Here is a 144,179-nt window from a genome sequence, read left to right on the forward strand (position 1 = left end):
CAACTAAAGATTGTTCGACTTATATGGTTCATGCAAAATTATGGGCATGAACAATTCAACTCAAGGACTTCATGGGTTACATGTAATAGTACCATGATTAGAAGTACAATCTCAAAAGGAATAAGAAACTCAATATTCGAGACTTAGAATTTGGAGATACTACTCCTCTCAATGATACTCAATTTATGGAACTCATGCGAAAGTTAGAACATGAATGACTCGACTCGAAGGTCCAAGTAACTATATGGAACTCATATATACAACTCTTCTCATTCTTTTACTTACTTCCTAAAATCTTACTCAACTTAGTAGTTGATCTCAAAGGATTCACAATTGGACTCAAAGTCTTTCTTGAACTTTACTCTTAACTCTCTCTTGAATGTGAATGATGAATTTAAGAGTTATAGTTAATGATATGAAGGATCTAGGTGATATTGTAGACTCATGAATACTGTTTACTCACTCTCATTCTCACTTACTTGAGTTTTGAAACAAGCTACTAGAAGTTGTAGAAGATTCCTAAAAAAGACTCAAAGGGACATTCTTAGTATGCTCAAAAGAATTCTCAAAACATAACTCTCAACTCTACCTTTAATTTGAATTATGAATCAATGTTATGATCATGTTAGGACTGTTTTTTTGTGTTTATAAGTAGCTTATATTAGTTAGAATCAAAAAGGAGTAAAGGTTCACTTTAAACAAACTCAAACGGGGCAACCAGAAGTAAACCGGATGGGGCATGCGACACTGGGGATATGGGTGGAGCGAGGTGCAATCCCCTGTAGGACAGAGAAGGATTTGGAGCGCTCTGTCAGGCGTGCCGCGCTAGGTCCTAACCAAGAAAATTATTTCGAGCGCTTTTGGTCGTTTTCTCACCCTAAATCACCTAAAATCGAATGGTTTCTTTCGCAATCACTTGAATTCGATGAATTAACTTAATTATACTCTAATATACTTGAAAAAACACTAAAATTACGAAATTTTATCCCAAGAATTCATAAAAAACTCAAAACAACAAGATTCAGAATGAACTCTCACAAGATTAACTTTCCAATTATCAACTTTTTGTTGTTTCTAATTTAATTCTCTTTGGAATCAAGGTGTTAAATATAGTGAACTTACCTTAATACTTTAAGAAATTTTAAATTCTTTGGAAAAATTTACTCACCACGAAGGATTGTTTGAGTCTTAGCTCAAAAAAATTTTGGGGTGTTATATTATCTCCCCCTTGGGATCATTCGTCCTCTAATGATGGCTGGACCGGCTATGGAATGGGTTACATACTAAGGTCTGCTTATAATGGTACATTTTCAATATATTCAATCTTAACCCAAATCCTTAGGTTCGGGTTCTATACCTCTCTATTGGAATATCATCCCAACACTATTACTCTTTACCACCATCTTGCTCATCTCAAGAATCCACCTAATGTTGAATAGCACCACATTCAAGCTTTGTAATCTAACAATTCTATGGACTCCCACTAACCATCTCCTTAAGAAATTCTCAACACGACTTTCTTTCTCATCTTATCATCTCCTCCTTAGGTCAAAAGCTAACACTTGAAAGCTATGGACCTATTCTACATCTCTATTTGGTGTACATTATCTTAAAGATCTTTTTACACTTGTGACTTATCCTTTCTTCACTGTTCTTATCTCAAGGTTAGGGTCTCTACTACTTACATTCATTGCAACAACCATCTCATATCCTCACCTATTCTATGTCAAATCCACCATAACAAATCTCAAGACTAACATCATCACCCTCATGTTTCCATTCCTTTGATCATGACACTCATCCCAAATTCAAGCTTAACGTTTATTACTAAACCAGAATGTCAATACAATTGCTCACCTACTATACAATAACTCATTACTACTATGGAAATTTGGAAACATTTTCCCACCAGAACTTCATGACAATTAGTCATTCCTTACCTCTCAGTTGGCATACTCAAAATACCATCACCTTCCACTTCACAACTTAAGTACTACTTACTCACTTACTTCGCATTATCTCTCAATTAGATCTATCATTCTCTAAATAAGAAGTTCTGCTTTCAAAATTCGTAAGCCTAGAATAGATCTATCACCTTATGAATACTTTTGTTCTTCTATTCAACACTTACACTTGGTCATTATTTATCACAATGACACATTATCATCACTCCTTTCTAGTTGAGGTATACACTAACTCATATTGACTTGCAACCCTTACTTTACCTAATATCCTGAACTCTTCACAACTTTTTACTTCATAGTCTACCACAAGGAAAACTTTTCATTAACAACTTATTAGGTTTGTGACTATAGAAGCATAGCTTTTCAAAACATCATCTTCCCTCTGCATACTTTACTCTAACTTTGGGCTTTTTCACTAGTATTGCTAATGATCTCATAATTTATGCTACTCTTTCTGGTGAAAATCATACCCAAACTCTAAACGTATGCTCTCTCATAAAGATCTCATCTGAAACAAGATATAGGGAAAAGAGTACTACTCGCTTTTAGCTCAAACGCACGATTCATGTGAATATGGGTGCATTACTCTAAAACTAGACACTTCACTTACTTTTGGGCTTCTCTCAAGACCTTCTGTAGTCTCATGACTTCCTAAAGACTCTTTCTAAGAACAAATCATCCATAAAGATCTTTAAACTTTACTTTTCAACCACCTCTAGTATGATGGGTAGTCAAATGAATAAGAGAACGCACGAGTTAGAACATCTCTATGACTTATCTTTATTGCACGATTAAGAGTATAAAAGAAAGGAAACTTTTCTTAAATGTTTGTAGTCCCTCATTTATAGAAGTGGGACACTCACAACCATAAACAATATCTACTTGACACAACTTCATAGACTCCCTAGGATACTTAAGCCTTTGCTCTAATACCAAGTTTGTCATGACTCGAGCCTACACCCTGGACGTGGCTCGCACTCGAAGACCATTTCTAGTCCCCAAGCGAACCCTCATCCTGGTTGAATACAAGCGGAAGACTCACTTAAGCATACAAAGCTTCAAAGTGGAATAAAATTTATAAACTCAACTTTAGAAGCTTTAACTCAAATGAACTTAACTCTGAATAAAATAATATATTCAACTATCCATAAAATAGGCAACTTTATTCTTTATATCATTTAATAAAATAAATGCAAAATACAAACTTCTTAACTAAATTGACTATCTATGAAGGCTCTAACTGATGAATATAGAAGTCGAGACAAGACCCACGACCTCCTAACTAAACAGAAAAGTAAATGAAATCCTCTGGAAGTAAGGAGGCTCACCACCGCTATGTCGAATCTCGGATGTATCAATGAAGCTCTTGTTGAAGACCCTCAATACATGTGTCTGCATCATCAAAAGATGCAGGACAAATGGATCAGGACGTGGAATGTACGAGCACGTAAGGGAAATTCTAAATCATAACATAAGCTTGATACTTAAATAAAAAAAAAGAAACATACTTACCTCTTTTCAACTCAACTCAAATCAAGAATAAGATACTCAACTCAAAGATTAGATATTAAACTCAAAGATTAGATACTTAACTCAAAGATTAGATATTTAACTCAAAGATTAGATACTCAACTTCAAAGATATGATACATGACTCAATGAAGCACAGATGAACTCAAGATACTCAACCTCAGGTTCTCAACTCAAAATACTTAACTCTTGATACTTAACTGAACTCATTTCAATATAAAGCAGTTTAAAACAAGTTCAATATAAAGAAAAGATGTTTAAAACATAATGTTAACTCAAGATAATAATATCATAAAATACATATTATGCTCCCTCTCAAAGTCTACTTGTGGAATGCAGGAATGAAGTCCCTGTCACGACCCAAATTGGGGCCGCGACTGACACTCATACTTACCCTCCTATGTGAGCGAACCAACCAATCTAAACCTTAACATTTCAATATAATATCAACAGAAAGTAATGCGGAAGACTTAAAACTCATTAATAAAATCAATAACTATTATTATCCCCAAAATCTGGAAGTCATCATCACAAGAACATCTGCTTCAAATTACTAAATCTAAGAGTTTCCAAGAAACTAAAAATACATAAAAGCTAGTCCATGCCGGAACTTCAAGGAATCAAGACATGAAGAGGAAGATCCAGTCCAAGCTAGAAGCATTAGCTCACCCTAATATCCGGAGTAATGAAGACTGGCAAGAGTTACTGTTGAGTCGAAGATGACGGCACGTTTGCTGCACTCCGCAAATAAACAAGAAGAAAACATAAAAGTAGGGGTCAGTACAAAACACGGGTACTGTGTAGATATCATCGGCCAACTCAAAATAGAAATCAATATATACAAAGTAATATCATAAAATCAACCATGATACTCAACATGTAGCAACAGCAAGTACTATATCTTTAACAATTACCGTCAAGTTCACACATGAGGACTCAAGCCTCAATACCATACTCATTTGGGAATTATGTTCATTAGATTGAGTATATTAACATCTTTCAAGATTCATTATCTTTATTAATCTTGTGTCGGTACGTGACACTCCGCTCCCTCATATTCATTAATCCTCTTGTGTCGGTACGGGACACTCTGATCCCCTAAATCTACGTGTCGGTTCGTGACACCCGATCCCCTAAATCTACGTATCGGTTCGTGACACCCGATCCCCTAAATCTACGTGTCGGTTCGTGACACCCGATCCCCTAAATCTACATGTCGGTTCGTGACACCCGATCCCCTAAATATACGTGTCGGTTCGTGACACCCGATCCCCTAAATCTACGTGTCGGTTCGTGACACCCGATCCCCTAATCTCCATCTATCAATTCATCAAGCCTTCTTTCTCACCAAGGCATCATCAATCTCATTATTTTAGTTCATCGCGCCTTCTTTTATACCAAGGCCTCATCATTAACAGAGAGATTAGGGTTTTGCAAGATTTGGGATTCAATAACTTCATCATGCTTATATAATCTCAATTACATAATTACATTCATGCAAGCATACAATTAAGCACATAGTAGGGTTTACAATATTATCAATACATATCATTCGCTATTAAGAGTTTACTACGAATATCGTAAGAGAAACCATAACCTACCACCGAAGATTCGTGATCAAGCAAGCAATTTCCCAAGCTTTGTTTCTCTTCGTTTCTCGTCTCTCGATCAATCCTCTCTCTCTCTTTGTTCTTTCTATTTTCTTTATTCAAAACCTCTTTCTTTTACCCTAATTAGCATATAATTAAGAATAAAAGATGGCAATAATAACCCACTAATTAACTTAAGGTTACCTCTTTTAACCCCCAAGTAATTAGACTTATTAACATTAACCCACTAAATTTATAATTAAAGCAGGAATAGTCAAAAACGTCCCTTAAAACAATTGACGAATTCCAACTCAGACTGTGCAGCCTATGACGGCCCGTCGTGCCTGCGACGGTCCGTCCTGCTGCCCCGTCACAGAGTTCAGAGACTCAATTTCTCTGAAAAGTCTGTGACGGTCCATCACACCTGTGACGGTCCGTCCTGCCATTCCGTTACGAAGTTCAGAGAGTCGATTTTCAGTACCCAATTTCAGATTTTCTAAGTGTTTTGAAACGAGACCCTGCGACGGTCCGTCGTGCCCATGACGGTCCGTCACGGGGTCCGTCGCCTCATCCTGTTTTTCCAGAAATAAAATCTGCTGTTCAAAACGACTAAACAGGTCATTACAATAGATACCAATGTACCTATCGTTCGTCCCCGAACAATTACAAGAAGAAAAACAAGGGCGAAAAGGAGTACCTGAATCTGTAAATAGATGTGGGTATGTTTCTCGCATATCTGCCTCCTTCTCCCAAGTGGCTTCTTCAACGGGTCGATTCTTCCATTGAACTTTGATGGATGCAATCTCCCTTGATCTCAACTTGCGAATTTCTCTATCTAGAATGGCAACAGGTTCCTCCTCATAAGACAAATTCTCATCAAGAAAAACTGAATCCCAACGAATGATGTAGTTTCCATCCCCATGGTATCTTTTCAACATAGACACATGGAATACCGGATGCACTCCGGACAGCCCTGGAGGCATGGTTAACTCATAAGCCACCTCCCCTACTCGCTTAAGTACTTCAAATGGACCAATATACCTTGGGCTAAGTTTACCCCTTTTTCCAAACCGCATCACCCCTTTCATTGGCGAAACCTTCAACAAGACTTGTTCACCCTCCATAAACTCCAAGTCTAACCTTCCGATCTGCATACTCCTTCTGTCTACTTTGCGCCGCTAGAAGATTTTCCTGAATAGATTTCACTTTATCTAACGATTCCCTCAGAAGGTCAGTACCCCAAGGTCTAACTTCAAATGCATCAAACCACCCAATGCGAGACCTACATCTTCTCCCATATAGTGCCTCAAATGGGGCCATATCAATGCCTGAGTGATAGCTATTGTTGTAGGAGAACTCTGCTAAGGGTAAGAAGCTATCCCACTAAGCACCAAATTCTATCACACATGCACGAAGCATATCCTCCAACACTTGAATCGTTCACTCAGACTGACCATCGGTCTGAGGGTGGAACGCAGTACTAAGGTCCAACCTAGTACCCAATTCCGCATGCAACGTTTTCCAAAACTTAGAAGTAAACTGCGTACCTCTATCTGATATAATGGAGAGTGGAACCCCATGCAATCGCACCACTTCCAAGATGTAAAGTTTGGCTAACTTCTCTGCATTGTAAGTCACCTTGACAAGAACGAAATGAGCAGACTTAGTGAACCTATCAACAATTACCCAAATAGAATCAAACATTCCCAATGTCTATGGAAGACCAACCACGAAATCCGTTGCAATCCTTTCCCACTTCCATTCAGGAATGGGCATTCTCTGAAGTGTTCCTCCGGGCCTTTGGTGTTCATACTTTACCTGTTGACAGTTTCGACATTTGGCAATAAAATCCACAATATCACGCTTCATTCTACTCCACCAAAAGTGTTTCTTTAGGTCACGGTACATCTTTGTTGCACCCGGATGTATCGAATACCTTGAACTATGAGCCTCTGTCAGAATAGTGTTGATCAAATCGTCAACTCGAAGTACACATACCCTTCCCTTGATTCTCAAAACACCTTCCTCATTGATTTGTGCTTCCTTAGCCTCTCCTTGCAACACTTTATCTCGGATCCGGATCAATTTTTCATCATTAAACTGCTTTCCCTTAATCTTGTCAAGGAAGGAGGATCTTGCCTCCACACAAGCTAAAAATCCTCCCTTCTCATTTACTTCTAATCTCATAAGTTCGTTAGCCAGAATCTGAACTTCTCTAGCCAATGGGCGTCTAGAAGCTTGCAAGTGAGCTAGACTTCCCATGCTTCCCGCCTTTCTACTTAAAGCATCCGCTACAACATTCGCCTTCCCCGGATGATACAAAATAGTGATGTCGTAGTCCTTCAGTAGTTCCATCCATCTCCTCTGTCTCAAGTTCAAATCTTTCTGTGTAAAGACATATTGTAGGCTACAATTATCCGTATAGACCTCACACTTAACCCCATATAAATAGTGTCTCCATTGCTTTAATGCAAACACTACCGCGGCCAATTCCAAATCATGAGTTGGATAGTTACGTTCATGCACTTTTAATTGTCTTGAAGCATAAGCAATCACATTCTTCTCTTGCATTAGCACTGCACCCAAACCCGAATAGGATGCATCACAATAGACAATGAAATTCTTACCTTCTACTGGCAAGGTGAGAATTGGTGCAGTAGTCAACAGGGTCTTGAGCTTCTGAAAGCTTTCCTCACACTCATCCGACCATACAAATGGAACATTTTGCTTAGTCAAGTTCGTCAGTTGGGAAGCAATAGAAGAGAATCCCTTGACAAATCGGTGGTAGTAGCTAGCTAACCCAACAAAGCTCCTTATTTCTGACACATTAGTAGGTCTTACACAATTCCTCACTGTCTCAATCTTAGAAGGATCCACCATCACTCCATCCTTAGAAACCACGTGCCCCAAGAAGGACACTGCATCTAGCCAAAACTCACACTTAGAGAACTTGGCATAAAGCTTTTTCTCCCTCAACATTTCTAATACCATTCTTAAATGCTCCTCAAGTTCCTCCTTACTTTTAGAGTATATCAGTATGTCATCAATAAATACGATCACAAAGAGATCCAAATATGGCTTAAAAATCCCGTTCATCAAGCTCATGAAAGCAGCAGGGGCATTCGTAAGACCAAAAGACATTACTACAAATTTGTAATGCCCATACCTAGTTCGAAAAGCAGTCTTTGGCACATCCGTTGCCCTTATTTTCAATTGATGATAACCGGATCTCAAGTCAATCTTAGAGAAGACACAAGCACCTTGTAACTGATCGAACAAGTCATCAATGCGAGGAAGAGGATACTTGTTCTTTATGGTTACCTTGTTCAACTGCTGGTAGTCTATGCACATCCGAAAACTCCCATCCTTCTTCTTTACAAACAAAACCGGAGCACCCCAAGGAGATGCACTTGGTCTAATGAAGCCTTTGCTCAACAACTCTTGAAGTTGGGCTTTTAACTCTCTTAACTCCGCGGGAGCCATTCTATAAGGGGGTATAGAAATGGGGCGAGTACCCGGTTCAAGATCAATACAGAAGTCAATATCCCTATCTGGTGGCATATTAGGAAGATCTACAGGGAACACATCCAGAAACTCACGGACCACCGAAACCGACTCAATCGAAGGTACTTGGGTAGTGTCATCCTTGAGATGTTCCAAGAAAGCTAAACATCCTTTACTAACCATTTTCTTAGCACGAAGAAAGGAGATGATACGCACCGGATTGGAAGTGTAGTCACCCTCCCACACTAACGGATCTTTCCCAGGCTTGGCTAACATCACCGTTTTAGTATTACAATCCAAGATCGCAAATTGCGGAGAAAGCCAAGTCATACCCAGAATTACATCAAAATCATCCATTTCTAAGATAACCAAATCTACATAAGTGTTGCTCCACACAAAGTTCACCAAACAAGACCTATATACCTTTTCAACTACCACAGACTCACCCACTGGAGTAGAAAAACGAATAGGTATATCAAGTAATTCACAATGTAAATTTAGACCATTAGCAAATGAGGAAGATACATAAGAAAATGTGGATCAAGGATCAAACAATACAGAAGCCATGCAATCACAAACCAGAAGATTACCTATGATGACAGCATCAGATGCCTCCGCTTCAGACCACCCAGGGAAAGCGTAACAATGGGCCCTATCGTTTGTCTGTCCATTGCCCCTACCATGTTGTGATGTAGTGGCTCCAGTTTTCCCATCACCTCGGGTATTTTGGTTACCACCATTACCTCGACCACCACGTCCTCCAGAATTATGGCCTCTACCATGACCACCTCTACCTCTAGCCATTGGGGGTCTATAACTCTGTTTTGGACAATTTCTCCTAATATGTCGAGTCTCCCCACAACCATAACACTCTCTGGAGTCAAGCACAGGTCTCTCTGAGAAGTGTTGACCGGTCTGAGGTGGACCCCCAACTACAGTCTGTAGTGAAGACTGAATGGGTCAAACTGAGTAACCTCCGGAACCCTGTCCTCTAGAGTAAGAGCCATTAAACTCACCTCCCTTTCAAAATCTTTTTGATGTCAATGCCATGGTGAATTCATCTGGCTTCACTCCTTCCACCTCTACCACGAAATCTACCACTTCTTGGAAGGATTTTGCCGTAGCCGCTACCTGTAAGGCTGAAATCCGCAACTCTGACCTCAACCCCTTCACAAAACGACGAATCCGCTCTTGTGGACTGAAACAAAGTTGGGTGGCATATCTTGATAGTGCACGAAACTTAGCCTCATATGCATTGACCGACATCCTACCTTGCTCTAGGCTTAAGAACTCATCCCTTTTCCTATCCCTCAAAGTCCGGGGGATATACTTCTCCATAAACAAGCTAGAGAATGAGGCCCAAGTCATAGGTGGTGCCTCTGTTGGTTGACACTCAACATGTGACCGCCACCACATTTTGGCGTTCCCTTGAAACTGATAACTCACGAACTCAACACCAAACCGTTCTACAATACCCATCTTGTGTAGTAGCTCATGACAGTCAACCAGAAAATCGTAAGCATCCTCAGATTCAGCACCCTTGAAGACTGGAGGTTTCAATTTCAAGAACTTACTGAAAAGTTCATGCTGATCATTTGTCATTATAGGCCCAGTAGTCAGACGTGGAAACGTGCCTATGTCCAATAAGGCATCCATACGAGGAGCCATAGTGGCTGCATGTTGTACCTCTGAAACCGGAGGTGTTGGTGCAGAAAACACTGGAGGGGCATGACCCTGATCAGATAACCCACTAAGATAAGCGAGAACCTGATTGATCATCTCTGGGGTAGGTTGGGGTGGCAATTCCTCATTTTGCACTTGTTCATTCACCCCTTCCTCACCCTCTCTTACCACTTCCTCAGTCAGTGGAGGAGTCACCGCCCTAGTATCAGACGGGCTAGGTGCTCGTCCTCTTCCTCTAGAGGACGTCCTCCCACGACCTCTACCACGGCCTCTTGCCGCTACTCTTCCTCGAGCTACAGCCCCAGTGGCTGGCTCGGACGCTTCTTGTCTTGCCGATGTTGATGTTGGCGCAGTCGTTGCTCTAGTTCTAACCATCTGAAAAATAGAGTGAAGATGGTCAGATACCAATTTGTATCACCTAGATACCAATTGGACCCAAGTAATAGCACGAAAGAAAGAAAGAAGGCATGAAATTTTCCTAAAGTCTTATAGCCTCTCAAAGAAAAGTAAAGGCGTCCCCCTACCGTTCCTTAAGACTATACTAGACTCGTTCTTGTGTGATGAGACCAACGAACCTAATGCTCTGATACCAAGTTTGTCACGACCCAAATCGGGGCCGCGACTGGCACCCACACTTACCCTCCAATGTGAGCGAACCAACCAATCTAAACCTTAACATTTCAATATAATATCAACAGAAAGTAATGCGGATGACTTAAAACTCATTAATAAAATCAATAACTATTATTATCCCCAAAATCTGGAAGTCATCATCACAAGAACATCTACTTCAAATTACTAAATCTACGAGTTTCCAAGAAGCTAAAAATACATAAAAGCTAGTCCATGCCGGAACTTCAAGGCATCAAGACATGAAGAGGAAGATCCAGTCCAAGCTAGAAGCATTAGCTCACCCTAATATCCGGAGTAATGAAGACTGGCAAGAGTTACTGTTGAGTCGAAGATGACGGCACGTTTGCTGCACTCTGCAAATAAACAAGAAGAAAACATAAAAGTAGGGGTCAGTACAAAACACGGGTACTGAGTAGATATCATCGGCCAACTCAAAATAGAAATCAATATATACCAAGTAATATCATAAAATCAACCATGATACTCAACATGTAGCAACACCAAGTACTATATCATTAACAATTACCGTCAAGTTCACACATGAGGAATCAAGCCTCAATACCATACTCATTTGGGAATTATGTTCATTAGATTGAGTATATTAACATCTTTCAAGATTCATTATCTTTATTTCTCTTGTGTCGGTACGTGACACTCCGCTCCCTCATATTCATTAATCCTCTTGTGTCGGTACGTGACACTCCGATCCCCTAAATCTATGTGTCGGTTCGTGACACCCGATCCCCTAAATCTACGTGTCGGTTCGTGACACCCGATACTCTAAATCTACGTGTCAGTTCGTGACACCCAATCTCCTAAATCTACGTATCGGTTTGTGACACCCGATCCCCTAAATCTACGTGTCGGTTCGTGACACCCGATCCTCTAAATCTACGTGTCGGTTAGTGACACCCGATCCCTAATCTCCTTCTATCAATTCATCAAGCCTTCTTTTCACCAAGGCATCATCAATCTCATTATTTTAGTTCATCACGCCTTCTTTTATACCAAGGCCTCATCATTAACAGAGAGATTAGGGTTTTGCAAGATTTGGGATTCAATAACTTCATCATGCTTATATAATCACAATTACTTAATTACATTCATGCAAGCATACAATTAAGCACATAGCAGGGTTTACAATATTATCAATACATATCATTCGCTATTAAGAGTTTACTACGAATATCGTAAGAGAAACCATAGCCTACCTCCATCGAAGATTCGTGATCAAGCAAGCAATTTCCCAAGCTTTGTTTCTTTTCATTTCTCGTCTCTCGATCAATCCTCTCTCTCTCTTTGTTCTTTCTATTTTCTTTATTCAAACCCTCTTTCTTTTACCCTAATTAGCATATAATTAAGAATAAAAAATGGCAATAATAACCCACTAATTAACTTAAGGTTACCTCTTTTAACCCCCAAGTAATTAGACTTATTAACATTAACCCACTAACTTTATAATTAAAGCAGGAATAGTCAAAAACGTCCCTTAAAACAATTGAGGAATTCCAACTCAGACTGGGATTTACGCAGCCTGTGACGGCCCGTCGCGCCTGCGACCGTTCGTCCTGCTGTTCCGTCACAGAGTTCAGAGACTCAATTTCTCTGAAGAGTCTGTGATGGTCCGTCACACCTGTGACGGTCCGTCCTGCCATTCCGTTACGAAGTTCAGAGAGTCGATTTTTAGTACCCAATTTCAGATTTTCTAAGTGTTTTGAAATGAGACCCTGCGACGGTCCGTCGTGCCCATGACGGTCCGTCACGGGGTCCGTCGCCTCAGCCTGTTTTTCCAGAAATAAAATCTGTTGTTCAAAACGACTAAACAGGTCGTTACAGTCCCATACACCCATTCATACTAAGCAGAATCCCTCGAGAAACCATGTAACTAATACTCTAATTGACAACCACCACTATGAGCCTAAGTGGTGATACAACATCTTGCCCACGCTGCCAAAACTGTCTTACACTTTAACATAACAGAGAACGTCCTCTGCCTAGTTGATCCACTGACTAAACTCATGTGATCATCTAAGAAGTATGACACGTTAATACCATGATGGCTACATTATTTACATGGGGACTTGAGTTATCTGAACTCTCATCCCCACATCGGAGCTCAATACTACTCCTAAAACATGCTCTAGCTCATACTTTTAATAAAACTTCTTTCCTTTGGATTGAGATAATTTATTGAACCCTTTAGCTTTAAAAGCTCCTTTTGGAATCAATGTTCCCCTTTTTAGTTCAAAACTCTCTTGGAACTTCTTAGTTTCCTTTTTACTCATATGTGAAACATTTATCAACATTTTGGGAATACTGAGTTCCCCTTATAAATTTAGAGAAATGAACTAATTTCTTGCTCTTTCCTTAACTTGAAACTTTAACTCTTAGTTCCCTTAGAACTTTTGAGAATTTAACTCAACTCTTCACTCTTTCTTGACTTGAACTTTAAGTCCTTAAAACAAGTGAAAATGATTGTGAAAGACTTTAGAAAGCTTTGTAAACTTTACTTTGACTTGATCTTAGTTTCTAGACTTGAATCTTAACTTTTATTAAATTGAAGTATGGATTCAAAGTTCATGATCTCATGTGGATGATTTCATGATTTTCAACTTGTAGGGTTCATGCGGAATTATGGGCATGCACAATTCAACTCAAGGACTTCATGAGTGACATGTAATAGTTCTATGATTAGAAATATAATCTCAAAAGGAATAATAAACTCAATATTCGAGACTTAGAATTTGAAGATACTACTCCTCTCAATGATACTCAATTTATAGAACTCATGCGGAAGTTATGGGCATGAACGACTCGACTCGAAGGTCCAAGTACTAGATGGTACTCATATATACAAATCTTGTCATTATCTTACTTACTTCCTCAAATCTTAGCTCAAACCTAGTAGTTGATCTCAAAGGATTCATAATTAGACTCAAAGTCTTTCTTGAACTATAATCTTAACTCTCTCTTGAATGTGAATGATGAATTCAAGAGTTATGGTTAATATAATGAAGGATCTAGGTGATATGTAGAATCATGAATACTTTGTACTCACTCTCATGCTCACTTACTTGAGTCTTGAAACAAGCTACTAGAAGTTGTAGAAGATTCCTAAAAAAGACTCAAAGGGACATTCTTAGTATGCTCAAAAGAATTCTCAAAACATAAATGTCAAATCTACCTTGAATTTGAATTATGAATTCAAGGTTATGATCATGTTAGGACTGATTTTGGTGTTTATAAGTAGCTTATATTAGTTAGAATCAAAAAGGAGTAAAGGTGCACTTTAAACGAACTCAAACGGGGCAACCAGAAGTAAACCAATGGGGGCATACGACCTTGGGGATATGGGTGGCGTAAGGTGCAATAACCTGTAGGATAGAGAAGGATTTGGAGCTCTCTGGCAGGCGTGTTGCGCTAGGTCCTAACCAAGAAAATTATTTCGAGCGCTTTTGGTCGTTTTCTCACCCTAAATCGCCTAAAATCAAATGGTTTCTTTCGCAATCACTTGAATTCGATCAATTAACTTAATTATACTCTAATATACTGGAAAAAACACTAAAATTACGAAATTTTATCCCAAGAATTCATAAAAAAACTAAAAACAACAAGATTCAGAATGAACCTCAAGAACACCTATCAAGAACTCAAATCTTTAAGCTTTAAGCATGAGATTCTGCTGAAAATATATATGATTGGCGTGTGGGTGAACTAAACCAACGCTATGGAAGCTTACATACCTCTTAGGTATTAAACCCATGTCAAAAATCTGCAAGTAAACTCAAGAACGTCGACGAAGGCCTTAATCCTTGCCTCTTTTCTTCTTTTTTCTTCTCTTGCCTCTTCTTGAACTCTCGACTAAAACCCTATGTGTTTATTCGGATTATGAAACTGAATCTAAGAGGATTATATCCCTAAATTATGACTAAGAATGAGTTAAATCTGATTGAGTAAGGAAAGGACCAAATACCCCTCACTATTTTCGGCTCTCTTTCCTTAACTAAACAACCTAACTTCAAAAGGTCATATGTCATTCATCTAAACTGAAAATTTAGCAAACTCAGTGGCTTTAGAAAGATAATTCAAATATATTCCCTATGGTATCTTGAGACTACGTAACTCATCATGTGCTAGGAGTTATGATCATTTGAAGTTGACCCAAAACTAATAGTTAGATTAACTCTCCAATTTTTAGCTTTTTGTTATTTCCAATTTAATTATCTTTGGAAATTAAGGTGTTAAATCTAGTGAAATGACCTTAATACTTTAAGAAACTTTAAATTCCTCGAAAAAATTTAATCACCATGAAGGATGGTTTGAGTCTAAGCTCATAACTTTTCCGAGGTGTTAAATGGTCAAGGAGTGGATTGTCCTAGGCCACAAGGTGCCCGAGATAGGTTTGGAGGTAGATAGAACAAACGTTGTGGTAATTGAATGGCTACCTCCATTTATCTATGTGTAAGGGATGCAGAGTTTCTTAGGTCATGCCAGTTTATACCAGCACTTTGGCAAAACTTTTCTAAAATTGCATAGCCTTTGTGTAAATGACTAGAAAAGAAGGTGAAGTTCATTTATTATTAATCATGCACCACAATATTTTGAGCATCTCAAAGCTGGCATCAATTCATGTTATCATTGGTCTAGATTGGTAAGAGCCCATTTAAGGTAATGTTTGATGCGAGTGGTACTGCATTAGGAGTTGTGCTAGGCCAAAATCGAAATAAGATCTTTCATCTAATGTACTAAGCAAGCAAGGAACTAAATAGACCACAATGAAAATTGCATTGTCACTGATTTTTTTAGACTTATTTTTTTGTAGAATCACAATAGTATTCCTTTTTCAAGTTAAAGAGAAATAATTGAGTTTAGAGACAGTATTTCCTTAGCTATGAAGATTTGAAGATTTCTAATTCCAAGAAATTGGAAGTGGGTGTTGAAAATTTTTTATCATAGACATTTGTAAAGACAATATCAATCTTACCCAGTTGATGGAAACACATTTCCGTATCAATTTGCATCTTTTTACTATGTCTAGCTAAAACCCCAATTCTTGGGGGTTGATTATATGATTATGGATTGAATTAAATGTTGGGTATTGTTAACTAATAGTTTATTTACTACTTAAAAGTTATTTTGTTTAGTAATCGTTGTTAAATTTAATGGCTTGTAGTTGCAAATACAATCTTACCTTTATATTTTTGGCTTTCTCGAGAGAGGTTTTAAAATTAAAATTACTGAATTAATGGTCTTTTTGTATTGGGTTTTCATAGGTTCAGGTCAAGAGAGTGAATGTCAAACCATTTTCCGCACATTCAACTCGAGAGAGTGAATGGACTAAAGCGAAGGTTGATCTTAATTGCTACTTATTGGTGTTCGAGAGATACCAATTTGATTCGGGATAAACTGCTCGAGAGAGTGTCTTTCCACACTAAAGTATAACCTATTCATAGATTTACATCTATTCTCTATTAGTTTCAAATACCCGGTTGTTTACTTTAGCCCATAATCCCATCATATCCAAATCTATTCCTGTTTATTCATATTATTTTGCTGTTTTAGTTGTTAGTTTAATATAAAAACCCCTTTAATATTTGACACTTGTGTGACCCTATGATTTAAAGAATGTTTTATTCGTAAATGTTTTAGCTATGATTGATTTTAGCATATTCATACTTGGCTTTTAATTTTCCCCCATCCCAAGCCTTGGTTGGGTTATATTACTACTCGCGATTGTTGACACTTGAACTAGAAGTAGTGTTCTGATACGTGAATTTAAAATGACACCACTACCGGGGAGTGGTGTTCTTTGATGATTTTTGTTAAGTTGATTTCTTCTCTTGCTAATCATAGTGATACATACTTGATTTTTAGTTTTTTTTTTTTTGTGTGCTGCTAGTTAACCAAAAGATTAAGCGCAATTGGTAGAAAAGTTGGCGAAATGACTGAACCTAATCTAGAAGTGGAGGAGGACTACTATTTGGTCCCATTATTAGCTCGGCTGGAAGATCTGACCAAGAAAATATTAGAGGTTGAAGTCCAATGCAAAAGGAATGATAGATACATACCTCCTCAAGAGCGGAGACAATCTAAGGACAATGATAGTAAATGTATTAATGATACGCTTCTAATCATTCTCTTAAAGGTCAATAAGCATGACAAAGTGCTGGAAGAGCTAAAGGAGAATGTTGAAGTGCTAAATAAGATAATTGTCTCTCACTCTAGATCTATCCAAATAATCCGATCCCTTATGGGTCAAGTACTACCTCACCTCTACCCGAAACAAAAAGATGGGTTGCCTAGTGACACCATGGCTAACCCCCAAAAATGAGGTTTATGTGTGGACTTATGTTGTGACACAATGTTAAATAAGGCGTTGTTCGGGAGGCAACACAAGACCCTTTACTATTTTATTTCACTTTTGGTAAATAATTATGTGTTGATTATGCAGAGTGAAGTGTGAAAAGTGTTTGCAAAGTGTAGGTTGGCCAGCTAAAGGTCCACTTGAAAAATCGGCGAAGAGGTCGGTGGACCCAATTTTGAATCGCCGTTTGACCTAGAGATAATTTGGGCGTGGAAACTATAAAACTCGGCAAACCCAAGAGTAACATGGTGAATCGCTGTTTAGGTTAGAGATACCAATCTAATATTTTGTTTGGACTCACATTTGCTGGAGGTCCTGGAAAACTCAGCGAGATAATATACCACTCGGCGTGTCGCTAAATATATGGACTAGCACGACTATATAACTTCAAACTCCTTCACTGTCCCTCACTAGTCAATTATTGAGTTGAGTATGTATAATGAACATTGCACACTAGCGGAAGAGTGAAGTCTTGTTTTTCATTGGTGTCAATGCCCTATGTGATGAGCTTACCGTGAACCATGTGTGGTAACACCTAGAATTTTCCCTATTGGTCTGGTTGGCTAAGTGATGCAATCTCTTAATATGATCTTAGGCATCTTTGAAAAGTGTAAAACAATTCAAAATTATACCTATTTTGTGGCCAATCTTGTGAGTGTGTGAAACTTTCTTGAACATCCAAATGAACCTTTTAACATCGTAAAAAACACTCCATCCAATCGTAAGTGTGGACAGTAGTTAATCAGTACACAACCCAACCAAGGGTTGGGGTCTAGCCCCAAGGGAACGGGCTTTTAGAATAATTCAACCAAGTACAAATTATCTCATGCTAGTCATAGCTAAAAGAAATTATCGCTTGAAAACATAATGCATCAAAGAGGGTAACACAAGTGTCAATTAACAATGGGGGGTTTGTAAACAAATAAGCAACTAAAAAGAACAAAAATAAGAGAGATACGAATAGGGAGACATGATTCTTGGGATGTGATAGGAATATGAGCTTAAATAAACAACCCGGTACATGCTATTACAGTATAGTTTAACCTCTATAAATTAATAATCTCTCTAGAATAATATTTTTCTTCGGTTCTGACTTGGGCCAATGTAAAAAATCACCAATTTTGAGAAGATATTAAGATAAATATATTTTCAGAATATCCCTATGTAAATATATGGTCCCAATAGTATCATAAATTAATAATTCTTTAAAAATACAAATATATCTTAGAAAACATACTGAAATATGATTCTATTGTGTTCTGTTGTTTCTTAAAATTTAAATGCGATCGAAGCTCATCTATAACTTTTCTTATTACATCCAAGAGCACCTGTGTTGTCCTTTCGAACTGCACCATAAAATTGTAAAGAGTCCTAGATATGATAAGTGTTTCCTTACGCATAACTGGTTCCAAAGGTATAGTATCATCTTCAACTTCATCATCTACATTTCCTTTTCCGATGGTACCCACAATTTCTTCTAAGCTCTGAACCTCTGACTATGTATCACTTTCACTCGTATAATCCAATGACTTAGTAACATCCATTTTATTTGGGTAACAAATATCATTAATCATGACCTCAAGTTCATTAATGACGTTTTCATAAGTAGGTTCATTCAAATTATCTGAGATTGTATCCCCGAACGAATTTTACAGTGTCGACAATAATTTGCTATTGTCTCTTGCTGAAAATTTGTTATCCAAGCAGGGATTGCAAAATTGATAGCACCCAAAATATTGATTTTTTTTGGATCAGTTTGTCCACTTCATAACATTCTAATATCCTACACTAAAGTCTGCTCAATAATACATCTTGAAAGCTCTTATTAACATAGCATCACAAGGTTCAAATTAGTAAGATATAATAATTTTGATATATTGATTGTACTTTATGTATGATATTTTTTATGTGAAAATCAATAAATATGATACATAAATTAGTAAGATAAAATGATTTGGATATAATCAAAATTAACTTTCATCAAATCTCAAATGATTCATTAAATAAATAAATACTAATTTATTGATTAAATAATATCTCTATAATGATCCCACCTATATTAATTTATAGAGGTTTTACTCTAAACTGCTGCAATTTTTTTTACTAAGATAGATTTAGTAGGGGTAAATTCTCTATCGAGCAACTTACCTCGATTCAACTCAGTTTTTCTCGAACACCAAGAACTTGCTATTATTTCCAACCTTCGCCTTATCCCATTCACTTTCTCGAGCTGAAAGTGTGAGATAGGCTCTAGGATTCACGCTCTTGTTCTAAACCCATGACATCCCAATAACCACCAACTATCGATTTAGTAGTTTTAATTTGGTCTAAAGACCTCTTTTGCGAGCAAGCCCAAGGCACAAAGATAAAATCACATTTGCAACTATAGTTTTATTAAGTTCAAACGAAGATAAAATCATATTTGCAACTATAATTTTATTAAGTTCAAACATAACTATTGAATGAAATCACATTTAAACAACAATATAAACTACTAATTAGCAAGTCCCAGTAGTAAATTCAACATATTCACATAATCACACCCTAAGAATTGGGGTTTTAGCTACACATAATAAAGAGAAAAATTGATACCAAAAGGTGTTTCCATCAAATGGGTACGATGGAAAATGTCTTTACACGAGCTAAGGATGAATATTTCTTCAAGACCCACTTCTAATTTCTTGAAGTTGCAAACCTTTGAATTTTTAAGGTACAAGAACAAAGTCTCCAAAAGATCTTAGGACTCAAAATAGAGACAAAGTCTGAAAAAAATACTTTCTAAAGCTAAAAATTCTATACTAAGCTAGATAATATTAATGAGTATTTATAGTTTTTAAAAATCCATGCTGCAAAAGACCTCTCAATGCAGTTAGTTGGGATCACCCATCAACTCGGTAATCCGCCCTTAGGTATAGTTTATCGCCATCTTACTTTTGCCTTCAGCACCTTCGCGTTGTGTAACTTTGGGCGACGTAGTACTGCTTCGCGAAACTGATCGGTGACAGGCCAACTGATCCTTTTCAGCGTCGACTTTATCCTTTCTTTTAGGTCATAGCACTCTGGAACATTAGGTGAGATTAAGGCCATTCGGCGACTCACCTAATGGGTTAGGTGATCTTTAGGACTTCTTTTCTTTATTCTTTTCAGTTGCCTTATTTCTTTTGCTCAAAGGTGTCCATGCTTTGTCTCCAAGTCTAAATACCTGAAACACACGATATTAAATCAGTTATTGAGACAAAATATGCATTTGAGGACACTAAATCTATCAAAATATAGACCTAAATGAGTCCAAATAGTGGACTCATCAACACCCCAACTTAAACTTTTGCTTTTCCTCAAGTAAAACTCAAGTTCAGTAGTTCAAAAAGGATGTCTCAAACAGTGATACACAAGACTGAATCATGAATATCCACAACAAGACTCAACTTACTCATGCAAGGATCAATTGTGCACTCAAAGATACAAGTTGTGACACACCATTATCAAGGATTTTCAAGCTCACTGTACTTGCTTCAAATGCAAGTTCAAGCTCAACAAAGGTGATCAAATGCCCTCACACAAAGAATGATTCCATTTTCACACACAATAGTTCACAATTTAAAGTTACGGAATCAAATGCAACTCACACACTCACAAAGATGAACACAATGCATGAATTAACCCATAGGTTTGCCTATATTTTCCAATCAACCTTCGTTTCAGTTAACTCACGATCAAAAAGGTATTTTCAAGGCTTAAAGGGGGATGAGTGAAAAGGAATGATCATTTAGGCTCAATGACTTTTATCCTCATGAAATGTAGCACTCACAACACTTCCTTTCATCTTTTCCCATCATTTTCTTTCGTGCGCATAAGTCATCCCATTATTCACTTTCCATGGATTGTTCGGAAAACCCATACCTTTATTCCAAAATTTTCTTTTTCTCTTTTTTTTTTTGTATAGATGGGTTCCATTTTTTCCCATAACCATGAAATGAGACCTTTCTTTCAATTCTTGACTTGCCTTCTCTTTTCACCACAACCTAACTTAGGCTTTTGGACTAAGTTGGATATCCAGTCAACCACAAATCACGAGGATTATAGGTAGTGGAATAAGAAAGGTCATGTTTTTATCAAGTTTATTCCAAATCAAGACAAGGCTCAAAGGGTGTTCAAAAGAGGTTCACACACTCACAAGTTAGGTTATAAAAGAGGTATATGTCGAATGGGTTCACACTCATTCAAAGATTACTAAGATCATATCATGAGATTTATGTCACATAGTCAACCGGACCAACATGGCAAATTCTAGGTGTCATCATGTATGATTAACGGTAATCTCATCACACAAGGTATCGACACTAAAGTCAAACAAGACTCCACACTTTCGGTAGTGTGCAATGTTTATCACAAGAAAATGAATTTGATATTTGATACTCTGCTAATCACAACGAGATGCAAAAAGTTCACATATTGTCTATGAACCTTCATTTGGCCTCGTCATAGTTGCACATTCATGTTTATTCTATTGCGAGCACTATTCAAGTCATCGGTATTGATCAAAACTGAGACTCAAATTTGCTAACGAATAACCACATTAAAATACGTACAACAGGTGGCAAAATATTTTTGGACGGGTCATAGTCATTTGCAGTTAAAGAAAAAGGAGCCATAAGATCAAACATCCACAAAAATAGTATTAAACACAATTTTATCCATAAAAACCTAGGTACATTCACCAAACAAAGTCACAAATCAACTCAAAAAGGTGGGCCTGACCCCATCACAAAATAATGAACATTTGTCCTCAAATGTTATAACAATTATCGAAAGGTCAAAATAGAGAAAGAAAAATACGGAAGTAGACAAAAATCTTATCTTCACAGTCGCTCCATCGGTCTGGGCATCAATGCCCGATGTTTTAGCCTAGACTTGGGTAATAGTACCCAGAGTTACTTAAGGAGATTCAACGGCAACTAACTTGCTAATATTGGCCAAGTCATGGCCGCCAAGAAAGCGTGAATAACTGTGTAGATTCCACAGGTCCATAAGGGAAAAGTGGGGTCTGGGGGATTGGTCCTCTTGCTGGAATTGGGCTTCTTGGCCTCATTATCCGTCTTAGGAGGTTTCTTTCCCTTATATTTTTCCTAAAATTTTTTGTACTTAGCTGTTAAGGTGGAATGTTTCGTCCAGCTACCTTCGGTCTATCCATATTTGCAAAGCATCGACAAAAATTAGAAAGTATTCAAATAAAAGCATTGAAGATCATCTACAAACAAAACTCACTGAATCAGTTGGCTACACGCACAACTACATAGGCAAGTCATCCAGTGCCTTCAGTGACCTCAAGCTTCTTGCTGAAAGTTACTGATTCTTATATCAAATAAATAAAGAATTAAAAGGCGAGATAGGTACATTAGGTGAACCGTCAAATAATTCGGCGAGCTCAGCCTAGCTTGCCAAACGACTCAACGTACCTACTTCTAACCCATCTTGTAGAGTTCAACCCCACAACCCCGAGATCAAATCAAACTATGCACTAATAAAATTCACACACGGCCCAGATCACCCAACACTTTGGAATACTCAGTTTTCTGTCGGTTCCAACTAAATGTGCAAGAACAACCCACATATTTGAATTTGATTCAAAATACAAAAATATGTCATTCCATCAAATAAAACGATACAAACAAGATAATTGAGTTAAAACTAGGCAATCAAACAAATTAATTAAATTAGATAAGTCCAACGCACATCATCAAAATACAATTATTTGCATAAAATCAAAAGTTGATAGAATAAACTAAGGTTTTGGAGGACCAACCTTTTATACCAACTAAAATAAGATCGATATTCTAGGTAACAACGTAATCTAGATGTGAGCTCAAATTAATGAATATAATGCATCAGTAAATTAAGAAATAATGAAAGTGCTAGACAAGTGAAATATTATGAGAGTTGAGAGTGATGGAGAGTGAGAAGTTTGAATTTAACCGTTTCGCTCTTTGATAAAACGCCCAGTCCTTACTTGTTCTGCGATGTTAGTCATGCTTGTCGATGTGGTTAACGATGTGCCGAAGAATTGCTTACTTCCCTGAGTATTACAGGACCTCTAATTGATGCAGTAGTCCTAACAGCAGACACGATTAAGTTCCCTGACCAAATTGGCGACTCGCTAATACTTTCCTGGATGTGCCGAGTTTGACAAACTCCTTTATAAAGTTGTCTTGATCCCAAAGGCGAGCTAGGTCAGGGTCATTGACATGTTCGACGACACACCAACTGGACCATTCTGTTGTCAACCTGCATTTGTAATCACTTCTCGTACTTCAACCCACACAATCAACACATATTTATTCTAGAATAGAGATAAAGAAATATTAGGTCTTGCTTTTCCTCCCAAGTAATACCTTAGTTAATGTCGTGGCACAACACAATTCTACACTCCAACTCTATTAATGGGGTTTGCCTCATTTTCAGTAGGCAACCCCTCTTTGTGATTCGACTAAAGTTCATCAACACTTGATCCATTTGGGATCCTAGAAGCTGAATGAGCATAACATAGGAGACTTTCATCTGGTTCAATATCAATACATTCCCCCTTAGCTCTTCCAGTACCAAATCCTATGTATTGGCTTTTCGGAAAAGGAGCGTGAGCATTGCTTCAGTTTGCCCATCCTCCTTATTTTTCAGTTTTCTTCACTCGTTAGGTGGGATATAATGGTCATTTTTTATGCATTGAATATCAAGCTATCTAACCTTTTTGTTAACTCATCTATTTGATTTAAGAGGCCTTCTAAGCTGAAGTCCTTTTCCTTTCTTGGTTGGGATCCCTCAAGTGGTCGAGCAGTTGAGCCGTTAACAAATAAGTGTGTTGTACTAGACCACCATGAACGATTCAATAAGCCAATATTCTATTCTATGGACTAAGACTTCTGTAAAAGCATTCCAGAAGGACTATGTCAGGAATTCCAAAAGTTGGGCATTGAATCAGAATTGTTTAAAATATCAACCACGACTCATGAAGATGTTCACATTCCAAACGCCTCAAGGTTAGAATTTTATCCCAGAACATCATTACCTCAAATGGAGGAAAGTCCGTCTCTTCACCTTTCCTGTTTTGAAACAACAACGAGAAACAAACAAAACTAAAATTTAAGTTAGTTTGACTATAACTAACTAGAACAAAATTTTACTTAGCTGAAAATTGTAAAGTAACACCATACCTCGTCAGCGATGCCATTTTTTATGAACCTTTTAACTCCATAAAAAACACTTCATCTATTCTAAGCGTTGACAGTCAGTAATTAGTATATAAACCAACCAAGGGTTGGGGTCAATTCCAAAGGGAGCGCTTTTTTTGAGAATAATTCAGCCAAGTACAAATTAGCTCATGCTAGTCATATCTAAAAGAAATTATCGATTGAAAACATAAAAAATTAAAGAGGGTGACACAAGTGTCAATTATCGATTTGGGGTTTGTAGACAAGTTAGAAACTAAAATACACAAAAATAAGAGAGATACGAATAGGGAGACGGGATTCTTGAGATGTGATAGAAATATGAGCTTAAAGAAACAACTGGGTACACGCTATTACTAGTAAATTGATGCAAATTTTTGTCTAAGCTAAATTTTAGTGGGTGTAAATTCTCTCTCGAGCAACTTTCCCCAAATCGAATTGTTTTCTCTCGAACATTGAGAAATCGCTATTATGCAAAACCTTCGCCTTATCCCATTCACTCTCTCGAGATGAAAATGCGGGAAAGGATTTAGGATTTACTCTCTCAAGCTGAACCAATGACAACCCAATAACTACCGACTACCGATTTAGTAGATTTTAGTCTAAAGACCCCTCTCTCTCGAAAGCTGAAGACACGAAGATAAAATCATATTTGCAACTACAATTTCATTAAGTTAAAACACAACTACTGAACAAAATCACATTAAATTGCAAGATAACTATTAATTAGCAAGACCCAACAATAATTCAACTCATAGTCACGTAATGAGACCCCGAGAATTGGGGTTTTTGCTACACATAGTAAAGAGATAGAAATAGATACCAAAAGGTGTTTCTATCAAATGGGTACGATAGAAAATGTTACACGAGCTAAGGATGAAGGTTCTTGAAGACTCACTTCCAATTTCTTGAAGTTGGGAATCTTCAAATCTTCAAGGGTTAAGAACAATGTCTCTCGAAAGCTTTTAAAACTCAAAATAGATACAAAAAATTCGATACTCAACTACAAAATATTAATGATTATTTATAGTTTTCAAAAATTTGTGCTGGGAAGGAACACTCGACGCAGTTAGTCGGGATCACCAATCAACTCGACCATCTGCCCCTTGGTATAGTTCATCGCCTTTTTGCTTTTTCCGTTAATACCTTCCCCATCTATAAATTAGGGTGATGTGGTACTATTTCGCAGAATTTCTCGACGATACGCCACCGCTCCTTTTCACCGCTCACTTGATTCTTTCCTTTAGGGCTCAACACTCAGGAACATTAACAGAAAATAAAACCATTTGGCATTTCGCCCAATGAGTTAGGCAATCTTTAGGCCTTCTTTTTTTTCATTCTTTTTAGCTGCCTTGTTCCTGTTTGCTCAAAGGTGGCCATGTTTTGTCTCCAAGTCTAAATACCTGAAACTTAAGGTATTCCATCAGTTATTGAGACAAAATATGGTTCTGAGGACATTAAATCTATCAAAATATAGCCCTAAGTAAGTCAAAATCTTGAAATCATCACACCCTTTGAGCTTTCACCTTTTGTTGCAAGAAACTTGATGAAATAATAACCTTTGTTGACCCATTACCCCTAATACTTATGATTTCTGGTTTGTTTGAATAGCCAACTTAGGCCGAAAGTCCAAGTTAGGTCGTGGTGAAAAGAGAAGGTAAATCAATAATAGTAAAGAAGACCCCATTACCTATGATTTGGATAAAAATGGAACCCTTCCATACATAAAAAAGGTATAAAAAGAAAAAAGAGAGAATGAAACAGGAAAATTAATGAAAAAGTTGTAAAATGAAAGTGCAAAGAAATAGGGTTTCCATGTCCATGAAAGATGAATAATGGGGTAACTTGTAAGCACGAGTGAAAATGATGAAGAATAGAAAGAAAAAAAAAGTGTTGTCCACACCACATTTCATGAGGATAAAAGTCATTGAGCCTAAATGACTATACCATTACACTCAACCCCATAACAAGCCTTAAAAAGATCTTTTTGATCTTGAGTGAGCTAAAACAAAGGTTGATACGAAGTACGGACAAACTTATGGGTGAAGCCACACATTGTGTTCATCATTATGAGTGTGACCGTTGCATTTGATTCCGCAACTTTAGATTTTGAATCATTGTGTGTGTATATGGAATCATCTTTTGTGTTTGGGCATTTGAACACCTTTGTTGAGCTTGAATTTTCCATGTGAAGAAAGTATATTGAGCTTGAGATTCTTTGATAGTGGTGAGTCATAACTTGAATCTTCGAGTGCAGAATTGATCCTTGCATGAGTAAGTTGAGTCTTGTTGTATGCATTCATGATTGAATTTTGTGTAGCATTGTTTGAGACATCCTTTTTGAACTATTAAATTCGAGTTTTACTTGAAGAAAAGCAAAAGCTTAAGTTGGGGGTGTTGATGAGTACATGATTTGGACTCATATATTTAGGGCATTATTTTAATAGATTTAGTGTCCTGTAACGTATATTTTGTCCCAATACATAATGTAAAACCTTGAGTTTCAGGTATTTGGATTGAGGAACAAAGCATCGACACTAATGAGCAAAAAGGAACAAGAGTGCGAAAAAAACAAAGAAAAAATGCTTGAGGATCACCTAACCCATTGGGCGAGATGTCGAATGGCCAATGTTTCGGCTAATGTTCCAGAGTGCAAAGCCTTGAAGGATGTTGACACCTGATTTTGACCCTTCCGAATATATTAATTATCATTCCTCCTCAATTTCAAACGATTTAAAATATATATATATATATATATATATATATATATATATATATATATATATATATATATATATAGGCATTTATCCCATCCATTCACCGAGAAAAACACCTGCCTTACACTAAAAGTTCACGCGCTTCTTTATTCAAAACAAAAAAACATTCTGAAATGAACCCACATATAAAAGTGGGTTGGGACGCTCATTATTTGTGTTCGTACATTTTTTCATTATTGCAGTACAAGTAAGACCTCCACTATACTAGTTATGGAGAGGATTCATGCCGGATGGAACACGACGTTTCGAACCATAGACTACTGTTGCTGGAATGAAACGAAGCTTTGGAACATAATTATGCTTCTTGCTAGGCCCTGATAGCAGAACTGCATGTATATCTCTGTTTTTGTGTGTGTGTGTGTGTGTGTGTTGCAAGTTAGTTTAACCAGTTTTGTCGACTTTTTATAATTTCCAGATAACATATTCGCTTTGCATAATTATATATGTAGTTATAACATATCATAAATATCAAAAAATGCCTCAATGATTTTACTTTTTCAGTTAACTATTTTATTTTAGTTATAAGTTCAAGTTAATTTAGTTATAATAAAATTGATTATTTTATAATTGAATTATTTATTTTATCTAGTTAAGATTAAGAGGCTCTTTAATTAAATTTATGTAAAATCATCTTGTTTATATTGTGACCAAGTCAACGGCCGAATCAAATTTGGTTGCAATGGAAAATCATTTGGGTTACACTTTATTATCCTTCCTTAGTCATTTCTTCAAATTCATTGCAACCCATCCAAAGGACCCCAGTTTTGGTGATATCATTTCAGCCATCTCCAATTCCTCTATGACCCATTCCATTTTAATTAATTTCAGATAACCCAACTCCTTATATCTCCCCGTCCGGCCCATTTTTGCTTTATTTTCCCTTCACGAAGAAACCCAGCATCAGTCTCGCAGCGACAACAATGACCAAACGACATCCTCACAGCCTTGAATTGCAACAATATGGAGCGTCGAAATTTGTGGGAAAGCAATAGCTTTTTGCATCGTCTTCCTCACCGCTCATACAACAGTATTTGGGCGAGTTGTACAACAAAAAAGGCTGCCATTTCGTCCTAGCAGCTGCGAGGTTGTGCCACATAGAAAGGGAAGGACGTTTGAATCGATCAAAAACGTTCATTCCTCTTTCCTCTTTCGGAATGGGGTTGATAGCTTCAGAAAAGTAAGTCTCCCTATTTTGGGTGAAAGTTCTTTTAAAAAATTTGAAATTTTGGTGTTGGGATTTTCATTTTTACCCCTGTCCCCTTCCAAATTTCCCCAAGTTTATTCCAAAACGTAACCTTAAGGGTCATCTATAAAAAAATGACTTCTTCTTTATCTAGGGGGATGATTTTTTTTTTTAGGGGGGGGGAGGGGAGTTAACTTATAGAAAGCTGAAAAATAGGGAAAATTTGGTATTGAAATTTCTTTCTCGAGTCTGAAAGTTTTTTTAGAGTAATAAGAAAATAATAATTTGAGTCACCTTGAGAAAACATTATCTAAGAAATATAGTAAGACTCTCAAAGGAGAGGGTGTTTTAGTCTTCGATCGAGGTCTCACATTTTCATTCCATTTGCATCGTTTTGTTCTAGTTCCGCTTGAGGTTCAAATTTGTGGTGGAAGTTTCCAGAAATTCATCGTCTCTGGTTCACTGCCCAGGAAAAGGTAAACCCATTTGTTTTTTTACTTTAACTCGTTGATCAGTCGTTTGTTTTTCTGCAAGCTAGAGTGTCCTGTTGATTCTTCTATTTCTTTTTGTTTGGTTACTACCGTCCATGACTTATTGCTAATGGTTTGATGAAAGTCTGTCGGGTTTCAAGTAGAATATTTTTAGTTTATTAATGTAAGAAATGAATCCATCATACGAGTTGCCCGTCTTAAAATATCTATGGAGGCTAGGAATGAAAGGTCAGTCTGTTTGCTTTCGTTTTTCATGAGAATTCACTCGTTTGTTTGTTTACTATTGGGATTGCTCTTGGAATATTTCGAGTATCGTGATTTTAATTTGTTTAATCGAGAATATGGTTTAAGTATGTACATGTGGGATGCGTATGCTTTGAATTATTATTATTTTTTATTTTTTTAGTCTGCAAAGCGTTACTTCCCAGCTTACTCTCAAGTGTTCATGGCTGTATTTTAATTGTTTTCAAATCACTATGCTCATCTTAGGCATGTATCGCTTCTTTGTTATTTATTCTTCTCCATTTTTTCTAGTCTTGAACTCCATTGTTTTTGTTTTCATTTTCTGAAACTCATCTTGGTTGACTTTTTATACATATAAGCATGTATATAGATTTATGTCTGAGATGTTATAGTTTTCTTTGTGCTTAACAGACCTCCTTCCCTATAGAAGACTTATATCTTGATTTTTCTATATGTTTGCCTATTTTTTTTCTTTCTTACTATTAAAATGCTTTCCCCTGTTTAGTTAAAAGGGCTGATTTAGGCTTATCTTTTTTTTTTCTATTTCTCCTCCTTTTCAGCGTATATCCATAGTTTGTCGAGTGTATTTGCTGCCTGCTTATTTAACCTGAAGCTAAGTGTTTATATTAATTTTGTTTGTCATATTTCCTTCCCCATTTTCTTTATCTAAAACGAGCTAAGTCTTGAAGGGATAGGAATCATGTGTTGTTTACAATGATCCGTTTTCTTCTTAAGTTATTAACTTTTCATTTTATGCATATATATTTGTCATATTATAGTAAGTTTGTTAGTCCCTTTTAAAAAAATGCATATCCATATTTCTTCCGTTGTGTTGCTTTTATTTCTTATTTGTGATAAAACTCATTGTTTGTTTATCCAACACCCTAATACATTAATTGAATATGATTTCTTTTGTTGTCTTGGTTTATTGGTCGGAGGGTGTCAGAATTATATTTTCTAGATGTATTCTTTTCTCAAGGTAACTCAATTTGAGCTCATTAATTTATTTCTTCTTTTCTTGTCGTATGTGAAATTCATTCGAGTCCATTTGGACTTCGCTCCCTGCTCTATTTGTTGGTAACAGAGCTTATACGTGACAAATTATTTGAGTTTCATATTTTGTTTGAGTCAAAAATCACTTAAAAATGCAATGATGTCCTATCTTTTAGTGCTATCGGTGCGTGGGTTTAAACCCTTTGGTAAGTTTACATCATTTCTTAGTGTGCTCCTATTAGAACATGGTAGATATAGCCTTTAGAATATGGTAGTGTGAATTCTGTTTTATTTGGGTGTTTTCTTACATTAACTACAACTCTTACTTACTGTTTCTTTTGTGTTTTGCATGTGAAATATGACCGGGTCCTCATGGACCATTATCTATGCATTTTCCTAATGGAACACAAAGGCTCAAATCTCCATATCAGTTAGTCTATCAAAATGAAAAATAAGTTACGGAAAAGGTGAACAGGTCTAGATTTGAAAAATACGCGCAAATGAAGAAGTCGAAGATTTGAAGAAGTTATTTAAAAATATTGTATTTTGTTATTTTTGGGCCTAAGCCCTTTTGTATTATTATTATCTTGTTAGTTTAGGACATGTAAAAATCGAATGGGCATAAGACCCAAAAGAAATGGGTCCAAAAACCGGTCCAGGAGGACAGAAATCGGATTTGGACCTCTCTCTCTCTCTCTCTCTCTCCCTCCCTCCCTCCCTCCCTCTCTCCCTCCCTCCCTCCCTCTCTCTCCCTCTCTCTCTCTCTCTCTCTCTCTCTCTCTCTCTCTCTCTCTCTCTCTCTCTCTCTCTCTCTCTCTCTCTATACTTTGCTGCTTTTGCTTACTTCTTGTTAAATTTATGTGGTTTAGGGTTCAAAGGCTCAAATCCCCTCAAGGCGCTATTTCTTTTTAATAATTCAAATCAATCGATTTTTAAACGGACTTAAAATATGATAAATTTTACAAATTAAATAACTCACTTAGATAATATGTTAGTATTTAACTTTTGGTAATTCTAAATAAATTTTCAATTCAAACTAAGTTCAAGTTAGATCATTTTAGCCAAATAAGTTAGTTCTTGGATAATTGTGAGTTAACAATTGTTTTAGGTGCCGAAACAACCTTCCTAAAATATAAATGTGAATTTAATAGTTTGTATATATTACACGGGCATACTATGTATATTTGATTACTATGAGGCCGAACATCGCCTATGAAGGCTATCAAAGTTTCAATTTTAGCTGGTGTATCTATTACCTTATTTATGATTCTACTTTCTACATTACTTATCAATACATTGTGATTCGTAGTGACGTCTCATTGCTTGAAGATGTATTTTTTGTTTTTTGCAGGTAGGTCCAGATAGGGATTCTAATCGATCCCTCAACTAGGATTTGAGGTTCAACTATATTAACTAGTATTTCATTATTTTGGCTCGTGTACCTTTGCTTTTGTGACTTCTGTTATTCCGGTCATGATCTTAGTGGTCTGGGCTTAGTATTTCAGATGTATTGCTCGACCTTCTCAATCCACAATTTTGTCGAATAGTATATTTCAATGGCTAACTCGTTTGAATGAGATATGAAGAGTTAATACCTCAGATGGTCACTTGACTATGGACTCTTCTCTTAGAAAGTCACTCAACTTTCAATTTTCACTCAAAAGTCATTCAACTATGCACTTCTTTCTCAAAAAGTCACTCAACTTTGAATTTTAACTCAAAAGTCACTCAACTATCCACTCTTTCCTCAAAAGAACACTCAATTTATTAAATTATTTTTTTTAACTAAAATTTATTGATATTAATTATTATATAACAAATCAAAAAAATTTAAAAATAAAAATACCATTTAAACCATTTAGTGTTCCACCCACGTAACCCGACCCATTAAAAAACATGATATGACCCATTTTATTTTGTCTTTAATCCTAATTCAAGGTTTAAAGAGAGGGACTAATTAGGATTAAAGATAAAATAAAATGGGTCATATCATATTTTTTAATGGGTCAGGTTAGGTGGGTGAATCACTAAATGATTTAATTTATTTTTAAAAATTTTTGGTTTGTTATATAAATAATTAATATAAATAAATTTTAATTAAAAAATTATTTAATAGATTGAGTGACTTTCTGAGGAAAAAGTGAATAGTTGAGTGACTTTTGAGTTAAAATTCAAATAGTTGAGTGACTTTTGAGTGAAAACTGAAAGTTGAGTGACTTTCTGAAAGAAGAGTGCATAATTGAGTGACAATCTGAGGTATTAACTCGAGATATCAAGTGTCAATCACACCTATTTAGTTTTGAGGCGTACAATCATCACTACATTTTCTCACTGCTACATGCCATCATCAACTATTTTCAGCTACCAATACCATCACCTACTGGGATTATTAATTATCACGATCCAAAACTTTTTTTTCAATCATCAATCACCACAACTGATAGTTGTTACTACTAGCCATCATTACCATAATAGCAAGATTGTAGTCCATAAAATGTTTAATAGTCTATTAAGATGAATTGGATAGAAATTTTATTGTTTCACATGAATAAATAATCCGAGTAGGAAAGAAAAAGTAGAAGCATCTAATCTACATTATCCTCAATATCCAAGAGATCTTCATCGTATAACAAGCATAAGTGTCGTATTCAATGCAAATTGATGCTTCGTTTGTCGACTAAACACAAAAGTATGATATTCCCATCATCATTAGACATTGTATATCAAAAGAATTTTCAGTCTGAACACCAGAAATATCCAGCAAAGCTCATGACATTACCCTATAAGTTTATAGCTTTATGCAAATAATCTTCTTGGATTCAAACTTAAAACACCATACAAACTGTTTTTTTCGAATTACCTGCATGCACACATCCTCAAACTATAGCAACAAGTTATGAAGTTTGAACTTTTAATTTCTAGTGCTAGATCCTGAAGTTCAGGGGAAAAAAATTTGGAACAGATACTTCTGCGAAAAGTGGCTATTTATTTTTTACATTTCAAACAAGGGCTAAATAAACAGTCCAAAATAGCCATGCCACCTAAAATTTCTTTTTTCCAAAATTGTAAGCGGTATGCATATATGACATGTAATATAACGTAAATCGAGGGTTCCAAAACAATTTGCCACAAAGAAACACATCCTTCTTGCCTACCTACATGCAGGTAGTAATTCAAACCTCATAAAGGGCCTAATAAACAATTGACTAAACAAAATCGGTCTGGGAACATACATGACACAAGCCAAAAAGAACAAGTAAATTTTACTTCGGCAGAACTTCGGTTGTCTAGTGGTTTAGCAATTACTTCCGATGCCGCCTCTTGGGCTCAGCTCTTTGCCTCTTGTCGTCATCCCACTCTCTGTCATACATACTGCAGTGCATAGTTAAGGCATCAAATATAAGCACACTTCAATGGCAAGTCATGACAGTGCCTTTACACCAACACTTCCCAAGTTGAGTTCACAAAAGTTAAATTTCAGTTGATAAGATATGCAGCTCTAAAAAAAGATTATTTACACCAAAATAATTGTGCTTTTCATGTATATATCAATTTATGGAATCATAAATGACATTTGGACATTGATACCAAATTGACTTTAAACAAACTCACTAACCCCTGAAAGTTAAAATATGGGCAACAAATTTTGAGTACACTAAATGAAATAGTAAAAATGCACCGAAATTTATCTAATTATAATTGTATTTTTTTCAATAGTAGCACAGTATGCAATAGTAGAGGATTTGAATAAACCACCTATAGAAAAACCATGCCTATCGAATGACAACCACTAAAAAGGCCATATAGATTGGTAGCATTGTATAATTCTAGCCAGACTAGTATTTTGGATGACAAGGCATTGCTGATAAAAGAAACAAAATCTTCCATTCAAACAAAACAGTTGCATATGTTGGTTTATGCAGCAGATGGTCAAAAGAGAACTCTTAAGGAATTGTATGCACATTTATCAATAAGGATACGAGTCCGCATCACGACGGGGTGCTTTGCTGGCACTTTCTTTTCCATGAATCCTAAGACCTGGCTCGTCCAAGTAACCTGGACGCTGCTGAACAATAACACCCTTCCGCTCTCCCCTATCTCTTCCATCACTGGGCTGCGTCATATTAATAGAAAGAGGAGGATGAGCAGCGGGTGAATATTCTCCAGGTTCTGAAGCCATATGCTCTCTCTTAAGTTTACGCCTCTTTGAGGCATTTGGATCCATATCCTCTTTCACGAGGATAGCTTTCTCTCTCTCTCTTTCCCTCTCCTCTACCTACAACACAAATGAAATGTAATTAACCACAAACATGCAACAAGGCAGCAAGAGATCTCAAGGGTTTTACTTGAAAGAATCTGACCTCTGAAACAAGTAGGTAAACAACAAGACATAATTAAACAACAAATAAGTCTCAATCCTAAACAAGTTAGGGTCAACTATATGAAGCCACACTTACACTGTCACTCCAAACTCGTAGCAAATATTACACAAAAGAAAACAAATTTAATATGTAATAAAGTTAAAAATGATTTTAAAAAATCCAAGAAAAAATACACACCTCTGACCAATATGAAGACAAGAAGTTATTTTAAGCAAGGAAGGATAGCATTAGAAATTATTTGAGTATTACTGTTAAGCCGAACCAACTAAGATTCTACCATCCTCATCACCCCAACTGGAAAGAGGATGCAAAAGGTGTAAGGAAAGAATATCCCAGCTGCTACATCTCAATAAGTTAACATGTCAGTGGATAGCGAAGTATAAGAAGACAAGAACTCAAAAATATTGCAGGTCAAATGATTAACAAGAAAGTGACACCGGTAAATGCTTTCTGCAAGTAAAATGGATAGTCATGACGACACGATATGGAAGCATATTGATGCATAAAATTTAGACAAACAAACAAACGGTAAATCTAGTCCTCATAAGTGTTCAATGTCTTCCAAAATGTTAAGAGACTCTTAACCTAAAACTATTCCACTAGTACTAAATATTGAGGCAAGCTCATTAAGCGCAACCCTAAATTTATCAAGGCAGAGTCCCAATGATTAAAAAAAAAGTTAAAGATGGATATATAGCCAAATAACCATTACATTGTCATGGGCCTAAAAGTACGTGATCCTGCTACTTCTAACTTTAGTTCACTCTGGGCATTGGTCAATGGTCAACCTTGGCCAAATCTTCCCAGTCTTCACTTTTAAACATCATCATGAACACATTATACTTCTTTGAACAGCTTACCCAATACCACTTGAAGTTCCTCCAGCTGCTTAAGAAATAAATGGATCTCCTTGATTTGCCTCCTAAACCCTAGTACGAACTTTTTACTAGTTGTGATGCTTCCTCCTCTTGAATAGGGTAACTGGAGCCTACTTTGTTGTTTCTCAGACCTCAGGGGCGAAAAATATAACCCAAAACAGGGAAACTACTCCCTCCATACTTTAAAGAATCTAGTTTCATGTTGTTAAGGTCAAAATATGAACAATGGGCATATTATCACATTAGAAATTATAAAAACCTAGAGAAAATATTAGTTAACTTGGCAACCGAAGAAAAACAACTGAGCATTTGTCCATCTTGAAACACAGGAACAATAATTGGGATCTAGATACATTCTTACACAATTAAAACTCCAGCTACAGTTGTAGAATGAGATCGGAAGAGGTATAGGATGCAACAGAAAATATGAGTACAGATGGAACCGCCATAGAGGTATGAAGAGGTTGGAGTAGGATGACATACCAACCTATCCAATACAACACTAAGAGATGGTAGAATGCCTGATGCCATCAGCAGGATCTTGATTCTAATGTATAAGAATAAAGAAGATATTTGAAGTTGTTGGAACTATCGTGGCATTAAGCTTATGAATTATATAGAGTGATAAAGCGTAGACTTGGGGAAACTCAGTGTCGTGAAAGGAGAGCGCCTTAGGTGAGAGGCGAGGCGAGGTAGGACCCTATTACTGGTGAGGCGAGGTCTCAAAGGCAAGAGGCGATGAGACATAGGCATCGACTTTTGTGAAATAAAAAAACTTGACTCAGCATTTTAAAACATTAAAACATAATATTAGGGTTTATTTGTGACTTACGCGTAGCAATTTAAAACTTTAAAACATAATATTAGGGTTTATTTGTGACTTACGCATCTCAAATGTCAAAGTCAACTCTTCTCGTTTCTTCTTCTTTCTTCTCTATTTCGCCTTACCCACTTCTGTTCCTTCTTTCTCATTAAGTAGTAAGGCAGTTGTTTTGTTCTTCATCAAACTGCAATCTACACAGTTTCTTCTTTCTCATTCCTCTGTTTTAGTATTGCTTGTCATATGAATTATTGAGTCATTCAAGTTCTGACTTCTAGTATCTACTATTTACTTTTATTTTTTCAATTGAAATATTTGTTAATACGTTATTGCAATTTAGATTTGGTTATCTATCTATGCAATTAAATATTTTAAGTTTCTAGCATTAATTGGTGCCTCATTAAAAAAAGCAAGGCAAACATTATCGTCTTTCATCATCCAAAACACTAGCGACACTACAAGAGATACTGAGAACCAACAAGACACCCTAGAGTCTAAAGGGTTCAGGTTGAGCAAGATCATGACCAAGACACAATGCACGTTCAGTGATGTAACACGAGGCCGGCATGGAAGTAATGCATACACGAGCTATTCAAACGAGAAGAAATTATAAGTATCTTGGGTATGTTATCCAAGAAAATGGGAAATAAGGATGTCACAAATTACATTGGTGCAAGTGGATGAAATGAAGGCTCGTATCTGGAGTCTTGTGTGATAAGAAGGTGTCACCAAATCTTAAGGGTGAGTTCTACAAAATGGTGGTTAAGCCAGTGAGTGTTGGCCTGTTAAGAACTCTAATGTTCAAAAGATGAAAGTTGCAAAAATGAGAATGTTGTGGTGAATATGTGGGCACACTAGGAGAGATAGGATAAAAATGAGGATATCGAGAAAAAAAGATGGGTGGGCTTCGATGGAGGAAAAGATGCAGAACGAGGTTGATATGGTTTGAATAGGTGAAAAGGGGATGCACAAATGCTCGGGTGTGGAGCTATGAGGAGTTAGCTATTGCTGGATTCAGGAGAGGTAAAGTAGGCTGAAGAAGTACTAGGGAAAGGTGCTTAGACAAGACATAAAGCAATATCAGCTTACCAAGAACATGCGTGTAGAAAGGAGGTTGTCGAGGATACAGATTAGAGTAGGAGGTTACTAGGTAGTAGTTTGTTGTCTTGCTATTAGTCCATACTAGTAGTCGTAGTGTTGCTCCTATAGTTTCTTCTCCTTGAGTTTCTATTACTATTTGTTGTTTCTTCTACTTTGATCATTGTATTATTTTGTCGAATTCACAGTATAAAATGTTGTGTTATGCTTTCACTTTTGTTGTTTTTTTTATTACGCTTCGGGCTGTTTTTCTTTGAGGCAAGGGTCCATCGAAAATAATCTTCCCATCTCTGCGGCAACAGTATGGTCTATGTGCTCTCTATCCTCCCTAGACTCAGTTTATGGGACTACACCGGGTATGTAATTGTTTCCCAATGGACCCACAATGGAAGTTATATTCTTGTTAAAAAGATGGATGAAAATTTATAGCGAGAAAAAGAGATCCACACACAGTATCCATTGATCCAAAGAAAGCATATGATTAGAGTGCCTAGAAAGGTTCTTTGGTAGGCATTGGAGAAGAAAGGAATCCATGTTAAAGTTCATAAAGGACTTGTATAAAAAAGTACTCACTAGTGCTGGAATAGAAAAAATACTCATTCAGAAAACCAATTCTCTTTTTTCTACAAATGTAGGAATCTCAAGGTACCACATGAAGAAATAAAAATATTTTTTATTTTATTAGATTTTTTTATAGTTATGTAAATGAAAATCAATGTTGGGGTTAAATATGATGTTACATATATGACCTATATAATTAGTTAAAGAGGTACATGGAGTTATTATATTTTAATTGTTAAATTGAGATCAAGAAAGAAGGCAAAATTTCAACTTATTTATTAGTTAAAGTGATAATAAAAGAAAAGAAACAAGAATAGGATTCTTTTGGAAGTAATATTTTTATCAGGAATAGAATTTAAAAAGGACAAAACCAGGGAGAATCACAGCAGTTCTAAAATGATGGAATAGTGATGGAAATGCAGGAAAAAAGGAGGAGAGATGGAGGATTGTCCCAGCATGCATTTGGTGGACAATTTGTTACGAAATGAATCAAAGATGTTTTGAAGGAAAGAACAACAATATTCAAAAAACAAAGATAAACTGCCTAGGTCTTTATTATTTTTGGTGTAAGCAAGTAGCAATAGGAAATTCTGAAGATGTTTCTAATGTTATTCTGGCTCTAACTAGAAGATATTAGGGCTGATGCAAGTATGAAATTTTGAAGGGGAACTACAATTTGATGTAGTATACCTGTGGATATATAGAAGTAAATGTTACCTTACTCCAAAAAAAAAAAAAAAGATTCTAACGCATTAACCAGGAAAAAGGCATTTTTGACCCATTAGTTAAAAATATGGGCAATTTTTGACCAAACAATTAGTAGTAGGGGCATTTCTTGACCAATCTATTGATGCAAAGGGCATTTTTGGACCATACTATTAACTGAGGGCATTTTTGTTGAATTTCCATAATTTAAGGGCATTTTAATCCTTTTCCATTAATTTTATGCAAAGTCCTGTGTAGTTTGCCAGCTTATGTGTTGAATGTGCTGAAGCCAAAACTCAATTCAATGCTTCAGTGCATATTCTAAGGAGCGATAACGCTAAAGAGTATATGTTAGAAATGTATTCTTCATCAATCTTCATGTGTTGATACCATCTTTGAAATGAAGTGCACTCTTGAAACGGAAAACTTCTTCAATTTAAGAACAATGGTCAAATATAGAGGGCAGGACTTTAAAAAAGGAAATGGCCCCTTGAAAGGAGACAGACTGACAATACAACATGTTGTTTCTTTCACGAGGCTTCACTTCCATTTTGATGCTTGCTTAGAAACATTAAATTTAGATCTCAGATATATAGCCAAAACACACTTTGAATAACGATCAAAGATTTTTTTTCAAAAAAGTATGAGCAAATGGGAATAACTTCAAATGGAACTCCCAAATTTAGAATGTCAGAATTAAGAATAACATGCAACGAGTGAGTAGAATATCTATTTTTATACAGACAGAAAATGTGTATACCTATCAGTCTCAAGGATGATGGAATTCTAAACTATCATAATAGTATATATTCAGTTCCAGTGACTTTCCTAAAGTTCAATAATAATTGTGGGCATGACGTAATAACATCAACAATTTCACTGTCTACTCTATCTTGAACAATTATGCATGAAATGTGAATCAGGCTTACCTTAATTGAAAGTTCTCTCTCTTCCCGCTTTCTATCTCGAAAATCATCTTCTCTCCTTCTCTTCAAATCATCCTGCAACAATGCGTTATTCTCTTCTGATCGCCGTCTCTCTCTCTCATCATGCCTTGGAGAAAGTCTTTGACTATGTCTGGCAGTTCCAAAACGTCTATCAGAATCGTCCTCTCTCCTGCCTGCACTAATGGATTGCGGGACCAGATGAGGAGGCAGTGGTGGAGGTGGAGGCAAATTTTGATTATGAAACCGATCATCTGTAAGAGATTTTTCTACAGATGCTTCATTATGTCGCAGCTTGCTCCTATCATCTTTGATCCTTTCATCCTTACTCAACCTATCAAAGTTCCTATCAGCAACTCTCTCATGTACTCTCTCAATTGAACGTTCTCTTCCATGCCGCTCCGTTGATCTATCTCTTGATTTTTCAAATGCATCATCACCGCGAGACCTATCAGGACGGTCCCCTCGCTCTCTGGGGTCTCTCTCAGGTCTTTCACCACCCTTTTCTTTTGATCTATCAAGAGGCTTTTCAGAGGCTCGGTTCAATATTTGATCATCAGATCCATGTTTATCATAATCTGCTGGATGAAGTTTATCTGCAGCTCGTGCATCTATTAACCATTCTTTCTCCGATGAACGAGCATCAGCACATTCAGTATCTCTACCGTCAATTTCACCTTTCCGGCGTTTGTTCAGTCTATCAAGCTCTTCTGCGGGAATAGATCTCTTCTGTACTTTTTCATTAGCTTTAGAAGCATCTTGTCTAGGCGAATGAACCAGACGCAATGTGGACTCCTTATGCACATCAGAACTTTCAGTGACATCATCTTTTCCAGCAGAAACCCTCAGATCAGCAGATTTAGTAGTTGTATGTTCAGCATTAGATTCGTTTGAAGGATCTAACAATCTCGTCAATGGAGCTGCACCTTTAGGTGCAGCAGAAAACATGCTACCGTTCCCTGAAACTGTAGTAGAAACATTAACACTCCCACTTGCTCTGCTCTCAGAAGGATAACTAACATCACCAGAAGCAGCTCCAGATGCTCTTCCAACAGTTTTCCCAGATTTTTCATCTTTTGCAATATCATGTTTTTGTTGCTTTGACAGAGATCCAACCGGAGTAGATCGCTTGCCTGTGCCTCTTCCCTACAGTAAAGGGTGAATATTTTTTAAGTTCAAACAAGTTAACAAAAGAGAACTGCTCAACTAAATAATGGAAGGATCCATCATCTGCAGAAAGATTCATCGAAAAGGAAAGCAAAGCTTCATAATACATATTACACACTAACAATTAGGGGTGGCAATAGGCGGGTTGAGTTGGGTAAAAAAAGAGTCTAACCCATTTCTTTGTATCTTCATTTTTTCAAAAAATCTCAAACATTATTAAAATTCATTTTCTGCTTAAAAGTTCCTGCTAAAAAAACTAAGAAAATATGAATTAATTAATGAGTCTATGACTCAAAACTCAAAAGGTCACTTAACTATGTTGATAGCACACTCAACCAGATATTTTAGATTTTCCACTGTCCAAATACCTATTTAACTACCTGAATTATCAATCTATGCTCTTTTTTGTACTTCTTAAATATTATGATACTTTCTGTTTCTAATTAACATTATGGACTTATCTATGCTGACGGTCTACCGGAAACAACCTATCTACCTCCAAAGGTCTATGTGCATTCTACCCTCTTCATAGTCCACTGGTGGGATTATACATGGTATATTGTTGTTGTGGTCTAATCTATAGGATAATTAATATATCTTATTTATAAAGTAAAGGTGATTATTTTTTTTTAACAAAAATCAAGCATATACAGTATTAATAAAATAATGGAGCATAGTAAAAAAATTACTAGATAATTTAGGAATAATTGAGCCACCATTGTCTCCTCACAAGTAGAACACGTGCTTCTTATTCAATGACTTTACTAAGCCATCTACTAGACTACTACACATTATGTATATGTCAGTGTTCTCAAAGGCGCTCTTAAGCTACAAGCATAGAACATGTCGAGCGCTTAGTCACACACACGCTTTATGGGCACTTCAGTGTCGTCATCAAAGCTCCGGGGCATAATTTTCCTTGCTAATGAGTGCAATCCTAAAGATGTGACACTAAACAACTGGTATTTCACATTATTGTTATATTTTTCAAAATTTCATTGTCCATATATTTATTATCCATGCTTACGATTATTAATCTCGGACTACATATACATAGTCGTAGTTTTCTTCAATTTGTATTTTTTTCAATTAAGCCCACAATTAATTTGCAATTAAATCCCCAAAGGATCTATGACCTTTTTTGCATGAACCGCTTTTTGACAACACCGATATAAGTTATACATTTGTTTCAAAAAAATTTAATCCCCCTCAAAAACAACAAAAAGAAGTTTGGTCCCACTAGATGCAGAGAATCACTATGATGAGATTGAGAGGATCAAACAGGTTGAACTGTTGAAGCAAGCATCTTCAATGACGATTTAGAAGTGTTGAAGTGCAGCAAGTTGAGGGATAACTGAAATAGGTTGTATGGAACACATATGTCGTGTCTGCAACTTACGAATTAAACCCATACATGGCAAGCCCATTTTCACCCATACAATTACGGGTTAAATATAGGTAGAAACCCACATTTTACCCATTTGAAATATCAAGCGGCCAAAATCTTGACATGATATTGAAAACAACTTATATGTAAACCCATGGTAAAGGTTGATTCGGGTCAATAATGAACCGAATAACCTGATTAAAATAACCCCGATGTATGTTTGGACCCACGCGTGGTGGATGGGACCATTGGGACATGTTAACATATGTGCATGGTGCAAGATGGAAACTATATTCAAGTGTTAAGTGGTTAAAGTATCAAAATGGAATGACGAAATCGAGTCCAATGCAGTGTCATGGCATCATATCGCATGCCTAATGCGAAGAACTTAAAGTTTTTAAGGGAGAGTTTCAGTAACTGATGTAAGGCCAAAAATGTATATTTTTAATCATTATTTGCCACATATTTAGTAATTTTATTTATCCTTTTTGTGCATTAATTTTATGAACCGTGTTTAATAGTATATTTTATTTGTAGGGAGTAAATTGGTATAAAGATGAAATTTAGAGCTAAAACGAATTTAAAATGGCAGATTATTGAAGAAAATCAAGCAAGCAACTTAATGGATTAAATTCAATATAATAATGTATAATATATCATGTGTGAATTGTGAATGGTAGAATTGAAATTGACAACTGCTCCCATGCGTCAAAATCTAAAGACACTCACAAAATTTGAAATTACAACAGCTTCACGCGAAAGACCCAATTCCTTTTAGTTTTGGGTTCGTCATTTGTTTTGGACTCGACTATTTTATTTAAAATTTTCTACATCTATAAATAGTCCATAGTATGGACTATTCTTGGGAGGGCATCAATCAAATACGAAGTCCTCATACTTTTTAGTATTCTTTTTCTTCTTTTGTTATACATTAGTAGCTAAAGACCCTTGTTTTGGGGTTGTAGCTACGTGTAATTATTGTTGAACATCAATTGCTTTGAATTAATGTTGATTATCGCTTACGTTACTTTTTGTATTCTTGTTTTAGCATTCCATGCTTGATCACCATAGAGATAAATATATTGTTTATTCTTGAACTCGGGAGACGAAAGGCAAATAGACTAAAGAATACAAAGAGCTCAATCTCTCTAACATATCACTTGTTTATACTCATGCTCAGGATAGACACTCGGACTAACAACGAGCTTGGTTACGAAATAGCATGTAGTTAGACAGTCAATTGGAGTAAAGCTATTAGAGGTTGAGAGAACATGATCATAAAATAACCCTATAAATCAGTAATTTGATAACCGTATTTAATTCATGCAAGAAATGTGATACATGAATTCTTAGTAAACTGTAGCCCTAGAATTGCCCCAGTTATTGTAAGTAATTTTATTATTTTATTCCTACATTCTTAGTATTCAAATATAAATTTAACTTGTTTGTCACGCTTGAATAAATAACTAGACTAGTATAATTTAATAAAATAGTCAAGTCCTTTGGGTTCGATAATCTTGCTCTTTTAGAGCCACAATATTACTTGCGCGACCACGTACACTTGCGCGTGCAATTGGAAGCAACAGTAACTTTATCCCCCAACACAAGCTCACTGGATACTCGCTAGTATTAAGGCTCATGCCACAAGCACATCATGAAAGGGATTCTACAGCTGACCACCCAGCATTGTAATGGTCTCGTGCCACGAGGAAGGTATGTCTAGGAACAACTAAAGCCAGGCTCGTACAATCCTATTCTGAGGACCCTCAATGTATCAGTTGTTGAGGTGAGACGTTGCATTGTTCATGGAGGATGTCGTTTCAAATCTGTTTTATATCATTTATTTTCTTTTAGAGGTTTGCATGCCCGACAATTAGAACTCATGTTATTCCATTAGATGCTCCATAGTCTTAGTGTGCAATTTGGGCTAGAGATTTATTATTCGAGTGATCGCTGGAGTGTGCAATTTGGGCTAGAGATTTATTATTCGAGTGATCGCTGGACTTCATAAGTTGATATAAATTTGCTTAACAATTATTTTGTATCTAATGACCATTAATGTGTTTGGACTTGCCCCCATTACCTCTTATTACTTACATAAATGGTTAAGTGAATGGAGAACTAGTTCGTTTGATAGGTGGTATCAACGGGAGACAGTCACATCTAGGGGATAATTATGGACGGGACACTATGTTATGCAAATTGTGGTATAATTATGCATGTTATAAATCTCATCCCACCTTTTTGAAGGGAGATTAACGAGACCTACAGAGTACATAGTCGTATTTACGTCTTTTTTCTACTTCCTAAAAGAGAAAAGTGTTCTGGGTGATGGTGTCACAAGTTAGGCATCACCGCCATCCAATATGCTTTGGTGAACCCCCACTATAGATCCAGTGGAGGCATCTTAGTTTCGTTTTTTTTTCATAATTGGGTTGAAAGACCCATACTTTGATCATTCTTTTATTATTGTTGTTTCTTATTGCTTATTATGGATATGAGTGTCAAAATGGTATAAATAGGATTAGTTCTCTCAATGCTAGTAGAGTGTCGGGTGCCAGGTAAACCTAAAAATTGGGGTGTGACATTACACGATGTAACTAGAGCCACAAAAATTTTGTTCCATGATATAAACTCCTAGGTCAAAGTTCTAGGATAAAATTAGTGATATCAAGAGAGTCAACTACAAGTCTAAAAGACAAAAAACTATTAAGTAGTTGTGAAAAAACAACACATTAAAAATTAGTTAAGATTGATAATTTTTGTGGGAATAATTGTTGTGCTAGAGATGCTATATTAGTGAAGATGTGAAAGAACACATCCATCATGAATGAAACATACATGCTCCATCAAATGCAAGCTATACTCAACAAAGGACTTCCATAAAGGACCAAAGCTTATGTTACTAACTAAGCTACGAATGGTTTACAAGACCGTCTCAATGCTATTTAAGATACTATGATATAATTAAAAAAAGTGAAGCTCAATGAAACTACATTTAGACATAAACTACTCTAGGATCTTTCAAGTATCAAGTACGACGATCGATGTAAACATAATTTGCAACAATCGCATACTTAATTCAAAAGGCATAGCCACAAGAAATCCACAAAGATGTTTGCTAAATTAACATCTATTAGATTGTATTAGGAAGGTCAATACTGCAGGGAACATACCTCCTGCTCGCCAGACATCTTAGAAGCAGCTTTTATGGTACTCTCTTCCAATGGTCTACACATAGAGTTTTGACTTGGAGTATCAGACTGCAGGGTAGCAGATGGCATAGATTGCACATCCAGTCCATTAATTGATTGACTGCCCTTATGTTTTGCCTGACCTAAATCAGGCTTCGGCATAGAACTGTCCGGCCTATCCAACTTTCCATCAACTACTCTTCCTGCCACCACGGTTCTTCCAATAGAAGGCTCACCTTGAGAAACACTAGCACCACTCCCATTTGCGATGGCCACTGAATTACCAGCCGAAGACTTAGAAGCAGGTACTGCTGCAAGTTTTAGTTCTAGGTAACCCATTCCAAACTCTTCATCTGTCACCCATGATGGCTGGGGAAAAAGAAGGCAAGCGAATTGTAAATATCAATTAACTAAGTCCCTGAATCAGCATATAGAAACACAAGGTAATTATAACCTCAAACAGAAATAGTTTTACTGCCCCAATTTTTTCTTTTAATGTTTTACTGAACATGGAACTGAATGGAATTTAAGAAAGAAAGACTGCCAGACATGCCCTTTAACTCCATGAAGTCACATCAGGTCCTAACAAAATAACATGTCACTAAAAGCAAAAAAGGCGTAAACATGGGACGTGTCTAAAGATGAGAAGTGCTAATTCTTTTGGGACAAATTGGAACAAAATAAGTACTATTTCATCTCAGGCTTTCGCCAGCCAATGCCACCCTGCTCTCCACAGGAAAAAGGAAAAATGGTAACAAGGGAAGAACAAATACCACAACATCAGGTGAAACAGAAGAGCAAGGAAAACTCAAGTTGACAGAAGGAGAAACTCTTAAGAAACCATACAATATGGTTTTTGACTGTTGTAGTCAGGCAAGGTATTGCTTCAGAATCAGTTAAAAACTATGATTAAGCATTAATCCAAGATTTACCTTTCTAGATGCCAAAGCTGCAGCAACCCCTGTAGCCAATACTTTGAGATCCTCTCTTTCATCAGATTTAATTTTGGCAACCTAGAAGACCAAAGAATAAAAGCAAAAACTTATGAGCTTGATGTTTTAGAGTTCTGAAGATACAATTCTGTATTCGCAATCAGGTTTACCCTCTTCTCAAGGTTTATTCCACTCTTCCGAGTAACTGGAAAGACACTGGAGATCTTTGTCAATAAAATAAGAGCATTTCTGATTTCCATGTACTCAGTTGATTCCAGACATTGTATGAGCAACCTCGTGATTCTTTGACTCCACTTCCAGTGTACCTTAAGCAGAATTGCAACTATTAAGTAATAAGGTAACCAAAGAGTAATTAACAATAAGGAAACAAGAAGCCAGGTGGAATAAAAGAAATAAAGAATCATAACTTTTTTGTATCAGAATGGGAGATAAAGGTGGAAGTCACAAAGAAAATCTAATATATAAAATAAAGACAAGAAAATATCTTAAGAAAAAGAGAAGTAGAGAAGAGAGAGAGTAAAGGAGGACCACCTCATGAAAAAGAGGACACCTTATATACACTTTTTGAAGAAAATTAGTGTTGTGAAGTAAAATTCAATCACAAATTTACGTGTTTGGATGATAATCCATACTGTTTGTAGACCGCTCATTTTTAGCTGCTGAGAAATGCTCCTATGGAGAAAATCTTTGGACGTGAAGTGATTGGCCAAATTATCACGATAGGGGCAAGTAAGGAACTGAGCTCAACTTATTCCCCACAAATTTGGACTGCACTCATGTTTTCCCATACATATGAAATGTCACAGACTAACCTTAATAAACTGTCCATACGTAACACGCTGGCTGTTGGGATATCTGTAATAGACGGCAAATCCAGGCATGTTTCCACACTCACGTTCATAAATTGATTCATCACCCTTCAATTTAAAATTTAAAAAGTTAGAAGAGGATAGTATAGCTGTACATTATTAGAAACTGCCAGTCACACTACTACTTCAGTCCATTGAAGGTATTATGCAACAGAGATGTACTGAAGTGTACCTTCCAATAATAAGCTGTCTTCAATGTCTCATACAAAAATCTTCCTAGACGACCTACTTCATATTCGGTGCAACAACAGATCATGGGTTGTAGTGTCTTACATATCAAAACGTCTATGTGGTTCACAGTGTTAAAGAAAGGTGTTCCAAGGGAATGAAGAGTATTAACAAACACGGCACAATACACAGCGTCCGGCATACTGAATGTACAGCGTGGAAATATACATCGCTGAAGGAATTCCATGTTGATCTTTAAAGTATCAGGACAGGAACTCAGCCATGTATCCTTTTCACGAGTCAGGCGTCTTCGAACAGATGTTACATGCTCTTCATGCCTCTGAAGCTCCGCCGTTAATCGATCTAGAGACTCTTGAATTCTTTCTTTATCTTTTTTCCTTTTTGTGATTGCAGAACTTGAATTATCAGAAAGTTCTTCCAGAGCTTTTAGAGCAGCATGCTGCTTACCAATTTCAGACTCGTAACGGGATCTAGGAACATGAAGATCATATAGTGTAAGACCCCAAAAGGTGGCATACAAGTCTGGGGACAAGCTATTCCAGGCTTTTGAAGGCAACATTGTTTTGATGGTATCAAGAAGATCGGTCCATCTACACATAAGAAAAAAAGGTTGAATAATACTTAAGTTGACCATACAAGCAGGAAAATAGATTATGTGCAACAAACACAAGTACATGCAAAACATTTATATAATAACATTATCGAACTACTCAAGCATGGAGGTCAAGAAAGTATTACGAGATAGGTTTCCGAGAAGAACCAAGATCAAGGAGTAAATAAGCAGATGCTTCTGATCTTTCAGACTCCTTTTCAGCATTGGCTGCATTCACTGCTTCATCACTATCTGAAGGCCAAAAGACATCTGAATTTCTCATACACCTGAAGAGCCTCATAACAGGCCGATAAATCAAAAATGCTACCTGAGGAGGTAAGATATTGCATGTGTTACAGGAAACACGGAAGCATATTACGTACAATGCTGTGAAAACGCTAGAACAGAGAAGTCCTAGAGAAAACCTAAGAGGAAAACATTTGGATGGAAAGTTTTTCTGCCGTTATTTTTTAAAGGATCCTCACTGCCACAAATTATAATGCAGACTCCGCCACTTGGGCAGGGGCCTCTTGAAGTGCAATGCAGCTCACCACCCTCTTTGCACCTTTCTGGATATATATTAAAACGTTCTTAAATTGTAATATAAACTCAATAACAATTCATTTCAAATCTTATTTTGGTTTTTTTTATTACCAAGAAATCCAGAGAGCTAGCTAGCACATAGTTCGAAACTCGGGAGATAAAGGACTTATCCCAAACCCTTCTCTACTTAATATACCCGGCATTAGTCCCAAAATAGCGAACTCATAACGTGCTTAACAGACATGCCATGCGTTGTGCTCTTATCACGGAACCAAAGTTACGGAGGCTCTTATTTTATCTTTAAAATGACAATTATGTCCTTTAAAATATATAAATTTGAGATGCCCTTCAGTCACATGGACCCAAGACTTCAATAGATTTATTAAAAGAAGAATCACATGAAACATAAGAAAAGTTAGAAGACACCAATAGGAATCGGGATAACCTCAGGATCAAGATGATACATATGTACAAGCTCTTCCAGAGCAGGAATAAGAACAGCATAGGCAGCTGTTGGAGTCACTGCACTGGACAAAAATTCCACATACTGAAGAAGGGCTCCATGACACCTATCAAACTGTTCACTGACCATTTTAATATATGGGACTTCCGCATTTATAACTACCCTGCAGAGTAAAATGCAAGATTAAAAGAAATCAATTAATACAGTTGTTGAAACATGTAATAGAGGAATCTATGTTCAAGCACGAGAAGTAGCTCCAGGCTCTTGATTGGATCTCGATCAATATAATATTGAAATCACATTAGATGAGCCCAAAAAAAAAGTATAAACTAATAAGAAGGAAGCAACACAATCCTTCCAGATATAGTATATTCAGCATCTTTCAACTAGGAGTCAGGGAAAGAAGTTGGACTTGATTTTCACAGGAAAATTTTTTACTCTTCATAACTACATGATTCGTATTTCGGTTGTGAAATTTTTCTAGGACACAGCCAGTATTATATATGCTTACAGGGAACGATGTTGAGCAATGAGTAGCAAAAGTGGAATTGCCAACTTTGGTTCATCTTTTGGGAGCAAAGCATCTCTCAGCCTGTTAGTTGATTTAATCAATGCCTGCAAGAAGAGCCACATTTTAGGACACTCTGTCAAATTAGGATGCTAAATGTCAAATTAGATATCTACATCAGGCACACATCCAGGTGCAAGAGGAATCCCAAATGAATTGCAATACCATATATTTAAGATTTGTGCAAAACTAAGTTTACTAGTGAAAACAACATAGACAAACTACAACATCAGAAAGACACCTCAAGCCAAAATGAGATTATTTGTTTTTGGCTGGAGCAGGGGGTTGATAGATTTGTATGTACCCAAGGCTCTTTAATGATGTTGTAGCTATTCATAAATGTTTGAATAACCCAACAAATCAGTGTAGATACATTATATATATTTATCTTTTTCATTTGATTGGTATACTATTTATGTTTATCTATAACAAATCCCACTTTATGTAAATGAATTTAACTGGAAACAAGTTTACGAAATAAAAGAAGAATTTATGAAGATAAGATAAATATATGCAAAGTACCAACATTGCCCTTACTACCATTACTAAATAAGTGGCGGTGAGAGCTCCAGATGTCTTTTCATTTTTCCCTCCCCCAGTAACAAATGAGCATTTAAAGTAAGTATTTCAACCAAAGTCATGTCATTAAGGAGCTGTTGGTTTGTGGGACTTGTATAACAACCTTGAGATAAAATACAGGATCAGTTCATCCAACGTATGGTTGAGCTTTTAATCGAGGATAAGCAATCCCAAGATTATTTATTCCATAACTGTTGTGAAATAACAATTCAAAAAATAACTAGTCCCTAAATAGAACATCATAATGACATAAATGCCATTCTCTTCTCCCCCCATAGTCCATTAAAAAGTCGAGGTAAAAATTAATGATAAAAGTTTCTCCTTATTTATGTTGTGTAAAACCAGACACATGTTTTGTACTATACCCTGTATATTCCATTTTCAGTCCATCAACCAAGCATCTACCATTTTAACTATATCTATTAAATAATCACATCATTACTTAATCCTCGTATAATAATTCGGATATAACTTGTTCGTACCAAACGACTCCTAATGGTAAAATTGGGAGGCGACTTCAAAAAAAATTTAAACAGAGAAGGTGTGAATTTTATAGGATAGACTAAAAGGGAAAGTGTGTCGAACAAAACATGGCAGAGGGTATTATATGCAAAATATATCTAGATTTTCCTTTAGTAGAGATAAGAATTGATAAGTTAGTTAGATTTGAGCCTTTTTCTAGTTTGAGGCAGTCTATTCTAGTTACGCATATAGTTTGTTTTAGGAGTTCAAACTGCAAAGAAGCTAGTCCTTTATAAAAAAAAAAAAAGAGATACTACAATTGTTTGGATCATACTTGGGGGTGTTTGAGTTGACTTTGTTTAAGCAGTTTATAAGATAAGTCATAAGTTGATCATATCCACATTTTGGCTTTTAGCTTATTTTTGTACTCCCTCCGTCCCATTTTATGTGACACCATTTCCTTGTTGGTCAGTCCCAAAAAGGAAATGCCACTTTTCCTTATATGGTAAGTATTTAAAGGTACAATTCCTCTTTTACCCTAGTTGGTCCCACTTAACTTAATTTTGAAGATAGTACTCCAATACATTTATGAGGAGAGAGAAAGTGAGTCTACTTTTTGACTTTTGAAGGGCAATTTGGTAAACATTTTAAAGTCTTTATTTATTTTTAAAACTCCGTGCCCGATCAAATGTTGCCACATAAAATGGGACGGAGGGAGTACTTTTTTGACCCAACTGTAGGCGCATAAAAGTACTTTTTGTCTTTCTCAAACACTTCGCAAAAAAAAAGCTTAGAAATTCCATTTTCAAAAATAAAAAGCTTAAAAGACAAAAACTACTTGAAATAAGTCAACCCCTACACCCTCCTAGAGCCTGTTTAAATAGGCTCATATTAAGTGTTTTTAAGCCAAAATAGCTTTTAAGAACTTTTGGAGTGTGAGTGAATTAAAAAGTGCTTTTGATTACCATATTATTTTGTTGTAGTTAATGTTCCATTTTTCATAATGTTTTGAGATGCATTCTATCGTATTTTACCATGATATTTTCACTCCTATTATTTCTTTTCTGACTTGATTTCCCTTGAGACGAGGGTCTATCAGAAACAACTTATCTACCTCCTAAGGCAAGAGTAAGGTTACAAGCTACCCTCCCCAGACTCCACACGTGGGATTCCCCCTTGATATGTTGCTATTCCTCTTTCTATCTCTTTTATTTATCTATCTTCTCTTGCATTCTCCAATAACTCCCGATTTTCGCTCATTTCTCCCTTCTTGTCCTGCATCCCAAACAAAAGGGGGGAAACAAATCGGAAGATGGGCTTTCACGTTTCAAAATATTTAAATTGCACAATGAATGATCAAAATCAATAAGATCATCATATGTTCACTCCAATATACAAAGATTTAAAAGCTACTAACACTTGCATATGCAAAATCGAAATAAAGTGGTAATGAAAACTCTTCTAACCCACTTCTTTTGAAGACATTTATTTGAAAATATCATGCTCCAGCACCATTGCAGATTCAAGTAATCATTTTCCAGGATAAAAAGTATCTGAAAACTTCTGCAACTAAAATGAGTTTCTAATGCACCTTGTTGTTCCGTGTTATACCAAATGAGGTAGCCTGGTAGCGCAGAGTGTCACTTCCAGCCATGGCATCCAATTGTTCCTCTGTCATATTCTCTGTATAGTGTACATTAGCCATTTGCTGAATGAGCTCCTGCACATTATCAACAACAATTCAAAGTAGGTAACTTTTCAGCCAGAAAAACCAAATCACTTGTCACAAAAAATAAAATAAAAAATCCATACCTGCATGAAAACAAGCTCAATACCATTTCCTTTCTTCAACTGATTGACAAGATACTGAAAAAGGCCCCTCAATTCCATCGACGGATATTTTTTACACCTGGAGAATTTACCAACGATTATACTAAGGTTCAAGCTATGCAAGAACGTAACATGGTATTAGGTTGACATCATTAACTCTTGTTGAAAGCAACTTCTTCTCGATCAACAGCGTGATTTAATCCATTACTGTTAAATAAGTCAAATGAAAAAAATCTGTATTTCTTAACTATAAATTGCTACGGATATAGTATTTCTAAATATAACAATTACAAAAGAATCATTGAGAAATATTATAGCACAATTTAAGGCACGATTCAGGCAATTGACAGATGCAAGATTAAAAGGGCAATCACGGACACAAAGAACAAAGATTAGAGTGATAAAGCATATGGGATCAGCTTGCCCAACAGGAAAAGATTGTGAATAAACAATATTTGACAAAACTGATTTATCACCACAAATATAATAGGAAGCGCGGAAGTTCACAACCCACGGAGCAAGGGTATTAGATGATAGAGCTCCATAGGCTGACCCCATATGAAGTATTGACCACCTTGGTCATCCAGCTATCCTCTTGTTCATATTTGGCTTTAATCACTCTTCCCCACAATAAGTGGTTTTCTTTGGTGAACTGCAACAACCACTTCATCGTTAGAGCTTTAAATTGGATTTCCAGGTTCTTGATACCCAAGCCACCCCATTTTTTCCACAAATGACTGAGTTCCACTTGACCAAATGATGGCCTTTCCTCTCTGTCGCCATGCCATAAGAAGTTCCTCCTGATTCTATTCAATCAATGGCTGAGTTCAAATGGGAAACAAGGACATATGTACGTAGGAAGTGAATCAAGGACTGAGTTGATCAAAGTCAGTCTACGTCCTCTTGACAAGTATTGGGTCTTCCATCTTGCCAGTTTCTTTTCACATATCTCAATAACAGTATCCTAAATCTCAATAGGCTTTGACTTGGCCCCCAAAGGCATTCCAAGATACTATGTAGCTCGGACTCTTCAAAAATGTCAAGGGGTGCGTGTCGAATTCGCCAAAAGTAGTGTATTTTTGGAGAATCTGACACGGGTGCGGCATCAAAAGAGAAAAGTCCGCACAACTTAGCCCAGATAAATGGTTGACAAAGAGCTTACCTCTCCTCCTAGAATAGATGCCAATAGGTTCATGCGGGGAACATCATTAATGGGGTAAAGGAAGCTCTTACCCTAGTTTACGGGAAGGCCCCTGAGATGCTTCAAAGAACACTAGGAATATTCTGACATCTATCAATTGGTTTCTATCAGCATCACAAAATATTTGGGCGTCATCAGCATATTGCAAATGAGTCACCTCTAGGCTATCACTCCCTGCCCTAGCTACCTCAAAACCCTTTTTTTTTTTTTGAAACTAACTTCAGAACCCTTTATCAATCCATACAAATTAGTTGTTTTGAACATAGTGTTCAATCTTTCAATGACAATGATAAACAAAAAAAGGAGAAAGAGGATCCCGTTGTCTAGGACCCCTCTTAGCCTTCAAAAAACCAGCAGGTGATCTGTTAATCAACAAAGAATAACTAACCGTGGATGTACAAAATCCATTTTTGCCCAAAGCGTAACTTCTTCAGCATACATAGCAAGTACTCCCAGTTTACATGATCATATGTTTTTTCTATATCTAGTTTGCAAGGATAACAGGCTTCTTTTGCTGCACTCTTGAGTCTTTTACTTCATTTGCGACTAAAATTGCATCCATGATTTGTCTTCCTTTGATGAAAGCCATTTGTGGAACATCCACCAGATTGGAGAGCACTCCTTTCAGCCATGGAGAATAATTGTTCCCTATCAAGCTAATAGGCCTATAATCTTTAAATCCTTAGCACCTTTCTTCTAGGGATAAGAGTTATGAATGTTGCATTGAAGCTTCTTTCAAAAACTTCCTGCTCAAGGAAGTTATGGAAGGCATTTATAATGTCTTGTTTTTTAATCTCCCAACAATTGATGAAGAAACCCATGGAGAAACCATCTGGATCAGGAGCTTCATCTCCCGCACACAACTTCAGACACCTTAAGACTTCCTCCTCAGTGAATTTTTCCTACAATCTCACCTTGTCTTCCACTAAAAGAGTTGGACAATTATTGAGCACGCTGGTGGGTCTCTGATGAGTGCTCTCTGAATACAACTTTGGTAGAAGTCGCTATGGCACTTTCTATTCTTGTAGACTCCGCGGTTAATTCACCTTGATGTTTTATGTTTATTCATGAAGAAGTGATGTTTTATACATAATACTGATAAAGCTTATTGATTATTTTCTTTCAGTGAAGTAGATTGCATAGTATGGTTGTAAGATATTTTTAAAAATTGTAGTTCTTTTATTATATGAAAGTTAACATGTTAAGAGTTTATTTGCCTCTCATAATAACCTTTTATAACATTGCAATATTTACGCTTGAAAAATCATATTAGAATTTAGAAGTTTTGTTTCTTATGTGTTTCTTTAATCATGTTTTAAAATAATTGAGCTATTAAAGTACTTATAATAATCTTTTCTGTTATTATACAATTTTACTACATTATAAGTTAAAAATTTAAAGATTCCATGGGGCTTACGCCTCACCTCATGCCCCTACCTTTTGAAAAACTGACCTTAACTACATAAATGACACAAGTGTATAGTGCTAAAAATCCCAAGTCACATACTCGTTCAAAGGAAGTAGTACAACACACAGTATTATTATCATATGCAACAAAATATGTTCAAACTAGGGAGATACTCCCTCTATTCCATATTAAGTGGATTTGCGGGAAAATGCACACCCATTAAGAAAAAGGTTTAGGACATAAACTGATCACTACTTTCAACTTTTGCCCCTTTAGTTATTCCAAAGAAAATTATAAATATGAGTAATCAACTCTCTTGAAATTATCACCTAGAAAATGCAAATGAGGGGCAAAAGTAGAAGAAATTTCCAACAACTCTCTTCAACTTTGAACAATTCACATATTTTAAACATTGAAAAAAAACTCCAAAATGAATAGCAAGAAGAAACAACACATACAAGTGACCCCAAAATGATGCCAAAGACTGAAGCCAATCAGACAAATTAAGGCCGTCATCTTTCAGCTTCTCTCTCCCACTTTGTGCCAACCGTTCAATAACAACATATTCCAAAATATCATACTCCAGCTGCTTCAAAAAATAAAATCAATAAGATAAAGTACAAATAAATCATAATATTATCCAATTTTAAATAAAATAGAACTCAAAATGTGATTTGACAAACTACTGTATATCTTTCGTGGACAAGTCATGTTAGCTATTAAAAAATGAATACAAGGAAGCTAATGACAAGCCATAATAGGAGTGTAAAACACTAGCACAAGGTTCCTCAGCAAACTGCTAGTCAAGGCAAGATGCATGACCATGGTATAGAAGTTCTGTAACTTCTGCACAATCAGCAGCAATATGGGGACGTTTGTAAGGAATCTGAATCCCTGGGATGAAACCAACCTTAGTGCCCTTCAGGGAGGAAAATTTTAAAACAGATAAGGTTCTTGACTGAAAGTTGGCTAGATGAATCAGATGATATATTTCCACTATTAAGATCTTCTAACAGACAGAAGGCATGCAATGACCAAGCAGCAACAACAACAATATACCCAGTGTAATCCCAGAAGTGGGGTCTCAGATGGGTGGTGCGTACACAGCCTTGCCCAACCTTGTGAAGGTAGAGAGGTTGTTTCCGATAGACCCTCGGAACATGCAATGACCAAGCACGCATGAGAAAGAGATACACAAAGAGAAAAGTAGGAGCAGAAATGGGAAAAGAAACAATGATTAGACCTGAGTCAGATACTTAAAAGCGTCTACAACAGGTGTAATCATATCCCTGTAAGCCTCAATCTGCACAGATGAACTGTATGTTAAATCCTAAGTCACAACCCAAAATCTTGCAGGACTTGAAAAACATAGGCCTGTAGGCACCAATTAAATGATACCTGGTGAACAATTGTTCGCAATACTGTCATTGGATTGGCATGAGCAAGTTTGGCAACCATTCGACCAAGCTGCTTTAGATTTTCTTTTGCAAGGCGCTTCAGGATCCTCCTAGTGTCCAACTGACACAAAGTAATCGCATTTAACAAAGAGACATGGCAACAAAAATAAAATGCACTATTTCTAGACAGCAGAATAACACCTTTGCTGTTTGCCTTGCAGCCAAAAGCATTGGAAATTGCTCATCATCCTTCTCCCATTCACCATACAAACGATAACGCAGCTAAAGCAACTAACTTCTGATCAGATTACACCAAATAGCAGCAAAGGCTGTAACATGAAGATTAAAACCTTAAACCAACCTCATATGGAAGGAGACTCATTAGTTCCCAGATCTCTAGTCCAACTGCAGGATTTGCTGGTATTAATTGTAAGGAAGGAAGCAGACATCCTCCTAATGCTTCTACGATTCTTGACGTAACATCCTTCAGGTGCATTTGAGGAGTTCGATCTCCAATGGTAACAGTTTGGGAGATAAAGCCCGTTTCTCCACTAGTGACAAGCTCATGTGCACAAATGTAGTAACCTCTCAATACTCTGCATACCTGATTATTCAAGAATCAGAAATACCAATCTTAGGAAATATTTGAAATTCTTACATTAGATTCCTGGGAAATAACCAAAATTAAGTTCCAGCGTAAACAAGAAGTCATAATATCACCAAATCAGGGGCACCAAACCTTCTGTAGCAATAACGTATCTCGATAAAGATGAGGTCCCACAGAAGAAAGCATCTCAAAAAGCTCTTTCCGAAGATTGATATAAGATCTACTGCTTGATGAATTTGCCACTTCCATAGAGTTGTCAGTGACAACTCCAGGATGTGAACCCAAAAGTTGCATCTTGCAAACAAGGTCATTTGGTCCTGATATCGATTTTTCAATGAGCCTGATCACATAAATGAAAATAGAAGTATCAGCAAGCAAGATTAATAGGAAGGACAAATGGCAAAGCTAAAGAAACAATTTGTTTGATGTTTAATGAGAAGCCCATAACACCCTTATAATACGTTTAACGTTCTAATTTGGTCTCGATTAGGACATAATATTTGATCTCCATTTGTGCACTAACTACTTCACCAACTTCCTCTTATCACCCTCATTTAATCCCTAACATTCCAAGATAAGATTTTGGTTCTCATTGATCACCAAATGGTGGCCTTCTCCCCTTCCTCAATTCACCTCTTGGTTCCCCTTCCTTATACCTTACATCAAAGATAAAATTTGCAACTCCTTTGGCACTAGTTGAGTGTCGCTGTTGCTAACCATTAGTATTCCCCTCCTTTGATCAAGCTTCTGGAATAGTACTGCATCCTTCTCCAAACCATCAAACAGAATCCCGAATTGCTTGCTCAATTTAATCTTGTGCCAAGGTAATGGCACCAGCCTCCACTTCCTTGATACACTCACTGGAATCATATTGAATTGGTGTTGGTTCCTCCAAAGAAATTATTTGGCTTTGGAAGGGGTCACCTGTCTTCTCCCTGTTTCCACCAGTCTCAGCCATATCGAACTGTGAGTATGGATTCTCTAAGGTTATGGGTGCCCCCAACATAACGTCTGCCTCCCTCTTCTGCATGTGTATTGCAGAGCTTTCTTTGATGATAAGCTCTCTTGTTTCATCACCATAACTGAAACTTCAAAAGATCTCTCCTTCGTGACCTTTTTTAAAAACTGGTAACTTTGTGTCTATTGATAGAAACAGATCAGTACATGGGTTGTACTAGGACCATATTTACAAGTAAATCCAGATCCTATGATCTCATGTCTATAATGAATCTAACACATCAATAATAGATACATGATCATCAGACGAATCTGATTACACCAAAAACATAGAATCAAGATACAATTCAATTTGATCTGTTCTATACTATTTTTTCTATGTTCTCAAAGCACCAAGAATTTCTCTCCTTCCAGATTGTCCACCATATGCTGGCACGTATGATTCTCCTTCGTGACATTTCCAAGAGTTAAATTAACTCTTTCTGTGAAAAGCTCATCAACTAAAGGAGCCGTTTTACAGGCTGCTGCTTTGGCCATAAAACACTTTGGCCCAAGATCATTTAAATGAGTGTTTCCAGCTAACGAGTAGTCCACTGGCCCACTTAGCTCTTCATTCAGATTTTCTAACCTTTTACTTGGACCCAACACCGAGTCCTTCATTAAAGAGGTCAAGTGGGCACAACCACAACTGTCATCTACTCTCTCCCCAAATGGGTTTGTTTACTAGGATTCCTAGTATTAAGGGATTTTTGTATCGTACCACAGAGGTTACTTTGTATTACCCTCTGATAAACAAGACCACAACCTGAATTGACCTAGCACTTTTCTTCTTCGAAGAAAATCGAGTGTTATTCAAACAAGAGATCGTATCTCACATTGTTTTCACCCATATCCAAAAGTGGTTCCTGATTCCGTCTCACGAGATTGACACCTCTTTCGGCATGTTTCTTCCATCGTTTGCAATCAATATCTTTGCCCACTTCATATGGTTCTTCAACTCTGTCTCCTCTTCAGTAGTCAGTCAACCACCATAGAGTTCCCCAATTTCTGCAGAAACATGAATCCACCATGAAGACACCCAATTTGTGCAAAAACTTGATACGACCAAAGTTGTAGGGGAACTCCTATAACTTTGACCCAAGTTTCTTTGACTTCCATGAAGGTTTGTACACAACCTAGAATCGGGCACCACAATTCTAGGCTGAGATTTAGGTTTTTCCATTTCCACTGGCCTTAAAATTATTTGTTCTACAATGAATCTGTTTGATTCAAAGAAGAATGTGTTGCGGTATAACACATAATTATTGACTCCTAAAACATTACTCCACTCAGATGGCAGCCATCTTATGATTTCATACAAGGTTTGTTTCTCTTTGTTGGCCTCTTCCACAAGACACCTACTCCACAGTCCATATTCTTGCTTCTGCTTGTCTAATGTGCTTGACACCTTTGTTTCTCTTTTGCTTTTTAAAAGTCATTTGTTGTACCTTTGTTTCTCTATTGCTTTTTAAAAGCCATTTGCTGTCCCTCACAGCCTTAAAGTGAGGACAGTTGGAGTCTGTTAAGCTTGGTAGAGGAACTGTTACCAGTATTTTGCGATTAAATGCTATATCATTCCATCAAGCATTCAAGACTGGTTCAGGATGATAATCAAAGATTTTCCCCCAGCATTTAAGGCTATAATGCTAATATACCTCCCATGTTCATTATGTTTCCTAGTACAATTCTTTCTTTTCTGTCAGCAAACTTCCATCTCCTGGTTTTCTTTTTATCAGAGGTGACTCCTCTTAGTATGAAGCATATCCATCCCATCATCTTGCTGCTTACAGTCGATCTCCTCATTATCTTCGACTTCTCTCCGCCAATTTATACCAAAGAAAACCATCTGCATTTTTTCTTTGAAATAGGTAACTTTGTATTATATCACAAAACAGTACATGGGTTGTACTGAAACCATTATATACAAATGTCTCCTTTCCACTTGTTCAGTCTATATTGAGTCTAAAACATCAATTACTGATACAGTGTCATTGGAGTATACTTTATTACACCAAAAACATAATAATAAAATGCAGTTTAACTTGACTTTCTGGACATCATTCTCTATGCTCTCAAAACACCTAGAATACCTTTCTTTCCAAATAGTCTGCCATATACTAGCAGGGATAATTCTCCATCTGTTTTTGTCCTTTACATTCTCCCCTGCTGCCTTCCAACTCTTCAAAGCCTCTGAGACCTTCCTGAGCATGGTCCAAGAGATGCCTTTGTGATTCAAAAAAACTCCTCCATCGTTTTTTGGTATACTTGAAATGTAGGAACAAATGGTTCACTGTCCCTAATGCCTTCCATCAGGGAAAGCACCTAGAGCATAAGGTTATCCCTGAACCTTTAGTGACCATTGTAGGGTAAAGTTGTCTCAATGGCCAGGGGGAGAATGTCAAAGGAATGTATCACGATCCCCACATGTGCATGTCTTTCGTCAATAAGTCTAGCTGGGTTTTCTTCTGAAGAAGGTTGCGCGCCTTGTGTAAGTATTGGTTTTTGAATATCTCCCGACACTAAAGGTGACTCGGCCAGCAACTTTGGTCAATGAAAAATGCATGTTAACTATCCCTCTTCCTCCTTCACATTGCTAGTGATTGCATAGTATGAATTTTGACAAAAGGGAAATTATGCCAAGTACAAATGAAACGAGGAGGAGAACACTCAACTTTGATTATTCTCTCAAGCTATCAGGTTTTAAACATTGGAGCTCGAATAATATCAAATGTTGCAACATTGATCTCTTCTTTCATATAACACTTGAAGAAGAAACAAAACACATAATCCCATATCACATTTCTGCGAAAGATAATCTCATTGAGACAGAGTCTAAAATGGGAAAGAAAATCATAGAAAAGATAATATAATTATGGGAAAGAGGACAAATATACCCCCGAACTACCATAAATGGTATGCATATACCCTCCGTCGTTCTTTTGGGACATTGGTGTCCCTGTCGTCTATAAATTAGAGCATATATGCCCTTCACTCTAACGAAGGAGCAGGGGCACCAATGTCCCCGAAGTATGACGGCAGGGGCTTCAATGTTCCAAAAGTATAACGACAGGGGCACCGGTGTCTGAAAAGTATGACGGCAGGGGCACCAATGTCCCAAAAGTATGACGAAGGGTATTTGCATACCATTTACAATAGTTCAGGGGTATATCTGTCCTTTTTCCCTATAATTATTGGAAAGAATTCATCTTAGTTGAATGTGACTGACTATAATAGATACACAATATAATTTACTACACTCCTAAGTCCTAACAAAGAGAAATGATAGTATCAATTACACGTCCACCTATGCACACAAAATTACAAAAATCAAATTTTCAAGGACATGAGGAGGAATCTCTGGAGCTACTTATGCAAAGAGACAGTTGCAGACAAGCTAGGAAGATGGAAAATGATTCTATTAGCAAAAGGCCTAGGTACAAGGGGTTTATGAATTGAAAAGGCTGACTTTTTTTTATATGAATTTCAAATGTGAGGGGAAGAAAGCGAGGAGAAAAGAGGACAAAGTTTTACGATGAAAGTAAAACTTGTGTCCTGGAATGTTAGGGGATTAAATAGTGGGGATAAGAGGAGATTTGTGAAGAGTTTAATCTTCAACTCGAAGGCTGACATTGTATGTTTACAAGAGTCAAAGTTAGAGGGTGAGATCTATGATATAATAAAAGAGATCTGGGGTGGTAGATGGGTTAAGTGTGCCTGTTTACAAGCAAGTGGCACTAGGAGGGGCATTTTGATGTTATGGGACAGTACATCATGGAAAGGGGAAGTGCTGGAAACAGGTTCCTACACCCTCACCTGCAAGTTTGAGGCAGTGCTTCAAGATTTCAATTGCCACCTAACAGGAGTCTATGCTCCTAAAATGGCAGAGTTGAGAGAGAGCATGTACTATGGGAGGAAATAGGTGTTGTCAGAAGTCTTTTCGAGGGGCCTTGTGCAGTGCGCAGAGATTTCAACATCATAAGATATCCATCAAAAAAGAGAAATTGCAAAAGAGAACTCTAGGTATGATATAGTTCTCTATTTTATTGAAGATATGAACTTGGTGGACTTATAATTGGTAGGGGTAACTCACTTGGTTTAAAGGGGACAATAACAATGTTGCTTCTAGAATTGATAGGATTTTAATTTTCAAGGAGTGGGATGCCAACTTTTAGCAGAATTCAACAATGGTGCTACAGAGATTGTGCTCAAATCAAAGTCCCATTGCTCTACAATGTGGAGCTTGGGAGCAAAACAAATCCTATTTCAAGTTTGATAATTGGTGGCTCAAAACAGAGGGTTTTATGGAAAATATTAGAGAATGGCTGGAGTCTTTTGTTTTCACTGGTAAGCCTGATTATATCCTTGGGTATAAGCTCAAGGCCCTAAAAGGCAAATTGAAGGAGTGGAGTAGAACCAGCTTGGGCAACCTAGGGTTACAAAAGGTCCAAATCCTAAGCCAGTTAGCTATGTTGGATGCGGTAATGGCAAATAGAGTCCTAACAGAAGAAGAATCGGAAATGAAGGCATCTTTGATTATGAATTATGAAGAGCATCTTAAAAATGAAGAGAAAGCATGGAGACAAAGATCAAGAGCTTTGTGGTTGAAAGAGGGGGACAAAAATACTAAGGGCCCGTTTGGCCATAAGATTTCCCAATAATATTTGGAAAAAATTTGGCAAATAATGTTTGTCCATACAATTTGTCATTATTTGGCAAATAATTTTGGCAAATATCCCCAATTCCCAAATACTAGTTTTCTCTAGTATTTGGGCCAAATCTCATTATTTGGGATCTTTTGAAAATTAAATTTTTACCCCAAACTTTTATCTTTTATAGAAACACCCTCTATAGTAGTTGCTTGGGTTGTATTACATAATTTTTTACGTGGAACACCAAAATAGTGATGAAATATTTACTGAATATTAAGTAATGATTTGATTGTTAATGAAAATGATGAAATTGGCTCAAGGTAACAAAGTCATGCACTTTGTATACTTCACGATGTATGTAATGATGTTTGTTGCACTCATTTCAAAATTATCACATTGCTCTAGTATCATGGACACTATTTGTTAGTCGTAATGAACATCCTACAAATCTATAGTTAGTTTTGATAGTTCTAAAACTTATGGGTATAAATCATATTTTTCTAAAAAGGTGAAATATATTTTCCAAATCCTATGGCCAAACACATGGTGAAATTTCACTCAAATTTACACTCAAATAATATTTGCCAAGAATATTTAGAAATCTATGGTCAAACGCTAGCCAAGTATTTCCACAAAGTGGCCAATGCACACAAAAGATGCAACAACATTTATCAACTGATAATTCAAGATGAAATAGTGAAGGATCCAGAGAGAAATGAAGGGGAGATTATTGGTTTTTATCAGAAGCTTTATTCAGAAACCTCATATAGAAGACCTCCCAGCAACCTAATCAACTGTCCAATGAACTATTACAAAAGGAGTTTGAGGAGCAAGAAGTACTAGTATGTTTGAAGATGTGTGCCACGGACAAAGCTCCTGTCCATATGGCTACAGAATGGGGTTTTTTATCAAGTGTTGGGATGTAGTGAAGAAGAATATCATGGATACCTTCAAGGGTTTCCATTCTCACAATATTTTTGAGAAGAGCTTTAATGCCACCTACATTGCTTTGATCCAAAAGAAGAATGGTGCCAAGGTACTTAGAGATTTTAGGCCCATCAGCCTCATCGGAAGTGTATATAAGTTGCTATCTAAAGTGCTGACCGAAAAGCTGAAGAAAGTGGTTGACAAGCTAGTGGATGCTCAACAGATGGCATTCATTAAAAATCGACAAATAATGGATGCCATTCTAATTGCAAACGAGGTAGTAGATTCAAGAGTTACCCAAGGAAAGGCAGGAATTGTGCAAGCTGGACATAGAAAAGCCATATGACCATGTGAACTGGAAGTTTTTGTTGAAGATGTTTGCATGTATGGGTTTTGGAAGGAGGTGGATTCAGTGGATCAAGCATTGCATCTTTACTGTCAGATTGTGCACCAGAAGGTTTTTTCCCTGCTCAAAGGGGTTTGAGGCAGGGAGATCCCCTATCTCCTTTCCTTTTTATCATTGTTATGGAAGGCCTAAATTACATGATAAAGGTCGCCAGAGAGAACGAATGCCTCAGGGGTTTTGAGGTAGCAAACTCAAACCTCAATATCAAATGGCAACATAGAAGTCACTCATTTAAAGTATGCAGATGACACCTTAAAATTTTGTGACGCTAATGAGGGACAACTATTGGTCTTAAGATCAATCTTGGTGTTGTTTGAAGGTGTCTCACGTTTGTATATCAACTGGAGAAAGAGTCAGTTGTATCCTATTAATAATGTCTCTAATATGGAGGAACTGTCTTGGATTTTGGGAAGGGAAGTAGGTTCGTTGCCTACCATTTATCTGGGCATGCCCTTAGGTGCCAAATCAAAGGCTTTGAACATCTAGAACCCAGTGATTGAAAAGTAGGAGAAAAAGCTAACCAGATGGAAATCTCAATGTATCTCTTTGGGAGGCAGAGTGACTCTCATTAATTCAGTTTTGGATGCCTTACCTACTTACATGATGTTCGTCTTCCCTATTCCTAATGGGGTGATACAAAGACTTGATAAAATTAGGAGGGATTTCTTATGGAAAGGGATAGAGGAAAATGATTCCACAGTCAAACATTTAGTCAAATGGAACAAGGTTCCTTGGGGAAGAAACGTGGGGGTCTTGGAGTAAGGAATTTGAAAAGGCAGAGCAAAGCCCTTAGACTAAAGTAAATATGGAGGTACTCTCAAGAGCCATAATCATACTAGGAAGTAATTTAAGCAAAATATGGAGAGGAGAACAAGTGGATGACAAAGGAGGTCCTTACACCATATGGGTAAGTCTATGGAAGTCCATCAGAATCTTGTGGCCTCTCTTGAAGATCAATACGACCATCAGGGTAGGAAATGGCATCAAGGCTTCATTTTGGATTCATTTTGGGAGGATAAATGGTTGGGCAACTTTAGCTTGAAAAGTATCTTTCCAGAGATGCATGACTTGGCAGTGAATAAACAAGTGAGTGTAGTTGAGGTTTGGACGCAGCATGGATGGAATTTCCAATTTAGAAGGAATTTCAATGATTGGGAAATCGAGACTGTGACTAATTTTTTTGGAAGGTTGGAAGCTTTCACATGATAGATTATGGTGGAGCAGAAATAACAAAGGCACATTCAAGGTAAATTCTGCATATAAGTTTCTAAATCAAGATGGACAACAACATTCTCTTTGGCCTTGGAAGCAGATTTGGAAACCTAAAATTCCTTTCAAGGTGTCATGTTTCACTTGGCTTCTGGCAAGAGAAGCAATTTTTAACACACGAAAATCTCAAGAAAAGGAAGTTCTCCATGTGTTCTAGATGCTATTTATGCGGGGAAGAAGTTGAGACAGTCAATCATCTGTTTCTCCAGTGCAGAATATCATCCCAGCTATGGAGGATTTTCATTAGGCTCAAGGGGTTTGCTTCGGCTATGCCTAACAGAATCACGAATCTTTTATACAGTTGGGGAGCAGTAGGGGTGGGAGCTGCAGATAGAGATAGATGGAGGATTGTCCCAGCCTGTATTTGGTGGACCGTTTGGAAAGAAAGAAATGCTAGATGTTTTGAGAGCAAGAATTGTGATCTCCAAAAGATCAAACTAAATTGTATCAGGCTTTTTGTTTCTGGTGCAACCAAATGTATCTAGAGGACACTGAATGCATTATAGATATCCTAGGTTCCTATTAGGATTCAAATTCAATTTTCTTACTTTTTGACAAGCTGTAAATATGGTTTAGTGCAACCCAAGCACTGGTTTCAATGAATATAAACAATGTTACCTTCTCATAAAAAAAAAAAACAGTCAAATAATTATGATAGATTTTGATTTACCTGAATAATCCATCACATATTTGTACATGTTCTGCTGGATTGAGATGTGAGAGACGGCCAAACAACACATGAGCATGATACCTGGAAGTTATAAATGTTATATGTAAAGGTATCCATATGTCTAAATTATAAAAGAAGACAGAAGAGCAAAAGATCAAGATACCACAAACGAGTCAACAAACATGGAACTCAAATGACTCTACCTACAGATGATGAGAGAAATTTTTTTACCTGCTGAACAAGAAAAAAGGGATATCTAGGGAAACAGCATAGAGAAAGACAACACTGACAAAAATCAAAGTATATAACCCTACTTTAAAATGGATTCTTCCAACAGAGAATACTCCAAAGTATGTATTCTACTTCTTAAAAGCAAAAACAAAGTGGGTTTCTGAAAAAAATCACGAGTAAAAATACTTGGCAATTATACAAAGACAAATTAGAAAAACACTGATTAAGGCCTAACAAGTATGTGAAAAACTCTTCATAGTTTTAGGCAGTTAGCTAGACTGTACTGCAAATAATCCACGAAATTAGTACTGTGATAAAGTAAAACATTGAAATTGGTACAGTACCTCCAAATAATGGGATAAGAAACCAATAAAACTTATTTAGCATACATGTCGGTCGTTAAAATAGCACTCTCAGAGAAAAAGTAAAAATACTCATTCTACGAGTTCTTATAAGTAAGATAAAGTTGGCCATTTAACCTCACCAGTTTCAAAACAAAAAAAGATTAAGTTGGCCATCATTAGTTGATTAGTCATTCTGATTAGCATACTATAAAACAAATTCACTAATTAAAATCAAGCACACGAGTATTCTTGACTTTTGAGATATAGACATTTGTGATTACTAAAATTAAATTAAAAACAATAGCAAGAGACAAATATATGACCAAAGAAATTGAAAAAAGATTATGATCAAGTGAAATATCAATTATTTAGTTTCACTTCTTCATACGAGCTCATTGGCAAGGAAACTTTTGCCTTAGAACCTTGATGACGACACTGAAGCGCACGTAAAGTGAGGCAAAGCGCTCAACACATTTTGAGCCTCGCTTCAGGGCTTAAGCGCGCTTTGATAACACTAGGTATAAACCAAGAAACATTAGCATATTTCCCATCAGAGGATCAATATCTACCAATAAGGAATAAGGATTAACATGCAGCTAAAAACTAAGACATAGCAGTCTAATCCCACTAGTGGGGTTTGAGGATGGTAGGATGTACGCAAAACCTTACCCCTAACTTAGTGGGGTAGAAAGGTTGTTTGCGAAAGATCCTCGGAACAGGCAGACAAAAGAATGGATATTATATGCCTAAATGTCTGACACAAACAAAAGTAAGTTGCTATATCACTAGACAAAAGAACTGATATTTACTTTCTAGAAGAAAAGGAGAGACCCAAAAGTTATAGTCAAAATATATAACCCAGAGAAAAGATAGTCAATTATTACATGCATAAAATCAATCGGAGCAAAGTAAAGGTGAACAGATGGCCAGAACACGCACACTGGCAAATGCAAAGGTTAGCTCATAATCATGGAACTTCGAAATCAAACTTACCAGTCATTCACTTCAAGAAATCCCATAAGCAATCCCAGGGGTTGACTATTTTCCAGCTCGGAGGAACGCTCAGCAACTGCCTCTGTTTCCATGTCCAATGCAGCATACAGATCCACTGTCACATCTCCTTGTTTCTCTTCATCCATGAGATCCTTCCCAGTAGCAGCAAGATTTATTCTCCCTATTTTGTTGGCCTACATAAATCCAAGAGGAAAACTAAAATAACCCCCTAACCAAAAAAGCACGCAGAATTTCAAGCTAAAATACCCGCATTGAACAGAAGTATTCACACTAGAAAATGTTGGAACCTCATCAAGTCTCTTAGCTGAAAAGGCATTGTAATGGTCAAAAGCATCCTCCTCCTTGGGAAGTAAATGTGCATAACTGAAACAAAAACCAGGTTGTCAGTAGCAATAAGTTAATTAAATCCAATAGTCTAGGTTACCCACCAAAAGGCAACTAGAAAGCCCAATTATGCTTTGGGCCTTTGGCAACTCAAATTAATTAGTAGATGCTTAATGCTCTAGCTTAGAATAAGCAACTCCTTATATCTATAACATGAGGATGTAAAGATCCTACTTATTATCTCAACAAGAGAAGAAACATAAGTAGCATATGTTTTCCCTGTACTCATTTTATCAAGCTTAGAATTCTCTGCCTTCAATGGCCTACCTAGTGCCCTTTGACAATAATCTCAGGGAAATATCATTTTTATCATCATCATCAAACGATCTTTTAGATGATAACATTCATATCATCCTTTTACAAGCAGTATGTTGTACACAAAAGAAGCCACGAGAAAACCACATGAGATACTCTAAACTCTTTAAAATACTTTTATTTGGTCCAACAAATAACAGTGCCTTTGATTATCTATTTTGTTCCCCTAACATAATTCACATTAGTCGCCAGCATCAAAAGGCATTTGTATCCTATATACTCTTAGTGATGTCAATGTGCATGAGATAATAACCAAAATCATCGAGTCAAACTCTTAGTTTTTGATAAGATACACAACTTTTTACATTTTTTTACAAGGTAAATTTCTCAATATGTGTGTGTCATCCAAACTTGTATCTATACATAAGAATGTGTCTGATAATATACACAGTTTAATTACAATCTATGGTTTGTGAAATAGATAATAAATAACAAAATCCATTTTTGCAAGAGCAAAATAAAGAGAGAGAAAAACTACTCAAGCACAAAGAAAGACATAATACTAGCTAGCAACTCAGAACTTATTTAAAGCCTAATGTTCACTATAAAAGTTATCTTTTTTGGCACTCAAATACTAAAAAGAAATTGTGAAGGGAAGGAGGAAAAGGTGGGATGAGGTAACCAAGCATAGAGATATACTCACATGCTGTCGACATCAATGAAGTCTCTTTTCACCAGCAAGGCCGTCAGCTGATAAAGTTCACTTGGAACAGGATCATTAACTTCCAGGCGTTGGTAGTATTGAAACTTAAACCCCAGAATCTGGGAGGCATGGGACTACAAATAGTAGAGAAAAAATGGAAAACAAATGCACTTTCAGGACTGCGAGAGCTCCACAAAACGAGAAAACAACAACTCAACCACAACTATACCTTGGGAAATATGGGAATCAAGTCCAAAAATATACTATTACCAGGCTGACGTTCAAAACACTCCAAAACCTGGAAAATCATAGCCAAAGATAGAAGTGAACACTAAAATTTCAAAAGTTTAAAAGGATGGAATTAAAAAAAATGCATAGAACGGAGTAGAAATGCACGATATCATTATGGATAAAAACGTACAATATCAAATACTCGGTTTGGATCCAAATCAAAGTGCCCAATCAACGACTGCATATAGTCCAAGAATTAGAAATACATAAAAATAAAATCTCAGCTACTAGAGTGCTTTAATTGAAATAAAACCTTGATTATGCCAACTGTAGCAGCTGAAGCATTTTGGCTAGAATCCTCTGGAATTTGACAAAGGAGAGTCACCTACAGTTACAGTCAATGGAGGATCAAAATAAAAGAGAACAAAAGTGAGCTACAAGGAAATGGAGGACAAGAGGAGAACATCACCAAAAGTAAGCATGAACTACTAAAAATTGCCTTATTTTAGAGAACATGCGGACAGAACTTTGCTTTGTACAAAGCAATAAAGGAATGGGATAATCCTTTTGCTTGGAAGGAGAAGTGTGGGTTTGGCCTTTCTTCCCTTACTTAAATCCATTGACTAAAGAAAGGGAAAGGATGAAAGTTTGGACCAGACAATCCCTTGTATCTGTAACAATCAGTCTTTAAGGGCAACCAATTTTCAATTGACAGGCTAAAGTCCTCCAGTCACCTACCACACTAGGGTGTCATTTATTTGTACTTAATGGGGTCTGAATCTGAATGCTTTGGATCTCGGCCCATTCAGTGCATTTTTTTTTTTTGCATTTTAAAGTCTCTTAATGAGGGAGGTGAGACTGAAATGATTTGAGGAGATATAGATGTCGCATAGAGGAGGTGTGAGAGGTTGACAATGACGGATTTGAGGAGAAGTGGAGGTATACTGAAGAAGTATCAGGCAAAGGTGAGTATATACAGGACATGGAGCATCTGCAGCTTACAGAGAACAAGACCCTAAATAGTAGATATGGAGGACGAGGATTACAGTAGAAGTAGAAGGTTAGTAGGTAGTTGAGCATTGTCTAGATTCCGTCATCACTATTATTAATATCATGCTCCTATCTTATTCTTCGATTTCAATATTGCATGTTGTTTGCTTGCTTTGGTATCGTACTATATGTTGTTGCCATTGTTCTTTTCTCCATTATTTTTATCTCACTGTTTTACTACTTACTATTGTATTACCTTTTCATACCAAATTTTATATAAAGTCATATGCTTTACTTGAGCCGAGGATCCATCGGAACCCTCTCTAGCTTCAAAAGGTAGGGGCAAGGTTGCCTACACACCACCCTCATCAGATACCACCACTTGTGGGATTACAGTAGGTTGTATGTTGTTGACTGTTGTTGTTTAATGGGTCTGAATGGACCTGAATAAATCACAATTCAGACTTACTTAGAAACATTACTTTATTTCCCGAAAAGTTCACTTCTCATTTATTCTCTTTGACAGAAAATTTCACGCCTTATCTATTTTCAAGAATGGTAATTGAATAATTACGAACACTAAAAAGGAAGTGTTATACCATATTTACAGCAACAAAATAGATCAAAAGTAATCTATCTACAGACTACCTAACATATCTACCAGAGAATCTATACTCTCTACATGGCTTAATTTACATCAAATATAAAACAACAGGATACAACGCGTCTTATCTTTTTACAGTCAATTGCATGTCTTAAAATATTCTTTTGAGTTCCTTGCTGTCCATACTGACCACCATATACAAGCAGGGACCACTCCACCACTGTTTCTGTCTCACTATGTTCCCCTTGTTGTCCAGGTTCTAGCAGATCAGCAGACTTAACAGACATAGTCCATTTATGCCCCCACCAAGTTTAGGAACATAAGCTACAACTGCAAATTGAAAGGACATTATAAATAGACGGCCATCGGATTCTAAAGCTTTCCCACATAAAACACACCTTGAACACAATGGACAGCCCTTTGTTCTTGAGTTTTCTTGAGTTAGGCAAGCTTCTATAGCAACCATCATGAAAATCATACAACCATAGTTCTTTTCTGTCTCACTGCGGAATTAACAGATATAGTCCATCTGCGCCCCACCGATAAGGAACATGAGCCACAATGGCATAGTGAAAGGACAATATAAACAAATGGCCATTGGATTCTAAAGCTTTCGAACACAAAACACACCTTGAACACAATCGACAGCCCTTTGTTCTTGAGTTTTCATGAGTTAGGCAAGCTTCTATGGTAACCACCATGAAAATCATACAACCATAGTAGGAACCCTTCCAAATGCACTTGCAGGGACAATTCATAATGGATAAGCCTGTCTGTGAAATGTTAACATATCTGATCTAACAGTATAAATCCCATTCTTGTTTTTGTTCCAATAAAGAGTCTTCTTCCTCCTTGAGACCTTTGAAAGCTTCTAAACTGAATAAAAAATCATTGATTCTCTCCAGCTCCCAATCATTTAACCCTCTCCTGAAGGTGATATTACATCAATTCAATCCCCAAGCACTGTTTAGTTAGTGTCAGGAAGTGGTGCTATAGAAAAGAACTCAGGAAACATATCTTTTAGTGGCCCATGACCTACCCATTTATCATGCCATAATCCATTACCCACCCTTGTACTAGTATCATTCGAAAAGAATCACATAGTTGCCTGATAGCTTCCAGACCCCTATCCACGAGGGTGTTGATTGAACTCGTAGTCCACTGATCTTTCTGGTTCTATTTTTCACCAATGACTTAACTCCAGAAGGCATCACGTTCAGAATTGTACCTCCACAACCACTTCAAGAGTAAGCTTTGATTATGGGCTTCTAATTTCCTACGGTCCATGCCTTCCTTTTTGCTGGTAATGAGAGATTTCCAATTAACCAAGTGCATGTTCCCTATCCTCCTCACTTACAAGGCTCTCTCCTTAAAATTGAAAGACAAAAGTAAGAACTCCATTAAATAGCCAACACCCATTTTTTCTCTTTTTTCATAGATAATTTATTTTGAATTTTCACATACTGCCTCTGTTCACTTCTACTCATACACTACAAGAAAAAGATTTTGACTTTTACTTGTCCAATTCGTAATTCCAAGAGATAATTTATTATTTTATACCTATTTTACCTCTATTATTAAGTACTGGTCATTTCATTTCCAAACATGTCGATGACTTATAATAATTAAGAGTGATATAATGAATAGCATTTTATTTATTGCTTCTTAAGGGATGCATTATGTCAAACATGGACAAGGGAGCATTGTTCAAGACTGTAATTCAATTGAGCATTCAGCATAAACCCATTTGGTTTCTTCGAACATCCTATTACTTTTTGAGAAAGGACATCCTATTACTAGAATGAGATGATCCCCTCAAACTCAAGATGTAAAGATTACATAAACTTGTATTTGTTTGTGATGGGCCAATAATAATAATAGACTCTTCTTCACCAAATGGACAAGAAGGTTGACTTGTGACAGTTCAACAACCTTTTGTAATTTTTATCATTCAATGTATAAAACAAATAAGAGAACACAACGTAAAATGATATTTATTCAAAAGAAGAGATGTTAAAAATTAAATAAAGAACAGAGTATATTGTCAAGGGTAAATTAGTCAAAAATCAATTTTCTCAATAGTAAATAAGTTAAAAGAATATAGAATGTTACAGAGAAATCAAGATAAGGGAGGCAATGGTAATATTGTAAACCACAAGGGAAGGGAGGTTAGTGTTATGAAGCAAGACCTGAGGGGTGATCGCTAAAATTAACCTTCAATTTTATTGTTTGGTTGGATAACTTTCTTCTAAAGATTAAATTATGTTGAGCTTAAAAAATTTATGACTACATTATGTGTTATTATTGATATAAATTTTAATTGTAGTCTAGATAATACAAAATATTAGCACATTTACATTTTTTATGAATAATAATTTTATGATTTATTTAGATTAAAATTTTCTCTAAGATTTTATTTTTTTTCATTTTATATGGATTGTCTAATATTATTTCATATAAATATACTCATTCACATATTTAAAAACAAAAAATGTCTAAACTATTTTGTGTTCAGATCTAGACACAGCATCTTGATATTCAAATGTGCATTCAGATTCAAACATCTTAATATTCAAATGAAACAAACGAGGCCTTAAAGATAGTATCTTCCACCCTCACACCAGGCCCCCAAGACAAACAACCTGCTCAACCATATAACTTTTAGGGAATATTAACCTGGACCATAACAATTGGTCACTCTTCAGTAACTGTAACAAACAAATATGTAACATTGGCGCACTTCCATTAGAGCAGAACACACTGAACAATCTAATGTGAATCAGCATTGGATGTCAAAGATCAAAACTTCTTGAGATATAACAAAAATCAAAATAGTAAGTCAAAAAGCAAGTTCATTACAACATTTTTTGGGAGTAAGAAACTCAAAACTGCACATGGATGCATAAAAGAACAATTCATCAATATCTACTAAGCAACAAAGTCAAAAGAGATGGTCCACAGGAGAGCTTCATCTTAAGCATACAGCAGCCTGGAATGGTCATTTATCCATGCCCAGACATAAACTAGCTCTTGCTTACCTTCCATAGGGATATGGAAGTTATGAACTAGAAGTTGGTATTGTTTAAGCTACTATTACCAGCTCAAAGTGAGAAGCTAAGCTCTTTTCCTTATTACCTCCTTCATATGCCAAATCAGATTTGATTGCAATAAAATCACCCAAAGAAATAGAGAAAGAGCATCCGGAGTAGTGACTAGCAAACAGAGGAGATGCACAGAGACTACAAAGGAAGAAAGACAGACAGAGAGAGAGAGAGAGAGAGAGAGAGAGAGAGGAAACAGTTACCAGCTTTGCATAGCCTTCACTTTCTTCACGAAGAAGGTTAAACTTTGTTTGCTGATAAAGAAGACGAGTGTTTACCCTGACCTGAAATCCATTACAGAAGGATATCACACTTAAGGGAACTGTTATCTTCATCCACAATTAGCAAGCAATATCAAAGGAGTCTATTGAATAAAAACCAACAAAAGCAATGAAGAAAAGGACAAATGGATCCATTAACATATTAGTTCATATTAGCCAGGGAAATTCCGCCAACCTTCCGAGTCATCTTTAAGCAAACAATAGCCACCAACTAACAAGCACACTCAGTACAAGATGTACTACAAAATAGCTGGCAGGGATGACACCGAGCAAGAACAATAACCCTAAAATATATGTTAAGCAGCATTTCTTTCCTTACTTTGGGGGAGAAAAACTATACCTCTTTCGACTTCAAATCTGCAGCCTTTATCTTGATCATCTCAGACTCCCACAAAAACTCTTCCTTTTCGCATTAAAAGGCATTCATAAGCTTTCATTTTTCAAGAGCAAAATGGTAGAAACATATGTTAAGTTAGAAACAAGTAAAAAAGTACCTCACATCGCTCCTGAAAAAATCTCAAAGGAACCAAAGCAGATTCCACAAGCCATTTTGCCTACAAAGAAGACAAACCAAAACTATGTAAAGACAAAAATACATTATACTTCAAAAAACGCTTTCTACTCTGAATTAATTTCTACGGAACAAGCTGAGATTTTTTTTCTTGCTTTGATTGTTAAGGTGTTGACAGGCTTAGAATTGACAGAAGAAAAGGAAAACAAGAAGAAAGATCTAGCAATAGCAACTACAACTACGCCTTCATAGTATATAATATATTTCAGATCAACTGATCTTTTTTAAGAAAGGTAACAATGATTTTGTGTAAACTTAACAACGCCTAAATCCATGAGTTTTACTGTTAAGAGCAAAGTTATGAAGTAAAATAGATGACTAAAGTTTTAATCCAGGTATTTGTAGTAACTATTTGTTAAAGGAGTTGATTAAAGTCAAAACAAGCTGAGACCAGATCTTACTCCACACACACACCCCGGCACGATCACCGCAAGGCTAATAGTTGAAAACAGTAAGCTCCATTTCTGAAATTTGCAACCTTGGGTAAACATTTGTGATCACGCATCTGAAGTATGGCAAAACTGTGAGCTGAAATTCTGATATTTGAGATTACCAGAGAGACATTCTATCACCTGTCTGAAGATTGACCAAGACAATCGGCACCACTTACCAAATCGTGATTGTCAAAACCTATAACGTGATCGCACATTGTGTTCAAAAATGAATTTCGGGAAGTCAAATTAGGAAATTCGGCCAATGCTTTCAAGAGGGGTATAAATAACAGATATATGAATTTGTAGTTGAACGGTTCTTCAGCTGAGAAGCCAAAAGGTGTAGATGTCCTACATTCTTAACAAGCTCTATGGAAAATCGATCTTTGGAAAGTACTTGCCACACCCAATGTTTACACCAAAGCAAGTAATTTATCCATACAACATTATCGGTCTTATTGTTGTTTTATTGTATTTACCTTCCAATTTGGTGGGCATCATCTATCACTTAACACCCTGGTAGCAATTCTCCATTTCAACAATCCGGTTTTAATCATATGAGTAACATGACATCTCCATTCCATTTATTATTCCGTTCTCTTCGAGCAATGAGACTACATATCGAATTTTTTGCACTTTGGCACCGCAACCCCATCTAATCTCATCTTTGATTAAACCTACAATGCATGCATGCATTCTTAATTCTACTTATCCTAAAATCACTACTCTCTAAGGTGCTTCTCCATCATTAAGCTTTTGGTTGACACTTCGTTAATTCATACTATACCATCAGCATACCATACATAAAAAATTATATTCTGGCCAATTTTTCCTTCGAGACAAACGGAGAAACATTTGTTCTTGACCTAAAAGGCAAAAACCTCCTCCTGCAACCATGGTCCAACATAACAACTTCCCCCTTCCGACTGCATAGCCTCTTACAGATATAAAGTACCACACCACCAGAACTTGTCCAAACATCCTGAACTAAACAAGTGTAGAAAACTAATGAAATGTTTGAGCTGAAGTTAGTATATCCAACTTTTAAAGTGGGACCTTTAAGATATCCAGTGTTAGAATATATACATTCCTGATCTATTTCATTGTTCTCCTTCTTACATATTATGTTAACTTTCTTTCTTTAACTACAATGGAACCCGCAGCCGGTATGCTTTGGGCGTGTACAGGGTAAACCCTCTCCATTTCATATTTTGCCTTGATCACCTCTCTCCATAGCATATGCTCTCCTGTCAAAACATCCAATGCCATCTCAACAATAGGCTTTTGTTTTGTTTTTTCATGTTCCTGATCCCAGTCCCCACTCTTCCTTATTTTTTGTGACCTCTTCCCACTTGACTAGATGGAACTTCTTTTTATCTTCATTTCCCTACCAAAAGAAGTTTCTTCTCAAAGCATCTATCCTCTGCGTGACCTTGTATGGTGCTGGGAACACAGACACCATATAAGCAGGTATTGCATCTAGCACAATATTAACCATGGTTAATCACCTCCCCTAGATAGATATTGGCTCTTCCAGTTGGTTAGCTTCTTTTCACATTTTTCTATCACTCCATTCCAGATCCCTATTGATTTTCTCTTTCCCCCTAATGGCATACCTAGGTATATGGTTGGTAGCTCCCTTACTCTAGCACCCAAGACCCCTGCCAAACTATCCACCTAAGCCACTAGGATAAATGAAACTCTTCCCCTAGTTGATATGTAATCCAGAGACTGCTTCAAAGATGATGAATATTACTCTTAGGACCAACATTGCTTTATCACTGCCTCGCAAAATATAAGTGTTTTTCATCTGCATATTGCTGATGGGTTATCTCAAAAGATGTCCACCCTGAAGCCCCTTACCCAACCCTTCACCTTTGCTGTGTGGATTAGTTTACTCAATCCTTCTATGGCTAAGATGAAAAAAAAGGGTGGCGGGTGTCACCTTGTCCAGTCCCCTCTGGGACGAAAAGAAGCCACTAGGAGTTCTATTAACTAAACAGAAAACTTGACTATGCTCATGCAAAATTTCACTCATCTGATCCATTTGGCTCCAAAGCCCATCATTTGCATCATCAGTAGTAAGACGTTCCAGTTTAAGTGGTCATAGGCCTTCTGTATATCAAGCTTGCATTGAATTCCAGCGCACTTGCTTCTATCTCTAGACTCGACACAGTTATTTGATTTCAGTATTATTGTCCAAAGGGATAAGTATTATCTTAGTGAATACAAAGAGAAGAGATTGTATTTTCTAGCAACAGAGGTGTGTCTCCTCCCCTACTTTCATATACGAGATGTTCTCGACATTTTAGTTGTATTCTATATGTAGGAGTCATGGGCAGTGATAGGAACCCATGAGTCTAAGTTTCACTTGTCGTGATTAATGTATTTAGTGAGGAGAGAGTATGTAAAGAGTTGTAATAGTTTTTGGTTGATGGGTTGGCCTCGTAGAAGGCAAGTAAGTACATTGATGATTAGTGATATGAAAGACTGAGTATGAAGGACGTCGATAATTTGAAAGTCTCGCGAGCTTGAAGCGCACCTTATGTTTGTCAATATGTCTCATATACATTGAAAGTAGTTTATAGTAGCCTTGTTAACTTATTATTGTTACAAAACCTCATCCATTTTATCCAGGTGTTGCTAAACCCCATCCTCCTGAGTGTGCTCCACAACTATTCTTGTTCAAGTGGTCATAAGCTTTCTCTATGTCTAACTTGCAAATATTCCTGGGACTTTGGATATGGTTCTCACATCTACGCATTCATTAGCCACCAGAATGGCATCCATAATTTGTCTGCCCTTTATGAAGGCCATTTGTTGATCATCTACTAACTTTGGCATAACCCTCTTGAGTCTTTCTGTTAGGATCTTTGAGATGATTTTGTAGAAGTTCCCAATTCGGCTAATTGGCCTGAAATCTTTCAATTCAGATGCTTTCACATTCTTAGGAATTAGGGCTATAAAAGTGGCATTAAAACTTTTCTCAAAATAGTCGTGATCATGGAAAATCTGGATGGCAGCTACCACTTCCTCCTTAATCACTTCCTAACAATGTACGTAAAAGGCCATTGAGAAACCATCAGGGCCTGGTAGAATCTAATTATTTCATCTTTGATACCAACTAGTTCAATAACATTAGCTCCATTTATGATCAATTTGTCAATGTTGTTGTACCTCTTGTGACAATTAGCAATCCTATGGAAGTATTTTGAGTTCCTGTCCACTACATTTAGCCAAAGGGCCCTAGATCTTTGCCTCCAAGCCACTTCCTCCTTCTTGGGCAATTTCCTCCAGCTCCACTGTCAATACTGCTCTCAAGTAAGGCTCGTCTTCAGATAAGTTCTCTGATCTTGAATCAAATCTAGGTCACCTAGTTGGTTGAGAGTGCACTATTTCTGCATACCAAGATTGCCATGAAGTGTTTTGCTCCATTCTTTCAGCTTGACTTTCAGTAGTTTCAACTTACAAGCTAGTATATAGTCTGGTCTTCCCACATAAGTTACAAAATTCCACCAACCTTTAATTCTTCCATTGAAGTCTTGAGTTTGTAGCCACCGGTTCTCAAACTTGAAATAAGATGTTTGTTTCTCCCAGTTGCCACATTCCAACAACAATGGATTGTGGTCAAATGTAACTCTAGGTAAGATTGATTGATTAATCTTCCTAAAGGAAACTTCCCATTTCTCAGAAATCAAAAATATGTCTAGTCTTGCTGCAATATCTTGTCTATCCCCTTTCCTCCATGTGAAACTACCACCTTTCAGTGGTAAATCTTGTAGTTCCATATCCTCTATAAAATCTGAGAAATCTTCGATCACTTTATTCAATCTCTTGCACTTTTCTTTTCTCATGGATACCTAACTACATTGAAATCCCCAGCCACCACCCAAGGTCCACTAAACAAACTCCTTACTGCCCCCAAATCTCCCCATACTTCTTCTCTCTCGTCTCTACTATTTGGAGCATAGACACTAGATAGATGCCATTCAAAAACATGTGTTTTCCCTATGAACTTACATGTGATACAGTAAGCCCCTACTTCACAAACTTCACCCTCCCAGATACTGCCATCCCATAAGATAATGATGCCCCCTCTTGTTCCACGTGCCTCTAATTGTGCATATATGACCCTCCTGTTTGCCCAAATCTCTTTTATCACCCCTCTTATATCTCCATTAATTTTTTATTCTTGAAAACAATACACGTCGACCCTCCAATTGTTCATCATGTTTTTTATCAGTAGCCTCTTCCTTGGATCATTGAGGCCCCTTACACTATGTTAACTTTCATTTAAAACATCTAAGAAACAACCCCACCCCCCTCCCCACTTCTTGTAGCATAGCTCACAAAGTTACTAGCTGGCTCCAGGAACTTGAGTTCTCTTGGGATCTTTTCTGTTGGAGTTGTAGGAACTATGGCTCCAGCCATCTTCTCAACTGCTTCCCTCTTGCCATCAATTTTCATGAATAGATTCCGTAACACATCGTTTCCTGTTTGCGTTTTTGTGGTTGTTCTTTACTTTGTTTGGATGATGACATAGCATCGTCGTTTCACTTATATCTGCAAGAAATTTGAAATTCTCATCTCGGTCTCCATGGAATAGATGGACTGGATCACCTTCCCTGTCCGGTGCCACTAAATTCCTGTAATTTGCCTGTATTTGATCAAGCAAAGGCTCCGAGGTCCAATCTGAAATATTGGCTTGCTTTTCATTTAAGTTGCAAGCTTGTTGGTACAGTGGTTCCAGGCCCAACTCTTTTCCTTTCAGCTGCTTAATATCACGTGCCCTATTAATAGATCCAAAATCTTTTGTTCTTCCCACGTGAAAGTTCCTGTCACCAGCTGGCAGAGGCGTTAATTTCGAAGTTTCACCCTTCTACAATAACCATTGGTTTGAAGACTAAATCCTCCTATCTCCTCCGATATCGCAGGCACTCTCTTCGATGAAAAACCTTGTTGGTGTTTCATCCCATACTTGTATGATATAGTCGATACCTTCAAAAGCTATATTCACCTCCTTCGGAATGGAATTTCAATTGGCTTTGACGAGTATTCTTGCCCACTTTAGGTGATTGCGAAGATTTCTTTCCTCCTCTGTCTTCACCCAGCCACCGCAGAAGTCCCCCACTGCTTTAAATACATTTTGAGACCACAAATGTAAAGGGAGGCCCACTAATCTGATCCACGACTGCCTTATGGCCACCCTAGATTGAATTGCACCAACCGTCGGCGACCACCATTACAGCCGAATTCTTTGATTTTTCCACAACCAACTTCCTTTAAGGACATGCTCAGCCTCATTTATGGACATAAACTCGAAAAGGAAGCAGTTGTTTCTCATCTCATAAACGTTAAACTCAAGGACAAATCATTTTTCTTAAAAAAGTGAAATATGTTTTTGAAATACTATGGTCGAAACACATGGTGAAATTTCATCCAAATTTACACCCAAATTATATTTGCCAAAAATATTTGGAAATCTATGGCCAAACGCTAGATAAGAGTACCAGCTGCAACATAGTGGTCATTGAATCATAAAAGACAACCAATCACATCCACCGTTCAGATTAAAACCCAGAACATGTTTCTCCCAAGCCAACAAGTGCAAAACACAACTACCCCAAAATTAAAGAATGGGTCCTTAGCCGGGCAGCACACAAAAATTAGTGTGCTTCTCTTTATTTTCCACATCTTAAAACTTGACCTACTTTGATAGCTTGGAGATGTACTTCTCTTTATTTTTCTCCATCCACCGTTAAGATCCAAAACCAATCTAGCACCATGCTTCTCCCAAACCAGCAAGTGCAAAACTCAACTTGTCAAAAATTAAAGAATAGATCCACAACAAAGTAGCACACAAGAACTGATGTACTTCTCTTTATTTTTTTTTCCAGAATTAAAGAATGGGTCCATAGCAAGGTAGCACACAAAAAGTGTTGTACTTCTCTTTATTTTCTCCATCCTAAGACTCTTCAATAGCTTAGAAAAAAATATTCAATAGAAGTGTTCGCAATAATAGCTTCAAATGCTGGACTACCCAAGCAAAAAAAAAACAAAGAGACACGAGTAAGGCACACAAAAGAATAAAGGAGATCAGGCTAACCAGCTTGTTAACACGTTGACGATTTTCTCCCGGCAATGACAGCTGCAAAGCAAAAACATTTTCTATGTATCAGTATGATGAATGTCCTAAAAGAATTTTCATAATGACATGGCATAAATAGTAAGTGCATTGGCCGGGAATAAATGTTAGCTTCTTGCTATTTTTTGCCAAAAAGTATGAACTGAATCTTCTCTTTATTTAGAAAAGAATATCCATTAAATTTTCTCTTATTTAATATGTGAAATAAAAGAAGTTATAAGCCCATATCAAAGAAGTCTCGCTAAGGTTGCATTTAGCTCTAAAATCTGGAATGAATTTGGAATAATTGCTTCCCTTGGGAAATAATACAAGTCTTAGCAAATAATTTTGGAATAATTGGTTTTAGAAAAGGAAAATCCAGAAAGTTTTGTAATTGTCAAAAATAATAATAGCATTGCAACTGAGAAGAAGCCTACTTTGGCAGTGGACTCCTTCAGTTTGGGACAGATTGGGACTTGATTTCACAACCATACTTTGTTTATAAACCACACTGAATTGTATTCAAAAACTATCTTGTTTGATTTCTGAACCAAATCGTCCCTAAGATTCTTTTAATAATTAAATGGATAGAGGTCATCTCTATCAGAAAGTCATATTTGCAAAAAGAATATTCCAAAGGGAACCGTCACATGAATTACAACAAAGCACGCCTCCTTCATACTTTTAGCCTGAGCGAAGTTCCAGTACTCTGTTAACATTTGCAAGGTTTTAGAGAAAGGGACAGGAAAAAACAAAAAGCTGAAAAGTTCCACTGTTCTGTTAACATTTGCAAGGTTTTAGAGGAAGAGGAAAAAGAATAAGCTGACTTTCAAGAAAAAAGATCTTGATAAGATCAATCAACTTATTAATGATGGGAAGACTCCGTTGAGATCTACATATTAATCATATTATGTTGCTTTCCTACACCACTTTTCTGGGGAATTAGTTGCTTGAGCCTCCTATGAGCACATAATCACATAAGTCCTCCAAGGAATTCAAAATGCATGGTCATCCCCTACCTTCTGAATGTGAAATATATTTATCTTATATCATGCTAGCCTTATCTGATTTACCAAATACTAGAGTTTGTCATTTTGTCAACTGTATTCATAGTTTATTCTGTAATTCCACTACTAAGCCTTCTCTAACGAAAACTATTATTGCCTCAGTCCCATTTTATGTGGCACCGTTTGACTTGGCACGGTCTTTAAGAAAAAAAGAAAAACTTTTGAAACTTGTGGTCTAAAACAACCCTTAGATATTTGTGTGATTGTAAGACATTTCATTAAGGGTAGAAGGAAAATTTTAAAGTTAAATTGTTTCAAATTACAATAAGGTGAAATTCTTTTGGGATGGACTACAAAGGAAAAGGTGCCTCATAAAATGGGATGGAAGGAGTAATTGATTTCCACGCACACTTCAACATCCATCTCACATGTAAATAATAAGATGTATGTTGAAAACCTTCTGTAGAAACAAACCTAGAAATAACGAACATTTCAAATGAAGAAATTTAAGAAAAAGTTACCACATGAAGTATAATAATGATACGGGTGATCACTAGCTCTTTACACAAGTACATCAGATGATAGCCTAAAAAGCAATATTTCAGAGAAAATGTTGTAGTAGATTATATTATAATGAATGCATACATATAAGTACTATCAAGAAAACATTGCATGTTTACTCATTAAAATCTTTTTCAAGGAACCTCATGCAAGTGAGATTTTTTAATAATTTTCCTTTAATGTCTATGCAGTTCAATTGTCCAAAAAACTAGTGCATTCACAATACAGAAACTACTCATGTTACACAACCTAAAATGAGGCAATCTATGTAATATGAAAAATCTAATGAAGTCCTCGTCATTAAATCAAACAATACAAGATGTTTGTTCTACTATATAAGAAAATGATTTAACCAGCACAACTTTGCCAAAGATATTGCTCCTCGTGTGGACAAAGTTGCAACTAAATCTATGGTTATATTAGAGCAAATATAGGGGATGAAGTCATGAAACCAGAATCAACTAATTGTGTAGGGAATCAACTAGCACCTAAGGGTGAAGCCTTTGGCAAATTCACAGTAAACAGTTCTTACAAGAAAGGCATACACAACTTGGGGTTAGAGGCTACCGTCATCACTGGAAGAGTATTTTGGAGAGGACTGATCCCCACCAAAATGAAATGCTTCACTTGGTTAGTCATCAAAAGAATGCTTAATCAAGAAGTGCTGCAGAAGAAAGGAAAGCAACTAGTCCCTAGGTGTGTCCTGTGTAATTTGACTGGGGAAACAAACAAACACCTATTATTACATTTCAAATTCACTACACAGATCTGGGAGCTGTTTCTCAACATCACATGTAGCTGGACTATTCCAGAACACACCTATGATCTTTTTAAATGTTGGATCAGAAGGGGAAGAAGGGGGTATCAAGACTCAAAGGAAGTGGTAGAAACTCATACCATAATGCATATGGTGGTCAGTGCGGAAGGGAAGAAGTTGGAGATGTTTCGAAGATAGATCTAATTCCATTCACTAAGTAAAATGGAATTGTTTGGTATCTTTAATTTTTGGTGTAAACACTTTGTATAGAAGAAGTAGATCAAATTATAGAAATAATAGAGAGCTTGTAATTTTGGTTAGGGCTGTAAATTTTTGAATGTGGCCAGCATGTCCTTAATGCTGAAGGTTACAACTTTACCAATGTTCAAAGAAAAATAAAAAAAATATATTATATAAAAACACAAATAATTAAGGTTGTGAATGTTATTTTAAATGTTGTTAAGATTATGTTAATATACATGAATGTAAAAGTGGTGTATACATGAGAGTTTAAGAAGGGTACTTTTGTTATTTTATATACCTTCATCACAGGATAAGTTATTTTGGGATTACAATTCCATCTCCCAGGAGGGATAACTTATCCCAGTACTAATTGTTAATCCTGGGATAAGTCATCCCAACCTTTGCAACCATACAATGGATTAAAGGGCACTCAAAAATTATCCTGGGACGGAACCCTCTTATCCATCACACCAAAAGACCTCTTAAGTATTTTATATGCAAATGTTGAGGTGAAGATATGGACCACATCTCTACAATTAGCAACTCACTTGTGACGGGATGAGATGATTCTGAGTACAAAGGTCATGCACAATAGAGGAACTTATTCATTAGGCATAGCATAACATGTAGCCCCGCTAGCACCCATACGGATCTTTTGGAAGGAGAAAATTAGAATAGGCTTCGAAGGTACAGAGACCAACTATCGACATTGGAGGAACAGCCTCAGTTCTAGTTTCTTTTGGAGTGTAGTGACCTTATGGTATAGTTATAGCATATTGGGTGTCAATTGTAGAGATTCACACTATGTTGTAGATTCTCTACTTTCTTGTATACACCTATGGGAGATTTCTCCACCATTAATAAAATCATTTATCTTATCAAAGCTTGTACTCAAAACTATCAGTTTTAGCATTTTTTATCCATATCAGCATAAATAAGAGGATGTGATACACTCAATATAAGGATGAGGAAGTCAGTTAAACAAAAAACTACATAAATATATTAACAATTCATCACTAAGATAAATCTTCGTATTTACATCAAAAAGCAAAATCGAAAATGCATGTGTGGTTAACTATTTAGGGAGCCTATAATGATTTACAAGCTCAAATTAACACCAAAAGGAAAGGAAATATGTGCAACAGCATTTGACCAGCCGACTGAGTTATCAAACCCAAAAAGATCTACAAAATCAAACATGCACAATAGCAATTTAAATTCAATGATTTGGAACTAACTCAAACCAGAGAAATTCAGATCTTACGAATCTGATTGTTCTGGACTTCGCAACAGATTGGTTGTTTCTAATGTCCTATACACCGGCTTCTATTAGTACTATGGTCCCAAAGGGAAACTTAGTGCTCCTATATGTCCCTAGAGAGCTTATCTAGCTACTTGACTGTTGCAATTACAATTCCACTCACCTGCATCCTATTGTAACTCATACATATGTCCTGATAATGACCAAAGAAAACCTGAAAAACTACTCTTATTTTCCACCTGTACCTAGTGCCACTAATGCTAGTGATAACAACATATAGTCAAGTTTGACCTACTGAAATGAGATTTTTACAAGTCGATATTTGACTAAATATACTCATCCATTCATCAAATTAAGCTAATACTAAGAAATAGAATTCATAAAACTCCAACAAAGAAATTGATGTTTCAGGTTGCAGGTATATAAGCCAAAATCAAGGGTGTTTGTTTGATGTCCAGAGCAGCAAGTGAATGTAGCTTACAAAGATACCCTTGTATTTTCACATATTAAGAGACAATGTGGACTGGACAAGGATGGAATTTGTTCTTAAGGAGGAACCTTCAGAATGGGAGATTGACAAAGTGGCAGAATTTCAAAATTCAGTAGGCTCTTTCAGCAACCTCACTGAAAAGGAGGACTTATTAGTTTGGCAGAATGATGCCAAAGGTCAATTCTCAGTAAATTCAGTCTATAAGGAACTCAACAAGAATGCTGGACAGGAGATGGAATGGCCATGGAAGATCATCTGGAAACCAAAAGTACCCTACAGAGAAAACTGCTTCATGTGGCTATTAACAAAAGAAGCAGTTTTGACTCATCAAATCTAAAGAAAAGAGGCTCTCAGTTGGCTTCGAGATGTACTTTATGTGGAGAACATGCTAAGACAATTAACCATCTTTTTTGCATTGTACATAGACATAACAATTATGGAGAATGTTCATCTGTCTAAAGGAGATAAGATGGGTGAAACCAGGGAGCATTAAAGGAATCCTGAGCAGCTGGAATAGAGATGGCAATGCTTCTGACAAGGAGAAGAGATGGAAACTTGTCCCGGCATGTTTTTGGTGGACAATCTGGAAAAAGAGAAACAGTTGGAGTTCTGAAAATTGGCAGAATAGCTTACAGAAGATCAAGATGGACTGCTTAGCTCTTTTCTATTTTTTGTGTGAACAAGATATGTTAACTAGGACAGAAGATATCTTTGATGTGCTAGTTATAGGTAGCAGTTTAGATTAAGACTAATTTAGACTAAGACTTTTTTATTCTGTAACTTGTAAAACTTTTGAAGGGGAACTACACTTTTGTTGTAGTATACCTGTGGATATATAGACTAAAGTTACCAGTTTCAAAAAAAAAAAGTAAACAAATATGGACAGTAATTTCAGGATTAATAGTTGACAATAAGAAGAAAAGGGAATAGGAAAACTCACATCCTGAGCCAATTGGGTAACAATATCGGCCAAACTCGACCCTAGCTCCTCCTGAGATGCATAGTCCACAAACTCCACACACTCTAATGCCAATTTACATTTCTGAAACGGCAACTCACCTCGAACCTTGAACACCCAAAACAACCCAAAACAATCAATTCACAGACCTCAAAGCAACAAACCAATGAAAAGCGAAGCTAACAAAAATATCCTTTCAGGGATTTTTTTTTAGTTCTTTTACATGATCTAATCAGTATGTTGCTTTAAATTCAATAAATTTACAAACAGAAACAAGTGTTTTGCGGCAAATAACCAATTAACCACACCCAAAAGGATCAATAATTTACCAATTAGCTATTTATCGACTTTCCAAATAATCAAACATGTCAAAAAAAATCACCTTTCAGCAACTAACCAAGTATTTCAATAAATTGAATAAAGTTTTCAATCAATTATGTAATAATGCATTTTTAAATTCATCAAACTTATCAAAAATCACTTTTTTGCAGATAAACCAACTATTAGTTCAACAAATTGATTAAATTAGTAGTGAATTATCTATTAATCGGTTTTCTACATAATCAGACTTCTTTACAAAGATCACTATCTTAGCAAATAACAAACTAATATTTCAACAACGTGAATGGATTTAACTCAATTATATAATAATGGAAGTTCCAAATAATCCTAAGTATCTAAAACGGAACACAAATAGTTCAAAATTGAATATATAAATAAATAAAATGAATACCATAACCCAGCAGAGCTCATAAAGAAAGCGAAGAGTGGGAAGTGGTTGAGCGAATTTGAAGCTGGTGTTTCCATTTTTCAACTCTTTGATGGAGTGCTCTGTAAAGTACAAATACTCCAAAGGTGAAAGAGACATTTTTGTTGTCGAAGATGACAAACCCTACGACCTAGGGTTTTGGCACTTGCTTTTTAAGAATTAAGATAGAGAAACACCAAATCCTAATTTCGAAGATTTTCCATGGCGATATCAACTTCTTCTATTTTTAGGGTTTCGGAGCTTCAAGGAAAATAAATGCCCCTCTGCGACAAATTTCTGATCCTTCTTTTTTCTGGGTTTCTTTTTCTTATTTATTTTATAAGAAAGAATTATTTACTCGAGAAAATTGAATGAAAGGCGTCGAAGGGATGGTTTTGTTGGTGACACACTGACAAATAAAGGGTCAAATTAACATTTTTCAAAATTTTCTAATCTTATATAAAATATTAAAAAGAAATTACATTTTTCAACTACTTTAGTTATAAGATCTTATTTATTTTTATTAAGATTAAGAATTTGAACCTAAATATACATTTGGATATTAAGAATCACATTACGATCAAGGTATTAGAATCTGAATGCAAAAAATGAATTTTAAGATGTAGTTCTAGGTCTAAACACTGAATTATTAAGATTGGTTGTTTTCAATATCGACTATGTGCATAATTTATTTATTTATAAAATTATAAATTAAACATTATATCAATAAAATTTATAATCCAAACACAAGATAATTTTTCCAAAAAGTTGTTTCAAGAATAAGATTATAACCAATCGCAAAAAAAATGATTTATTTGTTTTCTCAAACAATTTTTTTCTCAAGAAATAATGATAACTTATTTCAAAGAAATTTTGGCAATAAACGAATTGTGACAAAAATATTTCTTCATAAATATCAATTCATCTAAGAATATTTTATATATTAACAATATTAATTAAATACTTGTAAAAGATTATGAAAACTTACTTATTCAAAAGAAAAATGGTATTCAATTGGAAAAGGAGAGGAAGAAATTTGAAATTTGAACAGAAGATAAGCAAGGAAGAATAGAATTTATTTATGAAAAGACATTTATTATTTTAATGGAGTCTGAAAAATATTAAGACTTTATTATAAATCTGATCTAATTAGACTCATTAAGACCCATTAAGAGATTTTTTTAAAGAAAAAATAAATAAACTTAATGAGCTGAATGTGAATGATTAAAATTCAAATCTAAAAAGCAAACATATTTAATAGACTGAATCTGAATGATTAAGATTAAGGCCTCTATTAAGTGCAAACAAATAAGGCCTAAATTTTTTTCTTCTTCTTTTTAACATGCTTATCTTCTAATTTTTTAGAAAATTCAACCCTCAGCAAATATTATAATTCTCTTCCTCCTCATCTTCGCTGTCACTTTCTCTTTCTAAACTAAAGGTCGTGTTCGACTTAAAACGGATAAGTCGTTTTCTTAAGAAAATTCGACCCTCAACAAATACTCTCATTCTCTTCCTCCTTATCTCCAGCTGTCACTTTCTCTTTCTGAACTGAAGGTCGTGTTTGACTTAAAACAGATAAGTCATTTTCTTAAGATATTACTACTTTCGAACAACACACTCTTGATATTAAGTTCTTTCTTGGGTTAATAAACAAGAAATCGTTCTATATATGTGAAAATTAAATAATGGTGTAATGATATTGATTATTTCTTATTTTTGAAAGAAAATCCACAAACCCAAAATAAACCCTATTTTTCAAGAAATATATATGCATTGTTGTAGTTCAGTGAAAAGTCATTTTTTGTTGCTTTTATTCTTCTTGTTGTGACCATTTTGTTCATATGATTGTAGAAATATAGTCTTGTTTAGTTGTCCAACATATATTTTATTTGTTGAAAAAATGTGTCATATGTTGCAACATATTGGTGATATGTTGATATATATTACAACATAGTTTTTATATGTTTGAACATGTCACATATGTGTTAGAGCAATAAAATGGCTTTAGTAACATGTTACTCATATATTGAAACAGAAGATTCATGTGTGTCAACAAAAGGTACATTTGTGGCAATAAATGTCCATCTCTGTCAAAATAAGTATAAATTGATACCCATTTTTATTTTATAATTAGTTGTAAATTCTCAGCTTTTTTTATTTATCTTATAGATAAAATGTCACAAGAAAGTTCACCAGCAGCTCAATCTTTTGCTAGTGTTGCATCCTTCTCGCAATAGATGAACGATGGCCTCTACAGATATCATATAAAAAAATAAAGTCATTTCAGCTATTATTAGAATTTCTTGATGTCCACTAAATAATTATATATAATGTTTACACAATTATAGAAGACAAAAATGATAACTACTTAGTCAATGGGTGGAAATTTGGATTCGAACAACTTGATTTTGTAGTTGCATTTTCAAAGAAGGACTGATTTACGAAATGTCCCAACCCAATAAGTGTTGGATTGATGAGGTAAATTCATCTCACTGTTTTAATTAACACATACTCATACATACAAATAAGTAATATAGAAATAGATTTTTGATGCATCTATGTGGATGTCATTGCGGAAGAAGTTGAAGCAACAAAGACATTCTAAATATCGATGTGCCATCACTAATTATTTTTTGTCATAACATAAATCGACAATGTCAATCTTGTTCTTGAATAATAGGATAAAATTGTTGACATTATCAAAGGGTTTAGTATACCCGTTGAACTGTCTTGGCACCTACAAATGAGGTTTATGTCCTGTAAATTGTAATGGGGAGTTTCACTGGGTCCTGATTGTCGTTGTATTGAAGAAATGGTGCACAAAGGTTTATGATTTGATGTCCTCATATAGGACGAACAGAAAATTGTTCACCAAGATTCAAAAGTTAACTATAATATTGTCAAAGTACCTTGAATCCAACTAATTTTCTAAGCAAAAAGACCAAACCATCCAATTAGTTGTTGAATCTTTCCAAGGCAAATCTTACTCAAACATATTATTGGTATTGCCCAACAAGCAAGCAATAGTTTGTACATATCACATTATTTTATTATCTTGTTATTGTTGAAATGTAATATTATTAGTTTATTATATTTTCTAATTAATAATATACCATGCAGAGACTAGACTTCTTGTCCTGCGTACGCTGAGTTTTTGAGTGATGGACTAAAAGTACCATCTTATGGAATTATTTCTCAATCCCGTCGCATGAGATATGACATATCATTCTTATGGAATGATGAAATTTTAAAGGCTCGGGATGGCTATGTTAGTAATTAACAATGAAGATCCACATAGTTCTAGACCTAAAAAAGCAAAGTTCATATTTCCAGATGAAAATGTTATGATTACCGCCATTGATTAGATTTAGGTTTGATGGTTTGTATACCATTTGGAATTACCTTTTTGTTGATAAGTTGTAAAAAAAACAATTGGTGAAGTGTTTTTTGTTGATATATTGATGATTATTATATTGTTTAATTTGAACAATGTCAATTATGTAAGAAATGAGAAAATGTGGTATTCGTGGCAATATATATAGCCTTTATAGTAAAAAAATCACATACTTATCTACATGTACCCCAACCAAAAGGTGATATATGGCAATATAGACAGCCTATGTTGTAAAATAATTCACATGATTATTTGCATATGCCCCATTAGAAAGGAGATATGTGGCAACATATGTCTCTTTGAATTTTCCATAAAATGGAACATTAAATTGTCAAAAAAAAATTAAAAAAATTATAAAGGTTGAAAACAACTGTCGTATTGGCTCTCTCCTCTATAGAAGGTCATTTCATATTTTCAATTTAATTTACTTATTTACTAATTTTCGTTTTGTATTTCTTTCCTCCCATCTCTATCTCTTGTTTCTCCATTATTCTTCACAGATCCAATTGTTATTGCAATATTTTCTACAATATAAGTGTAATATGCTGCAATTTCTCTTTCTCTACAATAGTGTCAATGAGTTGTCGTTGCCTTCATTCATAATTTATGGTCGATATCTTCTCATGTAAAACTTAATAAGGGTTATTGCAGGCATGAACATGAACAATAATCATGGTGTGACTTTTGAGATCCTCCTGTACGAGGTCGTATGAATGTTCATGACTACAACATGATGGCTTATGAACATGACAAGTTTTTGACATTCATACAACTTGTGTTCGAGTTACTGTCAAACTTGTTGTGGTAAAGTGGAATAATGAAGCACGTGCCAAAAAGGTTCCTCAATGGGTCATACTCGCTTGAATTTACTAAGTTTTTTTTAACTAGCACACCAATTCAACCTCCCAACATCAAGTTGTGTGACATAGTTTCGAGGGTGCAATGGGTTTGGACTATTGGGATGGTATCTGCAGCTTGGAGCATTGACAATGTGTTTGTAATTAATGACAATATTTTATTTTATTTGTTCCAACATATGATGTTATGTTATGTTAAGAACATGTACACAGAAGTGTACATTTGTTGAAACAAAAGTGTGCAACTATGTTGTTTATTTCATCTGTTGCAACATATGTTGTTACGTTATGTTAAGAACAAGCACAAAAATTGTGCATTTGTTGAAACAAAAGTGCAAACTATGTTTATTTATTTCGACAACTATGATAATTTTAATGAATACACATAACAACATGAGATTTTTTTATCCTTCGCAGTTCTTGATAATACTAAAAATAAGATACTACAACAATCAATATGAAACATAGCTTCCAATTGTTATAACATTTGCTCTTCTTCTACTCCTTCATCACCCATTACTTTTTGAATTATGAATTTCATCATCAAATTTAAACTCCTTAATTCTCTTTGCAAATTTTAGAATAACGAATTTGGATCGTATATCTACATCTTCACAATCCATCCATTTAAAGAAGTTGCATCCATTCTCCTAAAATACACCACAAAGTAATTTAAATTGAACAAAAATCAAAATAAAGACAAACAACAAATCTCCAGACCAAGATGTCAAAAACATATGATAGTGTGGACATGATCAAAACCATCGACCTGAATTGTCCTCTTACCATGAAGTTTGCAGTGAAAGTAAGCTTTTATGTTTGCAACAAATTTTCACACTCAACATGAGATTATACTCATAATCACAAATTCGATTCAATATTGCATTTGATCAAAACTGAAAAGAAAAACTAGCTAGCTCATTCATAAGATCTCTAGTATTGAGATATATTTATAGATATTCATTCTTACCCAACGACTATATTGTAAAATTGATGATTTCATTGATTTGGCTGTACATGACAGATGAATTTCCAAATAATGCTAGGCGTTGATACGACCTTGCTTTCAACTCTCCAAATGCTCTCAAACAAGCATCATCAAATTCAAACTTAAACTCCTTTTCAAGTACTTTGCACAATGGGTATGCAATTTCAAAGAAATATTTGATAAACCTACGAAAAAAACCTGCATGCCCAAGAAATCTTCTAGCACCTTTAACAGAGATAAGTGGTAGAAACTTTTCTATTACCTCAACTCTACTCTATCAACCTCAATACCCTTCTCAGGAATGTGATGACCCAAAGCTACACCTTCTTTCACCAAGAAGTGACACTTTTCCCAATTGAGCACAAGATTTCACTCTTCACATTGTTTCATTACCTCATCCAGATGCATTAGAAAAACAACAAACAAGTCAGCTACCAAGATAAATCATCCATAAATACCTCAATCGTGTCCTTCACTATATCTGAAGATATCGACATAGTCGTTGGAGCATTATACAACCCAAATGACATCATTTTGAAGGCGAAGGTCCAATATAAACAAGTAAAGGTGGTTTTCTCTTGATCTTCTGGAGTTATGCAGATTTAATTGAAGCTTGAATACCCATCTGAAAAGCTATACCAACCCTTACCGGCAAGACGATCCAGCATTTGGTCGTCAAACAATTTTTTACAACTCGAGCCTACACCCCAGACATAATACGTCATACAAGACTGTGAAGAGCCTCATGCATTCATAACATAAAAAATAAGAAAATGGTACTAAATTTAAAACTCTTTTCCATACAATCGAATTCTTTATTTAGAAACAACAAAAGTCAAACTTTGTCTCACATGTCCATGTAATACAACTTGAATCAAAGATAGGGTCACAACCCTTAAACATAGTTCGAAACGTAAAATGACATAAAAGACACTACTAGAGACTCTCATATGTCCTCAAATCTTGAGGACTCAGCATAAGCTTAAAGAATAGTCAATCCAAGTTTTATGCCAAAGAAATCACCTTAAGATTCAGAACCTACACTTTGTTAAAATGTTGAAGAAATATGGGTTAGTACAAAAATGAACTAAGTATGATAGCCATGCAAAAATTTGCCAAAAGGGACATTTTTGTTGAAAATCATGCATTTAACAAGTTTGAGATTCAACATGCACTTTTAGTATAAACACATAAGACATAAGCACATTCATCATGTAAGTCATTAGAACAAATTAGAACCATTATTTAGGTAACCTTAAGTTATACTTGTGCAATGAATGAATGACATCCCAAAATACCATTCATACTAAGTGCCACTTGTAGGTCACCATAACATATTACCAAACTTCATTCTCATCTTTAGTTAATACTCATAGATAAGGAACATACTCAATTAATAAGTCATGACAAAGAAAGCAACTCATAATAACAATTCAAGTTATAACATTCATTTTTACATTAAGCCTTTAAGTCAACATTCGCATTAGCATCATATGAGCACATTCATTTCATTAGAGATTATGACATTAAAGAATACACCATGACTACTCTCAAAGCCTACTTGTGCAATGCATGGATAAAGTCTCATACCCCCACCCACACTAAGAAGTGCATTCGTGAGAAGCCGTAGTTCATTAAAATTCATTGTTGGGGTAAGCCTTAACTAACATATACCATGTGAGCAAATCATACAATCCCGGTGTTACCCACACCAAATAAGGGACTTCTACTTGCCTAAGGTAGGACCATTACCATTTATCTTAGGTGTATCCACTAGCTAAAATCCTATGCGGGCACATAGTTATGGGATAATGAAATTGTTACTAGATACACCACCTAAACTCATGGATGAGCATCCATCTCAAGAGATTGTTACTAGATACCCTGCCTCAACTCACGGATGAGCATCCATCTCAATCCATATCCACTCGGTGCTTAGCATTATTCACCACGAAGTCCTTAACATTGATTACATTAGTTCATTAAAATGGGATATAAAGATTGTTATTAGATACTCTGCCTCAACTCATGGATGAGAACCCATCTCAATTTCAATATTCATTCATTATATAGATTATAGATTCAAAGGTGAGAATAGCCTTTCAACTTAGAATTCCTATATTTTGAGAAAAATCTTTCATAACATGCCATTATCATTCATTAGTGTACAATTGAGAATAACCTTTGAACCAACACATCATATTCAAAACATAACCGTAGAAACTTCATTCATGAGTGTGTATAGTGAATAGCTTTTCAACATAACACCCTTACACCATTATCATCATCATTTTATTCTAAAGTATTCATAAGCATGTACATAAACATCAATGTCATACATAATTCTCAATATTCCCCCCCCCCAAAGGACCATGAATAATAATTCACTAACACCTAGAATTACTACAATTAGACATGAATAATAACATAATTAAGTTAATTAAACTACTACAAGAACAATTCCATGATATTCATCTTAATATAATTCACTCATATCACATAGTCATAAATTAGGGTTATGAGAAATTCATGAATTCATGAGAGATTTTATCTTAAAACCATCATAAAACATAAATTTAATCCTAAAATATAATAATAAAACAAATGAAAAAGTTTTGAGAAAGAATTCATGACTTAAAATGAAACCCTAGGTTTTGGAGAATTTGCTTCTTTTAAAGTTGAAACTTTGAGGGCTTCATGGGTGAAATAGTTTCATGAATCAAGACTACCATACCTTATCAAAATAAATATCCATTGTTCAAGCTCTAACTTGACATTCTTTAATGAGTTTTTGGGAGAAAACTTTGGGGGTAAAGGTGGTTATCATTTTGGGTAGTTGAGATTTATGTAGTGTAAGGGTTAATTTTCATGACCAGGGAGCACCCCTTAGAAGTAACATGATGTACTTGACCTCTCGGAGGTCTTATACAAGCCCATAGTCAACATTCATCTCATTATCATAGATAAATTTAGCGAAAAATTTAAAACTTTCATAGCACATCATATGCTAGACTCATTATATATATATATATATATATATATATATATATATATATATATATATATATATATATATATATATATATATATGTCATAATACATGGTTAGACTGTAAGTCACTTTTTCCATCTTAGACTCAACATCAATAGAATAGAATAGGGACACGACCCTTATCAACATATAATAATAACTAAACTATTACATAATTTTAAATAAGAACTTTGACATAGACAATCCTTGAATCTTAAGGACTCCTTCTTCTTAAGATCGAGAAACATCTATCAAGCCCTTCACTTTAGAGACATCCTTTAAGCACCCATAACCTATACTTTGTGTAAAAAGTTAAAAAAGAATGGTATTAGTACAAAATGCACTAAGTATGACAACCATGAAAAAACATGCATTTAAAGAGGACATTTTCTTAGAAAACCATGCACCATGCGTTTTAGTAAAACTTCATAAAACCTTGACAATAAGTACAACATAACTCATATAGTTCACATAGGCATAGACACTATTCATGACAACACCAAGTCACGTATATTGTATTCACATATAGACATATACATTAATTACAACATCACATAAAGCCACATGATTCATTAAGGCTTGTTTGGAATGTTATAACATTATTCCTTCTTTTTACCTTAAGTCCTTTACCCATAAGTAATCCTCTAGTAACACTTTGTGCAATGCATGAATACTGTCCAATTCCACCATCCACACTCAAGCATCACCTTAAGGCCACCATGGTGAAAATTCGTACAACCTTAATTTACATCAAACACATATACACATACATAGAGGCATACCATATCATAACAATACAAGTTTTACATATGACTCAACATAATGCATGAACCTCATATAAGACTCTTTCAAGACAACATGCAAGACTTCCAACATCATCATAGTAAGGTAATAGTCAACATAAACATACTTGGACTTCATTTCATAAAGACATCATAAGACCTTACTCATAATCCCAATCTAAGCCTACTACTTCAATGTAGATGTGAAGTCTCATAACTCATACATACTTAGTAAAATCACAAAGAGACCACACGTCATATACGGTTTTAAGACTATGTTATATCTTATATATATGTATATGTGCAATAAGAGTAGAAGCCTAAGTAATCTTCATATATGAAGGGTCTATGTAGACTCAATATGAATATATATATATTGTGTGTATGGTAGAGGTCTATGTAAACCTCAAGATAGATAAAGAAAAGTTTTAAATTTTTCCGTAAATTTTAACCTGTTAATGTAATGATGTAAGCTAAGAGGCTAGTCTTAGTCTTTTATGAGGACGACGACGCCGGTTAGGTCTAGGGGTGCTCCCTTGATGTGAAAAACTTGGTATTAGAGTATGAGGTTAAATATCTTTAGAGTCGATGTATCACTTGACCACGTCTAGATTCTTACTCATAATTGTGAAGCACGCCACACTTATGAATAGGAACCTATGTGATGCTACTCTCACTTTCTTGGAAATCCAATATCGTGCCTCTAGAGTCTTGACTCTGTGTGACCTAAACATCTAATCCTTTTATTGTGATTATAGGCCATGAATACTCGGAGAACAACCGCTCAAAGACTTGATGGAAGTTGTTTATGATTACCAAGTTCCTCTCGAGGCAATCAAGTACCTCCTCTTGAAGAAGTTGTTAATGATTACCAAGTTCCGGTCAATCCTCTTCCTTTGACGGATGGTGACATAAGGGTTGCCTTTCTCCAATTGGCCCAAGCCATTACTACTCAAGCACAACCTGTCACTACAGACGCTCAAGCCATGAAGGCCCAAGCTAATCGGGAGGTTATTCCCATGAGCAAACCAACATATTGGTACCATAGCCTCCCGTTCAGGGATTTCACTTGGATGAATCCCCCTACTTTCAATGGGTCTAAGGTTGAGGAAGATCCCCAAGACTTTATTAATGAAACCTACAAGATCCTCTATGCTATGGGGTTGACTACTAGTTAGAAGTCTGAGTTAGCCACTTACCAACTCAAAGATGTGGCCCAAACTTGGTACATCCAATGGAGTGATAATAGGCCTTTAAGAGGTGGACCAGTGACTTGGGAGATTTTCAAGAAGGTTTTTCTAGTTAGGATCTTTCCTAGGAAAAAGAGTGAATCCAAAGTGGTTGAATTTATCAACATTCGTCAAGAAGGTATAAGTGTACTTGAATACTCTTTGAAATTCACTAAATTGTCAAAGTATGCTCCTTCTTTGGTTTCTGATTGTAGAGATGAATGAGTCGTTTTGTGACGGGAGTGTCAGATGACTTGCAAGAGGAATGTCATTCGGCTATGCTAAATGATAGTATGGACATTTCTCGTCTCATGGTTCATGCTAAACAAGTGGAAGATACAAGGGCTAAGAGAAAGAATAGAGATGCCAAGAGGGTATGGTCTTTTGATGGTGGTTCTTCAAAGGGTAGGCTTGATATTCAGGACAAGCCTAGGTTTAATTAGAGGTCCTCTAATCAAGTTCCTTCCAGGTTCCCTAAGGCTCATAATGATAGGGTTTCTAACCCTAAGTCTCAAAATAGAGGAGGTACTAGCTCACCAAACAAGAAGCCAACTTGTGGAAAGTGTGGCAAGAAGCATTATGGTGATTGCCTTATTGGGACGGACAATTGCTTTGGGTGTGGCAAGAATGGCCACAAGGTTAAGGATTGCCCAAATTTGAAGGGGCAAGACAAGGGTAGTGGACAAGCTCAAGCTAGTGGTTCTTATATGTGGATCCTCCAAAGAAGAATTACTTTTATGCACTTCGCTCAAGAGGAGAGCAGAGATTTCTCCCAATGTGGTAACCAGTACGTTGAAAGTCTCCTATATTGATGTATATGTTTTACTTGATCCGGGTGCTACACTACTTTTGTTACTCCTTTGAATGCTAGAAAGTTTGATATTTTTCCCGATATTCTAAATGAACCTTTCATGGTAACTACCCCGGTAGGTGAGTCGGTGGTTACAAAGAGGGTGTATAGAAATTGTCTAATAATGTTGCCAAATGGAGTTACCGTGTTAAATTAGTAGAACTTGATATGGTCGATTTTAATGTCATTTTTTGGATGAATTGGTTGCATGCTTAGTTTGCCTCAATAGATTGTAGAACAAGCGTGGTGACGTTTAACTTTCCAAATGTTCCCATTCTAGAGTGGAAAGGCGGAAATTCTATTCCTAGAGGTCGTATCATTTCTTGTTTGAAATCTTGCAAGATGATCTATAAGGGGTGTCTATATCATATTATAAGAGTCAAAGATTTAGACTCCGAAAATCCTCCCATTGAGTTAGTCCCTTTAGTAAGAGAATTTTTGGAGGTCTTTCCTAATGATCTTCCCAAAGTCTCTCTCGAACGGGAAATTGATTTTGGTATTGAAATGCTACTGGATACCAACCTCATTTCAATTCCTCCTTATCGGATGGCTTCGGCCGAATGGAAAGAGTTGAAGGCTCAACTCAAAGATTTACTAGACAAAGGCTTCATTAGACCTAGTATTTCTCCATGCGGTGCTCCGGTTTTGTTTGTAAATAAGAAGGATGGTCCCTTAGAATGTGCATTGATTATCGCCAACTAAATAAAATCACTATTAAGAACAAGTATCCTCTCCCTCGGATTGATGACTTGTTTGTTCAACTCCAAGGGGCAAGCCACTTTTCTAAGATTGAATTGAGATCGGGTATCACTAACTTAGGGTGAGAGGTGAGGATATACCAAAATTGGCATTTGGGACTATATATGGTCACTATGAGTTCTTAGTAATGTCCTTTGATCTCACTAATTTCTCATTTCATTTATGGATCTCATGAATACGGTGTTTCAAAGTTACCTAGATTCATTTTTCATTGTCTTCATTGATGACATCTTGGTATATTCGAAAAATGAGGGTGAACACATGGATCACTTAAGGGTGGTTTTACAAGTACTTAAGGAGAACCAATTATTTGCTAAGTGTTGCAAATGTGAGTTTTGGTTGAGGTTGGTGGCATTTCTTGGTCATATAATCTCTAATGAGGGGGTTGATGTTGATCCAAGAAAAACCGAGATGATGAAAATTTAGCATAGACCATTGACTCTAACCGACATTAGGAGCTTCTTGGGTATATCGGGTTATTATAAGAGGTTTGTGGATGGTTTTGCATCCATTGCATATCCCTTGACTACTTTGACCTAAAAGAATGTAAAATATGTGTGGTCGGAGGCATGTGAAAGAAGCTTCCAAATTTTGAAGGATAGGCTTACTTTCACTCCATTGTTGACTAACCTGAGGGTACCAAAGGATTATTTGTGTATTTTTATGCATCCCAAGTGGGTTTAGGGTGTGTGCTTATGCAACATGGTAAAGAGTAGCTTTGCCTTTAGACAACTTAAGGTGCATGAGAGAAATTACTCAGCTCATGATCTTGAGTTAGCGGCCTTGGTGTTTGCTTTAAAAATATGGAGGCATTACTTGTATGGTGTTCTGTGAATGTGATACCTACCGCAAGAGTCTATAATATGTGTTTACTCAAAAGGAGTTGGATCTCTGACAAAGAATGTGGTTGGAATTGTTGAAAGATTACGATATGAGTATTCTCTACCACCCTGACAAGGCCAATGTGGTTGTGGATGCTCTAAGCCGTATGACCATGGGTAGTATGTCTCATGTAGAGGAAGCCAAGAAAGACCTAGTGAAAGATGTCATAGGTTGGCAATATTGTGTGTTAGATTGGAAGATTCTCTGAATGGTGGTTTTAGTGTCCATCATAACTCCGAATCGTCTTTGGTGGTTGAGGTGAAGTCCAAACAACACCTTGATCAAACATTGATGTAGTTGAAGAAATAGGTTCATGGTAAGCTTAATGAGTCATTCTCCTTAGGGGGGATGGTGTCTTGAGGTATCAAGAAAGGTTGTGTGTTCCCAATTTAGATGGTTTGAGGAACTGGATTCTTGAGGAAGCTCATGGGTCCCATATTCTATTCATTCGGGTTCTACAAAGATGTATCATGACCTCAGGGAAGTGTTTTGGTGGGAAGGCTTGAAAAAGGACATAGAGGAATTTGTTGCAAAATGTCCAAATTGTCAACAAGTGAAAGCCGAACACCAAAACCCGGGTGGTTTACTTCAAGAAATCCAAGTCCTTGCTTGGAAGTGGGAATACATTAACATTGATTTTGTGGTAGATTTGCCTCGGACACTAAAGAAATATGACTCCATATAGTTAATTGTGGATAGGTTTACCAAATCCGCTCATTTTATTCCCATCAAGTCCACTTACTCGGCGAAGGATTATGCAAAGATCTTCATAGATGAGATTTTGTGTCGCCATGGTTTTTCTTTATCCATCATATCAGATAATGGTTCACAATTCACATCTAGGTTTTGGAGGTCATTCCAAAATGGTTGGGTACCAAGGTGAAACTAAGCACCACTTTTCATCCTCAAACGGATGGTCAAGTGGAGCATGTATTCAAACCTTTGAGGATATGCTTAGAGATCGTCTAATTGATTTCATGGGAAATTGGATAAGCACTTGCCTTTGGTGGAGTTTGCTTACAACACTAGCTATTATTCATCTATATCTATGGCTCCTTATGATGTCTTATATGGTAGGAGATGTAGATCTCCAATTGGATGTTTGAAGTGTGTGAGTCTTTACTTTCGGGTCCCGATTTGATTTATAAGACTTTGGAGAAGGTTCATATCACAAGGGATTGCTTGAAAATAGCCTATTGCCGGCAAAAGTCTTATGCCGACCATAGCAGAAGGGAATTAGAGTTTGAAGAAGGTGATAAAGTGTATCTAAAAAAATTTCGCCTATGAAATGGGTGGTGAGATTTAGCAAGAAAGGGAAGTTGAGTCCTCGTTATGCTGGTCCCTATGAAATCTTGCAAAAGATTGGTAAGGTGGCATATGATTTGAGGTTGCCTAGTGAATTGGCTTCGGTTCATCCGGTGTTCCATGTTTCTATGATTAAGAAGTATATGGGTGATCCCGAGTCCGTTCTTCCTATTAAGTGTCTTGGTGTACAAAAGAACCTCTCTTATGAGAAGATTCTGGTTGAAATCCTTGATCATCAAGTGAAGAGGTTGAGGAACAAAGAGGTGGTCTCCGTAAAAGTGTTATGGAGAAACCACCTAGTTGAGGAAGCAACATGGGAGGCCGAGGACGACATGAAGTCCCGTTATCCTCATTTCTTTCCTAATGAAGGTTGGTTGTCTTATTAATAATCAAAATAATGACTAAATTTGAAGTTGTTTTGATTTTTGGTGATGTTTTGCAAAAATAATCTAGTTATAGTGAAATTACTGTGAAGTATGCCTATAGACTTGAAAATTGGAAATTCTTCTTGTTTTGAGATATGTTGTGCATGTTGATATAGTGAATCTTTATGAAATGATATTGAGCATATTGATAGGTTGAGTTTTGGATTATTGACTCCTTAATGATATGTTTAGCTCATATTGTTGTGAGATGGAAATGCCTCATATTGTGATGTTCAGCTATATATGTAGTAATTGAAGCTTTGAATTGCTGTGTGTAAATGTCATGGTTGATGTTGTAACTTATGTTGTTATGCGTTTTTGGTTGGGATGCTAGTCTTGAGTCTATTCCTTTTTTTGTTTAGGAATTTTAGTGTTATTCGGTGATGAATGTTCCTAAGGGGGGAATAATGTAATACTCCGAAAGTCTAAGATGTGTTCTAGAGCCTAACATAGGTGTCAAAAGGTTTAGACCTTGTTTTAAGTTCAATTTTAATGCATATAAGTCATTTAGGAAGTTTATAAATCAAAATGTCAAGAGAACGTCCATGACATCCGTAAACCTGTTTAATGAGGTGCTAATGTGCCTTAGCCTATTTGACTAAGTTTTATGAGTCAAAAAATGATGAATTTTGGTGGAAGGGTGTCTAACATATATTAGTGTTTATTCATATTCAAAACGTCCGGGTACGACTCCCCAAGGACCAACCAAGGGCCTTTAAAGACGACCCTTGCATTTGTGTCGATGGCTGCCTAAGGCAATGTCCACAAACGGAATCAGTCAACGGATCGTGGTCCAATCGGCGGGGCATCGGTTGCCTCTGTTAATGGACACTTAGAATATTTTGCAAAGGCTGGATTTTAACTAGTCTTGGATTAACAAAACAAAGGGTCCTGTTGTCTTCGATTAACACACAATGTGGTTAATTAATTAGTTAGGGGATAAGGGAGGTCTAATTAAGTTTTTTAATGAAACGTGTTCTCATGCAATTCTTATTGAGCTATGATGATGATGATTATATAAGGGATATACCCTATGACTTAATTAAGTTATGATGATTAAAAAAGACTTTAAAGACATTTCAAAAGGGACTCTAGCTTATCACCGAGAGAATTAGTGTGAGGAGTGCCCCTTCCCACATAGGGAATGTAGAATTACTAATGTACTCTTGAGATTGGAGACTACAATTCTTGTAGCATAAAGAGGTCCCAACTATATCTCCTAGTTCTTGAACTATGTTACCCCCATAGAAATACTAGCTAGTGGATCCACGTACTTGCTATGTTCATGTTTTGGTACTCCCTTGGAAAGTAGTCCACCTTACTGCGATGTAGGGTTCTATGACACTGTATTCCACATTAGCTCATGTGGTCTATGTCGATTAAGTCAAGATGTTCCAAAAAGGTAATAATGAACTAAAGGAATGAACTCTAACTAGGATGACCTAAGGGGTTTAACATTGTCTAGTTAGGGGTGTGGGACTCTACCTAAACATGCACTAGTTAGCCTTGAGGGAAGTCTTAGGAGGATGTTATTATATATGTATATGCTTATAATGGTACATGGTATGTATATGATGATCTTTCACATTAATGATACTATATGATGATTGGTTTCACTTATGAACATGTGTTTGGTCTCCATGGTTAAAGTATGATGATATGTACTCTTAATGCTATACTATGTGAAGTTGGACATTGGTTATGTTTCTTGTTGGGTTTACTTGATTGAGTAAGGTTATAGGGCTTTGCTTGATCATTGCACTAGTTTAATTAATGAGGGTTCATGAATAATTGTCTTGCTTTGGTTATGATGTATTGAACTTTTATCCATGCTTGTTGATGTTATAGCTTGATAGTAGAGTTGTCTTGATTATGTGCTAAATTATGTGATATGTATGTTGTCTTGACTAGACTTAGTATTGTTGGTCTTGTGATGTACATGATCTTGACTGAATGAATATGTCTTATTGTATGGTATGGTCTTCTTAAATATGCGTAAGGTATTTCAAAGTAAATTGCATGCTTTAATGAAATGTCCTTTTCTAGCATGATTTTATGATGTGTGTGCACATGGTCTCATACTTAGTAGAAGTGGTGTACTAATCCATTTTCTTCCTTTTTCCCAAACATTTTAGGTTTCGATCGTTGAAGGGCTTTTGAGACGACTTTGAACAAAAACTTGGAATTCTCACTCATCCAAGTTGGGTAGGTCCTCACTTTCTGAGGGCAATGCCAGTATCAAGCTTTTGATGTTGTTCTAGTTGTAAGACTTTTAGTTCTTCCCTTTTCATTTGAGTACCAAAGATTGTAGCCTATATGTGGCTCTTAGTGTATTGATGTTAAGCTATGCCCAGTTTTTATACTCTTGTTTAAGATGGTTATGAGATGAGACATTCGGTTTTAAGACTATGTTGTATCTTATATATATGTATACGTGCAATAAGAGTAGAAGACTAAGTAATCTTCATATACAAAGGTTTTATGTATACTCGATATGAATATATATATATTGTGTGTATTGTAGAGGTCTATGTAAGCCTCAAGATAGATAAAGAAAAGTTTAAATTTTTTCGTAAATTTTAGCCTATGAATGTAATAATGTAAGCTAAGAGGTTAGTCTTAGTCCTCGATGAGGATGACGCCACCGTTTACGTCTAGGGGTTGCTCCCTAAATGTGACACCACAAAATTTATTTACTTCATACATCAACATGACAAGTATAGATAACTTCATACATACCTAGTAAGACCTTCATCATGTAGTCAATAAGACCAATATCATGCATCTAAAGTGAGACCACATCATATGGACACCATAGGACTCATACTATACATATTACCATACAATTAGATTTACACCATAAAGTCATGTATAGAGAACATATACATATACATATAGAACACCTTCTTAGAACTCCCTTCAAGAGCTAGTTGTGCAATGCATAGGTAAAGTACCATACCCTCACCTACACTAAGAAACTTCCCTAAGGTTATCCTAGTGAGGGTTCATTACATTACTTCCATTGTCCATTTTACTTTAGGGAAATCCTTGCCTTAACCGACAATAAGGCCATGTGACTAAACATGCAATCTAGTGTCGTGGAACCCCACACAGAAAGGAGTTGCTCTACTTGCCAAGGTAGAACATTAACAACATGCTAGCGTATTAGGTGGATCCACTTTCTAGGTCCTATAGGGGGAACATAGTTAAGGAACTAGGAGATGTATACTGAAACTCTCTTTATGCCCTTAGGCATTATAGTTTCCACCTCATTGGAAACCATGGGTGAATCTCCCTCAAAATGAAGTCAACACCTCATGTGGAACCATAGATGAATCTTCCTCCAAGGGAAGTCAACACCTTATGAGAAGCCAATGGTGAACAAGCCTTCCTCATTATGAAGGGGCACCTCTCATTTGTCAAGTCCACTCGGTGCTAAGCTAAGTTCCCTTTATTAATATTATTTTCATAAAATAGGTTTTAGGATAATGAACCCTTCATATGCTTATCTCATAGGTTATAGATGAGAATTGTCCTTTCATCAACCTAAATCATGTGAGAAAACATGTCACATGGACATAGCATATTCAAGCATAGTCTAGTTTAGAGTACAATTGAGCAAACCTTTCAAAAGACCCTACTTTACTAGATTATCATACATGCTTGATTAATGCATTCATTTATGTGTATGTACATGTTCATATATGAGGAAACCTTTCACATATTACATTTAGATACTACACATATGCATACTTCATCATATCATATACTTTTATGTTCATAGCTTAACCATGCATTCATATTCATATACTTTCATGTTCATAGCTTAACCATGCATTCATATTCATATCCTTTCATATACTACATAGGAACTATTCTGTCAAGTTAGACATGTGCAATGTTTAGACAAAGGCCCATACCCTTACCTATACTAGTTCACCTATCAAGTCATCCTAGTTAAGATACATATTCATACTTTCATGGACATATACTTTACGTTCATAGTAGTAGACAATAGTGCATATGTGAACCATCCTTTCATTAGACACCATGAATCTATCCTATACATAAGCATGTATGAGGTATGTACATTGGACAACATGATCACATAATGGCACTTAACATATTGGTGAAGCATCTACCCTCCAAGGATCACAATACACATTTATGCATAGACCACAAACCACTTTATATCATAGGAGACAAGATATATTCAACATTGCATCAAAGACTCCTAAACATTAGCTAATATTAAACATTCATATAGGGGTACATAGGTAGGGGTCATTCACCATTTGGAATTCATCATTGGCAGAACATAGACAAAACTTAACCCTAACATTCTCATTCACATGGAGAAGATATCATCAAAACACCTAGAACATGATACTAGATTAAGAGACTAAGCATAATACTTCACATTGTATGATCATCATAACCACACTTCATAATTCATAACTTGATTTAAAGGCCATGATAAACACATATAGAGATTGACAAGAAAGTAAACACTGCCACCATAAGTGGATTATACCACACAATGCCATTCAAGGCCAATTCAACCATCAATTCTATAGAAAAGTAGAGGAAGTTGGGCAATCTTACCAATTCACCAAGATTTGATAATTATTGATCAATTTCCCATAATTCATCAACAATTCATATATAAAATAGTAGCATAAGGTACAATAATATAAATGAAATCCATAATTCAATCATCATAGGTTCAAGATCACATTTCTCATATTATAGTCTAAATTGAGAAATTGGAAGGAACATGGGTTCATCATGAAATTGGATTGAAAACAACATTATAAACAATAGCCAATCGTAAATTCATAATAATCATGCTTTTGAAATCATTTTGAGAAAGAATTCATGGCTAGATTGAAAGCTATAGAGTTTGATCATGAAATCTCTTTGAAAACATTGGAAGGAACTCCTTAGATGAATGGATAATTAAGGACGAAGGACCACCATACCTTATTTTAATGAAAGACCACGAAATATCGATGAATAATCCATGGAAATCACACCCCTATGCTACCCTTGAGCTTCATCTCCAATGGAGGTTTCTAGAGAGTTTGTTTTGAGAGGGAAGGTGAAATTTGAAGAATGAATTAGAGTAGGGGGTTTTATGTTTTTAATAACTTAATATACCTAAAATACCCCATATTAACCGTCCATACTATTTTTGGGACGTGGGGGTGAATCGGGAGCATGGCAGTTCACTTGACAGCATTGGAGGCCTCCATCGATGGAGGGCAGTCGACGGACCATTGGTGCAACGACGGCCCGTTCTGCACCTCCATGGTTTGTCAGAGATTGTCATTTGGGGGCTTAATCTCCCACGCCTAAGTGTGGAGCAATGACCCCCATTGACGTGGCGTAGGTTGAGGTACAAAGTGTCGATTGCTAGCTCATCGTTTGGACACTGCCAAGGTAGTGTCTAGGCAGTGTTTGGGTCCTCTTCAAGGACCCTTAGGTGGTCCTTGGGGAGTCGTTCCCAGAAGTTTTAAACCTAATAACAATCATAAACATGTTAAGAACCTTCCATATCAATTTGAGCATAAAATAACATGTAAAACAGACTAAGGCATACTAGATCATACTAGCACGTCTCAAGGCTAACTTTCAAACGTCTAGGACGTTCAACTTCCAAACCACCTCAAATAAAGTATACACACTATAAAACACTTAATTAACATATTATTAACCTTTTTAGGCACATGTGAGGATCTAGACACCTTACTTCATTTTGAGAGACCTTACATTAATTTGGCTTAAAAACCCTTATATAGTTCTAAATAAACAATATAAAAGGGCTTCACTTCATAATAAATGATATGGGAATTTACCTAGTTACCCCTACTTGGTCGAAACATGGCAGAAACACAAGCACGACTTATGCCCCATGACCCACAGGACGTTGGTGCATTTACGCCCCCGTCCTGCATGTCATGGGTGGGTGGTTTACAACTATTAGGGAACCTTGGTTAGTCCTTGGGGGGGGGGGTTGTACCTTGGCTTTTAACCCCTAAACCCCTTAACCTAAGTTTAATAAACCATTTTACACTTCTAAACCCCACATCAAATTCAAAAACTCTTAAGCAAGTTTTTTTGAGTTGTAACATTATCTTTTTTTTTGGGAACGTTCGTCCTCGAATGATACTTCTAAGCACTTTTCAAAATTAAATACTCAAGACTAGCATACCATATTGCATGAAACATCATTGCAATGAACAAAACAAGGAGGAAACATGAACTCCATCTCAATATACTCAATGTAACACTAGGAAGTATGAACCACATCTACAAACTCATTATGCATAAAATATTCAACATTTCTCATTTCATCGGAGCAATTACCTTTTCCAACTCAAAGCATACTCATCATCATAAATAAAATTATGTAATTACTCTCAAAAGCACATTTAACATATTCAACAATTCATATCATGAAGTAGATAGCTAACTCATGCTAAATGCACATCCAAATGAAGAATGAAAATCATAAGAACTCATTTTCTCATTAAACATGAATTCATAAAAAGCATACATAACATATCGAGACCATGGAAACACATAATTGACACACGACTCCAACAGATAAAACAAGCCACAAAGAACTCATTGTCACAAGCTTGAATATGAATAGAATAAAGCTATAAGGATATCGGAGCTCTCAACAACTAAGGCTGACATGAAAATAACATAGGGGCCTTAATAAAACATTTACATATGTAAGAAATTATGAACATACCGATGCCTTTATTCAGAAGAGGTCTTTTGTCCTCTCTAGATCAGAGTGCGTAAAAGTGACCATAATTTGGTGGAATTGGAATCGTGTTTTGACTCTCTTCTTTTTGCCGAGAGTGTTGGGTAGTCTCTCATCTTATGACCTTTATTTTCATACCCAAAGCAATCATCCGGTCCAGCTAAACACTTACTCAAATGCTGCTTTCTACACTTGACACATGTATATCTCTTAAAGGAGGATTCCCCTTTATTTCTTTCTTGAAAATTAGGGTTAGACACCCTATACTTGTTAACCATTGGGGAATCTTGATTAGAGGACCTCTTTTTGAACCTTCGTTCTTCTTGTTCATAGGACCTAACTATATTCATCCCCATATTCGTTTTCTTGATTTTTGACTCCTCCATTCGTTGTGCATACACTATAAGCCATATATATTCATGGTATCATGGAGCATTGTCGTATGAATTCAACTAAGTTGGACACACCCGTCACAAATCTACTCATGTCGTCCCTCGGATTCAACACAAAAGATGGAGCATACGTGGACAAATGAGTGGATTTCAAAGAATACTCTTGAACGCTCATGCTTCGTTGCCTAAGGTTGATAAATTCTTCCACCTTAGCTTTCCTCTTTTCATAGGGAAAAAAACTATCAAGGAATGTTTTCTTGAACATTTCCAATCTATGGGATCCACTCCTACTGCCTATTTCTCTTCTATTGTGTAAACTAAACTTAAGCAACATCCTTCAATTGGTAAGCGACTAGATCTTATTTTTCTACCAAAGTCACCCCCATATCATCCACTACCTTATACTTCATCCATAAATTCTTGGGGATCCTCTCCTACCTTGGAACGAAGAAACACTTAAGAGTTCATCCTAACAAAATTCTTAAACCTAGAGGTCGTAGAGTTCACATTAGGTTTGACATGAGTCCCACCATCCATATTGGCTTGGGTCGTCATAGATTGGGCTTGAGTTGTCATGACCTGAGCCATAATTAGAAAATCCAACCTAACTTCCTCATTGGACATAGCCGAAGGGTTTGTTGGAGGTTGATTCCCTTGAAGAATTTGATTCTCTTGAGGATCTTCTGATTCAGATTCTCCTCTTCCACCCTTCTAGCGTTCGCCCTTTGTGTCTTCAATTCCTGAAAACATAGGAGAAAGATTAGGAAAGGGACCTTTATAGAATTAAATTCTATGGCATGATTTAATAGTAATGAAAAAAGTGTTGTTTCCTAACATCTTATAGCCTCACATTCATAAGTTTGGCGCGCTTTATATGAATAAGACTTTACTAGACGTGGCTTATGAAATTATCTAAAAAAAAACCATTGGAGCATCTTGTGCTCTAATACCATGGTTTTTACGACGCAAGCCTACATCACAAACATAAAACGACGTACAAGACTTCGAAGAGCGTCATACAAGACTCAAAACATTCATAAGATAAGACATAAGAAAATGGTGCAAAATTTAAAATATTTTATTCCATACAATTGAAGTCTTTATTTAGAAACAACAGAAGTCTAACTTTGTCTCACATGGCCATCTAATACAACTTGAATCAAAGATAGGGTCATAACCCTTAAAAATAGTCTGGAATATAAAATAACGTAAAATAAACTACTCGAGACTCTCATATGTCCTCGAATCTTGAGGATTCACCATAATATTAGAGAATAGTCAATCCAAGCTTTTTGCCAAAGAAATCATCTTAAGATCCAGAGCATGCACTTTGTAAAAATGCAGAAGAAATATGGGTTATACAAAAATGCACTAAGTATGATAGACATGCAAAAACCATGCTAAAAAGGATATTTTAGTTGAAAACCATGCATTTATTAAGTTTGAGATTCATCAAGTACTTTTAGTATAAACACATAAGACATAATCACATTCATCATGTAAGTCATTATAACACATTAGAACCATTACTTAGGTAACCCTACGTTATGATTGTGCAATATATTCATACTAAGTACCACTTTGAGACCAACATAACATACTTACCAAACTTTATTTTCATATTTAGTTAATACTCATAGATAAGTAATATTCTCATTCAACAAGGCATGACAAGAAAATAAACTCATAATAACAATCAATGTTAAGCATTCATCTTTATATTAAGCCACTAAGTCAACATTCTCATGAGCATCATTATGAGCACGTTCATTTCTTTAGACATTATGACATTAAAAAACACACCATGACTACTCTTAAATCCTACATGTTTTATACATAGATGAAGTCCCATACCCCTATTAACACTAAGTAGTGCATTCTTGAGAAACTATAGTTCATTAACATTCATTGTGGAGGTAAGCCTTAACCGACACTGGAATATTGGTGTTACCCACTTCGAATAAGGGATTTCTACTTGCCTAAGGTAGAACCGTTAACATTTAGCTTAGATAGATCCACTAACTAAAACCTATGTTGGCACATAGTTTTGGGATAGGGAGATTTCTACTAGATACCCCACCTCAACTCATGGTGAACATCCATCTCAAGGTATTTCTACTATATACCCTCGCCTCAACTCATGGATGAGCATCCATCTTAATCCATATACACTCGGTGCTTAGCATTGTTTCACACAACGTACTTAACATTCGTCACTTTAGTTCATTAAAATGGGATATAGAGATCGTTACTAGATACTCCACCTCAGTTCATGGATGATCATCCATCTCAATCCTAAAATTCATTCATTAGATAGATCATATATTCAAAGGTGAGAATATCCTTTCAACTAAGAATCCCCATATTGTGATAAAGATCTTCCACAACATTCCATAATCATTCATTTGTGTACATTTGAGAATAACATTTCAACCAGCATATCATCATTAACATAATAAGAGAACTTCATTCATTACTTAATTAATGAGTGTTTGTAGTGAATAATTTTTCAACACAACACCCTTACATCATTATCATCATCACTTTATTCTCAAGTATTCATATATATATGTACATAAACATCAATATCATACATAATTCTTAATAGTTTGCCCTCCGAGGACCATGAATCATAATTCACCAACACCTAGAATTACGACAATTAGGCATGGATTATAACATAGTTCATGTAATTTAACTACTACAAGAACAATTGCATAATATTCATCTTACTACAATTCACCCACATCACATAGTCTTAAATTGGGGTTATGGGGAATTCATAAAATTTATGGAGATATTTTATCTTAACTTAAAAACCACCATGAAACATCAATTATATCATAAAAATATGCTAAATAAACCATTGAATATGTTTTGAGAAAGAATACACGACTTAGAATGAAAACCCTAGGTTTTGGAGAATTTGCTTATATGAAAGTTTAAAGTTTGAGGGCTTCTTGAATGAAAAAATTCCATGAATCAAGACTAACATACCTTTTATGAATAAATCCAAGCAAAATCGTGAGATAAAACTCCCTTCTTCAAGCTCTAACTTGACCTTCTTCAATGGAGTTTTTGGGAGAAAACTTATGGGGTAAATGTGGTTATGATTTGGGTAGTTGAGATTTATAAAGTGTAAGGGTTAATTAATAGCTTAAAACCCTTATATAGGTCTAAAAAAATATAAAATTACTTCACTTTATAATAAATGACCTAAGAATTTACATAATTACCTCCCACTCGGCCAAAACTTAGCAGCAACTCAGGCACAACTCACGCTCCATGACCTACGGACTGTGGGTGCATCTACGTCCCGTCCTGCACGTCGTGGGTGGGTGGCATGCAACTTTTTTTTTCTAATCCTTGACACACGGTCTATACCCATGTGGCTTTGATGGACCTACACCCCATAGGTCACATTCGTAGCTCAAATTTTGAGCAGATTTGGAGAGTCTTGGGGGTTAGAATTTATGGTCCTCCTCAAGGACTCTTAGTTGGTTCTTGGGGGGGGGGGGTTGTAACTTGATGTTTAAAACCCCTCAACCTAAGTTAAGGAAACCAAGTTAAGGAAACCATTTTACACTTCTAAAACCCACATCAAATCAAAGACTCTCACCCAAGGTTCTAGTTTCCCCTGCTAGTTTTTTGAGTTGTAACACGATTTTGTAGGAGGAGAGTCGTGATTCTTTATATTTAGGTCCAATTTTTTTTAGTTTGGAATAGAATTCGAACCTATCAAGTATATGGAAACTAATTAATCATAGTCTTCAATACCATCACCATCAAAATTTATCAATACCGCGGCCAGTGCATCAACACCCACCATATCTACAATAGTCACTTCAAAACCTCACTCCATAATATGATTCACCACTCATACCGACTTGATATTTCTTTCTTACTTCATAGAATTAAAAATATTAAAAGTTACCTCATCATTATTTAGTTGGAACTTCATTTACCTCTTTCCATATCGACTAAGGCACACCCAGTAGTAAGGAATGGTTTCCCTAAGATGATGTGAACGTGAAATCAAGTATCACAAAATACGTCAGAAAAATGAAGGACTCTACTTTCACAAGGAAATCTTGGAGTACACCAATGGGATTTTTTTTATAGATTTATAGGCCACAAGTAGCTGTATTGCAGTTAGTTTTGGAGCCCCGAAATCTAACTTTTTATAAATGGACTACATCATCAAGTTGATGCTAGCACCTAAATCACATAAAACTTTCGGAAAGTGCAAAATATCGATGGTACAAGGAATATGAAAGCTCCATGATACTCTTTCTTTTGGACAATGACCTAGTAGAAATAACACTAGAATATTGCAACTTCTTATCATTCTTCTGCATGATAACCTCAAAGCGTGACATACTACTTCTAACCTCTCTATTGCCAGATTCCCTATTACTTGGTGGAACATAGGGCCTAACTTATTTATTTTTGTTACCATATTTGTTCCGGTTGTAGTTGTTATCACAATTGTAGTTTCCATACCAGAAATAGTTTCCCTCTCGATTATAGTTTCCGTAGTTTTTCCCTTGGTTTTCTTAACCTTGGAGCGAATTATCCGAGTTAGAACCTTCATAGTTGGTTTAAAAACCACCCGTTTTATCATTTACCGAATACACATCCTCCTGATAATAACATTCCTCAACTGGTGGTGGTGGACTTCTTATTAGGTAATTTACCACATTCACCTTTTCTGCATTTCTATTCACATGCTTCAATACCAACCCAAGTTAGTCTTCATCAGAGCTATCTCCCTACTAATGCCATCATTAGATTGCAGCTTGAACAACTAACGTGCTTCTTCCAGTATTAACTTTTCTAGTGCTCCATGCTTTATTATTTTGGGAAATCTTTCCCAATTTTCAATTATCTCCTCAATAATATCATCCACTAATAGTATGTAGCACAATCTTTTCGTTGTCATCGTATCCTCTGTAGAAATATTCCTTCAATGACTCATCATACATACGGTGATTCAGAACATTTCTGATGAATGCAGTGGACCTATCCCATGAACTGCTCACAGACTATCCAGGTAGTGCCAAGAAATTATTAAACTTGTCCATGTGATTATCTTCTTAGACACCAAAAATAATTTGCTATGAACACTCGATGCAATTGATCTCATGTATGTATTGATTTGTATGAAAGTTCAACAAACCACACTGTAACATCACCTGTTAATGATAGAGGGAAGACTTTGAAACCTATGACATCCATATCCAATTCTGGTCGTCTCACACAACTCTTGCAAACACTTCTCAGTTTTCCATGTGACCATGTGGATCTTCCGATGCTAGACCAAAGAAACCCTCGTGTTGTAAGCATTTGCATCAGACTGCTGGTTACCACAAATTTATGCCCTAAAGGTAGAGGAGGAAGAACAATTAGGCCATTCTGATTCAGTTGTATTGAAATCAACCCTGTAGTTATCACGAAACCCCGTTGTTGGCTGATTCTGCACCCTTTTTTCATCTCCGATTAGATTACCACCATGAACATGAGCGTGCACATTAACAATCCCAAAAGGCTAAAATTCAACTCCATCACCTAGATTCTCTTTGATTGGTTTGTTTCGGACCCCTTTATTATTAATGTTTCTTTAGGTTTTACTCAACTCTGGATCATAGGGGGTTAACGATTCACTAGACTTTATGTACTTGACATACATTAGATTAGAAACTTGTAGAAAACAAAAGGAAAAGCAAACATAAAATTAGGAAATACTTAATTAAAATTCAATAATGTAGTTAAACTTAATATAAAAGTCGTATTTCTCGACAACAGTGCCAAAATTTGATACATTCAAATTACACCTCCCTCAAGAAGTATAAGCGATTGTTGTTAAATAAAGAATACAACTTATAGGTTGAGGTTGATGCCGCGAGGAATATGGTTCTGACTTAAACATAACTCACTATTATATGCGTATAGACAAATTATTTTTGAGACAAGTAAATAAAGGGAGGGGTTTGTAAGCAAGTTACAAATTGATAATTAAGTAACAAGTATGAAAGTTTCAAACTTTTTGTTTTCAATATGAGAGAGAAACTAGGGAAAATTTGTTTCCCGCAAGCTCTTAACATAGTAATCCTAATAACAACTAAATCTTAGTGGTTAATTTTTTTTTCATTAACTACCTCCTTGGTACGACAAGTAGCAACAAGGCAAGTTCTTACATTAGCCACTGTTAAAAAGACTTCTAAGGGAAGGAATTAACAATACACGCATAAACACTATTTAATAGTTACTTAATTATTATTCATACTTTGTTAATTGTTCATGGTTCCCACAACCGTAGTTGTGGATTTAGCTACAGATGCTTGCGATTTCACAATTCATATTTAAGAAGACAGAATTCATGAACTTACAATTATAATAGATGAAACTCGAAATATTCAATTGAATTTCAAAGTGAAAATCTTATAAAACGAAATCCAGAAATCATATTGCTAATATTTGCAAGTTAATTCCCCAAAAACACAAAAACTAAAAGTTCACAAATAATGTATAACCTCTAAAAATGAGGTTATAACTCGTATTTTTAGAAAACAAATCCTAAATAAAACAGCAAAACAAAATAAGGAAATAACTTGCATGACGTGATTTCAGATTATGCTTCGACCTACGGACCATGGGTCGACCTACGGTCCGTAGGTGCCCTCCGTGGCTCAACTCTTAGAAATTTTCATCAGTTACCGGAACCTTCGACTCTTAAATCATCAATGGCACAAGTACATGAGGTACCACGAGTTGACCTACGATCTGTAGTCTTTCTCTGTGGTCCAAAATTGTCAGACTTACATAATGTTCCACCTACGGTACACACCTGCGGTCCTGACACTCAATGATTTGAGTTGCTGAAACTTAGCTCCTAGGCCAATACCTACGACTACACATCCACGGTCCGTGGATGGCACCATTGGTGGTTGCTTCAGCAAATTTAAGCTCGCATCTTCATCAACCACATCCAAGCATATTTTTTTGCAAATATTATACACAAAAAAGTACACACACAAACTCTAAGTGAAACGTATCAAAAATAACGTTAAAATCATGGTATATTAGGGACTAACAAAGTTTCTTGAGTGCCCTCCACTTCGAACATGTAGGCTTGGGTCATGACATGGAGAGAAGATTGAAAATGGGAAGAGAGAGACGAGAGAAAGGAAAAGAGGAGAGTGACGAGACAAATAATGTAATTATTGCTAGAATTAGGTTTTTAATTGTAATTAATGCAAACTGTAGCTATGCTACTTAATTAACTACTATATGTTTGTTTAGTCGCATAATTTTTCTTTTTAATTCGTCCACCATTATTCTTATGAATGTTTCTTGTTCAAAATTAACCACCTGGCCCAAATCTATTGGATTATGTAAGTCCAATAAGCTTTAAGTTCCTTTGGGAGTAAATGAAAAAAATATTTTTCATAAATATATTTTAATTTTTTCATGTATAATTGTGAAACACTCCGGAAGTCTAAGACCTAATCTAGAGCGTCACATGTTGAACTAAGACTAATAAAACTATTTTAAGGCCTAAAATAGAGAGTATAAATCATTTAGGAAGTTTTAGAGTGAAAACGTCAAGGAACGTCCATGATGCCCGGTGTATTAAGAAATAGAAGTTAGTGTGCCTTGGAAAATTTCATAAGGTTTAAAGAGTTGGAATTCAATGAAATTTGGTATAAAGGTGTTAAACATATGATAAACATGTGTACGACTCCCTAAGGACCACCCTAAGGGTCCTTGAGAAGGACTCTTCCAAAATGACCAATAACTATCAAATGACATTGGCTACCTATGAGACCAATTAAAGAGCCGTCGTCTGATCGACGAGGTATCCACGAATACGTAGTTGAAGACTTAGACATTTTCATAAAGTGTCCAGTAATCAGGTCTCATATACCAACTACAAATGCGCAGTACGGTGGCGTAGACCGACGTACGGACCGTAGGTCGAGGTCTCCTCGGTCAGGTCTGGTTTCACTATTAAGTTTTTAATCAAGTCATTTAATTAGTTAGTTGGTTAACAAAGGGTTAGGGGGTGTTTAATTAAGTTAGTTAGGGGACTAAAGGAAGTCTACCCCTTATTAAACTAACCTAACTCACTGCAATTCCCAAACTCAAAATCCTCTTCCTTCTCTCTACTTTCTCTCTCTATTCCCCAAGACTCTATTGAATATCAATTCAAGGTCACAAGGTCTCAAAGATTCAAATTCCTCTCCATCGATCATCATTAATATCTTAGGTATGGGAACTCTTCACCTTTTGGACTCCTTTCCCCAAAGGATTCTTTAAGTTTGATTTCCAAAAATTGATAAAAAAAACATGGGTTTCGTTGTTGATCCGAAATTGATCATTCAAATTGTATTATTCTTTGTTTATTTTGGTTATTATGGATATAATATGATTGATTATTAGTGAATTTGATCTTTCAAATTAAATTATTCTTGGTTTATTTTGGTTATTATGGACATAATATGATTGATTATTGGTGAATTAGGTTAGTTCTTCATGTTAGACCTAGTTCTATAAAAGAAATCATGAATTCGACTTATTTCCCTAACCCTAGGTTATGAATTGATGTTGAATTGAATAGTGATGATGCAATTGACTTAGTCCTTGTGTTAAATAGCATTATATGATGTTATTAAGTCTATTATTGGATGAATATGATTTGTTAATGGTAAGGCAATGGAAGAAGCCTTGTGAAGGTAAATTAGTAAGACCTATGATGTTGAATTCTTACTTCGATTGTGATGGCTTGTACTTGATGATGATTTTCAATTGAAGTATTAATGTGATTAGATTAGATAGGTGATGGTCTGATGAATGTAATTGAAAAGTCTTAATTATGTGGATTGTGTTGATTTGAATCACTTATGTACCTTACTATGACATGAAGATGATAATGTGTTAATCTCACATATGAGGATTGTATTGAAAGGAATTCTCACGCAAATCCAAATGAACTAATGCTTATGAATATGCAAGGGGTAGTCTCCTATGACCTATACTAAGATATGATGAATAATCAAGGCTTAAAGACATTTCAAAAAAAGACTTTAGCTTAACACCTAGTGAACTAGTTATGAAAGGTGTCCCTTCCCAATGTGGGAAGGTAGGTTAACAATGAATCTCATGAGATAGATATTACAACTCAATTGTGAATAAATAGGGTCTCAAGTATGTCTCCTATTTCTTGAACTATGTTGCCCCTATAGGGATACTAGCTAGTGGATCCACCTAGAATGATATGTTCATGTTATGGTACTACCTTGGAAAGTAGATCACATTTTTTTCGATGTTGGATTTCATGACACCGAATTCCACATTTAGACTATGGTTCCCACAACCGTAGTTATGGAGTTTAGTTACCCATAGTCATAATTACAATATTCAAATATGTGATATAAGAATTCATGTACTTACTTCGATGAGAAAGAGTAAAATCCGAAAGTTCACTTGATTAATCAGCAAAAGTCACCAACAATCAATGATAAAAGTCTCAAGATAATCAATAATCTCTCAAACAGTCTACAAAATAATCAAGAGTCTCCCAATATTCAAAGGTCTAACAATGATCCAGAGTCTAACCTCAAAAACGAGGTTTTTTGAAATATTTATAAAAAATAAAAACCTAGTTAAACAAGGACTCTATTTGCTGGAAATATGTCAAAACGCGGTTGGGTCGACGGACCTCGCGACGGATCGTCGTGGTCACGACGGGCCGTCATGGATTCTGTCATCCGATACTTGTGCAATTTCTTCTGCTGCTCTCTCCATTACCCTCGACGGAAGGTATGACGGATCGTCAGAGGCACAACGGTCCATCGAGGGTCTCCGTTCCAAAACACTTGAACTCTTGGAATATGGGTACTGGGACTACTTCACTGATCTTCATGACGAACTTGCAGGACATACCGTCATGGCTATGGCGGTCCGTCACGCTTTCCGTAACCCCACGCTTGGTCATACTTCCCCATCTTCCTTCAGTAGCTGCACTACGCTGCCACCTACGGACCGTCATGAGCATGACGGAACGTCACAAGCTCCGTAGGTGGTCTCTTCTTCATTTCATCGCTCGAAAACCTCTGCATTCATCTTTGGACAGATTTCCTGCAAATAAGGAGAGAGTTATATAAAAATAAGCACAAAAAGGATTTTGGACACACTAAACTTAATGAAAAAGTATTAATAATACCGTGAAACCACGGTATATCAACACTTTGTACAATAGTATCCATGTTTTATCCTTTGCAATCATTTGGCTATCAATACCGATTAATATCATCATATTTATGCATGCTATCACTATTAGGCTTGAATTATGTGGATTCAGACCATGACACAGACTCACCATGCACTAACACCTATCCTCTTCAATTTCTCACCGAGGTGCTAATATTTCCGGTATTGCAACTAGTGTCCTCATTTTAAAACAAAATCCTCATTTTTCACACAATGATTTCAGTTTGAGTATAAGGATTACTTTTCAACACTCACTCTCAGAACAAATTCACACTCATTCATATATATTGTCATAAGCTTGCCCTTATTTTCACTGCTTTAAGTTCGCTATACAACCCTTAGGATCACGATAGGACTTTCTTAGCTTGTAACATAGGCTCAGGGTTAGGTAGGGTATATTTAGGTATACTTTAGTGACTTTTTGCCCTCCTTGACATATCGGCTAAACATACCATTTTCTATCATTTTATCTCGCCCAGTTTCTCATATTCTTTCACATTGCTATTTTCCCTTCTTTCTTCATTTGTGTAAGTGACTCTCTTCTTTTTTTGCTTGTATTTCTTGTATATTTTTCTTTTTCTTTAATTTTCTTTCAACTAATTCTTGAGTCACTTTACTTTTGTTCTTTCTCTCTCTTTATTTTTTTAACCCCACTTTCCAGAGCATTCCTCATAATAGCCACCCTCAACTCATGGATTTGCCATGAGTCAAAGTACACAATACCAAAAATTGGGTCAGGCCCATAAAAAGATTGTTTACTGCATTAGCCATCCTCAACTTATGCTTTTGACATAAGCTGAGTTGCACATGTCCAAGGAGGGACCAGGGACAACACATTATTCCCAGAAAAGATTAGTTGGGGTGAAAAAGAAAGGTCTAATTTAAGCTCAAATCATTTGGATCAAAGAAGGATAAATTTCATTTGGTTTTCTTTTATTTAGGCTAAAAATGGGCTATATTGAATAAGGGCCTATGATCCTTTCCTAATTGTCTATTATAGCTTACTCTTAGCAGGACTAACCAGGCAAGTTCTAGCTTAGTCCAAATAGTGGACTATTCAAATCTTCCTCACACTCACTTGACATCTCATCACTCTACCAGATTATCAGACACCTAGTTCGAATTTTAGACTTAGGGTCATGCAGTGGTGTACCTCTATGTCATGCTTAGAGCCATACATTTGTCAATTACTATGCCTAGTCATGCAACATTTTCCATTTTATCAGGATATCAGTTTAGCCATCATGCTCCAAAATTAAACTATGTACACAAGATATAGACATGCCGGTTCAACAGAAAAAGTAATCAGTCTCTTGGGGAAAAAGAACACAGGCAAGAAAACCCCAAAAGAGGATAGTGAATTGGGCTACTCAGACTTCACCCTAGCACTTACTTTCCATTTACCCAACCCCCAACAAAAAGACATGAAGTTGTCCCCAATGCATAAAAAAATTGAAATACAAGAGTGGTAGGTGAAGCAAACCTGGGGCGCAAAGCGCCGACAATCAGCACGGACCGTTGTGATTATGACGGTCCGTCGTCGATGTCCGTCGTGGGACACTTAAAAAATGGAGACCCTTAAGAGAAGGGTCTCTGACCGTCATGACGGTTATGCAGGACGGACCGTCGAGAGTATGACGATCTGTCGTAGATGTCCATTGGAGGACACTTAGAAAATGTGAGAGACCCTTAGGAATAGGGTCTCTGACAACCAGAACGGTTGTGCAGGACGGACCACCGAGAGAATGACGGTCCGTCGTAGTGTCCGTTGGTGACTGTTGCAGAGTGATTTTCTGCAGAATCTCCTGGTGATGTGCCTGCAAATTTAAAACCCGGCAGCGGCACCAAAATTTGATAAGCTCAAACTTACTTCTCAAATAAGAAGTAAAACGGTCGTGTCAAGTAAATAAACTAACTAGTGAGGTTGGGATCGTTCCCACGAACAAAATAGTTTAGACTTAACTTCAATTTATTACTACTATTGGTCAGTCAATTACTTCATTGGAAAGCAAAAATGATAAAAAGGGGGTTTCTATTCCTAAATAAATTAAAATAACTAGCGAAATAAAAGGAGACAACTAACAGCTTCGAATGTTGGAGTTAAATCAATTAATCAAAGTAACTAGGGTTTACGTGTTCCCCAAAGGTTCATAACTTCATAAGTCTAACTATAACAATTCTTTCTTAGTATCTTGCATGCAAAGTGATAAGTTATGTATTTCTAAATCCTTGGTCCGACATCTAGAAAATTTCACTCTGCACCTTGGGCCGGCTACGTGTGTTGCTATCCTAACCCTTATCTTTACCTCATATTAAGCATCGTATTCGATATTTGACTAAGTTATTAACTCGTACCAATCAATACTAGCCTATTACATAGTATACACTAAATCTATGTTGATAATTCCTTTCCTATTATCTACCTCCTTAGTCCGACAAGTAGCATTAAGGCAAGTTCTAACGTTGGCCATCCGTTAAAAAGACTTCTGAATGAAAGAATTATCAATACATGCAAGAACCTATTCTAGAAATGTTATTTTAGTTAGGTTTTACCTCATTATTAGCCTATGGTTCCCACAACCCTAGTTATGGAGTTTAGTTACCCATAATAATAATTACAATATTCAAATATGTCATATAATAATTAATGCACTTAATTCTATGAGAAAGAGTAAAATCCGAAATTTCACTTGATTAATCAGCAAAAGTCACCAACAATCAATGACAAAAGTCTCAAGATAATCAATAATCTCTCAAACAGTCTACAAAATAATCAAGAGTCTCCCAATATTCAAAGGTCTAACAATGATCCAGAGTCTAACCTAATAATCCAGAGTCTAACCTCAAAAATGAGGTTTTTCGAACTATTTATAAAAAATTAAAACCTAATTAAAGAAGGACTCTATTTGCTAGAAATCTGTCAAAACGCGGCTGGGTCGACGGACCTCGCGACGGATCGTCGTGGCCACGACGGGCCGTCATGGATTCCGTCATCCCATACTTGTGCAATTTCTTCTGCTGCTCTCTTCATTACCCTCGACGTAAGGTATGACGGATCGTCAGAGGCACAACGGTTTGTCGAGGGACTCCGTTCCAAAACAGTTGAACTCTTGGAATATGGGTACTGGGACTACTTCTCTGATCTTCATGACAAACCTGCAGGATGGACCGTCATGGACACGAAGGTCCATCACGCTTTCTGTAACCCCACACTTGGTCAGACTTCCCCATCTTTCTTCAGCAGCTGCACTACGCTACCACCTACGGACCGTCATGAGCATGACGGACCGTCACAAGCTCCGTAGGTGGTCTCTTCTGCATTTCTTCGCTCAAAAACCTCCGCATTCATCTTTGGACAGATTTCCTGCTAATAAGGAGAGAGTTATATAAAAATCAGCACAAAAAGGCTTTTGGACACACTAAACTTAAGGAATAAGTATTAATAATACCGTAAAACCACGGTATATTATAAGTCCTTAAGGAACACCAACTATTTGCCAAATATAACAAGTGTGAGTATTGGTTGAAATCAGTGGCATTTCTTGGTCATATTATCTATAGCCAGGGTATTGAGATTGATCCAAAGAAAACCGAGGCGGTTAAGAATTGGCCTAGACCGTTGACTCCAACCGACGTTAGAAGTTTCTTTGGTTTAGTCGGGTACTATAGGAGTTTTTTTTGATTGTTTTGCATGCATTGCCTCTCGTTTGACTACCTTGACCCAAAAGAGTGTGAAATTTTAGTGTTCAGAGGCATGTGAAAGAAACTTCCAAATTTTAAAATATAGGCTTACCTCCGCTCCGGTGTTGACTTTACTGGAGGGTATTAAGAGTTTCGTGGTATATTGTGATGCATCCCTAGTGGGTTTGGGGTGTGTCCTTATGCAACATGGGAAGGTAGTAGCCAATGCCTTTAGACAACTCAGGGTGCATGAGAAGAATTATCCAACTCATGATCTTGAATTGGCGTCCGTAGTGTTTGCCTTAAAAATATGAAGACATTACTTGTATGGTGTTTATGTGGATGTGTATACCGACCATAAAAGTCTTCAAATATGTGTTTACCCAAAAGTTTAACATTGGAGCGTAAGTAAGCTTATCTTTCAACTATTGGAAGCTCTTCTCACATGCCTCCGACCACTCAAACTTCTTACTCTATTGGGTCAAAGTAGTCAAAGGAGGAGCAATGAATGCGAAACCATCCATGAACCTCTGATAGTAACCCGCTAAACATAAGAAGCTCCTAATGTCAGTCAGAGTTAAAGGTCTAGGCCAATTTTTCACCGCTTCCATTTTCCTTGGGTCTACTTCAACTCCTTCACTAGAAATGATGTGCCCAAAAAAAGTAAGCGATCTCAATCAAAACTCACACTTACTATATTTGTCATACAATTGATGTTCTTTCAGGGTTTGCAAGTTAAATTTGTGTCAAAGAAGATGGTTGGAATTGTTGAAAGATTATGATATGAGTGTTTTCTACCACCCCGGCAAGGGTAATGTGGTTGAGGATGCTTTGAGTCGTATGACCATGGGTAGTGTGTCACATGTAAAAGAACGGAAGAAAGACCTAATGAAAGATGTTCATAGATTGGCTAGATTAGGTGTTTGGTCGAAAGATTCCTCAAATGTTGGTTTTATGGTTCATAATAACTCCCAATCATCCTTAGTGGTTGAGTTGAAGTCTAAAAAAAAATCTTGATCTGCTATTGATGGAGTTGAAGGAATCGATACTTAGTAAGTTGAATGAGTCATTCTCCCGAGGGGATGGTGTTCTAAGGTACCAAAATAGATTATGTGCACCGTATGTTGATGATTTGAGGAATAGGGTGTTAGAGGAAGCTCATGGTTCTGATATTCCATCCATATGGGTTCCACCAAAATGTATCGTGATCTTAGAGAGTTATATTTGTGGGATGGGTTGAAAAGGAACACAACAGAGTTTGTATCCAAGTGTCCAAATTGGAACAAGTGAAAGTCGAACATCTAAAGACTAGTGGTCTAATTCAAGAAATGAGTGTTCCTACTTGGAAGTAAGAAGAAATTATTAGACGTTGTTGTTGGGTTACCTCGAACCCGAAGGCAAAATGACTCAATTTGTGTGATAGCGGATAGATTGACATAATTCACTAACTTTATTCTCATTAAATCTACTTATACAACGAAGGATTATGCAAGGATCTACGTTTGTGAGATTGTGAGGTGCTCAATTCACTTCTCGTTTTTTGAGGTCTTTTCAAAAAGGGTTGGGTACTAGAGTAAAGCTTAGGAATGATTTTCATCTCCAAATGGATGGTCAAGCGGACCATACTATTAAAACTCTAGAGGACATGTAAAGAGCATGTGTGATAGACTTTAAAGGGATTTGGGATAATATACTTTTCATTGATTGAGTTCTCCTATAATAACAACTACCATTCGAGTATTTCAATGGCTCTATTTGAAGCACTTTATGGTAGAAGATGTAGGTATCTTCACTCCTTGGTCTCGAGATTATCTATGAAGCTATGGAGAAGGTTCGTGTGATAAGGGATAGGTTGAAAACAACCTATAGTCGGCAAAAATCCTATGCCCACAATAGGAGAAGAAATCTTGAATTTGAAGTAGGTGATATGGTGTATTTGAAGATTTCACCTATGAAAGGTGTGATGAGATTCAGCAAAAATGGGAAGTTAAGTCCCCAGTATGTGAGTCCCTATGAGGTATTGCAAAGGGTTTGAATTATTGCATATGAGTTGAGACTACCTAGTGAACTATCTTCGGTTCATCCGGTGTTTCATGTTTCCATGCTTAAGAAGTGTATTGGTGATCCCATGTCCACATTCCCTATTGAAGGGCTTGGTGTGGATGATATCCTTCCCTATGAAGAGGTTCCGGTGGAGATCCTTGATAGAAAAGTTAAGAAGTTGAGGAATAAGGAGGTGGCCTCCGTAAAGGTGTTATGGAGAAACCACCTAGTTGAGGGAGCAACATGGGAGGCCGAGGCCGACATGAAGTCCCGTTATCCTCATCTAATTCCTAACTAAGGTTAGTTATTCCTAATAATAATGAAAATAACGAGTAAATTTGAATTTGACTTGTTTTGAAAAAATATGCATATGTATAGGAAAAGAGTTCTTGTTAAAATGAGTTTTCATGCGAAAATGTTCTTTGGATTGAAACTACACTTAATTGTTTTTTGTGTATTGTTGCCTTTAGGAAATGGTAATGAGCATGCAAATGTGTTATAAGAAGTTTTGGCATAAGCGACTTGATAATCATGTCGAGCTCATATTGATATTGAGTAGGAAATTTCTCATGTTGTGATGTTGAGCTATTATATGTGGTAAATTGTGATTTGATTTCTATATGTAAATTCCATGTTACTATGTTTATTGGAGTTGTAACTCATGTTATTATATGTTGTTGTTGGTCGGACTACTAGTATTGAGTCTATCCTTTCCCTATAAAAATATTTTAATGTCATTCGGGGACGAATGTTCCTGGGAAATAATGTTACACTCCGGAAGTCTAAGACTTAATCTAGAGCCTCACATGTTGAACTAAGACTAGTATCACTTTTTAAGACCTAAAATAAAGTATATAAATTATTTAGGAAGTTTTAGAGTCAAAACGTCAAGGAATGTCCATGATGTCCAGTGAATTCAGAAATAGAGGTTAGTGTTCCTTGGCATGTTTTATGAGGTTTTAAGAGTCGGAATTCAATGAAATTTAGTATAAAGGTGTTAAACATGTGTTAGAGTCTTTTTAGGGTTGAAACGTCCGGGTATGACTCCCCAAGGACTACCCTGAGGGTCCTTGAGGAGGACCCTTTCAAATGACAAAAAACTGTCAAATAACAGTGGCTACCTACGAGACCAATAGAAGAGTCGTAGTCTGATCGATGAGGCGTCGATGGCTCCATAATTAAAGCGGAAAAGGGCCTAAAATACCCTTGAAGTATTGAAAATGGTACAAAATTACCCTCTATCCACCTATTGGCTCCAAAATGCCCTTTTCATCCACCTATTGGCTCCAAAATACCCTTGTCATCCACCTTTGGGTTCAAAATTGACCACTTTTTTAATTGTTTTAAAATTTAACTCTTTAAATAGTTTTTAAAATACTTGGCGTTCAACTATTGATTATAATTTTAATTTATTAATATAATTTATAAACCAACCCACTACCCACTCATTACTAACTAAACCTCACTCAATTAATGATCCAATTATAATATAAAAATCCTCATAAACACTACTAAAACACGATGAAATTTTAGATTCCTGAAAATGACATCCAAAATTATTCGAGTCCAAATTGAAACCCCAATTAAATTTAGGTTGAGCTGCTTATTTAGGAGGACCCATTCTTTCAAAATTGAATTAGAAATTTATGATTAAAGGTAAACAAGTAATACATCCCGAATTAATTCATGCACTTTTTTTTAAATATAATTTTATAAATATTTATGATTTATTTTAAAACCTTTAATATATTATTTTGAAAAAAAGTTACCTATGAAGTAACATCACATAATTGAGACGTAAGAATAATTAAGATCAACATAGTCAGACTTTTAAGTTTATCGATAATTTTTATTTAGCCACTTGAATGTATGATAATTTACTTCTATAATTTTTAAAAACACTCAATTGGTAGTAGCTTGAATTAATAATGTGACGGGTTTATTAAGAGGAATTTAATTAGTAATGGGTGGTTAATGGATTGATATATAAATTATACTAATAAGTTAAATTATAACAAATAGTTGAGCACCACGTATTTTAAAAAATATTTAAATAGTTTAAATATAAAATCATTATATAAGTGATCAGTTTTGAACCAAAAGGTGGATGACAAGGGTATTTTGGACCCAATAGGTGGGTGGAAAGGGTATTTTGAAGCCAATAGGTGGATGGAGGGTAATTTTGTACCATTTTCAATACTTTGAGGGTATTTTAGACCCTTTTCCGTAATTAAAGCCTTATCCATTTTCAGAAAGTGTCCAAAAACTAGGTCTCGTACACCAATTAGGGACGTGCAGTACGGTTGTGTAGACTGACCTACGGACCGTAGATCGAGGTCTCGTAGGTGAGGTTTGTGTTTCACTATTAAGTTTTTAATTAAATCATTTAATTATTTAGTTGGTTAGTTGTTTAATTAAGGGTTAGGTGGTGTTTAATTAAGTTAGTTAGGGGACTGAAAAAGGTCTAACCCTCATTAAACTAACCTAACTCACTTCAATTCCCAAACTCAAAATCCTCTTCCTTCTATCTACTTTCTCTCTCGATTCCCCAAGACTCCTTTAAAGACCTGTTCAAGGTCACAAGGGATCCAAGATTAAATATTCCATCCATAAATCATAATTAATAGCTAAGGTATAAGAACTCTCCACCTTTAGGAATCCTTTCCCTAAAGGGTTCTTCAAATTTGATTTCCAAAAGTTGATTAAAAAAACATGGGTTCATTCTTGATTCAAAAATAATCTTTCAAATTTTATTGTTCGTGGTTTCTTTTAGTTTTTATGGATATAATATTATTGATTATTGGTTAATTAGGTTGGTTCTTCATGTTAGACCTAGTTCAATAGAAGAAATCATGAATTCACCCTATTTCCCTTACCCTAGGTTATGAATTGATGTTGAATTGAATAGTGATGATGCAATTGACTTAGTCCTTGTGTTAATAACCATTATATGATTTTATTAATTCTATTATTGGATTAATATGGTTGGTTAATGGTAAGACAATGGAAAACCCTTGTGAAGGTAAATTGGTAAGACCTATGATCTTGAATTCTTACTTCGATTGTGAGGGCTTGTACTTGATGATGATGTTCAATTGAAGTATTAATTGTGATAAGCTTAGATAGGTAATTGTATGATAAATGTAATTGAAATGTCTTGATTATATGGTGGTGAGATTATAATTAAGGTGTGATGATATAAGGTTGATTTGAATCACTTATGTGTCCTACTATGACATGATGATGATAATGTGTTAATCTCACATATGATGGTTGTATTGAAAGGAAATTCTCATGCAATTCCAAATGAGCTAATGATTATGAACATACAAGGAGTTAGTCTCCTATATCTTATACTAAGCTTTGATGAATAATAAAAGATTAAAAACATTTCAAAAAAAGACTTTAGCTTAGCACCGAGTGAACTAGTTATTAGAGCTGTCGCTTCCCAATGTGGAAAGGTAGGTTCACAATGATTCTCATGATATAGAGATTACAATTCAATTTTGCATAAAGAGGTTCTCAAGTATGTCTCCTATTTCTTGATTTTAATGTTGCCCCCATAGGGATACTAGCTAGTGGATCCACCTAGAATGCTATGTTCATGTTATGGTACTACCTAGGCAAGTAGATCACCTTCTTTCGGTTACGGATTCAAAATTTAGCTCATGTGGTATATGTAGATTAAGTCAATTTTTCCCAAAAGTAAAATGAACATAATAATGTGAACTCTAACTAGGTTGACTTAAGGGGTTCTTCTTAGTATAGGTAGGGGCATGAGACTCTACCTATAAATTGCACTAGTTGGCCTTGAGAGAAGTCTTAGGAGGATGTTCTTATGCTTTTATGACCCTAATGATATGCAAATGTTGACTCTATATGTTGATGAACTACATGATGTTAATTTCACTTATGTACATGTTATTGGTCTATATTGCTAAGTATGATGATGACTACTCATGATGTTATGTTATATGAAGTTAGACATTGCTTATGATCTTTTGTTAGGTTTACTTGGTTGTGTGGGGTTATGGGACTTCACTTGATCATTTCACATGTAAGCTTGGTAATGGCTTATGAGTAATGGTCTTGCATATACTGTAATGATATAAACTCTTATACATGATTTGTTGTTATGACATTATGTTGGAGTTGTTTTGGTTATGTGCTCTAATATGGTACTACACATGTTGACTTTACTTAAGAATGTTGGTCTTGTATTTTATATGGTCTTGTCTTGATGAATATGTGTCTATTGGTTCATATGTGCTCTTGAATATGCATAAAGGCTTTTCAAAGTACATTGTCTATGTCCAAGATTTGTACTCGTTTAGATGGTTCAATACGAGACGAAGTATTAAACTAATTCGTATGTATTTTATGTTGTCTAAACAAGAAACCTATGTATGCTTCACATGCGAGGAGTATAAGTAAACTCTACATGTAGTATGCTAGAGGTCTATGTAAACCTCACTATATATATGTGTGTGTGTGTGTGTGTGTGTGTATGTGTGTGTGTGTGTGTGTGTATTTATGAAAAGTTTTAAATTTTCTGAACTTTTTGACCTATGAAATGTAATGATGAATGCTAAGAGGGCTCGGGCGGACCCTTGGTCTGTCTTACTTACTCTGTGGAAGACTTAAACATAGAGGTAAAACTCATGAAATATAAGCAAAATAAAGATAAAAGATGTCCTCCAGGATGAAAGGAGGATCACCAACTTACTCTGAGCTGCTTGTTGGATCAATGGTACGCCGAATACCAATCCTAGTTACATACATCCGCATCATGATACGATGCAGGATAATTGACATCAGTACATTGAATATACGAGTATGTGATTTGGAGTGCTAACAACAACTTAAGCTTGAAAAATAGTAAGAAGGAACACTTATCCTTGCTCTGCTCAACTCCTGAATATCTTGACTTAATATAAGGCAATAAAACACATGCAATACATAAAACTTGTAAAATTATGAAAAACAATTAGTTCGTTAAAGAAAATGCAATAACAAACTCAACTTTATTCATATATGAAGTTATAGTTTCAGTGGGAGATTTCCTAATTGAAAACCACCACTATGAGCCTAAGTGGTGATACAACGTCTTGGCACGTTGCGAGAATTGTTCTATACTTTGCCATTGCATAGAACTACTTAACTTAGTGGATCCACTAGCTTAACTTACATGATCATCTAAAAAGTATGACCCGTTAATACCCATGATGGCTACATGGTTTTCATGGAGACTTGAGTTAATTGATCTCTCGTCCCATATCGGTGCTTAATACCACTCCCAAAATATACATTAGCTCATGCTGTTAAAGAAACTTCTTTCTTTGGAGAGATAATTGCTCAACACTTTGCTTTAGAAAGCTCTCTTGGAATCAATGTTCCTTTTTTCCGTGCTCAAAACTCGTTTGGAAATCTTAGTTTCCTCTTATCTTAAATGTAAATGTTAAACTCTTAAGGAATAATTAGTTCCTTTATAACTTTTGAGAAATGAACTTAATTCTCTGCTCATTACTTAGCTTGAAACTTGAGTCCTAAATCAATCTTAAGAAATACTTAGTTCCCTTGTAGCTTTTGAGAAATGAACTCAACTCTTTACTTGTTACTTAACTTGTAACATGAGTCTTAAAAACAAAGTTAAACATTGTTAAAGACTCTTGAAAACCTTTAAGAATTTTGCTTTGGACTTGTTTCTTAAGTTTAGACTTGACTCTTAACTTCTATGACTTTGATCTTAGCTTTCCTTGAATGAAATTATGAATTCAAGGTTATGATTCATGTTTTTGGTGATTCCTAGGTGTTTAGAAATCATTTGAAGTAGTTAGAATCACTATAGTGTTAATACACCTTATAAGGACTTAAATAGGCTAAACTACAAAAACTGGGTGCAGATGGTGATTCGAGCATATTTGGGGCACGCCGCGCCATGCTTGAAGTTTAGAGGCCTCATCCTGGCGCACTGCAGGTTTGCCACTCAAGGCCCTCTGGCAATTGGGGCGCGCCACCTGGTGCTGCCCAGGTGTGGCTGACGACTTTCTCCTCTCGTTTTTCAAAGCTAACCCCCCTAAACCTCCATAGTTTTTGACCCAAACCCTTAGGATCATTTTTGCCCTCAATACCCAATAGATCTAACTCGAAAAACAACCTTAAATTACTAATCAAACAACAATGGGCATTCAAACAAACTCAACCAACATGAATACGATAATATTCTTCAATAACTCACTTCTTAACATGTAAACAATTCTAAAAATGATGAATTGAAACAAGTTTGCTGCGTGGATGAACTAAACCAACACAAAAGATATCACATACCTTGATGGGGGATCACTCTTAACGAATTTTACTCACCAATCTTGATGTTATTGGCGAATTTATGACTTATCTACCTTTCTTTCTTATTTTCTCTATTCTCCAAACCCTAAGCGTGATTTTTACTTTCCAAAATTATGTTAATACTTGTTTTTACTCCTAATAACCCCTATAATTGAAATGAAAAATTAATTGGTAAAAAGACTACTTTGCCCTTCCAAACTCGAACGATCTTTTTGTCCTTCCATCAGACACATGAGAGATAAAGGACACATCCTCTCTTTTCTTCCTCAATAGTCCCGAAGATCCAGCTTGGGATGCCACATGGGAAATCTTTCCGATCTTAAGACCATCTTCAATAGTCTCACCTACTTTGACTATCTCAGCATATTTTGCTCCAATGAGCAACATCATTCTATCATAGTATTCTGGCTCTTCGATGCACACATACTTCTGTGTCTCTTTTTTAGACACCGGAGGTTGAACTCTGGAAGCCTCTTTTCTCCACCTATATGCATATTCAAGGTAGATTTTGGTGGATTTTTGTCTAATATTTTCCAAAGAGTATCGATCTCGACATTATAAGAAAATCTTTCAATAAAACCTGTAGCTAAGAGAATTCCAAGTAGACCATTGTTTCATGTCTTGAGAGGCAAACCATTCTAAGGCCTCCCCATTCAAACTTCGACTAAAGAGCCACATCAATAATGCTACATTTTTCCCAACTCCTACGAGCTGATCACAATACGCCCTTAAATGAGATAAAGGGTTCCTAGTTCTTCTAAAAGTGTCAAACTTTGGTACCTTAAACCCATCGGGAAGGTCAAAGTTTGGGTGGATACACAAGTCTTCGTAGTTCAGTCCCATAACGTCTGGAGTGTAATGAAGTTCTTTCATAGCTTTCATGATTTCTTCCTTCATGCTCTGCTTATTCATATAATCTTTGACCCTCTACTCCTTTTCCTTCTCCTTATAGTGATCTTGTTCAATATATGTAGTGTATGAAAAATGGCTTTTGGAGGTAGGGATTGAGTAGTAGGTGGGTTTGAAGTGTTTCGAGGAGGAGTTTGGTACATGGAAGGGAATGCTTGAGAGTTGTTAGAATTTAAGCTTTGATAAGAATGAGGTGTTTGGTAGGAAGATCTAGAATGATGTTGGTTATATATTTGTGTTTATTTTGACGGTGAGAGGCTTTTGTACTGGAACAATAGGTGGATTGTGTGGAAAATGTTCAGGTATTGGATTAATAGAGGAAAATTGAGTAGATGTCTTTCATTGTTCGGAAGAGGGGTGTTGGTAGTGATAGCCAAATTTTCCAATTCCCAAGTCATGTGCATGTCGGCCCTCATTTCATCAATTTGTTATGCCAGTTAAGTAATCAACTCATTCTACTCAGCAATCATAGGGTTTATTACTGTGACTTCAAACCACTATCCTCACCATTTCCATCCTTTCAATAATTTTTGCCACTGAAGGAATCTTTAGGGACTTTAGATCTTGTGAAGTACGAATACTCAACTAGTTTCTCAACACAGATTAGTTCTAGTTATTTATGAAAAACAACTCAAAGGTAACTATGTTAGTTATTGTTTCTAATGAGAAATACAAATAAAATGATATAAGAATAAACATATAACTGTCATTTTGCTTTAAGCAAATTAATCCACGAATGTATTTTGGGTGAAAGGTAGGACTCAAATGGGAATATTTTTTTTGGTTAGTTCATTTGAATGAATCAAGAAAGTCAACTTCGTAGAGAGTCTTGTTAAATTCTTCCGCTCATATTTTTAGGAGTAATTTGGACGGCCTTTATTGCTGTAGATTTAATTTATGCTTAGGGTGTTCTAAGAAACAAGAGTGAATTAATTGTGCCTTAGGCAAAATGACACATCACAACACAAAACAATTATATCAAGTAGTACACAAACAATTTATATTGCGCCCTAGATTTATGACCTTTTTATGCCAGAGGTAGGCCTAAACGTCAAACATAACGTGATTATGATAAGCCATTAATTAGTGACAACTCGAGTATGGAAAACAAAGACCCCAAGTTTCATTAAATACTAACAAAAGAGTACAACAAAGAGAGAATAAACAAAACTAACGCTTTGCCTAAATATTGTTATTAATCATGCTGGTGGAAGAAGTGAACATGACGCTCCCACGTTGCTAGGTCCTGCTCCCGTATTGTCCAAATATTGCATTATTTTTTTCATTTGAGTCCACTTTTAAGGAGCTACCACTTTGGTTCCAAGAAGAGAATGTATTATCCAGATCATCGTCCTAATATCCTTTAAACACTGTTCACCTTCTACACTCATGCTATTGTGATCTTCTCGAAGCCACACTCGATATTCTAGAATTTCCCTTTCTTGCCCATTTACTATATCTATTGTAAGAATATTATTCCATTTATGAAGAATATCTTTGGATTTAGGGACTTCAAAGTTTGGTCGGAAGGAAATCTCAGAAATCCTCATGATTGCTCGAAGAGGGATTACTTGTGCTTGACCAAACTATTGAAGCACGCGCACCGGAGCATATGGTTGGAGACCTTTCAACCCAATAAGCTCGATATAGTAAAAACTCCAGCATCTTATATAGGCCGGGAAACGTGAGAGTAATGAATATTTTCACTGAATTTGGTTTCTTGTGCGGGAGACTAGATATTCATACTAGTCATTAGTACCAACCAGACACAAACCTTTTCATCCTATCATAAAAACTTTCAATATGATTTGTGTTACTAAAGCATATGTCATCCATATTTTTAAGCTGGTAAAATGTTCCATTACCCACATTTGTAAAAGAAGATTGCAACCTTCAAAGAAGTTTGATTCCTCTTATATATCCAAAGAGCTCGAAATATTTCTGCTAAAATTATGGGAATCAAAGTGAGTTCTTTGCTATGAACACCTTAAAAAAGAACTCGAGACACAGACATATGATGGTGCTAATATGACTATGTTCTCTTGGAAACACTAAAATCCCTAGTAAAACCAAAACAAATGCGATAGGACGTCTAGCTTGCCACTGAACACAAGGGCAAGAGAATTTTTCATGAACACTTTATAACTATCCGAGCGTTCATACCTTTCATATAAGAAATCCAAAGAAACCTTAATTATTTTGAAACATCAAAAAAAAATCATTTATCAGTCCTAAGTATCGAAGAAATTTCTTCCCTGATTGACTGTGTGGAATAATTTGACCTCTTGATACTTCAAACTGGTGAAATAACAAATTTCCTCCAATGTAGGTGTCATTTCAAAGTCTTTGAATGCGAACACAACACGATCAGGATCCCAAAACTGAATTAATGCTCTAATTACGTGTTTGTCCGGGTTGACCTTGAATAACATAGGACGGCACCCCAACCTTCTTGCAATCGCTAGTTTTTCACTTGCATTAAATTTTACCACCATGCCTTCAATTTGTGTGGGAAAACCTTCGACCATCCTAATTTTGGGCACTTGAGGAGACTGAATCCATCCTACAAATCAAAATAAAACAAACACATAAATTCCAACCTCACTGTGTCAAAATTAGGCTTGGATCTGTCTATCATTATCACGTTGCACAAAACATGCTTGTTGGTCGTTGGGTCATGAAAATCATCGATACAAGGATGAAATTCTTAAATATAGTATTGATTCCCAGAATCGATCTACCTAAGGTATGTGCATGCATGACTTAAATTGAGGGGTGATTTAACTCTATCTTATGTTTTCAATGATTTGGCTTACTAGACACAAGGTTCTCGAGTGGAAAACTCGAGTGAGGAGGCTACGCGGTCACATGGAATAAGATTCGGACACCCCGCGCATATGCCAACTCTCTTAACTTTTGGAATATTGAAAGAAATTTGTGGGTGCACAAAACACACCTCGCGTGTACATGTGATTGTGTGAATTTTCCAGAATTGGAGGAAGTATGAACGGAATGACATCTTATAAAGCAGTAACGAGTACACAATTTATATAAAGCAGTAACAAATAAACATTTTAGATAGACAATAACAAATAAGTAGTTTATATCACATAAGCATGAAAAATAAAACATTAGGCATGTAAAATAAAGCAAGCAAGTAAGCATATGCTAAAAACCTTATAATTAACCTAACTCTGTTATGGTTAGAACCTATTAAATCTTCAACAGAGTCGTCATTTCTGTTATGCCGTAATTTTACTATATTTAGAAAAATCACTTTTGAAATGTTATAAGTATAAAAACATTTTAAGAAAAATACTTAGAAAAGAGTCGTCACTTGATTTTTTTTAAGAAATTAAGAAAACTTAATTTAAAAAGATTCTAACAGATTAAGTCTTTAAAAATTTAGAGAAAATGGGTAAGTGAATCTTATTTAAGTTTCAAGAAGGTTTTTAAAGCATTTGAAGCGTCCGCTAATACGTGGTTATCCTATGACTTATATTAAATATATTTTGACTTTTTTTTAGAAAAATAATTCATTTGAGAAAATATTTAAACAAAGAATAATTTTTATTTTTATTTTAGAAAAGAGGATATTAATTGAAATATTTGGATTAAATTGCAAATAATTAGAATTTTGACAAAACTAGATTGATTAGATTTTATTTTTGGGAAATTTTTCAAAGTGTCAATATTTTAGCATTTAAGAGAACTCATTAGCAACAATTTCAATATTTAGTAAAAATGTCATTTTAGTTTGTTATGTATCTTATTTTTGTTTTTATTATTTATTTTTATTTAAAGAATATAATTATTTAATAACAAAAGGAGAAAATTAAGGGGGGGAATATTTCAAAAAAAGGCAAGCATCATTAATTTTCTCATCAGTTACATTTTAAAATAAAATTTAAATTTTGTTTTTTTTTTCTCCAGAATTTTTACCTTTTTAAAATTATATTCATTCCACAATATATTCTATTTATATTTATTATAGTTTTTTATTAGTTTGTATTCATTCCAATAGGTGTGCCGAATTTATCTATATAGTCATTTAAGAAATATATTTGTATTTTCATATATTTTTTCCCTAGATAGTTTTTTCTTTCTTCAAAAATCCTGTATGTATTCATTTCAATATGTATTTTATTTGTATTTCTATTTATTCTAGTTTTTATTTAGAATTTTGTATAATAATATATAAAATACAAAAAATTAGTATGATGAAAAAGTGAATGAAATATAAAATTGAAAAGAAATAATTGAATATTTGGTGTATTCATTCTTAAATAAAATACATAACTAGTTGACATACCTTTAGAATAAATACAAATTAGAAAAAAATATCAAATTCAGTTGACATACCTTTATTAGTTTGTATTCATTCCAATATATATGTCAAATAAAATGTATCTATTTAAGAAATACATTTGTATTCGTATATATTTTTCACTGTGTATTTATTTTTCTTTTCAAAATCTTGTTTCCTTTACTAAGTCGTATTCATTCCAATATGTCTATTATTTGTATTTGTATTCGAATACAAATAAACTAATAGAAAGTTGTTCTTCTTATAAATAAAATACATAACTAGTTGACATACATTTGGATGAATACAAATAGGGACAAATACAAGATTCATAAACCATGCACCATGAAATTTTTAATAAATACAAATATTGATAGTATACATAGTGATTTGAATACAAATTAAGAAAGCATACCAAATTCTAAAAAGAACTATAAATACAAAACAAACTAATAGAAAATTGTTCGACAACTATCCGATCTTCGTCGTCTTTTTCAAGATCATCACGAGTAGACAAAGATTCTACATTTGCGTTCTGAATTTGAGGAAGGTTTTGCACACCAATGAGTCTTATAAATGTTCTTACCCTCTTTCTTCCCTCATTTTAGCAGCGGATCATACATTATACACTATTTGTTAAGTAATAGATAAATTAAAGGATGAAAAATCACCAGAAATTGGTTGATTAAGATGAATACCTCTAGTAAGCCTCTTGGATTCAGCCATTGGAGAGTAAATCATAACGGAAATTGAAAAATACAAACAACATTTTTTTAAAATTTAAACAAAAATAAAATTAGAAAAGAAATCTGAAAATAGAATAAAGATTAGAGATACCTTAATCAAAGGGATTCTTGTTGATTCAATTTTGGATTAAAAAACCAACCAAAATATATCGCAAAAAAATATTTGCAACTTGAATGTTGGAGGAAAATCAGAAAAGATAACCATGAGAGAGAAAAAAAGTTAAATGGGAGAGAGAATTAACAATTTGAAAAGATAAATATGAGAGAATGATTATTTTTTCTTAAATAAAAAGATATATAGAATTAATTGAAAAAGAGAGATAAAATAGGAAGAAAATTGGGACACATAAATTTTTTAAAATAATAACATTTTTGACATTATTGCTAATATTTATAAAGTATGGATATTTTTACTAAATATGTTATTTATTTTGACTAGTTTACTAATTTTTCCTTTATTTTTTGAATCATTTTTATAACAATTGAACCAATTTGATTAATTAACTCATAACAACTATTTTAAATTAATTGAAGGAAAAATAAAAGTTTTTGGCTAAATATTTTCAAGAGTTGATAAAATGAATCTTTATTAAAATAAACAAACTTAAAGATATAGTTCATCTTTTAATTTAATTAAGTTTAAACCAAAATCAAATAAAGCCAGAGTTAATAAAAACAAACAATAGATAATCACGATTAAATAATTTAGGAGAGTAAGGGAGAAATCGAATTTGGGCCCTTCTTGGGCCAAATTCGCTGCTGATTTTGGTTTAGGCTCAAGTCCTATATTTGTATACACCTGTTGTATATCAGTGTATACAATTCATATGAGCTCTGTTTCTTGCGTTTCGAACACCTGTATTTTGCCTCAGCCTTGTATTTTCCATTTTGACCTATATATCCAAGTATACTGAATGTATACAGCTGTATCCATCTTATAAACAACAACCCTTTCTGGGTTTTTCGAGACCTGTACGTCAACTCCAAAGACTTGTTCTTCGATTCCTCAAAAATGGCTTAATCGATAAGAGAATTTTGGGACTTTATGGACCTCTCAAAATGCAAAGGGAGGAAATAGAGTCCAGAATGAACTCGGGTTTGTGTCACATATATTATAAGAAGAAACAAAAAAAGAGTTAATATGATTCATCTTATCCCATATTTGTATTTTTATATTTTTTGCTTTATATTTGATCATACTTCCTTCATTGTTAAATCCTGTTACTACCATAGGTGTTTTTAATTTTTCCCATTTATCTTCTGGTAAGCAATTATATTTACATATATTCGCTTCTGCTCCCGTATCTATCATAGGTGTATAATATTTGTTGTGATATCCTTCTACAATAATTTTTGCAAGTATGAATATTTTCATTAATCATTTTGGTTCTTTTTATAATTATTTTTTATTTTGGCAAGTTATTGTTAATTGTTCATTTTCTATGCTGTATGGTTTAACTTTTTCTAACCATTTTATTCCTAATGTGATATTATGATTTCCTTCATATATCTTAAATTGTATTTTCAATGGAATTCCTCCTATAATTATTTCTTTTTCTGTCGTCTCTTCATTTGTATTTATTATTTCACTAGGTAATCCAGGGCATATGTGTCCTGTTTTCATAATTTCTTCTTCTAATACTAGTTCTCTTGTTATATGATTCTCTTCTTGTCCTGTGTTTATCAAGATTTTATATTTTCTTTGGTCCATTATTCCTGTTATAAAATAATGATATATTGTTATTTCTCCTAAATCTTGTGATATTTCATATTTTCTTTTAGATGAACTCATTCTTGATGAGGAAGCTCTAGTCATCATATTTAATGAGTTTGTATTTGGTGTACTTGAGGTACTTAACCTTTCTTTTACTATCTCCAATTCTTCTTCTGTATCCATTTCTTTATAACTATAGTCATTATTATCTATTACCGTAATTATTCTTTCAAAAGAATTTTCTATTTTTATTTTATCAATTTTATTTTTTGCTGTTATTTTATGTTTTGTTGTTAATATATAAAGATTTTTACATCTTGCTGTGAATACCTTACTTCCTGGTGCTAACTCTATTCCTGACATTTTCCAATATAATACTAATGATTTATCTATATTTGTATCTGTTAATGCTACTGTATAATTAGCACTTATTATAAATTTAAATTTCTGGTATATTAAATTTCCTTTAACTGCACTTATTACGCTTTTTTCTATAGGATATTTTATTCTATCATCTGCTAAATATATTTCAATGGGCGTATCTATTCCTTCTCTGAAACAAGCTTTTATTAGTATTTCCGTTCCTCCTAAATGTACATATTTTATAGCTTCTTTATTTTTTATGTTTTGTATTTCTTTATTTATTATTCGTTTGTTTATTATAGGTATATATGCTTTTCCACTTGTATATTTTCCGTCTATGATATGTTCTTTTTGACTAACCACATAATATTCTTCTTTCTGTCTTTTAAAAAAGTTTTTTAATATAGGTATGTCAAGTATTTTTTCAACACTTAAATCTAATTCTTTTCCTTTTATTTGTTCAAAAAGTGTATTATCAAATATGATTTTTTGGTGTGATGATTCTTCATCTTCATAATTCTCTTTAGATATTATTTCGTTTTCAGACATTATATTTCTTCCTCTTCTTCTATTTCATTATCTAGTTTTTCTTCTCCATTTTCAGTTTCTATATCTGATACTTCATATATACTATCGTTTTCACTTAATTCATAGTCTATGTATTCTATTTGCATATATTCGTCATTACCTATAACTATTTCTGCAATTTGTTTTCTTTTTGGATTTTTTGGTAATTTACAGTCTTTAGCTATGTGTCCTATCTTTCCACAATTATAACATGTACATTGGGATATCTTTCTTTTTGATCTATATGGTCTTTTTATTTTATAGTTTTTTACATAATATCTTCGTCTTCGTTGTTTATATTTATACTTAGTTTTATTTTTTCTATAATTTTTATATCTTCTACATTTTTGTTTCTTATTTGTACACCCAAACTGTGGTGCCATTTTATTTTTACAACATGATAAATTTTTATTTAGTACTTTTTTCATTTTTAATTTTTCTTTTTGGTTTTCGCATAATTGTGTAAACCATTGAGATAGAAATTTTATTCTAGCTCCTAAAGTATCTACCATTCCTTCATTATTCCAATCCTTTATTATTTTTGTGCTAAACGGTTCTGGTAATTTTGTAAAATATTGTTTTCTTATTTCTTTTGCTTCGTCTAAATTGTATTTAGATTTGTAATAGTATTCTTTGAATGCACAAGTATATTCTTCTATATAACACATTTTACATATAGCTAATTTTGTCATAAGTTGTCTATTTATTATTTTTTCCCTATTTTGTTCTCTTATATCCGTGGTCATACCTCCAAATTCATTTTTTATTGCTGATTCATTTCTTATTGCTGATTCATATTTGTCTAGTATATCTATATTTGTTGCTGATGGGGATCCATCCATTTTCTTATCATTTCTAAGTACTTCTAAACTTTCTGGGGGCAGATTTTCTATCCATAATTTTGCCGTTCCTATGAATGTTCTTTCTATATATCTTGGTGTTTTTGTTGTTTCTATTTTGTTATCTATTAACTGCTTGGATATATTTCCTGTCCATAGTAATATTGCTTTATTTATGTCTGTGACGCAATCTAAATCTAAGAAATTATATTGTTCACTTATTGGTTTCGGTATCCAATTTTTATTTAATCTACTGTTCCATATTGCATTATTTCTATCTGATTGTTGATAACTTTCTGTATAATAAGTTGGTGGTGTCCACCTAGGACTACTTCTAGGGCTATTTCTGGGACTATTATCTGGGGTTTTGACTCTTGACGTACTAGGTCTATTCATATCTCCTGTGTTTATTTCTAATTTTTTTAGTTTATTTGTCTGTTCTAAGATTTCTGTATATGTTTCACTTATGTCACTTATTTCTGATTTTTGGTCATTTTCATTTTCATCTATTTCATTTACTTCATTTACCTCAATATCTTCATTTAATTTTTGTTCCATTTCTTTTATTTCATTAGTTAATTCAAGCTCTTTATCTTTTTCCTTTTGTTTTTGCTTATTTTCATATAATAATTTTAACCTAGCTAATTCTTTTTCTAATTCACTTATTCTTGTATTTTTTATTTCTTATAATTGTTGTACTTCTTGTTTTGCTTGTATTTTTATTTTTTCAATTTCTCTTGATTTGTCTATTTCTTCGTTTTCTTTTGTTATTCTTATCATAACTGTTAAACTATCTTCTAATTTTGCCGTTTCTTTTTCTAACATTAAGTATAAATTATTTCCAATTTTTTTATATCTTCTTCCTAGATTTGAAAATATTATTTTTATTATCATTCCGTCTTGATTTTCGTATGTTTTTTCGTCTACTGCAAATTCTTCTTTATTCATTATAATCTATGTATTATATTATGCTGTAACTCATATTCAAGACAATCTAATTCTAATTTTAACATGGATATATCTTTTCTTTGTGCTAGTAGTGATTTATTACATACTCCTGCTAATATGTTTTCTTCTAATCTTCTTTTTCTATGTTGTAATTCTTGTTCTTTTTCGGCCATTTTTTCCATTATTTCTTCTATTAATTGTTGTTTATAGATTTCTCTGTTCATACTGTTTTTTCAAATAGCAGACATATTTATATTCTGTTTTTGAAATTATGTTTATCAATTGGGATAAGATACTAACAATAGAAGAAATGTATTATTTTGAATTTACCACAAAAGATATGTTATTAGGAATGCCATTTTTAAATAAATTTTACCCTCACATAATAACAAAAACACACTGGTGGCTTACTACGCCATGTGGCTATAGAATAGGAGCAAAAAGAGTAAAAAATAAACAACGAAAATCTATAGAATGGATTAGAGGTAGTGAAAAAATAAACCAGGAAATGGAAAATATAAGTGAAAAACAAATATCACAACTAGAAATCATTATATTTGCAATAGACAAAGTTAAAATAATCAATGAACAGCTAGAACAACTATATAATGAAGACCCATTACAAGGATGGGAAAAACATAAAACAAAAGTAAAGATTGAACTAATAGATGAAAATAGTATAATAACACAAAAACCATTAAAATATAACTTTGATGATTTACAAGAATTTAAAGTACATATAAATGAATTACTAGAAAAAAATTACATACAAGAAAGTAATAGTAAACATACAAGCCCAGCATTTATAGTAATAAAACACAGTGAACAAAAAAGAGGTAAAAGTAGAATGGTTATAGATTACAGAAATCTAAATGCTAAAACTAAAACATATAACTACCCAATACCTAATAAAATACTTAAAATAAGACAAATACAAGGATATAATTATTTTAGTAAATTTGACTGTAAATCAGGATTTTACCACCTAAAACTAGAAGAAGAATCTAAACAATTAACAGCATTCACAGTGCCACAAGGATTTTATGAATGGAATGTATTACCATTTGGATATAAAAATGCACCAGGTAGATACCAACATTTTATGGATAACTATTTTAACCAATTAGAAAATTGTATCATATATATAGATGATATATTATTATACTCCAAAACACAAGATGAACATATAAAATTATTAGAAAAATTTATACACATAATTAAACACTCAGGTATAAGTTTAAGTAAAAGTAAAGCAGAAATTATGAAACCACAGATAGAATTTCTAGGGATACAAATAGATAAAAATGGAATAAAAATGCAAACTCACATAGTACAAAAAATTATCACTATTGATGAAAATATAGATACAAAAAAGAAATTACAATCATTTTTAGGATTAGTAAATCAAGTAAGAGAATATATACCAAAATTAGCAGAACATTTAAAACCATTATACAAAAAACTCAAAAAAGATATTGAATATAATTTTGACAATAAAGATAAAGAACACATAAAAAATATTTAAAAATTATGCAAAAAATTACCAAAATTATATTTTCCTGATGAAAATAGAACTTTCACATATATAATTGAAACAGATTCAAGTGACCACAGTTACGGAGGAGTATTAAAATATAAATATGACAAAGAAAAGGTAGAACACCATTGCAGGTATTGCTCAGGATCATATACTGAGGCACAAGCAAAATGGGAAATAAATAGAAAGGAATTATTTGCATTATATAAATGTTTGTTAGCATTTGAGCCATATATAGTTTACAATAAATTTATTGTAAGAACAGATAACACACAAGTAAAATGGTGGATAACAAAAAAGCTAGATGATTCAGTTACAACAAAAGAAATAAGGAGATTAGTATTGAATATATTAAATTTTACATTTACAATTGAAATTATAAAAACTAATGAAAATCTTGTTGCAGATTACCTATCAAGAAAAAGGAACACAAACTGAACCAGATACAACAGAAGAAATACTCAAAGCTATTACTACACTTTCTACGAAAGTAGATAGTATGAGTAAAGAATTACAAAATTTAAAAACTAAAAGTCAGCAGCATGACTATAAATATGCGGAGCTATGTCGATCGGAAGACACAAAAATTCCAGAGCTACAAGGAGACGATGGGATACTCCAAAAAACCCATAACATTTGTTTAAATGCAGCTACAGCCAGCACATCTACAGCAGGACAATCTACAAAAAAGGAGTAGCTAAAATACCTGAGCTACATAAGGCATTTCTGCAATATAAAAGAATAACAAAAGGAACTTTATTTTATATAAAGTTCTACTCAGCAACAGCAGAGATACTATATGAAGAAATTAAACCTACAATACAAGTTATTAAGATAGGTTTAACTAGAGATATGATAATACCAGAAAAAATAGATACACAAGAAGAGATACAGAGGGTGGATATCCCCGATTTTTATGCAAACAAAAGGACTATTGGGATAGCTACTATATTAAATGAGTTATCAAACAACTACCTAAATGAAAATGCAATTTGGAGTTATTACAACAGAGATCAAACAATGATATACTCCAATTGTAAAGACATAAGAGTAGCA

At 35.4% G+C, this 144,179-nt stretch overlaps 2 protein-coding genes and 1 long non-coding RNA gene across 5 annotated transcripts; 1 reads left to right on the forward strand and 2 right to left on the reverse strand.

Moving 5' to 3' along the window:
* Positions 1-27,929: 27,929 nt before the first annotated feature.
* Positions 27,930-30,864, forward strand: LOC104647369 (uncharacterized). Its single transcript, XR_741459.4, has 2 exons — positions 27,930-28,440; positions 28,850-30,864. It is a non-coding gene; the product is annotated as an uncharacterized lncRNA (long non-coding RNA).
* Positions 30,865-33,208: 2,344 nt separating this feature from the next.
* On the reverse strand, positions 33,209-87,607 carry LOC101261518 (THO complex subunit 2). Of its 3 annotated transcripts, XM_004239212.5 has the most exons (32): positions 87,162-87,607; positions 86,411-86,536; positions 81,134-81,175; positions 74,520-74,579; positions 74,366-74,428; positions 73,948-74,028; positions 69,363-69,434; positions 69,240-69,287; positions 69,048-69,116; positions 68,819-68,952; positions 67,764-67,839; positions 67,456-67,649; positions 65,888-65,968; positions 57,103-57,310; positions 56,725-56,967; positions 56,565-56,645; positions 56,365-56,484; positions 56,210-56,269; positions 55,425-55,552; positions 52,340-52,436; positions 52,119-52,247; positions 49,430-49,533; positions 48,901-49,081; positions 48,059-48,240; positions 47,304-47,910; positions 47,075-47,179; positions 46,412-46,567; positions 46,242-46,322; positions 45,292-45,678; positions 39,547-40,707; positions 34,154-34,449; positions 33,209-33,545 (listed from the first exon to the last, which is right to left on the reverse strand). In XM_004239212.5, exons 1-32 carry the CDS (start codon positions 87,294-87,296, stop codon positions 33,476-33,478), a joined length of 5,577 nt encoding a protein of 1,858 aa, XP_004239260.2. In that variant the 5' UTR covers positions 87,297-87,607; the 3' UTR covers positions 33,209-33,475. The 3 variants fall into 3 exon arrangements, with proteins under 3 accessions (XP_004239260.2, XP_069154058.1, XP_069154059.1); XM_069297957.1 differs by lacking the exon at positions 34,154-34,449; XM_069297958.1 differs by lacking the exons at positions 73,948-74,028; positions 74,366-74,428; positions 74,520-74,579; ... (1 more) ...; positions 86,411-86,536; positions 87,162-87,607 and adding exons at positions 71,042-71,172; positions 71,274-71,570 and having other exon boundaries at positions 69,363-70,973.
* A 43,767-nt stretch (positions 87,608-131,374) lies between these two features.
* LOC138348686 (uncharacterized) lies at positions 131,375-132,106 on the reverse strand. Its single transcript, XM_069298258.1, has 2 exons — positions 131,775-132,106; positions 131,375-131,678 (listed from the first exon to the last, which is right to left on the reverse strand). Exons 1-2 carry the CDS (start codon positions 132,104-132,106, stop codon positions 131,375-131,377), a joined length of 636 nt encoding a protein of 211 aa, XP_069154359.1.
* Positions 132,107-144,179: the final 12,073 nt, after the last annotated feature.

Source organism: Solanum lycopersicum, chromosome 5 (assembly GCF_036512215.1).
Source record: "Solanum lycopersicum chromosome 5, SLM_r2.1".
Taxonomy (NCBI): Eukaryota; Viridiplantae; Streptophyta; class Magnoliopsida; order Solanales; family Solanaceae; genus Solanum; species Solanum lycopersicum.

Excerpts from the sequence above, each read along its gene's own strand:
- LOC101261518 (XM_004239212.5), bottom strand. The coding sequence starts at position 87,296 with ATGTCTCTTTCACCTTTGGAGTATTTGTACTTTACAGAGCACTCCATC. Across the intron at positions 52,248-52,339 it reads TTGAGCTTGTTTTCATGCAG|GAGCTCATTCAGCAAATGGC; the intron begins GTATGGATTTTT and ends GATAATGTGCAG. Across the intron at positions 49,534-52,118 it reads GTATAACACGGAACAACAAG|GCATTGATTAAATCAACTAA; the intron begins GTGCATTAGAAA and ends CTCTTCTTGCAG.
- LOC138348686 (XM_069298258.1), bottom strand. The coding sequence starts at position 132,106 with ATGAATAAGCAGAGCATGAAGGAAGAAATCATGAAAGCTATGAAAGAA. Across the intron at positions 131,679-131,774 it reads TGGAATTCTCTTAGCTACAG|GTGGAGAAAAGAGGCTTCCA; the intron begins GTTTTATTGAAA and ends ATATGCATATAG.